The sequence below is a fragment of the Haematobia irritans genome, chromosome 2, assembly GCF_050003625.1.
Source record: "Haematobia irritans isolate KBUSLIRL chromosome 2, ASM5000362v1, whole genome shotgun sequence".
NCBI classification, from domain to species: domain Eukaryota; kingdom Metazoa; phylum Arthropoda; class Insecta; order Diptera; family Muscidae; genus Haematobia; species Haematobia irritans.
The window spans coordinates 155251829-155393576 of NC_134398.1; the positions used below are offsets into that span (position 1 = coordinate 155251829).

Here is a 141748-nt window from a genome sequence, read left to right on the forward strand (position 1 = left end):
AAGTAGAGGATGCTGATGAGGAATGTGGTAATTCCGAAACAGCTGTACATCCAACCATCTTGCAGTCTATAGGGCTTTGCCCAAATAAATTTGACAAGCATACTTTTCCTCTGTTGGTTAAGCTACACTTGTAGTTTAGTCAATGCATGGCTTTAAGCTGAGATCAAAAAAAAGAAACAACAATAACGATTGAAGAGAAGCCAACAATAACAAACAAAACGAATGAAGATAGAGGAAGCACGCTCAAAAACAAACCCAGCCAAATACATACAAATCGATGATTTGAGTTTGGCAAAGGAAAAGAGATATGCTGGCAAATTTGTTTAGGCAGTAGCCGACTATCAAACCCTTTTTCGGGAGGTTCAAGTGTAGTTCACGTTGGGTTGAGTGAATTACCCGAATTTATTCTGATAATTGGTTGATAGTTTTGCTGCAAGTAGAGGATGCTGATGAGGAATGTGGTAATTCCGAAACAGCTGTACATCCAACCATCTTGCAGTCTATAGGGCTTTGCCCAAATAAATTTGACAAGTATACTTTTCCTCTGTTGGTTAAGCTACACTTGTAGTTTAGTCAATGCATGGCTTTAAGCTGAGATCAAAAAAAAGAAACAACAATAACGATTGAAGAGAAGCCAACAATAACAAACAAAACGAATGAAGATAGAGGAAGCACGCTCAAAAACAAACCCAGCCAAATACATACAAATCGATGATTTGAGTTTGGCAAAGGAAAAGAGATATGCTGGCAAATTTGTTTAGGCAGTAGCCGACTATCAAACCCTTTTTCGGGAGGTTCAAGTGTAGTTCACGTTGGGTTGAGTGAATTACCCGAATTTATTCTGATAATTGGTTGATAGTTTTGCTGCAAGTAGAGGATGCTGATGAGGAATGTGGTAATTCCGAAACAGCTGTACATCCAACCATCTTGCAGTCTATAGGGCTTTGCCCAAATAAATTTGACAAGCATACTTTTCCTCTGTTGGTTAAGCTACACTTGTAGTTTAGTCAATGCATGGCTTTAAGCTGAGATCAAAAAAAAGAAACAACAATAACGATTGAAGAGAAGCCAACAATAACAAACAAAACGAATGAAGATAGAGGAAGCACGCTCAAAAACAAACCCAGCCAAATACATACAAATCGATGATTTGAGTTTGGCAAAGGAAAAGAGATATGCTGGCAAATTTGTTTAGGCAGTAGCCGACTATCAAACCCTTTTTCGGGAGGTTCAAGTGTAGTTCACGTTGGGTTGAGTGAATTACCCGAATTTATTCTGATAATTGGTTGATAGTTTTGCTGCAAGTAGAGGATGCTGATGAGGAATGTGGTAATTCCGAAACAGCTGTACATCCAACCATCTTGCAGTCTATAGGGCTTTGCCCAAATAAATTTGACAAGCATACTTTTCCTCTGTTTGTTAAGCTACACTTGTAGTTTAGTCAATGCATGGCTTTAAGCTGAGATCAAAAAAAAGAAACAACAATAACGATTGAAGAGAAGCCAACAATAACAAACAAAACGAATGAAGATAGAGGAAGCACGCTCAAAAACAAACCCAGCCAAATACATACAAATCGATGATTTGAGTTTGGCAAAGGAAAAGAGATATGCTGGCAAATTTGTTTAGGCAGTAGCCGACTATCAAACCCTTTTTCGGGAGGTTCAAGTGTAGTTCACGTTGGGTTGAGTGAATTACCCGAATTTATTCTGATAATTGGTTGATAGTTTTGCTGCAAGTAGAGGATGCTGATGAGGAATGTGGTAATTCCGAAACAGCTGTACATCCAACCATCTTGCAGTCTATAGGGCTTTGCCCAAATAAATTTGACAAGCATACTTTTCCTCTGTTGGTTAAGCTACACTTGTAGTTTAGTCAATGCATGGCTTTAAGCTGAGATCAAAAAAAAGAAACAACAATAACGATTGAAGAGAAGCCAACAATAACAAACAAAACGAATGAAATAAAATTTTGACAAAATTTTCTACAGAAATAAAATTTTGATAAAAGTTTCTATAGTAATAAAATTTTGACCAAAATTTGATCGCTATAGAAATAAAATCTTGACAAAGTTTTCGATAAAAATAAAATTTTGACAAAATTTTCGATTGAAATAAAATTTTGAAAAAATTTTCTACAGAAATAAAATTTTGACAAAATTTTCTATAGAAATAAAATTTTGACAAAATTTTCTATAGAAATAAAATTTTAATAAAATTTTCTATAGAAAAAAGATTTTGACAAAGTTTTTTATAGAAATAAAATGTTGACAAAATTTTGTATAGAAATAAAATTTTGACAAAATTTTCTATAGAAATAAAATTTTGACAAAATTTTCTATAGAAATAAAATTTTGACAAAATTTTCTATAGAAATAAAATTTTGACAAAATTTTCTATAGAAATATAATTTTGACAAAATTTTCTATAGAAATACAATTTTGACAAAATCTTCCATAGAAATAAAATTTTGACAAAATTCTCTGTAGAAATAAAATTTTGATAAAATTTTCTACAGAAATAAAATTTTGACAAAATTCTCTATAGAAATAAAATTTTGAAAAAATTTTGTATAGAAATATAATTTTGATCAACTTTGCTATAGAAATAAAATCTTGACAAAGTTTTCGATAAAAATAAAATTTTGACAAAATTGTCTATAGAAATAAAATTTTGACAAAATTGTATATAGAAATAAAATTTTGACAAATTTTTTTATAGAAATAAAATTTTGATAAAATTTTCTACAGAAATAAAAATTTGACAAAATTTTCTATAAAAATAAAATTTTGAAAAAAAATTTCGATTGAAATAAAATTTTGACAAAATTTTCGATTGAAATAAAATTTTGACAAAATTTTCTATAGAAATAAAATTTTGACAAAATTTTCGATTGAAATAAAATTTTGACAAAATCTTCTATAGAAATAAAATTTTGACAAAATTTTCTATAGAAATAAAATTTGACAACATTTTCTATAGAAATAAAATGTTGACAACATTTTCTATAGAAATAAAATTTTAACAAAATTTTCTACAGAAATAAAGTTTTGACAAACTTTTCTATGGAAGCAAACTATAAATAAAATTTTGGAAAAAATAATTTTTTGTTTTGTAGTTTTTTGGTAACATTTCCTCGAAGTCTAGGCCGCAAATCTGGTTCAATCCCAAGGACATTTGGAAAAAAATTTCCTATAACACTTAGGAAATCATCCTTTGTATACACTTTGATGTCACATTAATATAATAAAATTTCACATTAATATAATAAAAATTGAAATATACTTTTTAAGAATATTAGATGATGATATGATTTATATTTTGCTTCACTTTTTTATTCCATTTTTTAATATTTTTCAAAAACCAATAACTTCTTCATATATATGGAGTTAATATTCCACTTAATTCTCCTCTTTTTTATGTTTGGAAATGCTCACTTTCTATAACTATTCTTTAAACATAAATAACCGCTATGTAAACGATTTCAATGGTCACGATGTACTAAAGATTTTTTGTATAAAAATATTCGTTATTGGCATTAAATAATAAATTTTCGTTTGAGTTATTTTTTTTTTAATTTTTATTTAGCTGAACTTAGTTATTGCTGTTCAACGACAATGGCTTCTTTAGCCTCAGAGTGATTTTACTTTTGAAATGGAAGATTAAGATTTAAATGGCTCAAGTCTCATAGGGTGGAGTAGAGATAACAATTTTTCAAATATTACTACCTGACACGAAGTGTTATCACTTTCACACTAATATGTTTGCAAAACTATATACACTCAAAAAAGTTTACTTGGATTTGATTCCAAAAATGCGGCTTCTTTAAACTAAAGACATTTTCTAACGACCTTTCTGGCTTTAAATGTAGGATCAATAAAATTAGAATATAGATCTCATTTATCGAATTTTCATTCTCTAAGCGCGGTATATTAATAAAGCTATTCACATATAATCAAATGCCAGTTTTAAAAATCCAAATTTTAACGAATGTCTCAAAGTAAAAATTTTTTTTTTATCCTTTAGACTTTAAACCAAAGATGCGCAATCCTCAAAATAAGTATCAGCCTATATTTGAAGCGTTTTAATGTTAAATCTAAGGATTTAATATTTCAGTTAATTTAAAGACGATTTGTTTAAATCAAAAATATGTTTCTTTATTTAAAGGAAATTTTGCTTTAGTTCAGAGACAGGCGACTTTAATGGTGGGACGCAAATTTCCAAACTTTGTGTCCTAAATTTAATGAAAAAAATGTTTGAAGCAACGATTAGAAACTTTATTTTAAATAAAATGTCCTTATTTTAAAGAAATTTGACCTTAATATGGTGTAAATTGCGCACCCTAAAATTTAGGTTGTTTAATCTGTAATTTTTTCGACATTTTTGCGGTTTTGAGCATGAAGATGAAAAATTTCCGACTTGATGTATTCAGCATTTTTGTTGGCCGAGTCAACAGCTACAACTTTGCTGAAGACTGCAAAAAAAAAACACAGCATTTTTCGAGCTATGGCCATGCGAAAATTGTACAAAGGTTAGGTTAAGTTAGGTTAAAGTGGCAGCCCGATTAAGATTCAGGCACACTTAGACTATTAAGTCCATTGTGATACCACATTAACTCAAAGTACCTATTACATATGGGCACTTCTAGTTTTAACCGCTGAACCTTCGTGATTATTTTTCTTTGTTGAACCAACCAGATTGTTCCAAAAACATTAGCAGACTGCTTAAGTTAACGTTTTCCAGATCCGCCAGTAACCTGAAGCTATATGCTCCTAAAAGTTGCTTGCGCTTTACACAAAATGCAGGACACTCACACAAGAGGTGTTTAATTGATTCCTTTTCCTCCGCATCATGACAGCTCATACAATAGTCATTATACGTCGCGTCCTGGAATATGTAAGGTAGTTCCTAGCCTTGGAAACTCATCCGCTTCGCAGTTCCCCGGTATGTTCCTATGGCCAGGCACCCATATTAGGTGAATATTGTACTGCTCAGCCATCTCGTTGAGAGATTTACGGCAGTCTATGGCCGTTTTCGAGTTAAGGAACACAGAGTCCAAGGATTTTATTGCAGGTTGACTGTCTGAGTATATATTAATGCCAATATTGCTTGGAGCATTACCTCTCAGCCAATTCACCACTTCTCTTATTGCTAATATTTCAGCCTGAAAAACACTACAGTGATCAGGTAATCTTTTCGCTATTCGAAGTTCCAGATCTTTAGAATATACTCCGAAACCCACTTGGCCATCCAATTTGGAGCCATCAGTGTAGAAATCTATATATCTTTTATTCCCCGGGGTCCGTGTACACCACGCTTCACTGTTGGGAATTAGAGTCTCAAACTTATTGTTGAAAAGTGGTCTCGCCAAAGTGTAATCCGTAACTTTTTCCGACCACAGCGATAGCTCGCGCAACCGCACAGTCGTTGTTGCAGCTGAGTTTGGCCAAAATGTCTAAAGGCAATAGATGCAGTATGAGATTAAGGGAATTTGTTCCTGTCTTGCTGAATGCACCTGAGATACACAAGCACGCCATACGCTGAACTTTGCCTAAACTTGTTGGCTGGTGAAGTGCCGGCCACCAGACTACAACACCATATAGCATTATAGGTCTAACCACTGCCATGTATAGCCAATGTACAATTTTTGGTTTTAGTCCCCACTTTTTCCCTATTGCCTTTTTGCACGAGTATAAAGCTACCGTTGCTTTCCTCGCCCTTTCTTCAATATTAAGCTTAAAGTTCAGCTTCCTGTCCAAAATAACGCCAAGGTATTTTGCACACTCCCTAAAGGGAATTTCAATACCCTCTAAGGAAATGGGCCTAACCGTGGGAGTTTTGCGATCTTTGCAGTACATGACTAGTTCTGTCTTTGCTGGATTTACACCAAGGCCATTATCTTTCGCCCATTTTTCAGTCACCCGGAGAGCTCTCTGTATAATATCTCTGATTGTGGATGGGAATTTTCAGCTGACTGCTAGCGCCACATCATCTGCGTATGCCACCACTCTTTCTTTTTCTAGGGAAACCAGAAAGTTGTTTATAGCAACATTCCAAAGAAGAGGTGATAGAACTTCTCCTTGAGTAGTGCCTCTGTTCACATACCTTTGTATGTTTGCTTGTCCTAGTGTGGCTGAAATGCGTCTCTTCCTTAGAAGTTCGTCTAACAGCCTAAGTATACCTGGATCAACATTCAGAGTTGTCAGTCCATTTAATATCGAGCTCGGATGGACATTATTGAACGCCCCTTCGATGTCTAGAGACGCCACGATTGTGTAATCTTTGACAGATAGTGAGCTTTCAATAAAGCTGACTAGTTCATGCAATGCGGTCTCAGTCGACCTGCCCTTCGAGTATGCATGCTGTCGTTTCGAGAGCAAACTTGAATCCACGCTAGTTCTAAGATACATGTCTATCATCCTCTCCAGGGTCTTAAGTAGGAATGAGGACAAGCTGATTGGTCGGAAATCCTTCGCACTCAAGTGAGAGGCTTTTCCTGCTTTAGGTATGAAGACGACTTTTGTTTCCCTCCACTTTTCTGGAATATATGCTAAGTTTACACATCGTTTATATATCACCGTCAACCAGGGGATAATTCTTTCAGCCACTGCTTGTAATTCCGCCGAAGTAATTCCATCAGGTCCGGGGGATTTGAATGGTCCAAAGCTATTTAAAGCCCATTTTATTCTAGATTCCGACACAATTTCCTAGATAGGAAATGACCGCTGAGCCTCTGTTACACCACCAGAACATGGTTCAACCGTCTGATTGTACAAAAAAAGTTTCTAAAATCGTATTTGGAGAAAACCCTTTAGAGGCACATAACGGCAACCAATCTAGCAAAATCCAGAAATCACTTTTCTTCTCTCATCTTTTACTTTCGGCTGAGATAAGTAATTTTTTAATAATTTTGCCATTCCGTTTGTGAAATATCAAAATATTCTTTTGCAGTGGGTATATCAACATATTTCGAATACCTATTTGATGCAATCACCCATAGAAGGAATATGATCACCTCAAACAATTTTCATGTTTTCAGCAAGCATGTTATATGTCCACCCTAACGTCTTCGAATTGAATTGATGAAAAGAAGGCAATTTTGCGGAGCGCTTTATTTATGCATAAATGCAGAACGAGATCAGTAGACCGTGAAAATGTGTTTGCCCTAATCTTGAGTGTAATCGATAACCACTGTAATGTCTAGGAACACAATATCCACGCAATAGCTATAAAAGGTAGTCAACAAACAAACGCACCCAGTAAAACACTGATTGACCCTACAAAAGTAAACACTAAATCTGTTTCCAAGAGGCCTAGTGGATCCTCATCCTAGGAAGAGGAGGTAATTGAATTATCTATAACTCAGATACATTTAGAACAAGTAAGGAAAGTCGTAAGTCGGGCGGGGGCGACTATTTTATAGCCTGCGCCACTTTGTGGATCCACATTTTCGATACCATTTCAAATCCTTCCAGTTTATTGGGTTCTATAGATAAAGGTTTATATTCCCAAAATTTTTAAGAAAATCTGTTGGCTTAAAGTTTAAATTGACTAATACCCTGGGTGGAAGCACAATGTTAGTAAGATATATGGAACATTTTAAATCTACAGCAATTTTTATGCAATTTCGCAAAAGTGCTTTTATGATATGTCGGTATAGGAAAATTTGATTTTGATTCATTTTTACATTAGCAGTGGCGATTTTAATAGGGATAATGGGATATTTTGGCTATATTAATCCAATTCAGTAAAACATTAATATGGGAGCTATATCCAAATCTAAACCGATTTCAATCATATTTAGCACACTTGACGATACTGCGAAGTGTACTCCTTGTGCAAAATTTCAAGCAAATTAGAGTAAAACTCTGGCTTCTTGGGCCATATAAGTCCATATCGGGCGAAAGATATAATTGGAGCTATATCTAAATCTGAAACTATTTTTTCCAACATCAATAGGGTTCCATTCTGCCCCAAAACAGAAACTTGTGTCAAATTTGAAGTCGATTGGACTAAAACTGCGAACTGCTCACAGACACAGACTGTTCACAGACAGACGGACATGGCTATATCGACTCAGGGACCGATCCTGAGCAATATTGTCAAAGAAACCATATATCTGGGTGTTGCAAACATATGCACTAACTTATAATACTCTGTTCCACAGTGTGGCGCAAGGTATAAATACCTCAAACTTTTTTTTGCGCCTACACCACTAAGATCAACTAAATTCGCTGCTTTTATATTGTCTATTAATCCGTTCTATCAATTTATCCACTTATCCTCTAGTAACAGTTAGTAAAACTACTATATGGTAGTCTAGAAACCAACCAGTGTTGGGCGACATCTAGTAGTCAATAGAGAAACACTCTTTTAGTAGTACAGACAACCCTTGAATTCAAAATATTTTCAAAGCTATTGTCGTTCAAAATTTAAATAACACGCTTTCCAAGTATTTCGTGTGAACACCACAATGGCGACTGTCCCACTACCGTAAACACAACCATAGTGACTGTCGGTGAAGATGGGAGATTGGCTTGCGTCATACCAAATGTTGCATTTACCAGATTAGTTTAATACATGTTTGTAATCTTTTAGTTGTTTTTCGTTTTTATTTTTTAAATGAAAAATGTAATTTTCTCAATGAAACAATGTTAAATTTTAGGCAACAACAAAAAAATTACATTTTCCCTTTATGGAAATTTATTTCGTGCTCTTAATTTATTTTTATTTGCATTTTAATGCTATGTCAATACTTGTCGTATACGCGTTTGGTTCGAGTATTAAACTAATGTGGTAAATGGTTTGATGTGCTCAGTAGCCAATCTCCCATCTTCCTCTTCTATAATCTTTGAGTTTAATACTCGAACCAAACGCGTATACGACAAGTATTGACATAGCATTAAAATGCAAATAAAAAGAAATTAAGAGCATGAAATAAATTTCCATAAAGGGAAAATGTAATTTTTTTGTTGTTGCCTAAAATTTAACATTGTTTCATTAAGAAAATTACATTTTTCAATTAAAAAATAAAAACTAAAAACAACTAAAAGATTACAAACATGTATTAAACTAATCTGGTAAATGCAACATTTGGTATGACGCAAGCCAATCTCCCATCTTCACCGACAGTCACTATGGTTGTGTTTACGGTAGTGGGACAGTCGAGCAAGGTTGCAAAAAGTGGAGCAGGGTTGCAAAAAGCGCATTTTTAGTACTAAAACCACAGTTGTACAATATAGGGGATTTTGAAAGAGATTTTGTTGAAATCCTCTACGAGGAATCTACTGAGATCTAGGAGGATTTCGGCCAAAATCCTCTTTTACGAGGGTTTTGTGTCAAGTGCGAACGTAGTATTAATCAAATTAATAAATATCTACACAATCGTGTTTTACTTGACCACAATGATTCTTTTACAACTACCTTAAAATGCGCTTTTCTGATAGTTTGAAGGGGCTCTTATTGGCGTCGTTCTCAATTGATCTTAAAAGGCACCTAATAATTGCACTGATGAGAAACTTTTTTGTAGTAACTTGGTGTGGTACAACTTCTCAATAGTGACGGCGCTTTTCCGACGAGTTTTTGATGTCGTATACGGTTATTTTCGACGTGGTGGGGATTCTCAGTAGTGCCGTCAAATTCAAGAAATGTTGGCATGGTACGGTGTTCGATACATTCCATTTAGTTGGTATCGAAAATTACGCGTTTTTAATGTTTCTGTTACTTATTTATTTTCTCACACACACATTTTGTGAAACATGCAGAGTAAAAATCTGCAGATTATTCTCCCCGGCTGTTTGTGATCGATCTTTTATAGTGCGTGTCGCTAGAATTTGGAATCATCATCAATAAGTTGTGCTTTCAAGTGAACGGACGTGTTGTGTTGGTGCTCCTGTTATAAATAATCTTTTCTGAAGAACTAAACGATAAAACATCATATAATAGTAGAATATAAAAAATATAGTGACTGTGCTTCATCTACTTAATGTGCAAAATAATGAAATCGATCTAAAACTATTTTATTTTACATAATAAAATATATGAAACTATACAAATACGAAGAGTGGGTGAAGATATCAAAAACAAAACATACAAGCTATTTGCTGAGAGAGGTTTCGTGAGTAAGAAACGTCAATATAATCAAGAAAAGGGAAGTTTTATACCATTTCCGAAAAGCTCCTGTTAATGAAATACAACATTCTGTTTCGACACCAACCGTTAAATTCAAATTAAGAAAGCTTTCAATTGAAGAACTAAGTGATACTTAAAAGTTATATACTTTTTTTTTTTTTTTTTTTTTTTTATTAATATTATTTGTTATTCTATTAAAAACTTTACAATTATGTTAAGGCCTCAGCGCCTTAAGGCATTTTTGAGGCAAGTTGGCAAATATGTGACAAAGATAAATGTTTTTAATATATTATAATTTTAAAAATATAAGTACGAAATTAAAAAATCAAAAAGAAAGAGAAAAAAATAATAAAAAGAAATTACAAAAATTAATCCATACCATAAACCATAAATTTTGAATGTAATTTAAGCTAGAAGTATCTCAACATTTTCAAGCAAATATTTCTTTAGTTTGGTCTTAAACAGCGATATATTAGATGCATGCTTCACATCATGGGGTAATGCATTAAATAGGGAAGTACCAATGAACTCAATTCTCTGTTTGGTAATTTCCAATCTACACCTCACTACCCTTAAAGATGTTCTGTTTCTAGTGTTAAAAGCAGATTGATTCCTGGAAAATTTTAACGTAGAATAGCCGATATTTTTCTCAGTCTTATAAATATATAGCAACAACTGATATCTATACAAACCATGTACAGGCAAAATATTTTTAGAAATTTCCGCGTATAGTGGTATCGTTGAAAACCTCATGGGCAAGTTAAAGACGGCCTTGAGGGCTTTATTCTGAATGCGTTGTAAGGAACGTAGAGCTGAGGTATTCTTCCATCCAAAAATGACTGCCAAATAACCAAGATGACTCTGCACCAATGACTGATATAGCATCATCTTAGTTTTGGAGTCCAAAAGGTACCTCATCTTAAAAAGAATTCCTAACGCTGGAGCTACTTTGTTCTTCAGACTACATATATGAGAGTCCCAAGATAAATTATGCTGAAGTAATATACCTAAATATTTCACTTCCTTGACTTCGTTAACTACAACACCATTGATGGATATTGAAAACTCACTAACAGCTTGGTTCGAAGTCGGTCTAAAACGCACCAATTTCGTCTTCGACGAACTTAATACTAACTTATTTAACCTCGTATATTCAAGGATCAAGGCCATATCCCTTTCCATAGCGTTTTTTAATGTCACGTCGTTTCTATAAGGGTAAAGCAGACATATATCATCTGCAAACATATACATCCGGCCATCTAACCCCAGATTGGATAAATCATTTATATAGATAAGGAAAAGTAGTGGACCTAAGCAACTTCCCTGCGGAATTCCATGCCTTACGACTGATACATTACTTTCCTCTCCAGATACTACCACATACTGCCTCCGATTTGTCAAAAAACTTCTAAACAATTGTAATTCATCACCTCGAATACCATAATATGACAACTTCCGAAGAAGTACGTGATGATCTACAATATCGAAGGCTTTTGTCAAATCTAAAAATAGGGCACCTACACCTCTATAACCATGATCTATATTACAGTATATATAATTCAACACATTTAGCACTGCTTCATCTGTCCCGCAACCTCTCCTAAAACCAAACTGATATTTATAAATGATATCGTTTTCCTCAAGATATTTCATTATCCTGGCTTGAATCAATTTCTCGACAACAAGATCCACTACTGGCAACACAGATATAGGTCGAAATTGATGAAGTTGCGTAGAATTTGGCACTTTTGGAATCGGTGTAACTTTGCTTATTTTTAAACAATCCGGGTAGCTGCTGCTATCTACAATATTGTTAAAGATTGACACTAAGGATGGGGCCAACAACCCCCGGCATTCAACCAAAATGTCTGCCGAAATTCCATCATATCCTGCAGAAGTGTTCCGCTTCAAATTCCTCACAACTTCATCAATTTCCTGAACCTCGACACGATCTAGCACAAATCTGCTCACAGTGCGGCACATCGTCCTGAGATTATTACAATCATCACCAGGAATAGTTTCTATTGCCCCTCTCAGATCCTCTACAGAATTTAAGAAGAAATCGTTTAAAAGATTAGCTTTCGCCCTGTTGTTATTCACTGACTGGCCATCATGGACAAAGTCAGGTATAGTACTCTTGTTCCTCCTACCTAGAACTTTATTAACGAATCGCCATGTTTTCGTTACATCCCCACCAACTCTTGACAAATTATCATAAAAGTAATTCTCTCTACAAATTCGCATCGCTTTATTTATAATCCTGCTCACTAGCTTCAGTTGCTTTGCATTCTCATCCGTTCTATATTTCCTTCTCCTAGCCAGCAAACTCTCTTTAAATAATATTAAATTTTGAAGATTCAAATTTACCCAGGGCATCAATTCAAATTTCAATAACTTTTTATGCTTAATTTCATATGTCGCACTGTTCACAGAAGTAGTCAATATGTCAAGGAAACTCTGCGTGTAGTTAGTCCCATCGCACAAGTTCAAATTTTCCATATTACTCTCTAAACACCGTTTGACCTTGGATATATCACACACAAATTTGGATTTCTCAACAAATCGCCGTGGCTCGTGAACTGTTTTAATCCTACAAAACAACATATTGTGATCCGAAAAACTACACTCGATAGATCCTACAGTGATCAAATCATATGCATTGCTAAAAATGTGATCTATAGAGGTAGATGAACTTGGACGAGTTATTAGGTTATGGCAACTGTGGCAATCATAATTCAAAAGTGTTCTTCGAAGCTCACTAAAGTCCTCAGTTTTATACTGATCAATATTAGAATCACCAACAAGAAAAATCATGCAATTGCCACTATTGTGCAACAATTCCTCAAGACTGGAAATAAAACTTGATTCTAGACATTTCTGGGAACGGTAGTATGAAATAATTTTCAAAGGCCTTGATCCTATCCAAATATTCCTAAAAGAGACTCCCACTACATCCAAAAAGTTAGAACTCATACAAAATTCAACTGAAAATTTAAATTTATCATTGATGTATAAAGAGGTTCCCCCAAAACCGTCATGACGACAACAGTGAACCGCCGTATAACCGGGTATGTTGTAAATTTCCAAAAGTTCCTCACGAAACCAAGTTTCCTGTACAGAAATGATGTCGGGAATAGTCGAAAACGAAGCAATCATTGATTTGAACACATTAAATTTAACAATAGCTGAGATACTTCTAACATTAATCGATAAGATACTTAAACATTTGTAATTAACTCGACTTGCATTTTGATTGTACTCTGAGATATTATGAAAATATTGATTTGTATTCATTAAATTAATATTATTAATACATTAAAAGAATATATAACTACATAAAAAGTCATTCAACTAGTTAAGTGAGACATAGTTATGCACATCATCATCATCAACATTAGAATCATCATCATCATCAAGAACTTCTACTACTCTTTTATTTTTGGTTTTATTGCGCTCCCATGGCTTAGAGGTAGTGGCACTCAACAAAATATGATCAACATCTTCCGACGAATGAATAACTTGCATTTTGGATATATCGCTCCGTTTGTAGAAAACTTTCCCATTCTTTACAAAAACATGTTGGAATCCAACTTTTTTAATTGATTTAGCGTAATTTAGCAACTCCAAAGTCTCCTTGCTCAGATATTCATTAATAAATACATTTTTCATTTTCTCATCCGCTTTCAATTTTGGCTTTACACCCATAAAAGCATCTCTTGTTGACTTGTTAGAGAATTTTATTATAGCTTTCTTCTTATGAGTATCAGCTTTGTTGTTGGATACAAAAAAAAGCTTCATCTATGTTGTCACGCTTAATATCAACATTGAAGCTTTTGGCAAAATTCACCACAGCTTCCACAGCAGTAACTCCATCATCAACAGCCAACCCACTGATCCTAAAAGGATGCAATAGTTTAAAGATCAATAGCTGATACACAAACCCAAACTTGTTAAAGCTTTTTTAACTACCTAGTTGTGTGGATTCACATTGAACAGTACTTAGCGAAGAACACAACCAAAGCTTTATACTGATCTATATTAAACATATGCTTTAATATTTTCTTTAATTAATATTATCTCTGTGAATGAATTCACATTAATCAGTGGTTAGTGAATACCACAACCAAGCTGAATATTTTGATCCTAAACATATGCTTTAATAATTGTCATTATCTTGTGTATTGTAAAGGGTGATTTGTTAAGAGCTTGATAACTTTTTTTTAAAAAAAAACGCATAAAATTTGCAAAATCTCATCGGTTCTTTATTTGAAACGTTAGATTGGTCCATGACATTTACTTTTTGAAGATAATTTCATTTAAATGTTGACCGCGGCTGCGTCTTAGGTGGTCCATTCGGAAAGTCCAATTTTGGGCAACTTTTTCGAGCATTTCGGCCGGAATAGCCCGAATTTCTTCGGAAATGTTGTCTTCCAAAGCTGGAATAGTTGCTGGCTTATTTCTGTAGACTTTAGACTTGACGTAGCCCCACAAAAAATAGTCTAAAGGCGTCAAATCGCATGATCTTGGTGGCCAACTTACCGGTCCATTTCTTGAGATGAATTGTTCTCCGAAGTTTTCCCTCAAAATGGCCATAGAATCGCGAGCTGTGTGGCATGTAGCGCCATCTTGTTGAAACCACATGTCAACCAAGTTCAGTTCTTCCATTTTTGGCAACAAAAAGTTTGTTAGCATCGAACGATAGCGATCGCCATTCACCGTAACGTTGCGTCCAACAGCATCTTTGAAAAAATACGGTCCAATGATTCCACCAGCGTACAAACCACACCAAACAGTGCATTTTTCGGGATGCATGGGCAGTTCTTGAACGGCTTCTGGTTGCTCTTCACTCCAAATGCGGCAATTTTGCTTATTTACGTAGCCATTCAACCAGAAATGAGCCTCATCGCTGAACAAAATTTGTCGATAAAAAAGCGGATTTTCTGCCACTGATTTTGGTAATAAAATTCAATGATTTGCAAGCGTTGCTCGTTAGTAAGTCTATTCATGATGAAATGTCAAAGCATACTGAGCATCTTTCTCTTTGACACCATGTCTGAAATCCCACGTGATCTGTCAAATACTAATGCATGAAAATCCTAACCTCAAAAGAATCACCCTTTATATCGCATTGAATAATCTATAACACCCTGTAATATCAGGTATACGTTATAGATTACAACTTCAATTATTTGAATATATTTCTATATACCAACGAATAAAATTAAACTTGAAGAACTTTGAATTGAGAGACATATAATAATATGAATCCCTCAACTCCTAAGCGTACAAGTGCTGTCATACAGAATCGTTTGCTTGAGCAGGCAAGAGATACACCTCGTATGACTAGTATCGAATCGCCATTAAAGTTCATTCAGATAATTGATAAACGATTTGAGAAATTAACCGAGATCATGCAGGCAATGATAAGTGAATCTGAGGAACGTATGTGTGCAATGATCAAGGAATCGGAAGTAAATATCCTGGATCAAATTCGCCGTAGGTTAAGTGTTGTTGAAAAGGATATCTCTGATTTAAATGCTCGTGTGAAATCACTGGAAGAGACCCGTCCGAATATGTTAAGTATAGAAAATGAAATAATTGGGCTAAAAAGGAAAATTCTAGCCCAAGAAAACTCGGTTGTTGCAAATGGTATTCGCATTACTGGTGTTCCCAAAATGGAAAATGAAGATTTAAACGCCATTGTGTCTAACCTATGCCGAAATATAAAAGTCGATACTCCAAGAATTGATAATATGTATCGTCTTGAACGAATAAGGAATACCAGAGTAAACTATAAGCTGAATGATGATGTGATTGTGGTAAAATTTCATTCCCCCTATGACAAAAATTTCATTCTTAAACACGCAGCAAACTATCGTAGAGAAACGAAGAAACCTTTAACTCTACCTAACCTTGGATTTGATAGTGATGTTCCTTTTTACATACACGAAAACCTGACTCCACATAACTATAACATTTACAAAACTGCGTTAAAGCTCAAAAAAGACAAACTGATTAAAACTACCTATACACAGCGAGGAATGGTGTATATTAGAACATTCAATGATGAAACACCAAAATTGATTGAATTCCCTGAAGAAATCGATAAGTTTTTTCGCTCTCAACCACAATCTGCTCATTAATTTTATAATCTGCTATATAAACACATTTTTATCTTACACGTCCGAATTTATGGACATCATTATTAATACTACCAATCTAGCCTCAATATATGTCAAGAGAACTTTTTCAAACAAGGAACATTTCTCGTATAACACTGAGTATACTTACTATTCATACTATCAATCTGCTCTAATCGTTACTTGCTGCACTGTTAGTAATTTTTTCATCCTTAATGGATTCATTGTCTGATAATTATGGTCCCAGAGATAATAACTTCTTGATGGTTCGAATTATCGCTAAACGCACAACTGGTTTTAACATTTGTCACTTAAATGCTCAGAGCCTAAACAATAAACTTGACGAGTTCCGATACCTTTTCGAGAACTCTTCACTTGACGTAATCTGTATATCGGAGACATGGTTCCATCCGGACAGAAATGATAATATTTACAAACTTAATGGATACAGACTATTTAGAGCTGATCGGCACACCAATGGAGGTGGAGTTGCCATATATCTCCGCAATGGCATTTCTGGTAGAACTGTTCTAAACTCAGAACCTGGTGAAAGCACTGAACACTTGTTCTTAGAACTTCGTATTAACAATGAAAAACTGTTAATGGGCTGTGTATATAGGCCGAATCGTTTTGTAAATATTGATCCTTTGATAACTAAGATTGAGACCATATCTGTACTATATAATGATGTCATAATAGCTGGTGATTTTAACAGCAATGTGATCGTGGATTCGCAACTTACAGATGCCATGGCTGGTATGAATTTAAGGCTGGTTAACGATAGCATACCGACCCATTTCACCACAACCTGCAATACCTTGCTAGACCTGTTTTTTGTAAGCCATGGTCACAAAATATTACACTACGATCAACTTGATGGATCAGCTTTCTCTAGGCATGACCTCATATTTCTATCATACGACATAACTATTAACAGGCAAGCTGAAACCTATACATACCGCGACTTTAGGCGTTTAAACATATCTGATCTGCAACTAGATGTGAATCGAATTGATTGGAATCAAATTTATTATCTTAGTTCTGTGGAAAGCAAGGTCAACTTTCTAACTGATAATATAGTTGATCTCTACAATCTACATGTACCTATGGTAACAAAGAATATTAAAACTGACTTGAAACCATGGTTCACGAGTGAGGTGAAAACACTTATCGATATAAGAGAACGGGCATACAAGAGGTGGAAAAGATACAAAACTCCTGAGCTCTACTCAACCTTTCAATCTGCCAGAAAAGATGTAGTTCGAAAGGTTAAACATGAGGAACTGATTTTTTATACTAACAAATTCAATAATGCTACGAGTACAAGGAAGACGTGGAATGAAATAAAGAAAATTGGCATTACAAAGACTACTAATCATAACTCGAACTTGGATGTTAACGTACTTAATGAAAAGTTTGTAAATATACCGATGCCAGAGGTGAATGCTGATTTCTATAGTTCCCGAACTGTAACGTCCACCTCTCAACGTGGTTTTAGTCTAAGGCATGTATTTGATAATGAGGTGCTTAATAGTATCATGACAATAAAGTCAAACGCTGTCGGTACTGATGAAATCTGTCCTAAATTTGTCAAGCTTATTATTCCGAGTATACTTAAATACATTACTCATATTATAAATACTATTATAACAACTAGTTCATTTCCAACACTATGGAAACTGGCCAAAATTATACCTGTCCCAAAGGGTGCCAACGAATTCCGTCCTATTGCGATCTTACCATTTATCTCGAAAGTGTTTGAAAGACTTGTTAATCTACAAATTCTCCAATACTTAACTGAACATAAGATTATAACTGACCGTCAATCTGGATTCAGACCGAGGCATAGCTGTCTCACTGCCTTAGTTGACGTTGTAGAATCGATACGTAACAATCTTGACAAAATTGAAGTCTCTATTTTGGTACTATTAGATCATTCGAAAGCTTTTGACACTGTCCACTATCCGACTTTGTATTATAAACTCATCCACTTGTTTTCATTCTCTGAATCTACTGTACGATTAATGTCTAGCTACTTGGAAGACAGAAAGCAATTGACCGTTTCTGGTAACAATGCATCGTCACAGATGACAACAAAAAGGGGCGTTCCTCAGGGGTCCATACTTGGACCCTTGCTATATACGATGTACTCGAATGATTTACCGAACCAGCTAGAACATACGAACATAAGAATGTATGCTGATGATGTCCAGTTATATACATCTACCACTACTGATGCAATCGATAGGTGCGTAATGAATGTTAACAATGATCTCAACAAGATCCTGGATTGGGCGAATGGAAATGGCCTAGCTCTGAACCCCAATAAATCGAAGGCAATTTTGATTCATAAGAAATCCACAAGTCTGGACAATGTTAACATATTTCTGGGTAACTGCCAAATAGAACTTGTGAAGAAAGTGAAGAATCTTGGAGTAACTTTTAATGAGAATTTGACTTGGTCTGATCATATTAATGCTAACTGTGGTAAAATATACGGTATGTTGCGTAATCTTTGGTGCACTCAAGCGATTACACCTTTTCGTATAAGACTGCTGTTGGCCAAATCCTATGTCCTCCCTACTTTGTTGTATTGTTGTGAAATTTTCTCTGGATGTAACACCACCGACTTAAAAAGACTAACAACCACGTTCAACAATATTGCCCGCTATGTCTTCGGATTGAAACGTTATGATAGTGTGACACTTTTTGCGAACAAAATTTTTGGTATCCCGTTTGACAAATACGTTCAACTCAGAACTCTGTTATTCCTCCAAAAAATTATACACACAAAGGAACCATCATACCTCTACGAACGATTAACATTCGCTAGATCCAACCGTGGTAACAATTTGATACAGACTCGACATAGAAGTCAGTTATCTGAGCGGCAGTTTTATATATATGCGACTCGTCTCTGGAATCAGTTACCCAATCAACTTCAACGTATATACAACACAGTGCAGTTCAAGACGAAACTAACAAGATATCTAATTCAGGGCGATTAAATAACAAAAAAAAAAAAAAAAAAAAATTATTAATATCTAATTCATAACCATATTATATGTTATTCCTATTCATAATTATTATTATTATACTTCTTAAAATATCGTAAAATATCTACTTATTATATTTATTATAACATTATTGATTCTAATACTCATTATAAGATATATATCTTGTGTATTAGGAACCCAAAAATAAATAAATGAAATGAAAATGAAAAATCTTCCGCTTCATTTAAGAAAGTTTTCTTATTCAACTAAAGAATTTTCTCGAAGACATTTCCTTCATTTAAAAAGAGAGAATTCTTGGATAAAAATCATTTCAATAATGGACCATACTTACACACATTTTTTATTTCTTTATTGTTGTAGGCTGGGGTGCCAAAGTTCTTGTTTTTTTAATTTTAAATTTTTAAATTTACAATTTTTTATGTTAATTCTAATATTTTAATTTTATATTTATTTATTTTAATTTTATATTTATTTATAAGTCTATTGTCTTCTGGTTTGGGTATTTGTACGCAATAGGACACAAAAACAATTAAAAAAATGCAATCTGAATTTAATATGTAAATTCTAAAATACCATATTTGCTATTGAGTGTTTATATTAAGTTGGATTTATCCCTTGAGACGTACGAAACATTAAAAATCACTCGTTAATATCTCGAGAACTGGAGTCTGTTGAATCTCGGTGTTCGATAGTAAATCATAAAGGATAAGTCCATGGCAAAGTTCAAGGATTTGTAGCAAATATATATAAAGTTATTTTACTTTCACCGTGGTGCAATGGTTAGCATGCCCGCCTTGGTCGTGGGTTCGATTCCTGCTTCGACCGAACACCAAAAAAGTTTTTCAGCGGTGGATTATCCCACCTCAGTAGTGCTGGTGACATTTCTGAGGGGTTCAAAGCTTCTCTAAGTGGTTTCACTGCAATGTGGAACGCCGTTCGGACTGGGCTATAAAAAAGAGGTCCCTTGTCATTGAGCTTAGCATGGAATCGGGCAGCACTCAGTGATAAGAAAGAAGTTCACCGATGTGGTATCACAATGGACTGAATAGTCTAAGTGAGCCTGATACATCGGGCTGCCACCTAACCTAACCTAACATAGGCTGTCCATTACATCTCTTTTAAAGAGAACATGTTCTCTTTTTGTGTTCATATCTTTTTGTTCACTCTCTTTTTAGTGCCGTATTTTTATGTCAAACAGTGCTCTTTATGTACTCTATTTCAAAAAAATCCTAGATTGATGGAATTTTATTTATTTAATAGGAATTCGGCACAATTGTTCGCCACTAATTGTTTACTGGGTTAAATCTGTTGACAAATTAAAGGCCGGAACACAATTGCGACGTTTCGACGTACGGCGTAAAAATTAGAAATTGAACGTACGACGTAAATACGCCAATACGTTGTCGTCGTCAATTTATTTTGTTTATTTTTTAAGAAAATGTGATTCTTTTTGTTTCTTATTGTTTTATTATATATTTATTTCGTTGTTTCTATCATTAGAAACTATTATTATTTTAACATCAATAAAATTATTAATTATTTAATAAAGAATTTTTTTACTGTAAACTCTTTTTTAGTTAAAATGTTCTCTTTTTTTAAAGCGAAAGTTCTCTTTTGAAAATTATCCATATGGAAACCCTAACCTAACATAACCTAACCTACTTTCACTCTAACGAACGATTCGTCTCAGGGTTTCATGAACAGGCAGTATGATCTCTGTCCATAGAAGTCTCAACCCTGCCCAATGGCAAATATTTTTTTAAATTCAATAAAAAAATGCCACCATTGTTGTCAAAAAATGACCCATTTTTAGGAGTCTAGCCGACTTTTTTTTAGGAGTCGACTTGACTTTTCTGACAAAATGATTATCTTTATATTTTTTTTTAATACACTCTCCTACATCCAAAAATATGTTTTTTTAACAACTTTCGAATAATTTAATTTGATAAATCTGCTTACCTGATTTATATCGGACATATCGATGCGTCTACCGTTACTCGAAATGGTTGTGTTTCCTCACATAGGCCGGCAGAAAGAAATTGTGTGGAGCATACGTGCATTAAAGGACGTACATACTTTTACAGAGAATACCCAGCGAAGTACAGCACAGCAAGTGAGAGAATTTATGCTGATTCTGTTTTATTGGTAGTACGTGAAAATATAGGCATCGACAAAAAGACTTGTTGATTACTATTAAACGGGGGTAGGTGGTGCTTGTGTTTACATTTTTATTTCCACCAACAACATTTATTTCGCTCAATGGCTGCTTTATTGCTTAGCGCTCTGTTACTGCTGTGGAACGCATTTGACTACAACAGGGTGAGAGAGCGTATATAAAACCGGCTGTTTATGTGAATTTGCCAAACATTCGTTCCAGCATTGTCAAACAGTTGACACTACAGACGTCAAAGCAATAGAGCGCAAGTGTGCGAAAAAAGCAAAACATAAAACGGAAAACTTAAGTTTATTGTGTAACAAAAAATAAATAAACTGAAGAAACTAAACTTAAATAAAGATAGTTATTCTTAAATAATATCACAAGTGAATATTGAATTAAAGCAAAACTCTTCAAAATGAGTCAAGTAATGAATATTGCCAAACAATCGAGCAGAATTATGCCACAAATAGCAAAACAAGGTAAGTTTCCTAAAGAAGAAATTACATGCTGCCATACAATAGCTCCGTTCGCGTACACCAATAGACCTATTGTGGAAAACGACTAAGTGAATAATTCTAATAATTGTGGACTATACCATTTATGTGAATTGGTGTTTTTGGGACTTTCGTTTCTTGGATAGGAATTTTATTAAGTAGAATGAAATCGTTTTTTTTTTTATAGATGGGTTTTAAAAAACCTGACTGTGCGAAAAATAGCCGGTATGGCTAGGTTCAATCGATTTTTACCAAAAACCATAACGCGTAGTTTTATCATCATAAAAATAATACAATAATTAATAAAAAGACACAAAACTTAGTTTTTAGGATAGGAATTTTAATAACTCTGGATACTAAAAACTCACCGATAGACGCTGTTTTTAAAACAAAAAGTCGGTATGACCGGCTCAAGCGGTGTTTCCCAAATAACATAATTCTTCATTTTATCGTTATTAAAAGTAATTCAATAATATATTAAAAGATGGACGCAATGTTTTTTTTTTATACATATAGAAGAGTTGTTTTAGCAGCTTATTACTCTCCCAATTCTAACTACCTAGATTTTTCATTAAATTATTAATTTCTTATTGAAATCACAAAGAAACAAAAACCGCTTTTTAAGGCCTTGAAAACACTGGTCCACCGGAAAAGGGATTTTCGACAAAGCAGACAATTGGTGTAAAAAGATAAACCGGTCCATAGGTTTTCACAACTCTATTCCCCATGTTTCGATATTCACTATCGCAAGTTAAGCAGTAACAGCAAGCAAAGTAATATTTGAACGCTTTGAAGATATTATAGTGCAAGAATCTACAAAATACTGCATTTGACTCATCGAATATTGATCAAAATTGAATGATCGAATTGTCGATGATTTTCTTTTAAACAGAAAAATAGATTTTTGATATCTAATTTGATAGAGAAAATTTCATGTCACCATTTTTATACACACAACGAAGAAATTTGATCAAAATCAATAGGCTTGTCTTGTCGATGAGTTACCTTTGAAGAACAAAATTACTCTTTCGATGGCTATCTTGATAGAGAAAAATTCAATATTTTTATTGAGACAACGGAAGAACTAGATTATGCCACCAATTATGTTTTTTGTTGCTAAGATTAATAACACCTTCTTACGAGCTTATTTTTAACAAAAAATATCCGCAATATAAAGCACTTTGACTCGAGTTGTGGCCAACCGTCATATAGTCTTAATTTTATTAATTAATATCATATTGTGTTCTCTCCAATAACATTTTGGAGCATATATTGATTTCATTTAACATTTGTGAGACTATAAAATAATGACCTACAAAATACAAACAAACCTGGGAAATTTATTGCTATCCCCCTTCGATCCTAAACGAAAACATATGTTCATTTGTTCAATTGTATTTATATCTTTTGATTATTTACCCCCCCAACTCCATTATTAACTGATTTGATTATTTTCCCCCCATTATTAACTGATTTTTCCCCTTCTCTCTTTCTTTATAGCGGCCTGCTTTTCTACCTCCTCGGCTCGCTTACAACAAGGCGAAGAATTCAAGGGTACATTGAAACCCAAAAGTGCTCGCATGGCGGAATTCCAAAAGAAGCTGAGAGCCAAAACACCATTGGGTAAATTAGATGAATTTTCACGTCATCCCTTCCAAGAAGTCGAACCCCTACGTCCCTGGCCCAATAATGTTAACCCACATACTGGTGAAATTGGTGGTCCAGCTGGTCCTGAACCCACACGCTATGGAGATTGGGAACGTAAAGGAAGGGTATCGGATTTTTAGTTATCAACGCCTTAAAGATCATCCATCAGTATAACTTTAGTTAGTGTAGCTTATTCATTAGCTTAGAGGCCATTTTAATTTTGTATTATAATAAGGGAGAAAACAAAAAAAACAAATGATTTAGTATGTAAGTTGCACGGCTTCCCAACGACCTGATATATAATGACTATTGAACATGAGACACACACCATACAAGACAGGAAGATGGGAGTATGGCCATGCTTTAGAATTAATTCTATTACTATTTGTTCACTACATGCATTGTTTTGTTGTGTTTTATTTTTGTACAACAACCCATTATAGACTGCGTAATTTGTCATATTGTATATTTGTAATAAATCGAATGAAACCAAAAATATGTATACTTAACAAAAATTCGAGAGAAAAAAAACATAAAAAATTATAATAAAAACAAAAAATGTTGCAAAAAATTATATATTAAAAAAATATGCTGAGTTTTTATTAAAATGGTTTTGTTTAAAGGTTCTTATTATATATATGATAATAAACAAACAAAATGTGTTCTAGAGTACAGTGAAACTTCTCGGAAGTAGAAACCCATGGTCGCCTAAACTTTGTCCACATATGGGAGGTGTCCAGTTATCAAAGATTAATTTCAATGTGTTCATATAGCAAACGTCTCACGTGAGGAGACCAATTGTCCACTATTGAAAGGGATCCGGATTACGGTTGCCACTCGAGCCATAAATAATCTAGAAATATTTTCAAAAAATTTTACAAAAAAACTACCCTATACAAAATATTATTTTGCAAAAAAATTATTTCTATAGAAAATTTTGCCAAAATTTTATTTTTGCAGATAATTTTGTCAAAATTGTATTTCTATTGAAAATTTTATCAAAATTTTATTTCTATAGAAAATTTTGTCCAAATTTTATTTCTAGAGAAAATTTTGTCCAAATTTTATTTCTATGGAAAATTTTATCAAAATTCTATTTTTATGGAAAATTTGTCAAATTTTTATTTCTATAGAAAATTTTGTTAAAATTTTATTTCTGTAAAATATTTCTAATGAAAATTTTGTCAAAATTTTATTTCTATAGAAAATTTGTCAAAATTATATTTCTATAAAAAAATTTGTCAAAATTTTATTTCTATAGAAAATTTTGTCAAAATTTTATTTCTATGGAAAATTTTATCAAAATTCTATTTTTATGGAAAATTTGTCAAATTTTTATTTCTATAGAAAATTTTGTTAAAATTTTATTTCTATAAAAAATTTTGTAAAAATTTTATTTCTACAGAAAATTTTGTCAAAATTTTATTTCTATAGAAAATTTTGTCAAAATTTTATTTCTATAGAAAATTTTGTCAAAATTTTATTTCTATAGAAAATTTTTTTTTTTATTGCTATAGAAAATTTTGCCAAAATTTATTTCTAATGAAAATTTTGTCAAAATTTTATTTCTATAGAAAATTTTGTTAAAATTTTATTTCTATAGAAAATTTTGTCAAAATTTTATTTCTATATAAATTTTTTTCAAAATATTAGTTTTATAGAAAATTTTGCCAAAATTTTATTTCTATAGAAAATTTTGTTAAAATTTTATTTCTATGGAAAAATTTGACAGAATTTTATTTCTAGAGAAATTTTGTCCAAATTTTATTTCTAGAGAAAATTTTGTCAAAATTTTATTTCTATAGAAAATTTTTGTCGAAATTTTATTTCTATAAATATTTTATTCCTATAGAAAATGTCCAAATTTTATTTCTATAGAAAATTTTCTTAACATTTTATTCTTATAGAAAATTTTGTCAAAATTTTATTTCTATAAAAAATTTTGCGAAATTTTTATTTCTATGGAAATTTTTTTTCAATATTTTATTTCTATAGAAAATTTGTACTAGTCGGAGAGGAATATTAAAATGTCTACCGGTTTTTGTAGAATTCTACCAAATTTTATTTCTATAAATATTTTATTCCTATAGAAAATGTCCAAATTTTATTTCTATAGAAAATTTTCTTAACATTTTATTCTTATAGAAAATTTTGTCAAAATTTTATTTCTATAGAAAATTTTGTCAAAATTTTATTTCTATAAAAAATTTTGCCAAATTTTTATTTCTATGGACATTTTTTTTCAATATTTTATTTCTATAGAAAATTTGTACTAGTCGGAGAGGAATATTAAAATGTCTACCGGTTTTTGTAGAATTCTACCAAATGTGACAACCTTGATGCGGATCTCATACAACAGTTTTGGTGAAAATATTTATTTATAATTAATAAATAAATGTGACTTAAGCTTAAATAAAACGAACAATTTGTTTAACGTATGATTATTTATTCAACCAAATAATTGAAAGTCCAATACTAAAAATCTGATAACTTCTTCCTTTAATAACATAGGTCATAGTGTAAATTCGGGCTATATATCTATGCATTACATGATTTTTAATAAACCAAACGATCGATTTGCTGCTCTTTCAATAGTTTCACCATATCTTCACTTATGTCCCACAATTGATTTTGCAATTTCTCGTTCTGAGACAATTTGCTGGATTCACAAAAGTAACAATTGTTAAAGTAGAGGCCTGTAAGGCCAGTAAGTTCATTGGCTGTAGCACAATAGATTGTTGTAGCTGCTGCCTGTTGCTGTAAAGAAAATTAACAATAATATATAAAAAAATATGTGAAAGAATGAATAAAACAAAGTAATTTAAATAACCTTCTCGATTGGAAATGCATATCTCTGAATGGGTGGATGAATATTGATTCGATATTTAAAATACATAGAGAGAAATAAAAGTACTGGGGCGAAATTAAATGACATTTTTTACAAAATCTACTAAATAATTTCCTATAGCAATGAAATTGTGACAAAATGTCTTAAAGAAATGAAATTTTGACAAAATTTCTTAAAGACAAAATTTCCTATAGAGATGAAATTTTGACAAAATTTCCTATAGAAATGAAATTTTGACAAAATTTCCTATAGAAATTAAATTTTGACAAAATTTCCTATAGAAATGAAATTTTGACAAAATTTCTTATAGAAATGAAATTTTGACAAAATTTCTTATTGAAATGAAATTTCAACAAAATTTCTTAAAGACATATAATTTTGACAAAATTTCCTATTGAAATAAAATTTTGACAAAACATCCCAAAGAAATAAAATTTTGACAAAATTCTCTATAGAAATAAACATTTGACAAAATTTCCTATAGAAATGAAATTTTGACAAAATTTCCTATAGAAATGAAATTTTGACAAAATTTCCTATAGAAATGAAATTTTGACAAAATTTCCTATAGAAATGAAATTTTGACAAAATTTCCCATAGAAATGAAATTTTAACAAAATTTCCTGAAGAAATGAAATTTTGACAAAATTTCCCAAAGAAATGAAATTTTGACACAATTTCCTATAGAAATTAAATTTTGACAAAATTTCCCAAAGAAATGAAATTTTGACAAAATTTCCCAAAGAAATGGAATTTTCACTAAATTTCTTAAAGACATATAATTTTGACAAAATTTCATATAGAAATGAAATTTTGACAAAATTTCCTATAGAAATAAACATTTGACAAAATTTCCCATAGAAATGAAATCTTGACAAAATTTCCTATAGAAATGAAATTTTGACAAAATTTACTATAGAAATGAAATTTTGACAAAATTTCCTATAGAAATGAAATTTTGACAAAATTTCCTATAGAAATGAAGTTTTGCAAAATTTCCTATTGAAATAAAATTTTGACAAAACTTCCTATAGAAATATAATTTTGACAAAATTTCCTATAGAAATAAAATTTTGACAACATTTCCTATAGAAATACAATTTTGAAAAAATTTCCTATAGAAATAAAATGTTGACAAAATTTCCTATAGAATGACATTTTGAGAATACCTCCTATACAAATGTAATTTCGACAAAATTTCCCAAAGAAATGAAATTTTGACAAAATTTCCTATAGAAATGAAATTTTGACAAAATTTCTTATAGAAATGAAATTTTGATAAAATTTCCTATAGAAATGAAAATTTGAGAAAAATTCTTATAGAAATGAAATTTTGATAAAATATCCTATAGAAATTAAATTTCCACAAAATTTCCTATAGAAATGAAATTTTGAAAAAATTTCTTAAAGACATATAATTTTGAAAAAATTTATAGAAATGGGCGTTGGTTGATGAAATAAATGAATAAATAAATAAATGAAATTTTGACAAAATTTCCCATAGAAATTAAATTTTGACAAAATTTCTATAGAAATGAAATTTTGACAAAATTTCCTATAGAAATGAAATTTTGACAAAATTTCCTATAGAAATGAAATTTTGACAAAATTTCCTATAAAAACGAAATTTTGACAAAATTTCCTTTAAAAATGAAATTTTGACAAAATTTCCCAAAGAAATGAAATTTTGACAAAATTTCCTATAGAAATAAAATTTTGATAAAATTTCCTATAGAAATTTTGACACAATTTCCTAAAGAAATGAAATTTTGACAAAATTTCCTATAGAAATGAAATTATGACAAAATTTCCTATAGAAATGAAATTTTGACAAAATTTCCTATAGAAATGAAATTTTGACAAAATTTCCTATAAAAACGAAATTTTGACAAAATTTCCTTTAAAAATCAAATTTTGACAAAATTTCCCAAAGAAATGAAATTTTGACAAAATTTCCTATAGAAATAAAATTTTGATAAAATTTCCTATAGAAATGAAATTTTGCCAAAATTTCCTATAGAAATTTTGACACAATTTCCTAAAGAAATGAAATTTTGACAAAATTTCCTATAGAAATGAAATTTTGACAAAATTTCCTATAGAAATTAAAATTTGAGAAAATTTCTTATAGAAATTAAATTTTGACAAGATTTCCTATAGAAATGAAGTTTTGACAAAATTTCTTATTGAAATTAAATTTTGACAAAATTTCCTATTGAAATGAAGTTTTGACAAAATGTTCTATTGAAATTAAATTTTGACAAAATTTCTTAAAGACATATAATTTTGACAAAATTTCCTATAGAAATGAAATTTTGACAACATTTCTTAAAGACATATAATTTGACAAAATTTCCCAAAGAAATAAAATTTTGACAAAATTCTCTATAGAAATAAACATTTGACAAAATTCTCTATAGAAATAAACATTTGACAAAATTCTCTATAGAAATGAAATTTTGACAAAATTTCCTATAGAAATGATATTTTGACAAAATTTGCTATAGAAATGAATATTTGACAAAATTTCCCAAAGAAATTAAATTTTGACAAAATTTCTTAAAGACATATAATTTTGACAAAATTTCCTATAGAAATGAAATTTTGACAAAATTTCCCATAGAAATGAAATTTTAACAATTTCCTATAGAAATGAAATTTTGACAAAATTTCCTATAGAAATGAAATTTTGACAAAATTTCGTATAGAAATTAAATTTTGACAAAAAAGAATGAAATTTTGACAAAATTTCCCAAATAAATATAATTTTGAAAAAATAGAGAAATGATTTTTTTACAAAATTTCCCAAAGAAAGTTTTTTTTTTAATTTTGCAAATCAAAGAAAATTTCCCAAAGAAATGAAATATTGAAATATTTCCCATAAAATTTTGACAAAAATTCCTATAGAAATGAAATTTCGACAAAATTTCCTATAGAACAACATTTTCTATGGAAATGAAATTTTGTGAATTTCATCTCCTTAAAACGTCTCTATATATGATTCCAAATATTGTATGGAATGCAATCCATTGAAATGAGAGAAGAATAAAGTCTTCTAAGTTTTCCTATGTTTAACCACAGTATAGATGATGAGATGATGATGGGTAAGTAGTGTTAATGTACTCTTTGTCATTGTCACCAACAATCAATGACTTTTATTATGCAAATTATGTGCCGACAAAACATCCCAGGAAAACATGTTGGTAGTTCTTCGTTAGTCATTACTTTAAATATACATGCTCTTGCAGAGATTGTTTATTTTCCACTGCAATAGGAATTTTTTTTTAATCTGATATATGAAAACGCTATTTAAACAATAATTTTAAATTTCCTTAATTTTACTTGGTCTAAAAAATAGTACGAATTTTATTTATTCTTTGAATTTAAAAAAAATGTTTAAGGTGTTCCGATACATTTCTTTTGGTTGAGATATCATATTTTTGTTGAATTCGAAGTAGTGAAATATCATAACATGCGAAGAACCAAGGCGAAATGAACACACCGAATGTTTTAAAAGAATGACTGTCAGACTATGACAAGCAGGTGTGCAATCCATTGCTTTTCATCCGATTTTGCATAACTTCTAGATCCCAAAAAAATTTTTTCATTGCTTTTTTTGGCGACGCTTTTTTTGCTGGGATGCTATGTATGTTCAAGTGTTTTGTTTTTTATGACGGTTAATTTTTTAAATGAATCTTAATTTAAACCAAAAAACCAAACTTAGCAATAACAAAACTTAAAATGGAGACAATGGCATCCACACTGCAGTCGCAGCTCAATTAAGCTTGGGCGGGTGATGCTTACCAGTGATTTTGTGAATGGCCTCACTAAGGCAAAGAGCAAACGATAGAACCACCAATTACGTTGTATTTGTGTTGTCACCATATTACCGGGATGGACAGCGAACACAGATATTCCACGATGCTTCCATAGCTGTAAATGGAAAATGAAAACATAATTTAATAGGTCATAGTAGTTGATAGATATGAATGAAATTGACACAAATAGCTTAGCCCTGCATCGTGCAATAAAATAAATAAAAGGATTTAAGCAACTTAAATTGACATATTTGGAGGCCTGAACTCCCAAATCTAAAGATATAGATATATGTATATTATTGATCACGATGCAATTCTAAAACGATAAGACGATATGCCTGATTTTTATTACAATCCCTTGTGAATGTTAAATATTCTTGTACCTTGGTTAGTAAGTCAATCAACCGGTTTGTTTATCTTTTTATTAAAGTTAATTTATTTTTTTATTTTAATTTTTCCTCTTACATAAATAGTTTGGTTCGACTATATTGCTATTGCAGACCACCTGCAATTACACTAGTTTACAAAATTCCGATTCGATTGTTTTACAAAATTTCCTAAAGACAAGAAATTTTCAGATAATTTCCTATAGAAATTAAATTTTCAGAAAATTTCCTATAGAATTTAAATTTTCAGAAAATTTCCTATAGAAATTAAATTTTGACAAAATTTCCTACAGATATTAAATTTTAACAAAATTTCCTATAGAATGAAATTGTGACAAAATTTCTTATAGAAATTAAATATTGTCAAATTTCTTATAGTAGTGAAATTTTGCGAGAAGTTCCTATAGACATAATATTTTGCGAAAAATTCCTATAAAAATGAAATTTTGCGAAAAGTTCCTATAGAAATTAGAGGTGTGCGCGTGACACGAAATTTTCGTGACACGCGTGATTCACGCGTGAGTCACGTGATTCGTGAATGAAATTTTGACCAAATCACGTGAATGTGCGTGAATGGGACTGAACAAAAATGTGTCGTGCGTGATCGTGCGTGAACATCAAATTCTGTTCGTGAATGTGCGTGAGTAAATTTTTTTCAAAATCACGCTCACGACAAAATTCACGTTCACGAAAAAATTCACATTCACGAACAATTCACGCTCACGACAAAATTCACGCTCACGAAGAAATTCACGTTCACGAAGAAATTCACATTCACGAAAACTTCACACTCACGATGACATTCACGGTCACGAAAAAAATCACGTTCACGAAAAATTCGCGCTCACGAGAAAATTCACGCTCACGAAGAAACTCACATTCACGAAAAATGCACGCTCACGATGAAATTCACGTTCTTCTTGTGCAAAATGTTAAGCAAAGTGGGGTAAAACTCTGGCTTCTGGGGCCATATAAGTTCATATCGGGCGAAAGCTATATATGGGATCTACATCTAAATCTGAACCGATTTCAACCAAATTTGGCACGCATAGTTACAATGCTAATTCTACTCCCTATGCAAAATTTCAACTAAATCGGAGCAAAAATTGGCCTCTGTGGGAAAATAAGTGTAAATCGGGCGAAAGCTATATATGGGAGCTATATCTAAATCTGAACCGATTTGGCTGATATTTGGCAAGTTTTTCGAGACTCATAAAATATTCGGATGTACGGAATTTGAGGAAGATCGGTTGATATACACGCCAATTATGACCAGATCGGTGAAAAATATATATGGAAGCTATATCTAAATCTGAACCGATTTTTTCCAAAATCAATAGGGATCGTCTTTGAGCCGAAACAGGACCCTATACCAAATTTTAGGACAATCGGACTAAAACTGCGAGCTGTACTTTGCACACAAAAATACACCAACAGACAGACAGACAGACAGACAGACAGACGGACATCGCTAAATCGACTCAGAATTTAATTCTAAGACGATCGGTATACTAAACGATGGGTCTCAGACTTTTCCTTCTTGGCGTTACATACAAATGCACAAACTTATTATACACTGTACCACAGTAGTGGTGAAGGGTATAATAATGATTGAACATTTTTACATTTTTAAATTGAAAACATACTTCCAAATAAAAAATTAATAATTTTCGGAAATAATTGGGTTCATTGGTTCATTAAATTTTGGCTTAGATGTAAAAAAAATAATTCTATATAGTATAATTATAATATATGTAATTATAATATAATAAAAAATAAAATAAGTAAACAATAACACTATAAATCATTGATTGCCTCAATTAAAAATTAATTAAGTTTTTCGGCCAAAATCAATCCAAATTTTAATTGAATTTATATTTTGATTTGATTAAAATGTTAATTGTATCTGTTATTTTTTTAATTGAGTACGTTTTCAACTTCAGATTTTTAATTAGAAATATTTTGGCGAATTTGTGTGGGTAGCTCATTTGTATCACGAGCGAGAGTTTTTAAGTTCGTACTCATTCGTGAATTACATTTTTTCGTTTGTTTTGTAAGTATAATAGTCGTGAACGTGCGTGAGTTGTATTTTACATCGTGAGCGTGCGTGAATAGTTTTTTTATGAATCGTGAGTGTGGGGATGTACGTTTCATTGTTCGTGAACGTGCGTGAGTAGTTTTTTTTTCGAATCGTGAGCGTGCGTGAATAAGTTTGTTGTTCGTGAACGTGCGTGAGTTGATATATCCCTTCGTGAGCGTGCGGTAGTCACTATTCTGCAATCGTGAGTGTTTATCTTTGCAGGATTTTGGTTCGTGAACGTGAGTGAACGTGGATCAATAAAAACCTTCGTGCGTGAATGTTACGAATTCATTCGTGAGCGTGCGTGAGTGTGAGCAATTCCAAAACGGGCGTGCGTGATCGTGCGTGAATGTTACGAATTCATTCGTGAGCGTGCGTGAGTGTGAGCAATTCAAAAACGGGCGTGCGTGATCGTGCGTGAATGTTACGAATTCATTCGTGAGCGTGCGTGAGTGTGAGCAATTCTAAAACAGGCGTGCGTGATTGTGCGTGAATGACATTTTGAATTTGTGAGCGTGCGTGAAAACTCCCTCACGCGCACACCTCTAATAGAAATAATATATTGCGAAAAATTCCTATAGAAATGAAATTTTCAGAAAATTTCTCATAGAAATTAAATTTTAACAAAATTTCCCATAGAAATGAGATTTTTACAAAATTTCTTATAGTAGTGAAATTTTGAAAAAAAATCCTACAGAAATGGAATTTTGCGAAAATTTCCTATAGAAATGAAATTTTGCGAAAAAAATCGTATAGAAATGAAATTTTGTGAAAATTTCCTATAGAAATAAAATTTTGAGAATTTTTCCTATAGAAATGAAATTTTGACAAAAATTTCCTATATAAATTAAAATTTAACAAAATTTCCTATAGAATGAAATTTTGACAAAATTGCCTATAGAAATGAAATTAAATTTTAACAGAAATGAGATTTTGAAAAAATTTCTTATAAAGGGTGATTCTTTTGAGGTTAGGATTTTCATGCATTAGTATTTGACAGATCACGTGGGATTTCAGACATGGTGTCAAAGAGAAAGATGCTCAGTATGCTTTGACATTTCATCATGAATAGACTTACGATCTGCCACAACGTCGAATTTTCAGTGAATGGGCCCTAGAAAAGTTGGCAGAAAATCCGCTTTTTTATCGACAAATTTTGTTCAGCGATGAGGCTCATTTCTGGTTGAATGGCTACGTAAATAAGCAAAATTGCCGCATTTGGAGTGAAGAGCAACCAGAAGCCGTTCAAGAACTGCCCATGCATCCCGAAAAATGCACTGTTTGGTGTGGTTTGTACGCTGGTGGAATCATTGGACAGTATTTTTTCAAAGATGCTGTTGGACGCAACGTTACGGTGAATGGCGATCGCTATCGTTCGATGCTAACAAACTTTTTGTTGCCAAAAATGGAAGAACTGAACTTGGTTGACATGTGGTTTCAACAAGATGGCGCTACATGCCACACAGCTCGCGATTCTATGGCCATTTTGAGGGAAAACTTCGGAGAACAATTCATCTCAAGAAATGGACCGGTAAGTTGGCCACCAAGATCATGCGATTTGACGCCTTTAGACTATTTTTTGTGGGGCTACGTCAAGTCTAAAGTCTACAGAAATAAGCCAGCAACTATTCCAGCTTTGACAACAACATTTCCGAAGAAATTCGGAATGCTCGAAAAAGTTGCCCAAAATTGGACTTTCCGAATGGACCACCTAAGACGCAGCCGCGGTCAACATTTAAATGAAATTATCTTCAAAAAGTAAATGTCATGGACCAATCTAACGTTTCAAATAAAGAACCGATGAGATTTTGCAAATTTTATGCGTTTTTTTTTTAAAAAAAGTTATCAAGCTCTTAACAAATCACCCTTTAGTAGTGAAATTAAAAAAAAAATCCTATAGAAATGAAGTTTTGATAAAAATTCATATAGAAATTAAATTTTGACAAAATTTACTATAGAAATGAAATTTTGACAAAATTTCCCATAGAAATGAAATTTTCTGAAAATTTCCTATAGAAATGAGATTTTGAAAAAATTTCCTATATAAATGAGATTTTGACAAAATTTCCTATAGAAATTAAATTTTGACAAAATTTCTATAGAAATGAAATTTTGACTAAATTTCTACAGAAATGAAATTTTGACACAATTTCTATAGAAATGACATTTTGACAAAATTTCTATAGAAATGAAATTTTGACAAAATTTCCTATAGAAATGAAATTTTGACAAAATGTTCTATAGAAATGAAATTTTGACAAAATTTCCCATAGAAATGAAATTTTGACAAAATTTCCTATAGAAATGAAATTTTCAGAAAATTTCCTATAGAAATGAGATTTTGACAAAATTTCTTCTAGTAGTGAAATTTTGAATAAAATTCCTATAGAAATGGAATTTTGCGAAAATTTCCTATAGAAATAAAATTTTGGGAAAATTTTCTATAGAAATTAAATTAATTAAAGAGGTTTGTATCAGTCGATATATTAAAAATGCTTATAATATAATAAAATGAATGGAAAATTTAATTTATGGAGACTTCGTTTAAAAATCCTGAAACTTTATAAGAAAATATTTAAATCTTACCTTAGCTAGTTTATAGGCAAATAAAGTATTGCATAATTTTGCATTATTATAGGCCATCATACTCCAATATTTCTCCGGTGGTGGTGACAAATGTTGTGGCGTCAGATTATCCACAGGCAAATTGGCAAACCTGCAATGATAAAAAATGCATCACACCTTGCTGGAAGTAAGATAGTAAATGACCAAAACTACACTCAAAAAATACCCAATAAAATTTCTTGCAAGCTTATTACCCCCGATATACTATGGCAATATGATGAGATATAATTAGACTTCCAAAAAATTAGATGGGGACTACCAAAACTATGAAAAATTGTTTCTCTCTATCAATGTATAGAGGAATTATTTCTTTGAGTGTATAGAAAAATAATTTATTAAATCTAGGATTCATTTGCATATAATACAACGCACTAAAAATAGCTACAATAATAACAACAACGACATCAACGGTCACAACAATTAATCAAAGCCTATAAATTGATAAAAAAATAAAAAAAAAACAAGAAACTGAAAAACATTCATTTCCATATTTGAGGCAGCAAAGAGAAGGAAAAACAGCAAATAGCAACACTCTGATACGCCCCACATCACTTGGCCATTCGTTGGTCACATGCTGCAGGAATGTACAGCAAAAAATGTCACGTTTCTATGAGGCTTGGGAGTACGAATAGCAACGTACAAACACAATATGTGGGGCATAGTATTAAAAATTGTTCAAGTCGAGATTGAAAGCCCAAATCTGGTGATACCTGTATCTAAACCAGGACCGAATCGTACGAAATTTTGCTCTATGGTCCTTAAATAAATTTTTGGTATGGGCAAAATTTTATCGACGCGACGAGACAATTATAAATATACACGAATTTTCATCAATATCCAGCAAAAACACTTCGCCAAAAAACCAGTGAAAATATTATTTTTGGATCCGGAAGTGGTGCAAAATTGGCGATGAATTTAACATGGGCTTGTCATAGGACGGATGTCCACCATTTCAACAGCCGTAGCACTGAATCTGCATCACTTTTAAGATGTGATCCGTATTCAGTGTTTTGACTGTGAATTAAAACATTTTGTGATATTTTGCTAAATAAACAATTTGATTAACTTTTATGCATTCTAACGCCTTCTGACCAAACATTTGACTTCAAAATTTTTCAAAAATTCGCAATTTTTCTAGAATGAATTTATCAGTTTTTGCCAAAATTTAAATAATTTGTACTATTTTATTAATTTGTTTTTAACTTACTTGAAACAAAAAAAGTTTAATTACCTATTAAAAATATGAAAAAAAGCGAGTTATAAAAAATTGAATTAAAAGAACTTCCTACACGGATGAAAAAGGCTGTTTTTCATATGTTTGGCTATAAACATTATATGTTTGGAACACAAATTTTTAAACACAATATTTTTGAGTGCAAGCATATAATGTTCATAAACTAGCATTACATGTTTGGGACATATATGTTAATATGTTAGAACATATTATGTTTGGGACATAAAATGTTTGTAAATATAATATGCTTGGATGCAAACATATATTAATTTAGAAATAGCCTATAAACATATATGTGTTTAGTAGCTTGGAGCGCTATTTAACAGGGAGCGATATTGAATTAAGTTGGTGGTTGTTGCTTGTTATTACAAAATTAACATTTTATTTTTCCTTGGGCAATTGATCAGCTACTTCTTTGATCCTTACAAACTGTGTGGTCCGCTGTTCGAATCCCCGTCCGGCAAAAGGTAAAATTAAAATAAAAAAAATCATACAATTGAATAATTTCTTCTACAATGTTTGTATTACAGAAAAAGGTGCTAAAAACTAAAAAATCTCGTGGAAGTGAGAAAGATGTGGGGGAATATACAATTGGGCAGAAACAAAATTTTGAGCATTCAGGTCGAAAACCTATGTTGTTAGCACCTATATTACCTGTTTATTTTCATAATTCATTATGATTGTAAATATGTAAATAAATAAATAAATAAAATTTTGAGCACTATATTGTTTGGGAGAATTGTTTAAGCATATAATATTTTTGGGTGCAAAATGCTTCCAAACATATTATATGTTCACATAATAACATATTGTTTTTTGGAAGACAACATTATTGAATTTGGATGCAAAAATACAAAATGTTTGGAACTTAGACTACCCAAACATATATTGTTTAGACCAATATGCTTTCAAACATATTATATATTGGAAGAGATCAAACATATAAATGTTTGGGCAATACCCAAAAATGTATATGCTTGAAGCAAAATATGTTTGGGAGTATATGTTACAGAAGCGATTTTTTGTGAGCGTGTATGTAGTGAAAATAAAGACAATTTGTGGGAGGTGATTTTAAAGTTGTGCCTTTAGAACAACTTCCAAATTATTTTGCTGGGCTGTTAACGTGGCAGTTGTCGAAACATGGATCCACTGGCATACGCAGAGGATGTGGAACAGTAGATGAAGTGGACTGCATATAGCGAACGTGCTCCGACGAAGGAAAAAATAATTCTTTGTAGACCAAAAGGGCTATGTAGAATCTACGTGGCCTGAATTACAGAAGTGGACGGTGAGTGAACGTATATGAGTTTGTAAAAAAGCTAGACAGCCGAAAGGATGACAAAATCATCATAACAACTGGATCTACTAAAAGGAAGACTACAGATCTCGGACTTATCTAGCAAAAGATTTTGGAGAACCGGTTCTAAAAAAAAGAAAAATATGACAAACAAGTATATACGGCCGTAAGTTCGGCCAGGCCGAAGCTTATGTCCCCTCCACCATGGATTGCGTAGAAACTTCTATTGAAAACTGTCATCCACAATCGAATTACTTGGGTTGCGATAACACTTGCCGATGGCAAGGTATCTTAAAACTTTCTAACACCGTCTTCTGAATTGCAAGGTGGTATATACGTAGTACATATTAAACTAAAAAAGGCCGATTAAATACGTGTATAATTAAGTTTGAAAAGATTTTGTATAGAAATAAAATTTTGATAAAAGTTTCTATAGAAATAAAATTTTGACAACATTTTCTATAGAAGTAAAATTTGGACAAAATTTTCTATAGAAATAAAATTTTAACAAAATTTTCTATAGAAATAAAATTTTGTCAAAATTTTCTATAGAAATAAAATTTTGTCAAAATTTTCTATAGAAATAAAATTTTGTCAAAATTTTCTATAGAAATAAAATTTTGACAAAAATTTCTATAGAAATAAAATTTTGACAAAATTTTCTATAGAAATAACATTTTGGCAAAATTTTCTATAGAAATAAAATTTTGACAAAATTTTCAATAGAATTAAAATTTTGACAACATTCTCTATAGAATTAAAATTTTCTATAGAAATAAAATTTTGCCAAAATTTTCTATAGAAATAAAGTTTGACAAAAATTTCTATAGAAAAACCAGTAAGGAAAGTCTAAAGTCGGGCGGGGCCGACTATATTATACCCTGCACCACTTTGTAGATCTAAATTTTCGATACCATATCACATCCGTCAAATGTGTTGGGGGCTATATATTGTCCCAAATACATACATTTAAATATCACTCGATCTGGAAGAATTTGATAGACTTCTACAAAATCTATAGACTCAAAATTTAAGTCGGCTAATGCACTAGGGTGGAACACAATGTTATTAAAAAAATATGGGAAACGTTTAAATCTGAAGCAATTTTAAGGAAACGTCGAAAAAGTTTATTTATGATTTATCGTTCGATATATATGTATTAGAAGTTTAGGAAAATTAGAGTCATTTTTACAACTTTTCAACTAAGCAGTGGCGATTTTACAAGGAAGATGTTGGTATTTTGACCATTTTTGTCGAAATCAGAAAAACATATATATGGGAGCTATATCTAAATCTGAACCGATTTCAACCAAATTTGGCACGCATAGCTACAATGCTAATTCTACTCCCTGTGCAAAATTTCAACTACATCGGAGTTAAAAATTGGCCTCTGTTGTCATATGAGTGTAAATCGGGCGAAAGCTTTATATGGGAGATATATCCAAATCTGAACCGATTTCAAGCAAATTTGGCACGCATAGTTACAACGCTAATTCTACTCCCTATGCAAAATTTCAACTAAATCGGAGCAAAAAATTGGCCTCTGTGGGCAAATGAGTGTAAATCGGGCGAAAGCTATATATGGGAGCTATATCTAAATCTGAACCGATTTTGCTGATATTTTGCAAGTTTTTCGAGACTCATAAAATATTCGGATGTACGGAATTTGAGGAAGATCGGTTGATATACACGCCAATTATGACCAGATCAGTGAAAAATCTATATGGCAGCTATATCTAAATCTGAACCGATTTTTTCCAAAATCAATAGGGATCGTCTTTGAGCCGAAACAGGACCCTATACCAAATTTTAGGACAATCGGACTAAAACTGCGAGCTGTACTTTGCACACAAAAATACATCAACAGACAGACAGACAGACAGACAGACGGACAGACAGACGGACAGACAGACAGACGGACATCGCTAAATCGACTCAGAATTTAATTCCAAGCCGATCCGTATACTAAAAGGTTGGTCTATGATTACTCCTTCTTGGCGTTACATACAAATGCACAAACTTATTATACACCCAGAAAAAAGTGACCCCTTCTTTAAGTTAAAATGAACTCATTTTGAAGAAAGTTGAACTTCGTATAGCGCCAAAGACATTTTTATTTGTTTGAACGATGTGATTTTCGTAGAAATTAGGAATAATGCATTCCATATATTAGTTAACATTTTCCTATATTTATATACCACTATACTACAGAATGAAAAAATTTAACTAATTTGAATTCATATATGGAATGATTTTATTGAAATTTTTTCATTCATTTCGACAAATCTTACACATTTGTGGTAAAACTTTTACTTCATAATTAGAACTGCTTACCTTCGTTTTTAAATACAATTTTATTTATTTCTATAAGCAATTTTATCTTCAATAAAAGACATGTTTTATTAATATATTGAATATATTTATTAAGAATCAACAGCATCGAATCTCTTTGAAATATTAATTTATTATTCCACTATTTCCAATTTCCGTGTGATATTATCAACTGTAAAACGCACTTTTTCTTCTTCTTGTACTTTTCACTTTTAATAAGTTGCTGCCTAACGATTTTGTCCTCCTTTTACAATTTCAATACCTACAAATATAAAAAATCATAAAACATTTTTGTTGCAAAAGGTTAGCGTCACTGAATATTACCTGATAATTGAAGATTCCAAAATGAAGACAAATGAAAGGGTTGTTATTCTGCTGGTGTTTTCTTTCTTTATACACTATCACGAACATATTTTATATATTTTATTTGTTATTTATTACATTATTTTACCATATTATTTTTTAACAATCTCTCCGTATACCAAAACAACGCGATTCCAACTAAAAAAACAACCGACGCGCATATATATCGATTACACCCACGCGCAAACACATCGATTACGATGACAGGTATCGATTACAGGTAGACAATAGAAATGTAGGAAAATTTCCTATATTCTAACAAGTGTGTTTCCTTAAGTTTTGAAAGGATTGCATACTTCTTAGTACGAATGAACTAAAATATTTTTCTATGCCAAGTGTTGTTCGTATGTATGAAAAACTTTCTATTATAAAGGAAGTCGCAATTATCATTTTATAAGAAATTTTACTAATTTTGAGGAAACTTGGTTTTAGTTCGGTTTTTGTTTATTTTTACGAATGCTTTGTTATCGGTGAATAAAATTTTCTTTTTCAGTAGTAAATTCTTATACCCAGCGAAGAAAATAGTATGAGTAAAATTCCATGCCTTATTCTAGTTAATGAACTAATCCTAACTGCTTACAGTTTAGGATTTTTTTTACTGAAACGAGTAAATTTTATTATTTTTCACAAAAATTTACCTTAATGGAAATAAAATGGATAAACTATATTGATGAAAATTTTTTCCTTTAGTTTCGAAGGCACTTTTTTCTGGGTGTACCCTGTACCACAGTAGTGGTGAAGGGTATAAAAATTAGGTAGATTATTTTTGGCTCGAGTAGCAACCATGATTATGAACCGATATGGACCAATTTTGGCATGGTTATTAGCGGCCACATATTAACACAACGTTGCAAATTTCAACCGGATCGGATGAATTTTGCTTCTTCAAGAGACTCCGGAGATCAAATCTGGAGAACGGTTTATATAGGGGCTATATATAATTATGGACCGATATGGACCAATTCTTGCATGGTTGTTAGAGACCATATACTAACACCACATACCAAATTTTAACCGGATCGGATGAGGCTCCGGAGGTCAAATCTGGAGATCGGTTCATATGGGGGCTATATATAATTATGGACCGATATGGACCAATTTTGGCATGGTTGTTAGAGACCATATACTAACACCACGTACCAAATTTCAACCGGATCGGATGAAATTTGCTTCCCTTAGAGGGTCTGCAAAACAAATCTGGGGATCGATTTATATGGGGGCTATATATAAGTATGGACCGATATGGACCAATTTTGGCATGGTTGTTAGAGACCATATACAAACACCACGTACCAAATTTCAGCCAAATCGGATGAAATTTGCTTCTCTTAGAGGGTCCTCAAAACAAATCTGGGGATCGCTTTATATGGGGGCTATATATAATTATGAACCGATATGGACCAATTTTGGCACGGTTGGTAGAGACCATATACTAACACCACGTACCAAATTTCAACCGGATCGGATGAATTTTGCTTCTGCAAGAGACTCCGGAGATCAAATCTGGAGAACGGTTTATATGGGGCTATATATAATTATGGACCGATATGGACCAATTTTTGCATGGTTGTTAGAGACCATATACTAATACCATGTACTAAATTTCAACCGCACCGGATGAATTTTGCTCCTCTAAGAGGCTCCGGAGGTCAAATCTGGGGATCGGTTTATATGGGGGCTATATATAATTATGGACCGATATGGACCAATTTTTGCATTGTTGTTAGAGACCATATACTAATGGTCGGATGAATTTTTCTCCTCTAAGAGGCTCCGGAGGTCAAATCTGGAGATCGGTTTATATATATTTATATATATACCAACATCATGTACCAAATTTCAGCCGGATCGGATGAAATTTGCTTCTCTTTGAGGCTCCGCAAGCCAAATCTGGGGATCGGTTTATATGGGGGCTATATATAATTATGGACCGATATGGACCAATTTTTGCATGGTTGTTAGATACCATATACTTACACCACACGCAGAGAAGAAACATGATTGTCACAATCATATTCGAAGAGCAAAATAATATGATAGGAGCTATTTTTGCGGCGACCATGTAACATTTTAACCTGCAACCATGTTGGCTCAGTGAACATGGTTCTAAGAAAAATATAATTGTCCTCATCTAAAATGTTATTATATTGATAAAATGAATTTTGTTTGAATGAAAAGACAATGGTCACGATTTAAAATGTTATGGTATTCATTAAAAATTCTTTTCTTCTAGTTAAAAGAACGTGGTCACTTTTTTCATCGTCGAAAAAAGGACGCCACTTGAGAAAAGAAAACACAATATTAACTTTTTTTATTTGTTTTTATTTATTTATAAACTAATTCATTGTTTATTTGTATTTATAATGTCGTGCAAGCAAACATCCCATATTTGTACACACTCTATTTTGGTTCAATTTCAACAATATTTAAGTAATCATTCCATATTTATTTACTTCGTGCCCATCAAATGTACCAACGCAGACATCATGTAACTGCAAATAAAAATAAATTATACCATATATCAAATGCTGAACAAAAACAGGTACAGTTTTTTCAATTACACTTTCCTTTTTTGTGTTCACATAAAACCACGTGCCACTTCTGAATAAATAAATTAACACAAAACACAGTAAATCCGTATTCTCCGTCCATTCCAAGAAACAATCAACACATGACTGACGCGCAAAATGAAAATCGTGTGTACCTGCTCAATGTTTTTATAAAATTGTTTTCGCTGCAAAAAAGTTAAAAATTAAATGGTCACGAAAAAATGTATTGGTTCTAGACATGTCTATACTTAACCTATAAAAATACTTTTTTCCCTGTAAAAAAGTGAAAAAATTGAATGGTCAGGTACATGATTTTCCCGACCATTTAATGGTCTCAAATTCTATCATTTAAATGATAGAACATGTTTGCGGTATTTGAGAACCATTCAAATGCTTATTGCCACCATACATTTTTCTCCGCTCGAAAACTATTTTTACAAAGACAAAATACATGTTTTTCGCGGAAATTACATGCTCTAGATAAGCATTAAATGAATGCGGCAACCATGTCCAAACATGGTTTTTCTGTGCGTGCATGTACCAAATTTCAGCCAGATCTGATGAAATATGCTACTCTTATAGGATTCACAAGCCAAATCTGGGGGTCCGTTTATATGGGGGCTATACGTAAAAGTGGACCGATATGGCCCATTGGAAATACCATCCGACCTACATCAATAACAACTACTTGTGCCAAGTTTGAAGTCGATAGCTTGTTTCGTTCGGAAGTTAGCGTGATTTCAACAGACGGACGGACGGACATGCTTAGATCGAGACAGAATTTCACCACGACCCAGAATATATATACCTTATGGGGTCTTAGACAATATTTCGATGTGTTACAAACGGAATGACAAAGTTAATATACCCCCATACAATGGTGGAGGGTATAACCGTGTTCGACTGTATTTTAAAAAAGTTTAATATGACTTGAAAAATGAATAATTTAATATACAAATAGTCGGAATTTGCAACACACAGCATAATGTTACTTTTTCAAGGAGAACACGGAACGTGTTTGTTTCTAAAATATTGTTTATTTCTGCCAAACATATAAAAAATTCAGAGAAAATAAAATAGTTGCGACAAACAAATTTTATGTTGCCCGTGCAAAAGTAACATTATTATCTTGAAAAACATTTGAGGTGATCATATTCCTTCTCTGGTTGTATAAATCCTTTTTTGTCTCAATGAGTTTATATACAGTATATCCTCTAATATTAAGCAAAACAAATTTTTTAGAAAATATTTTTGTAAAAAAAACAATAATAAAACAATTGTGTTATTAATGATGCTTTGTATTTGTGTTTTTTTGAATTTTGAATTTTTCTTGACTCAAAAACAAATTGGTCTCATATCTTGTTTTCTATAGTACACCGTTGTGGGGCACATGTCCGACAGCAAGCATGTGAGTGACTTCATTTAATCTAAAAAAAAAAACACACACACAGAAGAGCAAAAAATAAGAAAAATATGCCGGCTGTTAGCATAGGCGTACAACTACCTCCTATTTAAACCAACTGCAATTCAATTGGACTTTGGACTTTGTTCCAAGTGCACTCTGCGGAATTAGTTGTTTCGGACAGTATATTCAGTTGCAGCAGCGCGCGCAACTAATATGCGAAAGCGTCAACGCTCAATGTAAACCAATGGCTTGTGATGGTTAAATCCAATGCAAACGCAAGCACCGGCGACAGAGTTTCCACTATATGCTGTCATGGTGGTGTAGGCCAAAAAATGTAAATAAAAACAAAACTTGAGATGAAAACCACAACCACAATAAAAAAGTAGATAATATGCAATTTGCTGATAGTAAACTATCCAAGAAAAGTTTACATACGAAAGTCAAAAAGCAGGATTGGTTTGCAGGATAGTGTGCTGGAATTTCATAAGAGTGTTCGTGGGTTCAATTCCTAACCTATGTTTAGAAGGGGTTAAACAAATACTACGACACGTTGTTCAGACAAGGCCATAAATAAGAGATCTTTTCTCATTTTTCTCATTTTCCTCCCAGCAAAACAAACGTTTCTAAAAAATCTGTTTGGATTCCCAACTTGTAGTAGTTGTACCAAATTTCAACCGGATCGGGTGAAATTTGCACTTTCAAGAGCCTCCGGAAGCCAAATCAGTGGATCGAACCCATATGGACCAAAGTTTGAATGATTGTTAGACCAATAAAATTTCAACCGGGTGAAATTTTTACTTCAATAATGGAATTTTCGGGTGGAATTTTCACATCCAAAATGCTCCGAAAATCAGTTCTGGGGGTCGGTTTATATGGGGGCTATAGCTAAAATAGGGCCCATTTGCAATACCAATTCAATAAGAAGTACTTGTGCCAAATTTCAAATTTCGTTCGGAAATTGACATGATTTCTACAGATGGACGGACGGACATCGCTAGATAAGCTCAGAATTTCACCACGACCCAGAATCAGAGAATGAAGCCGACCGGTTTTGTCGGCGGCAGCTGACACTAAATTTTTGCCTTCGGCGGCGACGGCGGCTAATGGTTAAGCCGATATAAATTTGCCTATTCCTCGGCGGACAATTATTATACCCACCACCATAGAATGGTGAGGGGGGATATAATAAGTTTATCATTCCGTTTGTAACACATCGAAATTAGAGGTGTGCACGTGAGTAATGTTTACTCAAGCTCATGCACACTCAGGACTGAAAAATCATACTCACGTAGGACTCACGCACACTAACGAAAAGAAAATTTGTACTCACGCACGAAAACGTCGTGACTCACGAAAAATACCGTGACTCACGAAAAATATCGTGACTCACGAATAATTTTATGATTAATTTACCTTACCGAAGTGTCTGAAAACATGAGCATTATTAAAATCGAGAGTGTTATTAACCTCGTAACATCCCAGGTGTCACTAAAATTGTAATTGAATTTAACTCTTAAGCGTTGTATGTTGGTAAGCAGGAATATTTTCGTGAGTGTAATTCATTACTCACGCACACTCACGAATATATTATTTTCGTGACTCACGCTCACGCACGACATTTTGGTTTGTTAACACGCACACTCACGCTGTTGTCATGAGCGTGACTCACAAATCACGAAAATTTTCGTGAGTCACGACAATTTCGTGTCACGTGCACACCTCTAATCGAAATATCGATTTCCGACAATATAAAATATATATATTCTTGATCAGGGAGAAATTCCAAGACGATATAACCATGTCCGTCTGTCTGTTGTAATCACACTGCAGTCTTCAATAATGAAGCAATCGTGCTGAAATTTTGCACAAACTCGTCTTTTGTCTGCAGACAGGTCAAGCTCGAAGATGGGCTATATCGGTTTTGATATAGCCCCCATATAAACCGACCACCCGATTTGGGGTCTAGGGCTTATAGAAACCGTAGTTTTTATCCAATTTGCCTAAAATTAGAAATCTAGAGGTATTTTAGGACCATAAAGAGGTGTGCCAAAAATTGTGAGTATCGGCCCATGTTTAGGTATAGCCCCCATTTATACCGATCTCCCGATTTTACTTATTGGGTTTATAGAAACCGTAGTTTTTATCAAATTTGCCTGAAATTTGAAATCTAGACGTATTTTATGGTCATAAAGAGGTGTGCCAAAAATGGTGAGTATCGGTCAATGTTTTGGTATAGCCCTCATATAGACCGATCTCTCGATTTTACTTCTGGGGCTCATAGAAACCGTAGTTTTTATTAAATTTACCTGAAATTGGAAATCGAGAGGTACTTTAGAACCATAAAAGGTGTGCCGAAAATGGTGAGTATCGGTCCATGTTTTGGTATGGTCCCCATATAAACCGACCTCCCGATTTGGGGTCTTGGGATTATAGAAACCGTAGTTTTTATCAAATTTGCCTGAAATTGAAATTGTATTTTAGGATCATAACGAGGTGTGCCGAAAATGGTGAGTATCGGTCCATATTTTGGTATATCCCCCATATAGACCGATTTCGCGATTTTACTTCTTGGGCTTCTAGAATCCGAAGTTTTTATCCTATTTGCTTGAAATTGGAAATCTAGAGGTATTTTCGGGCCATAAAGAGGTGTGCCGAAAACGGTGAGTATCGGTCCATATTTTAGTATAGCCCCCGTAAGAACGATCTCCCGATTTAACTCCTTGGTTTTTATCCGATTTGCCGGAAATTGTAAATATTCTGGCTCACAAAAACGTGTATCGGATTAAGTTTTTAGCGGTCCATTTGGTAGTAGGGTATAGAATGCGTACTGATCATGAAAATTGCTCGAAACTCAATGTAAAATTTCCAGATTTTACTTCTCGGGTGAAAATCTACAGATTTAAGATTTCAAATCAAGACGTTATTTTATAATTTTCTTGCACACTTACAAGGGATGTTAATGATTCCTCTAAAACTCAAACAAAAATAGTTCTTATAAATCCAGAATCTGATATAGTCTTCATCGGTAAAATCTTTAAATTTATCTTCGCGAAGTGTATTGGTTGAACTGTCCTCAAACCCCCTGAAATTTCAAAGGAAACCCTAATATTTGATTCATGGTGGTGGGTATTTAAGATTTGGCCCGGCCGAACTTACTGCTGTATATAAGTCCCCGGTCTAACAAAGAAAAACACATTTTTTTTTGTTGTCAAATGTCGTTTTTATTATTCAACATAGTTCCCTTAAAGAGCGATACAACGATTATAACGATCTTCCAATTTTTTGATACCATTTTGGTAGTACTCCTTCGGTTTTGCCTCAAAATAGGCCTCAGTTTCGGCGATCACCTCTTCATTGTACACCGAAAGAATTTTCTTCGTAAAAAGAACGAAAAATTTCGTTAAAAGTACGAAATTTGCCATTGTTTTACAACCAAAGAAACTATTCATTAAAAGTACGAACTATTTCGTACTTTTTACGAAGAAAAGTTCTTCCAAAATTTTCGTAGTTTGTAAGAAAAAAATTCGTACTTTTTATGAAGAATCTTCGTACTTTTTATGAAAAATCTTCGTACTTTTTATGAAACAATTTCGTTCTTTTTATGAAAATATTTCGTAATTTTTATGAAAAATTTTCGTAGTTTTTATGAAAAATGTTCGTACTTTTTATGAAAAACTTTCGTACTTTTTTTTGAAAAATGGTCGAACTTTTAGAAAAAAAATTATAGCCGAAAGTGCAGTTGGTTGTAGTTGCAAGTGTGAAAAATGACATCACTACTTTACATCTTAAGTTTTTGAATAATTTTTAGTTTTATTGCTTCACTTTTATTCATAGCGCGCTATCACTCAAATGAGAAGTAGCATAGACTTGCATAAAAAATAGAATAAAGGAATACACTCAAGCACATTATAAAAGACAATTTAATGGCGCGAACGGAAATTTTACAACTTCAATGAAACTTCTTCGTTATTTCAAAGAAAATGTTTCGTACTTTTTATGAAGAAATTTTAACGCAGAATGTTTCGTAAAATATTCGTAAAAACTTCTTCTCAAAATTCATGAAATATGAAGAAAGTTTCGTTAAAAGTACGAACTTTGTACGAAGAAAAGTTAATGTAGAATTTTTCGTAGAAGTTTCGTATATTCGTAAAATGTTCTTCGTAAAATTTACGAAAATGAATAGTTAATGAAGAATCCTTCGTAAAATTAACGAAAAGAATTCTTTCGGTGTAGCCAATTTTTTTCCCTGCGAGCATCCTTTTGAGGTCTGAGAACAAGAAAAAGTCGCTGGGGGCCAGATCTGGAGAATACGGTGGGTGGGGAAGCAATTCGAAGCTCAATTCATGAATGTTTGCCACTTGTGGCACGGTGCGTTGTCTTGGGGGAACAAGACTTTTTTCTTCTTCATATGGGGCCGTTTTGCCGCGATTTCGACCTTCAGACGCTCCAATAACGCCATATAATAGTCACAGTTGATGGTTTTTTCCTTCTCAAGATAATCGATAAAAATTATTCCATGCGCATTCCAAAAACAGAGGCCATTACTTTGCCAGCGGACTTTTGAGTCTTTCCACGCTTCGGAGACGATTCACCGGTCGCTGTCCACTCAGCCGACTGTCGATTGGACTCAGGAGTGTAGTGATGGAGCGAGTTAACAGCTGCAAACACCGCTCAGAATCATGAACACGTTGTTGTTTTTGGTCAAATGTGAGCTCGCGCGGCACCCATTTTGCACAGAGCTTCCGCATATCCAAATATTGATGAATGATATGACCAACACGTTCTTTTGATATCTTTAAGGCCTCTGCTATCTCGATCAACTTCATTTTACGGTCATTCAAAATCATTTTGTGAATTTTTTTGATGTTTTCGTCGGTAACCACCTCTTTCGGGCGTCCACTGCGTTCACCGTCCTCCGTGCTCATTTCACCACGCTTGAATTTTGCATACCAATCAATTAGTGTTTATTTCCCTGGGGCAGAGTCCGGAAACTCATTATCAAGCCAAGTTTTTGCTTCCACCGTATTTTTTCCCTTCAGAAAACAGTATTTGATCAAAACACGTAATTCCTTTTTTTCCATTTTTTTTTCACAATAACAAAAGTTGTTTCACAAAAGATGCAAACTAATTGACTTACAGACGTCAAATTTTGACACGAATCATTTGAAGTTTGGTACTATATAAAAATAATATGCATTTAATAGTAGCGACACCATCTATGTGTCAGACCGGGCACTTATCAGCCAACATGTTACTTGTTTTCTTTACTTTTAGTTAATTTCTTCTTCTACACTCAAAAAAAGTGAACTCTCTATTTCACTAAAGCCAATTTAACTTTATTTTAGTTCATAGAAATATTATGTTTGGAGAAAGTTTTCTTTACTCTAAAACTTTTTTGTGTACGTTAGTTAAATTAACTAAACCCGAGGAAAAAAATATACTCAAATGAAGCATAAAGATTAACTAAATTCGTGTCTTCCACAAAATAGTTCAGAATTTCTTTAAATTTGTAAATTTTACCAAAAATGTGTCCATCGTGAACTTCGTATGTCACTAAAGACTTTCTTGCAATTTTTTCTTCAAACTACAAAATTTTCTTTAATAAGTGAAAAAACTTAGTTATGTCTAATAAATTTTCTTGTATTTGTCGAAAAATATTTACTTATTTTTATGACATCGGCAACGTTTGTAATACTGTTTAGTTAAAATTTTCTACAAATATTCAAAATTTTCTAAAATTAACCGAAAGTTTTCTTCCTGGTGGGTTCACTGTTTTTTCAGTGTACGAGAGCGTAATTTCGTGAAGTGCAGTTAAAAAGTACATCAGAGCATTAAATTTTCCGCTTTGTGAAAATCTCAAAATATAGAGTACAATTTATTTCAACTTTCGCACGAGGTAGTTCATTCTTCGGTGTACATAAATTCAAAAAAATCCAATTTTTTGGAGAAATTATATAAATTATTTCAATACTTTATTTATTAGTTCAAATTATTACTCACAACCATAATATACCTCCTAATCATCTTCCCTAACCTTGCCCACTATACAATGATATTGTGCAGTAAACTTCTTATCTCCAGTGTAAAGTTGTGTGTATGCATTTTCGTTATGTCGTAAGCAATATATCAGAGAGAAAATGTGACAGAAACACAACAAAAGTGAAGCAGTATGCAGCGCTGTACATAAAAATGGACTTTGGATTTGTTTTGCCTTTTGGGGTCTTTTTTTTTTGTTTGTTTTAGAAACTTGGTTTGCGAATTTATGCTTCCCAAGACAAGTTCAATTGAAACTACGCAGTTTCTTAAATAATGATAGGCCAAGGAATACATTTATAAACATGGGGGCTGGCTATTAATAAATTCTCGTAGAATTTTAAGAAGCATTTTTTTCTTCAACAATACTTCCTAGGTTGCATTTCGTGATGATTGTCAGAAAGTGGGGCAAAGTTTTAGCAATTTCAGCGGTAGCACAAACATTGACTGGGGGTATTATCTATCATAATGGGTCCCAATCAGCAATTCGTGTCTTCATAATGCGACTGAAGATAATAATAGAACTGCAGTAATATACGCAGTTTTCATTCACATACTTATCACACTACAAAGAGTTTTTATTCCCTGCAACACCACCGGCTAAAGTAAATTAAACATATTGGGAACATTACCAAAATTTTCTATAGAAATAAAATTTTGACAAAAATTTTCTATAGAAATACAACTTTGACAAAATTTCCTCAGAAATAAAATTTTGACAGAATTTTCTATAGAAATAAAATTTTGACAAAATTTTATCTAGAAAATAAATTTTGAGAAAATTTTTTATAGAAATAAAATTTTTAGAAAATTTTCTACAGAAATAAAATTTTCACAAAATTTTCTATATAAATAAAATGTTGACAAAAATTTTCTAAATACAATTTTGACAAAATTTTCTATAGAAATACGATTTTGACAGAATTTTCTATAGAAAAAAAATTTTGACAAAATTATCTATAGAAATAAAATTTTGACAAAATTTCTTATAGAAATAAAACTTTGACAATATTTTCTATAGAAATAAAATTTAACAAAATTTTCTATAGAAATTAAATTTTGACAAAATTTTATCTAGAAATTAAATTTTGAGAAAATTTTTATAGAAATACAATTTTTAGAAAATTTTCTACAGAAATAAAATTTTCACAAAATTTTCTATAGAAATAAAATGTTGACAAAAATTTTCTATAGAAATACAATTTTGACAAAATTTTCTACAGAAATAAAATTTTGACATAATTTTCTATATAAATTTTTTTTTTTACAAAATTATCTATAGAAATAAAATTTTGACACAATTTTCTATAGAAATAAAATTTTGACACAATTTTTTATAGAAATAAAATTTTATATAGAAATTAAATTTTGAGAAAATTTTCTATAGAAATAAAATTTTAAGAAAATTTTCTATAGAACTGTCCTCAAACCCCCTGAAATTTCAAAGGAAACCCTAATATTTGATTCATGGTGGTGGGTATTTAAGATTCGGCCCGGCCGAACTTACTGCTGTATATTCTTGTTTTCTTAACTTTTAGTTAATTTCTTCTTCTACGAGGGCGTAATTTCGTGAAGTGCTAAAGTACATCAGAGCATTAAATTTTCCGCTTTGTGAAAATCTCATTTGAGAAAATTTTCTATAGAAAAAAAATGTTTGACAAAATTATCTATAGACATAAAATTTTGACAAAATTTTCTATAGAAATAAAATTTTGACAAAATTTTCTATAGAAATACAATTTTTAGAAAATTTTCTACAGAAATAAAATTTTCACAAAATTTTCTATAGAAATAAAATTTTGACAAAATTTTATCTAGAAATTAAATTATGAGAAAATTTTTATAGAAATAAAATTTTGAGAAAATGTTCTATAGAAATAAAATTTTGACAACATTTTCTATAGAAATAAAATGTTGACAAAAATTTTCTATAGAAATACAATTTTGACAAAATTTTCTACAGAAATAAAATTTTGACAGAATTTTCTATAGAAATACAATTTTGACACAATTTTCTATAGAAATACAATTTTGACAAAATTTTCTATAGAAATAAAATTTTGACAAAATTTTCTATAGAAATAAAATTTTGACAAAAATTTTCTATAGAAATACAATTTTGACAAAATGTTCTACAGAAATAAAATTTTGACAGAATTTTCCATAGAAATAAAATTTTGACAAAATTTTATCTAGAAATTAAATTTTGAGAAAATTTTTATAGAAATAAAATTTTTAGAAAATTTTCTGCAGAAATAAAATTTTCACAAAATTTTCTATAGAAATAAAACTTTGACACAATTTTGTATAGAAATAAAATTTTGACACAATTTTCTATAGAAATAAAATGTTGACAAAATTTTCTATAGAAATTAAATTTTGACAAAATTTTATATAGAAATTAAATTTTGCGAAAATTTTCTATAGAAATAAAATTTTCACAAAATTAATAGAAATAAAATAGAAACAAAATTTTCTATAGAAATAAAATTTTGAGAAATTTTCTGTTGAAATAAACTGGTGAGAAAAATTTCTATAAAAATAACATTTTGAGAAAATTTTCTATAGAAAAAAAATTTTGACAAAATTTTCTATAGAAATTAAAATTTTGAGAAAATTTTCTATAGAAATAATTTGTACTTCAATCATATTTGTTGTTTTGATCTCAGCTTTAAAACCATTGCGTTGACTAAACTACAAAAGTAGCTTAACCAACAGAGGAAAAGAATGTTTGTCATATTTATTTGGGCAAAGCCCTATAGACTGCAAGATGGTTGAATGGACGTTCCGGAAGGGAATGGTAAGTTTCGAGTGCGGTTCACTTTGGGTTTAGTGAACTACCCGAATTTATTCTGATAATTGGTTGATAGACTATAGGGCTTTGCCCAAATAAATTTGACAAACATTATTGTCCTCTGTTGCCCAGCGAAAAAACGTCGCCAAAAAACGTAGTGAAAATGTTATTTTTGGATCCGGAAAGGGTGCCAAATTGACGCAGAAGCGATGAATTTAACATGGGCTTGTCGTAGGACGGATGTCCACTATTTCAACGGGCGTTGCACTGAATTTGCATCACTTCTTAAGGTGTGATGGAAATTCAGTGTTTGAATGTTTAGAAATTAAATTTTGACAAAATTTGACAAAAGTAATCAATTTTGAGAGAATTTCCTATAGAAAAATAACATTTTGAAGAATCTTCTAAAGAAATAAAATGTTGATAAAATTTTCTATAGAAATAGATTTTTGAGAAGATTTTCTATAGAAATAAAATGTTGACACAATTTTTTATATCAATAAAATTTTCAGAAAATTGTTCATAGAAATAAAATTATGACAAAATTTTCTTTAGAAATAAAATGTTGACAAAATTTTTTATAGAAATAAAATTTTGAAAAAATTTTTTATAGAAATAAAATTTTGAAAAAATTTTTTATAGAAATAAAATTTTCTATAGAAATAAAATGTTGAGAAAATTTTCTGTAGAAATAAAATTTTGAGAAAATTTTCTGTAGAAATAAAATTTTGAGAAAAAATTTTAGAAATAACAAATTTTCCATAGAAATAGATTTTTTAAATTTGGTAGATTATTTTTGGCACGAGTGGCAACCGTATATAAAATTAATATTAGGATATATTAAAAAGCTAGTCATGAGAAGATAAATATCAGTTTATGAAACCTATATATCTATATATATATATCAAAATCTCAGTTAATTCCAATTTGGACCACTACTATAGTGGATATAATAAGTTTGTCATTCTGTCGAAGTATCGATTTCCGACTATGACTCTTGATCAGGGAGTAATTCTAAGACGCTACAACGATGTCCGTCTATCTATCTGTTGTAATCAAGCAACACCCAGAGAAGGAACATGATAACCTCAAACATGTTTTAAGAGCAAAATAATATTTTTGGACTGCAAACATGTAACATGTTTGTCGAAACTATGTTATTTTCTCGGAATCTATGTATCTTATTTCAGCCATGTACATGTTTGGCAAGAAAGGAAATTTTTCGCGACAAACATGTTCCATTTGCGTGTATAGCCTTCAATAATAAACCTATCGTGTCCATTGGCAGGTCAAGACATTTACGTGACGTAAATGTCCAGCTATCATTCATCACAAATGTGAAAAGGAAATACTGAAGAAAAGAAAATATTTGCAATGCAAATTTGATAACACAATAAATTTAAATTATTACAATAAGATTATCAATAAAAGAAACAAGAAAACTGAACTCAATTAAGAACAGTAAATCTTTTGATTGTTTCTTTGTTAGTGGTTTTCTTTTTTATTATCATCTTGAATGACTACTTGACTTTGAATTCAAAGTTGTATGTCAATTTTTTCCATATTTTGTACAGAGGGTGCAATATTCTTACTATTTTTTGTATCTGGCTTGTGCGGTTGTGATAATATGACTTTCGTTACTAAAACAGGTAAGAGATTTCACATGTAATCTTGACCTCGCAGGAGCTTAAGTTTTAAACTAGCATTCCTCTCAATTTCATCGTTACATCAGTTTCAAGTTGTATATGGACCACTGATTTTGCTGGCTCCACCGGTAGAGTGATTAAAAACACCAAACCTGGTAGGCAAGTGACACCCAGGCATCGAGGTCTTTTTAATATTCAGCCTTACTCAAATGGTTTCAAACGGTTTTTATGAATTTTTTAGTTCTTGGTTTCGATTGCGCAACAGTTCTTAAATCTCGATAATCTCAATGAACTTATAAGACATTTTCACAATTATTCTAATAGTCTGTCTGTTGAAATCGCGCTAATTTCAGAAGGAAACAAGCTATCGACTTGAAATTTGGCATATGTAGTTAATGGACCACATAAACCTATAGACCCTACATAAACCGATCCCCAGTTTCTACTTCCGAAGCCTCTTAAAAGAGCAAATTTCATCGGATCCGTTGAAATTTGGTACGTGATTTTAATTTATGGCCCTCTTACAACCATGCAAAGACTTGTCGATATCGTATACAGTATGTCAAGAAAGTGTTTTGACAATACGATAAAAATTATGTTTTGTTCCAAAATTAAATATAATTTAATTTTAAAAAATATTTTATTATGTATTTTGCAAACTATACATATTTTATTTTTCTCAAAACGAATTAACAACTCGATTTTTACTTCAATTATTTCTGGAATTTGAAATATTTGGCAATGTCAAAAGACTTTCTTGACATACTGTATGTCCTCTAACAATCATACAAAATGTGTTATTTATGATGTTAGTATGTGCCATCTATCTAGCATGTATAAATTGGTTTATACCGGTCCATATAATATTTGCCAAAAATTTATTTTGATCAAATCTTTGTAGTTAGTATGAAACCCTTGAATTGTAAATATATCGAATTTTATATGTTTTAATAATTTTAGTTTGCACTAATAAGCGAAAATTGCTATTTTTTTTATAGAAATGTTTTATAGAAAATTTCGTCAAAATTTTGTTTCTATAGAAAATTTTGTCAAAATTTTGTTTCTATAGAAAATATTGTCAAAATTTTATTTCTATAGAAAATGTTGTCAAAATTTTATTTCTATAGAACATTTTGTCAAAATTTTATTTCTATAAATTTTGTCAAAGTTTTATTTCTATAGACAATTTTTTCAAAATTTTATTTCTATAGAAAATTTTTTTCAAAATTTTATTTCTATGGAAAATCTTGTCAAAATTGTTTTTTTTTTATAGAAAATGTTGTCAAAATTTTATTTCTATAGAAAATTTTGTCAAAATTTTATTTCTATAGAGAATTTTGTCAACATTTTATTTCTATAGACCATTTTGTCAAAATTTTAATTCAATAAAAAATTATGTCAAGATTTTATTTATATGGCGAATTTTGTCAAAATTTTATTTCTATAGAAAATTTTGTCAAAAATTTTAACTCTATAGAAAATTATGTCAAAAATTTTAATTCTATAGAAAATTATGTCAAAATTTTATTTATATGGCGAATTTTGTCAAAATGTTATTTCTATAGAAAATTTTGTCAACATTTTATTTCTATAGACAATTTTGTCAAAATTTTATTTCTATAGAAAATTTTGTCAAAATTTTATTTCTATCGACAATTTGGCACAATTTTAATTCTATAAAAAATTATGTCAAAATTTTAATGCCATAGAAAATTTTGTCAAAATTTTAATTCTATAGAAAATTTTGTCAAAATTTTATTTCTATAGAAAATTTTGTCAAAATTTTTTTTCTATAGACAATTTTGTCAAAATTTTAATTCTATAGAAAATTTTTTTTCAAAATTTTATTTCTATAAAAAATTTTCTCAAAATTTTACATTATTTAGGAAATTTTGTCAAAATTTTATTTCTATAGAAAATTTTTTTCAAAATTGTTTTTTTTTTTTTATAGAAAATGTTGTCAAAATTTTATTTCTATAGAAAAATTTGTCAAAATTTTATTTCTGTAGAAAATTTTGTCGAAATTTTAATTCTATAGAAAATTTTGTCAACATTTTATTTCTATCGACAATTTTTTCAACATTTTATTTCTAAGGACAATTTTGTCAAAATTTTATTTCTATAGAAAATTTTGTCAAAAGTTTATTTCTATAGAGAATTTTGTCAAAATTTTAATTCTATAGACAATTTTGTCAAAATTTTAATTCTATAGAAAATTATGTCAAAATTTTATTTATATGGCAATTTTGTCAAAATGTTATTTCTATAGAAAATTTTGTCAAAATTTTATTTCTATAGAAAATTTTGTCAAAATTTTATTTCTATAGAAAATTTTGTCGAAATTTTAATTTTATAGAAAATTTTGTCAAAATTTTATTTCTATAGAAAATTTTGTCAACATTTTATTTCTATAGACAATTTTGTCAAAATTTTATTTCTATAGAAAATTTTGTCAAAATTTTATTTCTATAGACAATTTTGTCAAAATTTTATTTCTATAGACAATTTGGCAAAATTTTAATTCTATAGAAAATTATGTCAAAATGTTATTTCTATAGAACATTTTGTCAAAATTTTATTTCTATAGAAAATTTTGTCAACATTTTATTTCTATAGAATTTTTTTCAAAATTTTGTTTCTCTAGAAAATTTTGTCAAAATTTTGTTTCTATAGAAGATTTTGTCAATTTTTTTTCTATAGGAAATTTTGTCAAAATTTTAATTCGATAGAAAATTTTGTCAAAATTTTAATTCTATAGAAAATTTTGTCAACATGTGATTTCTATAGAAAATTTTGTCAAAATTTTGTTTCTATAGAAAATTTTGTCAAAATTTTGTTTCTATAGAAAATTTGGACAAAATTTTGTCAATATTTTATTTCTATACAAAATTTTGTCAACATTTTATTTCTATAGACAATTTTGTCAAAATTTTATTTCTATAGAAAGTTTTGTCAAAATTTTATTTCTATAGACAATTTGGCAACATTTTAATTCTATAGAAAATTATGTCAAAATTTTAATACTATAGAAAATTTTGTCAAAATTTTAATTCTATAGAAAATTTTGTCAACATTTTATTTTTATAGAAAATTTTGTCAAAATTTTATTTCTATAGAACCTATTGTCAAAATTTTATTTCTATAGAACATTTTGTCAAAATTTTATTTCTATAGAAAATTTTCTCAAAATTTTATTTCTATAGAAAATTTTCTCAAAATTTTATTTCTATAGAAAATTTTCGCTAAATTTTATTCCTATTGAAAATTTTCGCTAAATTTTATTTCTATAGAAAATTTTGTCAAAATTTTATTTCTATGGAACATTTTGTCAAAATTTTATTTCTATAGAAAATTTTTTCAACATTTTATTTCTATAGAAAATTCTGTCAACATTTTATTTCTATAGAAAATTTTGTCAAAATGTTATTTCTATAGAAAATGTTGTCAACATTTTATTTCTATAGAAAATTTTGTCAAATTTTTAATTCTATAGAAAATTTTGTCAACATTTTATTTCTATAGAAAATTTTGTCAAAATGTTGTTTTTTATAGAAAATTTTGTCAAAATTTTATTTCTATGGAACATTTTGTCAAAATTTTATTTCTATAGAAAATTTTGTCAACATTTTATTTCTATAGAAAATTCTGTCAACATTTTATTTCTATAGAAAATTTTGTCAAAAATTTATTTCTATAGAAAATTTGGCAAATTTTTATTTCTATGGAAAATTTTGTAAAATTTTTATTTCTATAGAAAATTTTGTTAAAATTTTATTTCTACAGAAAATTTTGTCAAAATTTTGTTTCTATAGAAAATTTTGTCAAAATTTTATTTCTATAGAAAATTTTTGTCGAAATTTTGGTTGTGGTAATTAATTTCTAAAGCAAAAAAAAAATGTCATTTGGCTGTGGAAAATTTCGAATAAATTAATAAAATTTAACTACAAACATATAAATTGTTTGCAATAAAAATAAGTTAAATTTAGCGTTAGTTTAACTACGAAATTTATTTTCGGTGTAAGTACTCCAAAGACACAAATATCTAAACTTAACAAAGTGCGCTATCTACAAGATATTGATCATGGAATATATAGCTTACTAACCTATTTTTCTATGTGTAAATCAGTTATTTCAATAAAATATGCAAATAAAACTCACAATTTCAATCCAACGTATACTTGGTGATCGAATTGTTTGAATAATCCATGCTCTAAGGTTTAGGCGAATCGGTTATTCTCCCATAAGGAGACAGGATAGATTTCCGAAGAGATTCATATTTACGAATGTGAAATAAGTGTTTTCGCATTAAACGTTGATCTCTGTTAGTTAGACTTTCCGGTGGCAAGCGCTTCATTTTCCTGAGAAATCGAAGTGAGCGTTTATATCCATCAGCTTTTTTCTCTTCATCGGTTTTTATTGATACATCTACCGTTGATTTATAAAGTAATGGACGATCGATATCTGGTAACTGAAATATCTCTCTCTTTTCCATAGTTCCAGCTTGAGTTGATGTAGATGGGTTGGTTAATGGCTCCTTTTCTTCTTTATCACAAGATTTTGTTGCTTTTTCTGTGCCGATAGTATTCTCGGTTGGAGCTTGGTCTTCAACGTTGGCAGAATTATGCCTGGATTCATATTTTCGTACATGAAATTTATGTTTTCGTATTAATTGCTTATTTCGAGTTGTCATTAATTTTGGAGGCATTTGTTCCATTTTTCTAAGGAACCGAAGTGAACGTTTATAGCCAGACTCTCTTCGTTGTTCCTCCGTTTTCATAAGCTTTAATTTAGTTGAAGAACCATCATTACGCCCTGGAACAGGATCTGTTGATTTGGAACTTGTGATTTCTATGTCCAATCGATTATCGGCTCTATCTTGAAACTGAGTTTCTTCTTTACATGGTGTATTTGTTAAGCTTGCAATAGTTTCATTCGCATGGCTTTCAGAAATTGAGATTGTTTTGATATGCTCGCGATTACATTCATATTTTCTTAAGTGAAATTGATGTTTGCGAATCAATTTTTTGTCGCGTTTAGTCCATAATTCCTGGGGTACTTTCTCCATTTTTTTGAGGAATCGTAGTGATCTTTTATAAACTTCGTCTTTCTTCTCTTTGTGGGTCTTCATATTTTCAGTTTTGGTCTTTTCGCAACATTGCGCTTCTTCTTTCGACTCTGACGACATTTCGCTATGATCTTGCTTGTTAAAATCGTAAAGAAAATTTGGACCCATATCTCCAGGTCTATGACTATTTTCTATAGTTTTATCTTTCATCTTATTTAAATCTGTATAATTCTGGTTCGTCGTATTTGTCATCGATGAGTTTGGGGCCTGCAGATTTTCTGCCCCAGCCGAGGGATTGGAAACCATTCGCTCGGGTGGATTTCCAGGTGTAACCTGTGGACCACCTGCAGAGTTTATTTTAATATTTTGACTCATCATAGTTTGGGTTTTGGGCAACCTTTAGTTCAAGTTGTTCTAACATTAAGTTAGCTCTCATATGAAACATCGTTTACATTTCATATGGGATCACGCCCTTAAGCCCCCGTATCGCTTCAAGATTGTCACCCGCGACGGGGGTTTGTGAAAAAAAGTATTTGAAGAAAATCGGCTAAGGGAAATATATTCGAGCAAAACATACTACATATGAAAGCTATATCAAAATCTGAAGCGATATGGCTGATATTTTGTACGACTATGATGTGTGCTAAATTTGAATGATAAAGGATTGAAGTATGATCACAAGCAAAAAAAAAGTACTGATGAGAGTCTGCCCACTTGATTTGCACATAAGGAAAAAGAAGAGATAACAGTTCTGGGACTTAAAAGCTTAGAAACACTGGAAGGAACTGGTAGCAGCATTTATTGCAGTGAACTAGGAATACGAGAGTTGCATAGCGAATGCAGTATCTTTCAGGCAGAAACTTCTGCAGTCACAATAGCTGATGAGGCCGTTGTTCATGAGAGCTTAGGGTTCTCACTGAACAGCATTATGCACCCAGAAAAAAGTGACCCCTTCTTTAAGTTAAAATGAACTTATTGTGAAGAAAGTTGAACTTCGTATAGCGCCAAAGACATTTTTATTTGTTTGAACGATGTGATTTTCGTAGAAATTAGGAATAATGCATTCCATATATTAGTTAACATTTTCCTATATTTATATACCACTATACTACAGAATGAAAAAAATTAACTAATTTGAATTCATATATGGAATGATTTTATTGACATTTTTTCATTCATTTCGACAAATCTTACACATTTGTGGTAAAACTTTTACTTCATAATTAGAACTGCTTACCTTCGTTTTTAAATACAATTTTATTTATTTCTATAAGCAATTTTATCTTCAATAAAAGACATGTTTTATTAATATATTGAATATATTTATTAAGAATCAACAGCATCGAATCTCTTTGAAATATTAGTTTATTATTCCACTATTTCCAATTTCCGTGTGATATTATCAACTAAAAAAGGCACTTTTTCTTCTTCTTGTACTTTTCACTTTTAATAAGTTGCTGCCTAACGATTTTGTCCTCCTTTTACAATTTCAATACCTACAAATATAAAAAATCATAAAACATTTTTGTTGCAAAAGGTTAGCGTCACTGAATATTACCTGATAATTGAAGATTCCAAAATGAAGACAAATGAAAGGGTTGTTATTCTGCTGGTGTTTTCTTTCTTTATACACTATCACGAACATTGATAGATTTATTTAAAAAAACGAAAATTTTTCTCACTAATTTAAAATAACAAATATTTTATATATTTTATTTGTTATTTATTATATTATTTTACCATATTATTTTTTAACAATCTCTCCGTATACCAAAACAACGCGATTCCAACTAAAAAAACAACCGACGCGCAAATATATCGATTACACCCACGCGCAAACACATCGATTACGATGACAGGTATCGATTACAGGTAGACAATAGAAATGTAGGAAAATTTCCTATATTCTAACAAGTGTGTTTCCTTAAGTTTTGAAAGGATTGCATACTTCTTAGTACGAATGAACTAAAATATTTTTCTATGCCAAGTGTTGTTCGTATGTATGAAAAACTTTCTATTATAAAGGAAGTCGCAATTATCATTTTATAAGAAATTTTACTAATTTTGAGGAAACTTGGTTTTAGTTCGGTTTTTGTTTATTTTTACGAATGCTTTGTTATCGGTGAATAAAATTTTCTTTTTCAGTAGTAAATTCTTATACCCAGCGAAGAAAATAGTATGAGTAAAATTCCATGCCTTATTATAGTTAATGAACTATTCCTAACTGCTTACAGTTTAGGATTTTTTTACTGAAACGAGTAAATTTTATTATTTTTCACAAAAATTTACCTTAATGGAAATAAAATGGATAAACTATTTTGATGAAAATTTTTTCCTTTAGTTTCGAAGGCACTTTTTTCTGGGTGTGTAACTCTGCACTGGATACCTGGGCACTGTGGGATAATGGGAAATGAAGAAGCAAATGACTGGAGGGCAGTCGGTGAACGAATAATGTCCATGCGGACGTTTTTCCTTCGCTATCTTCATATCTTTACAGAGTTCATGTCAAATATGTGAACTATGGCGAGGACGTTGGACCTTGGTTGCGAGCAAACAAAGTTGATATGGGACGAAAATAACCGTAGGAGTTGAAGCCTTAAATTGGAATCATAAATGGCCATAACTCTCTTGGGGATCATATGGTAAGAATAGGCCTCAAAGATTATGACATTTACAGGTAGTGTCTAGACCCGGAAGTTACGGAAGACTCGTACCACTTCCTGTGACAGTGCCAAGCTCTCACCAATCTGCGGGAGTGTAGGTTAAGAAACCTAATCGCTTTCATCAGGGCATCTGGTTGGATGTTTTAAGCAGCTTTAAGGAAAACGGATAAATGGAAGTTCTTTATCGACTATGAAGGAGACCACCTCAGGAAAAAATTACTTTGAGGAATCACAATGAACCTATAGTGGTGTAGTGGTCATCAATTCGATTCAAGAATGTTTGTCATTATCTCCAACTTAACCTAATCTAACGGTACAAATTATTACAGGATTTTGTATTTCTCCGAAAAGTTCACACTGTGCACTACATCCCGATCTATCGAAACAAGCGATCAACGTCCAAATTCATGATTTTATTTATAAAATATTAAGAAAATTGCTCAATTGAGTCATTGAAAAGAAAACGCCAGATACAAATCTAACACGCCCGACTGTACATGTTTCCGATCGGGCGAATGAACTTTTCCACAGTCTTTAGATATACAAGAAAACATATTTTTTTTTGTTTAAAAATTGGAGTTACAAACACGGTTGCCACTCGTGACAAAACGAATCGACCAAAATTTGAAGAAATGTTTACCAAACTAATAAAAATGATATTCTGAAGTTATTTTTTTTTCGAAAAAAATGTTTTATATTGAATTTATAGAAAATGTAGTCAACATTTTATTTCTTTATAAAATTTTCTCAAAATTTTATTTCTATAGAAAATTTTGTCAAAATTTTATTTCTATAAAAAATTTTGTCAAAATTTTATTTCAATCGAAAATTTTGTCAAAATTTTATTTCTATAGAAAATTTTGTCAAAATTTTATTTCTATAGAAAATTTTGTCAAAATTTAATTTCTATAGAATATTTTGGCAAGATTTTATTTCTATAGAAAATTTTGTCAAAATGTTATTTCTATGGAAAATTTTGTCACTATTTTATATGTATAGAAAATTTTGTCAAAATTTTATTCCTATGGAAAATTTTTTTTGTTATTGCTGGTTTATTCTTCAATCATTATTGTTGTTTTTGATTTAAGCTTAAAACCATGCATTGACTAAACTACAAGTGTAGCTTAACCAAGAGAGGAAGGTTCAAGTTAGTTCACTTTGGGTTGAGTGAATTACCCAAATTTATTCTGATAATTTGTTGATAGTTTTGCTGCAAGTAGAGGATGCTGATGAGGAATGTGGTAATTCCGAAACGTGCGCTCATCCAACCACCTTGCAGTCTATAAGGCTTTGCCCAAATAAATTTGACAAACATTCTTTTCCTCTGTTGGTTTAAGATACTCTTGTAGTTTAGTCAACGCAATAGTTTTTAAGCTGATATCAAAACAACAAAATTTTATTTATATAGAAAATTTTGTCAAAATTTTATTTCTATAAAAAATTTTATCAACATTTTATATCTATAGAAAATTTTGTCAAAATTTTATTTCTATAGAAAATGTTGTCAAAATTTTATTTCTATAGAAAATTACATCAAAATTTTATTTCTATAGAAAATTTTGGCAACATTTTATTTCTATAGACAATTTTGTCAAAATTTTGTTTCTATAGAAAATTTTGTCAAAATTTTATTTCTATAGAATATTTTGTCAAAATTTTATTTCTATAGAAAATTTTGTCAAAATTTTATTTGTATAGAAAATTTTTTCAATATTTTATTTTGTCAAAATTTTATTTCTATAGAAAATGTTGTCAAAAATTTAATTATATAGAAATATTTGTTAAAATTTTATTTCTATAGAAAATGTTGTCAAAATTTTAATTCCATAGAAAATTTTGTCAAAATTTTATTTCTATAGAAAATTTTGTCAAAATTTTATTTCTGTAGAAAATTTTGTCAAAATTCTACTTCTATAGAAAATTTTGTCAATATTTTATTTATATAAAAATTTTTGTCAAAATTTTATTTCTGTAGAAAATTTTGTCAAAATTCTACTTCTATAGAAAATTTTGTCAATATTTTATTTCTATAAAAATTTTTGTCAAAATTTTATTTCTGTAGAAAATTTTGTCAAAAATTTTGCAAAATCTACCAAAACATGAAGAATTCTATCAATCTACCAAACAGTAAAAAATATACCATTTCTATCAACTGTGATTACTGAGAGGCTATAAATGACCACTTTTGTGTTCGATCGAAAGAGGGATTGAACCCATGACTGTTTTTATGCAACACTGTCGTGCTAGCCATTGATCCACGGCGGTTTTTACATTAGTCTTTACTAAATTTTATTCACAATCTATAAAAACGTAAACGTTTATCACGAAAGTCTATATTTTTCTTCCTTATTACACATTTACAGTGAAAAGAAAATTGTAAACGGAAAGGATTATACCTGCATGCAATGCAAGCATAAAATTGCGTGTGCTTCACAGCAATTATAAAAGCCTACCTTTATTGGATGCTTGTGGGAAACCTGTACGTTATATATTAAATAAGTAATAATGCGTTTGTCCTTATACTTTTGAGAATAAAGCCAATAACAATCTTTAAAAGAAGAAAGGTGCGTATGTAAATTAATATGGCTTTTTTCCAATAAACAATGTTAATTCAATATAAAGTCGTTGTATTTACGATTACGATTATCATAATGACAAGCACAAAGAAAATTATCTTGATGAGTCACGACACACTGTAGACAGGTGATTCTGTTATTAAATGAGCAAAACGACACAGTTTTGCTGATGAATTTGGCATAGGTCAGTGAAACAGCCATCAAGTATGGTTGAACGAAACAAAACGGAATACTAACACGATGAAGAGAAAAGAGGGTGATACTCAATGGTGATTGACTATAATTGTTGTTGATTTTTCAAGTTTTGTATATTTTTTTCTGAGAACTATAAATACAAAAAATGTATTGAGGCATTTAATGTTTCATTGTACCACTGAAAGTTCATAGTTGGGTCGATGTGACTGCTGGAAAGTAGCTCTTTTAATGTGAATGATGGCGTACGTGCAATTCGCAACGAATTCAAGATCCAATAATGTTGGCAGTTTTTACTGTAGGATGTTTGAGATTTATTTAGTCAATCTCATTCTCTCTCTATATATATTTCTCCAAACTCTGTTAATTTGCTGTATGGTTTTGCCAGATGCTCACCAAACAAGAGCATAACATCATTCTTTTACAAGACTTTGTCAACATGTTAATTGTTCATACAACAGTTTTATACATAGCAAATAGCTACAAGGTCATGGTACAGAGGAGGGAAGTGGATAAAAGTTACATTACATTCCACAAAGGACAGTGATACATGAACCAAAAATCTTGTAATATTCACACCGTTAATTATTAACTGAAAAAGCCTACAAATGTTGGACACTGTGCAGAAGAGCGGTGGACTCTAAATGGGCCCACGTAAAGCCAATCCTGACATACTCCTGACAAAATTTCCCATAGAAATGAAATTTTGACAAAATTTCTTATAGAAATGAAATTTTGACAAAATTTCTTATAGAAATGAAATTTTGACAAAATTTCCCATAGAAATGAAATTTTGACAAAATTTCCTATAGAAATGAAATTTTGACAAAATTTCCTATAGAAATTAAATTTTGACAAAATTTCCTATAGAAATTAAATTTTGACAAAATTTCCTATAGATATGAAATTTTGACAAAATTTCCTATAGAAATGAAATTTTGACAAAATATCCTATAGAAATGAAATTTTGACAATATTTCCTATAGAAATGAAATTTTGACAAAATTTCCTATAGAAATGAAATTTTGACAAAATTTCCTATAGAAATGAAATTTTGACAAAATTTCCTATAGAAATTAAATTTTGACAAAATTTCCTATAGATATGAAATTTTGACAAAATATCCTAAAGAAATGCAATTTTGACAAAATTTCCTATAGAAATGACATTTCGAAAAAAATTCATATAGAAATGAAATTTTGACAAAATTTCCTATAGAAATGACATTTCGAAAAAAATTCCTATAGAAATGAAATTTTGACAAAATTTCCTATAGAAATGAAATTTTGACAAAATTTCCTATAGAAATGAAATTTTGACAAAATTTCCTATAGAAATGAAATTTTGACAAAATTTCCTATAGAAATGAAATTTTGACAAAATTTCCTATAGAAATGAAATTTTGACAAAATTTCCTATAGAAATGAAATTTTGACAAAATTTCCTATAGAAAAGAAATTTTGACAAAATCTCTATAGAAATGAAATTTTGATAAAATTTCCTATAGAAATGAATTTTTGAAATGAAATTTTGACAAAATTTCTTATAGAAATGAAATTTTGACAAAATTTCCCATAGAAATGAAATTTTGACAAAATTTCCCATAGAAATGAAATTTTGACAAAATTTCCTATAGAAATTAAATTTTGACAAAATTTCCTATAGATATGAAATTTTGGCAAAATTTCCTATAGAAATGAAATTTTGACAAAATATCCTATAGAAATGAAATTTTGACAAAATATCCTATAGAAATGAAATTTTGACAAAATTTCCTATAGAAGTGAAATTTTGACAAAATTTCCTATAGAAATGAAATTTTGACAAAATTTCCTATAGAAATGACATTTCGAAAAAAATTCCTATAGAAATCAAATTTTGACAAAATTTCCTATAGAAATGACATTTCGAAAAAAATTCCTATAGAAATGAAATTTTGACAAAATTTCCTATAGAAATGAAATTTTGACAAAATTTCCTATAGAAAAGAAATTTTGACAAAATATCTATAGAAATGAAATTTTGATAAAATTTCCTATAGAAATGAATTTTTGACAAAATTTCCTACAGAAATGAAATTTTGACAACATTTCCTATAGAAATGACATTTTGACAAAATTTCCTATAGAAATGAAATTTTGACAAAATTTCCTATAGAAATGAAATTTTGACTAATTTTCCTATAGATATGAAATTTTGACAAAATATACTAAAGAAATGCAATTTTGACAAAATTTCCTATAGAAATGACATTTCGAAAAAAATTCATATAGAAATGAAATTTTGACAAAATTTCCTATAGAAATGACATTTCGAAAAAAATTCCTATAGAAATGAAATTTTGACAAAATTTCCTATAGAAATGAAATTTTGACAAAATTTCCTATAGAAATGAAATTTTGACAAAATTTCTTATAGAAATGAAATTTTGACAAAATTTCCCATAGAAATGAAATTTTGACAAAATTTCCTATAGAAATGAAATTTTGACAAAATTTCCTATAGAAATGAAATTTTGACAAAATTTCTTATAGAAATTAAATTTTGACAAAATTTCCTATAGATATGAAATTTTGACAAAATATCCTAAAGAAATGCAATTTTGACAAAATTTCCTATAGAAATGACATTTCGAAAAAAATTCATATAGAAATGAAATTTTGACAAAATTTCCTATAGAAATGACATTTCGAAAAAAATTCCTATAGAAATGAAATTTTGACAAAATTTCCTATAGAAATGAAATTTTGACAAAATTTCCTATAGAAATGAAATTTTGACAAAATTTCCTATAGAAATGAAATTTTGACAAAATTTCCTATAGAAATGAAATTTTGACAAAATTTCCTATAGAAAAGAAATTTTGACAAAATCTCTATAGAAATGAAATTTTGATAAAATTTCCTATAGAAATGAATTTTTGACAAAATTTCCTACAGAAATGAAATTTTGACAAAATTTCCTATAGAAATGAAATTTTGACAAAATTTCCTATAGAAATGAAATTTTGACTAATTTTCCTATAGATATGAAATTTTGACAAAATATCCTAAAGAAATGAAATTTTGACAAAATTTCCTATAGAAATGAAATTTTGACAAAATTTCCTATAGAAAAGAAATTTTGACAAAATCTCTATAGAAATGAAATTTTGATAAAATTTCCTATAGAAATGAATTTTTGACAAAATTTCCTACAGAAATGAAATTTTGACAAAATTTCCTATAGAAATGAAATTTCTATAGAAATGACATTTCGAAAAAAATTCCTATAGAAATGAAATTTTGACAAAATTTCCTATAGAAATGACATTTCGAAAAAAATTCCTATAGAAATGAAATTTTGACAAAATTTCCTATAGAAATGAAATTTTGACAAAATTTCCTATAGAAATGAAATTTTGACAAAATTTCCTATATAAATAAAATGTTAACAAATTTTTCTATAGAAATGAAATTTTGATCAAATTTCCTATAGAAATGAAATTTTAACAAAATTTCGTATAGAAATGAAATTTTGGCAAAATTTCGTATAGAAATGAAATTTTGACAAAATTTTCTATAGATATGAAATTTTGGCAAAATTTCCTATAGAAATGAAATTTTGACCAAATATCCTATAAAAATGAAATTTTGACAAAATTTCCTATAGAAATGAAATTTTGACAAAATTTCCTATAGAAATGAAATTTTGACAAAATTTCCTATAGAAATGAAATTTTGACAAAATTTCCTATAGAAATGAAATTTTGACAAAATTTCCTATAGAAATGAAATTTTGACAAAATTTCCTATAGAAATGAAATTTTGACAAAATTTCCTATAGAAATGAAATTTTGACAAAATTTCCTATAGAAATGAAATTTTGACAAAATTTCCTATAGAAATGAAATTTTGACAAAATTTCCTATAGAAATGAAATTTTGACAAAATTTCCTATAGAAATGAAATTTTGACAAAATTTCCTATAGAAATGAAATTTTGACAAAATTTCCTATAGAAACGAAATTTTGACAAAATTTCCTATAGAAATTAAATTTTGGCAAAATTTCCTATATAAATGAAATGTTGACAAAATATCCTATAGAAATGAAATTATGACAAAATTTGCTATAGAAATGAATTTTTGACAAAATTTAGTTCAAAAGTGACACAAGTACTTTCAAAAATGATTAAGAAATAGGAACAATCATATTGATTAATTAAAGTTGTGAAATTTTTATAAGTTTTGTACTTTGTACCACAGTGCCCCATGTGAAGTATGTCGAAAACAGCTTCTTGAATGTAACACGCTTACATCACGTGCACACTAGAAGTTATGCTGCATGTATAGCTTTGTTATTGTTGATTTTATGTCTGTCTATCTGCGTCTCTCAATGAATCTTCCTCCACCATAAACATATATCGCACATATAGCACTTCAGGCACTAAAAATGTACGCTTCATGTAATGATTTTTTGGAGGCTACGTGAGAAAATCAACGCGCACTCCATTGTATGTAGCGATAGTAGTTGAAATTATAACTTTTGGTATCGACTTACATTACAATACCACTACGCATGACATTACCTCCAAACAATTGCGTTGTAAAATGTAAACAAACCACAAGATAAACAAACCCAACAACCACGAAGTATAGCAGTGGCACATTTAAAGAGCACAAGTAATTTGCTCTTTAAATGTCAAATGACACGTAATATATGTAGCGCACCCAAAGAATACACAGAAAAATGTATCTGTAATAAAGCAATGATTCTTACATCTAAACTACATTATAGTAAAATAAGATAAGCCACAGGCAAGTGCCCTATTCTAAATTTTAGGTATACGAAAACTATGGGCGACTTTGAACACAACCAGGAAAACATTTTATTTGGAAATACTCAAGTAATAAAAATGGGTGATGAATCAATATGAAGAGAAACTATCTTCATCATTTTATGGAATATATTGTGCAGTATTTACGCCCGATTCCCCACGAAATAGTTTCACAATTGTAGAAAAATATCTTAGCCAAGCCGAGTAAAATTATAAATTAACGCTTGGTCGCCCAAAATAAAGTCCTGTGACCGTTTCTATTACAAATTCTCTATTTGCACCTTATGTAATCACAGTTACCACAGTTGGTAGAACTCTACCAAGAAGGGTAGATTTTTTTACTGTTTGATAGATTGGTAGAATTCTTAATATCTTGGAAGATTTTTCAAAATATTCCTCTTCACTAAGAAGTGCTTCATAAATTTTCTATAGAAATAAAATGTTGACAAAATTTTCTATAGAAATAAAATTTTGACAAAATTTTCTATACAAATAAAATGTTACAAAATTTTCTATAGAAATAAAATGTTGACAACATTTTTTATAGGAATAAAATTTTGACAACATTTTTTATAGAAATAAAATGTTGACAAAATTTTCTATAGAAATTTTCTAAAGAAATAAAATGTTGACACAATTTTCTATAGATATAAAATGTTGACAAAATTTTCTATAAAAATAAAATGTTCACAAAATTTTCTATAGAAATAAAATTTTGATAAAATTTCCTATAGAAATAAAATTTTGACAAAATTTTCTATAGAAATAAACTTTTGACAAAATTTCCTAAAGAAATAAAATTTTGATAAAATTTTCTATAGAAATCAAATTATGACAAAATTTTCTATAGAAATAAAATTTTAACAAAAATTTCTATAGAAATAAAATTTTGATATTTTCGATGGAAATAAAATAAAATGTTGACAAAATTTCCTATAGAAATTAAATTTTGACAAAATTTTATATAGAAATTAAATTTTGAGAACATTTTATATAGAAATAAAATTTTCACAAAATTTTCTGTAGAAATTAAATTTTGAGAAAATTTTCTATAGAAATAAAATTTTAACAAAATTTTCTATAGAAACAAAATTTTGTCAAAATTTTATAGAAACAAAATTTTGTCAAAATTTTATAGAAACAAAATTTTGTCAAAATTTTCTATAGAAATAAAATTTTGACAAAATTTTGTATAGAAATAAAATTTTGACAAAATTTTCTATAGAAATAAAATTTTGACAAAATTTTCTATAGAAATAAAATTTTGACGAAATTTTCTATAGAAATAAAATTTTGACGAAATTTTCTATAGAAATAAAATGTTTACAAAATTTTCTATAGAAATAAAATTTTAACAAAATTTTCGATAGACATAATATGTTGACAAAAGTTTTCTGTGAAAATAAAATGTTACTGATTGGGGACTTGGGAATCTGATGGGGAGTTTAAAGAAATTTGTGGACTTTTTGAAATTTATTCGATATAATAGGAATAACGGATTGTCACTGTAACCTAACCTAGCTCAAGACGAATACATACTGGAGGTTAATGTATAAGGGTCCGGTTTTTGGCAAAAAATCGCAAATAAACGTAAATGTATTTATGTATTTCGGGTTTATTTCCTATATAATCTCAGAATATATTTTTACATAGTATCCAATGCTATTTATTTCTAGTGCTATGTTATTTGCAGTGACTGTGGGACAGCACGTTTTTCCATGCTCGTGACTATCTGTACTATGAAAAGACGACAAACGTGCGCATACAAAATGTATGCTTTAAAACTTAAATATTGACAGCCGCGACAATTATGCTCAGGAATCGGAAACGATTTATGGTTAACTGTCACGTATTCATATTTTGGTTAGTGTTCATAAATTACAAAAAGAACATACGCAGTAACTATTACATATGACGAAACATTTCAATAGTAATAACAACGATTAGTTTTATCAATGGGGGTAAAATTGGATTTCGAAATGTTCGAGATACCAATACACAACATACGTTCTATAGTGTTGGGCTAAATAGAATTTCAAATGCATATAATACTACTGAACTAAAATGAACTTGTCTTTAATAAAATAAACACACAAATACGGAAGAAAATTCCAGGCCAGGCCAAATCTTATGTGCCCTTCCATCGTGGATTGCATACAACGTTCTACTAACGACTGTAATAACGACTAGAATTACTTGGTCTGTGGTAAAGTTACCGATATATTAAACATTCATAGAGTCTATGTTAGATAAAAAGGACAAAATAAATACCTATATATGTTAATCCAATTCATATTTTGACACATTTCTTTTTTAAATTTGAGTTTACGTACTTGGTACTAGGAAAGCTCTTTTAGAATCTATGGTTATATTAAAAAAACGCTCCCTATTCGAAAGTTAAGGGAATTGTATTTATCCGTCATAAATAAAAATCTTTTTAGGAGTTTTATTTTTTCCTTCACAAAATAAAACTCGTTTCAGGAATGATTTGAACGCTTGATCGCAATTAAATTCGATTTACACTTGTGTGCAAAAAACATGTTTCATGAAGTAATTACACAGTTTTACAAATTGCAATGATCATATCAGCAGCGAACTTTGAAAAATAAGTTTTATTAAAGACGGCAAAACTAAAACTCCTGAAAATGTTTTATTTTCGGAAGGAAACAATAAAACTTCTAAAAAAAAAGAGTTTTATTTATGACGCAAAAATAAAACTGTTTTTTTTTTTTTTGAGTTGTTTTTAAGTCACAAAAAAAAATTAATTATTTTATTTTATGTTAAATTTTATTTTATGACTTTTAAATCGAATCACTTTAGTATAACGACTTCATTGAAGGGTTTATCGACTTTTAAACAAAGACAAAAAACTTTATGTTAGAGAAAGGCGGCTTCTATGCTAAGCAAAATTCTCATGCGTATTTTAAGGATATGAAATCTTTGGCCTCACGACAACTTTTTTTCAGCGTGGGGGCTTTATATAATTATGGAAACATATGGACCAATTTTTGCATGATTAATAGAAAGTATATACTTACGTCACGTACAAAATTTCAACCCGATCAAATGAAATTTGCTTTCCCAAGAGGCTCAAGAAGTAAAATCTGGTGACAGGTTTATATGGGGGCTATATATAATTATGGACCGATATATGGTAAACCAATTTTTGCATGGGACATGCATCCCTTAATTTTTATACCCTGCGCCACACTGTGGAACAGGGTATTATAAGTTAGTGCATATGTTTGCAACACCCAGAAGGAGACGAGATAGCCAAGTCGATCTAGCCATGTCCGTCTGTTCATCCGTCCGTCTGTCTGTGAACACATTTTTGTGATCAAAGTCTAGATCGCAGTTTTAGTCCAATCGACTTCAAATTTGGCACAAGTTCCTGCTTTGGATCAGAATAGAATAGAACCCTAATCGGTTCAGATTTAGATATAGCTCTCATATAGCTTTCGCCCGATGTGGACTTATATGGCCCCAGAAGCCAAAGTTTTACCCTGAGTTGCTTGAAATTTTGCAGCAGGAGAACAATTAGTACTGTAGTCAAGTGTGCCAAATTTAATTGAAATCGGTTCAGATTGAGGTATAGCTCCCATATATATCTTTCGCCCGATGTGAACTTATATGGACCCAGAAGCCAGAGTTTTAGCCCAATTTGGTTTTATATTTGCACTAGGAGAACATTTACTACTATAGTCAAGTGTGCCAAATTTGATTGAAATCGGTTCAGATTGAGATATAGCTCCCATATATATCTTTAGCCCGATATTGACTTATATGGACCCAGAAGCCAGAATTTTAGCCCAATTTGGTTGAAATTTTGCACTAGGAGAACAATGAGTACTATAGTCAAGTCTACCAAATTTGATTGAAATTGGTTCAGATTGAGGTATAGCTCCCATATATATCTTTCACCCGATGTGAACTTATATGGACCCAGAAGCCATAGTTTTAGCCCAATTTGGTTTAATATTTGCACTAGGAGAACAATGAGTACAATAGTCAAGTGTACCAAATTTGATTGAAATCGGTTCAGATTGAGATATAGCTTCCATATATATCATTCGGCCGATGTGGACTTATATGGACCCAGAAGCCAGAGTTTTAGCCCAATTTGGTTGAAATTTTGCACTAGGAGCACAATTAGTAGTGTAGTCAAATATGCTAAATTTTATTGAAATCGGTTCTCCCATATATATCTTTCGCCCGATTTTCCGTCATATGACCACAGAGGTCAAAGTTGTAGTCCGATTTATGTGAAATTTTGCACAGGGAGTAGAATTAAAATACTAAGTATGCTTGTCAAATTTGGTTGAAATCGGTTCAGATTTCTATATAGCTTCCATATATATGTTTTCCCGATTTGGCCAAAAATGGCCAAAATACCCACATTTTCCTTATAAATTCACCACTGCTATTTCGAAAACTTGTAAAAGTGACTCAAACTGTTCTTTATTTCTAATACATATCTATCGACCGATAAATCATAAATACACTTTTGCGAAGTTTCCTATAAATTGGTTCAGATTTAAATGTTTCCCATATTTGTTTACTACCATCCCACGGCATTAGCCGACTTAAATGTTAAGTCTATAGATTATAAATTTTGTTCAGATGGAGGCAGATTTAAATGTATGTATTTGGGACAAAAACCTTTAGATATAGCACCCAACACATTTGACGGATTCGATATAGTATCGAAAATGTGGATCTACAAATTGGTGCAGGGTATAATATAGTCGGTCCCGCCCGACTTTAGACTTTCCTTACTTGTCTTAAATAAGGAAAAGCTCTTTATTTCCCAAACCTATTTCGATGATACCTCAAACGTTTACTGATTCAGTAGGTGTGGTTTAGGGTATTTTTATTATTGTTATCTTTATTTGTTATTTAAAGCCTTAAAGGCCAATTGAGGTAAATTACAATAAATCTACTAAAGAATAAATCCTCGAAGCACAAAGTTTTACTTATAATCTAATGGAATTAAAATGATCACAAATATAAACTTCTTAAGTGTAAAGACAAAAGTGTAAAATTATATAATCTTCAACAAAAAATTCTCCTGCAATTATTATATTTTTTTTTGTTTTTTGTTATTATTTTTATTTTTAATTTTTTTTTTTTAATTTTCAAATTTATTTTTCGGTAATTTAAATCCGAGATACAGCGACTTTAAAAAATACGTTATTCGCGATCACTCTAATTATAGTGTTGCCGTTGAAAAGGTACACTGAATAGTTGCCATTACATAAGCAGATTTTTTAATATAAAATTTATTTCTAATGAGAATGTCGGTTAACATTTTTCATATACGAAATAAACGTTTTTCTTGTACAAAACCTTAGTCCCACAAAAAAACTGAGAAATGCAGGGTGTTTTGCTAAGATTATAAGCTCAATAATCAATACGGAATGTTTAGTCACTGCAAAAATGGGTAATGCCAAAGATATTTCTAACATCAAGGATAGCAGTTTGGAAGAATGATTTTTGTTTAGCTTGAATTGTATATCTGAATTGATTTAGAAAATGCGTCGAATATTTTATCATAAATGCCTAAAGGTATGCTTTAAAAAATATTATAGTACATGTCACTCTGTTTAAATTTCTCTGACAGTTGTGAAAGAATCAAAGAATAGTTTTTGGCTTATGGATTTTTTGATAAAAAAAAATAAATAAAAAAGTACAACTGGTGTTCTTAGAAATCAGCTTATCTACTTTCCAAGTTTACACATTTCTAATATATAATCCCCAAATATATATGTATGTGTAAATCAACACATTCATACAAGAATCGATTAAATATATACAATATCAACATACCTGTGCGATTCCGAAGATAAAACAACAATACGAGTGTTATGATCGAAAAGTGATTCAAGTTGCTGCGTTATATAAAAATGCGATAAATGCGAAATTTGGAATGTAGCTTCTAGACCATCTTCGGTAACAGTATAAGGCAATGCAAAGACGCCAGCATTTAGTATCAACATATCAATATGTCTAAATAAGAAATAAATACATAAGTAAATCAGATAATCATGACTACAATCTACTTCAACTTACTTAACATTCATTTTTAATTGCTCAACGAAAGCACAAACAGATTTAAAAGAACTCAAATCCAATTCCATCCATCGCAAGCGATTTCGACAGGCGGCTCTATCCTTAACGATCCTTTCAATAGCATTTTCTGTTGAAGAACGATTGCGACAGGCCATAATTACATCGCAACCATGAAAAGCCAAGGAACGTGTTGTTTCATAACCAATGCCACTGTTAGCTCCTGTTATTACAGCCAAGCGCCCATGGAGATCCTTTCCATGTAAAACTTGCAGAGCATTTGTGCTACCATCGAAACGTTGTCGAACTTGAGATATATTCATGGGTGGTTCTTCCAAAGCAAATGCCAATCGGGGATCAATATGTGTAGTCTGATTGGTTAATGTATTGAAGAATATGGCTTTTTGAGTTCCCTCCTCGAAACGTTTCTCCCAACCCAATGGTAATTCCGCAGTCATACGTTTTGAACGCCCTGTCCGTGGATGGGTCATCTGAGCTACATTAGTTTGTTTGCTATAATTTTATGTAAAATTCAATAGAGTGCATCGATACAGCAGTATGCTATACTTACTTTATGTAACACACGTCGCCCGTTTCGGTGGCCTGTTCTTCCCATCCAGGAGGTAGTTCATCCTCACTATCGGAATCAGGCATAAAACCTATGGATGAATTTTGAAGTAAATTTCATTGACAATTTACTAATAAACTTACTCATGTTTGTTTTTTGCTTCAGGAATATCAGTGATTTCAGTTTTTTAATATGTTTTCTATTTCTAGCCTCTTGCAGAGATTTGATTTCAAACAGGTTTCCTCCGCCGCTTGCAATTTAATAAGAATTAATTATTTTGCCATTAAACACGCTGTTAACTAACAAATCTATGGGCTCGACCCGCCGTGTTTTTTGGTCGATGAAAAGTACTCGGCACAAGACTCTGACCTGTAGTCTTATGACTATTTATACCCTGCGCCACACTGTGGAACATGGTATTATAAGTTAGTGCATATGTTTGCAACACCCAGAAGGAGACGAGATGGACACATGGTGTCTTTGACAAAAATGCTCAGGGTGGGCTCCTGAGTCGATATAGCCATGTCGGTCTTTCCGTGAACACATTTTTGTAATCAAAGTCTAGGTCGCAGTTTTAGTCCAATTCACTTCAAAGTTGGCACAAGTATGTGTTTTGGCTCAGAATAGAACCCTATTGATTTTGGAAGAAATCGGTTCAGATTTAGATATAGCTCCCATATATATATTTCGCCCGATATGCACTTATATGGCCGCAGAAGCCAGAGTTTTAACCTAATTTGCTTAAAATTTTGAACAAGAAGAACAATTAATACTATAGTGAAGTGTGCCAAATTTTATTGAAATCGGTTCAGATTTAGATATAGCTCCCATACATATCTTTCGCCCGATATGGACTAATACGGTCCCAGAAGCCAGAATTTTACCCCCATTTGGTTGAAAGTTTGCACTAGGAGTACAATTAGTAGTGTAGTCAAGTGTGCCAAATTTGGTTGAAATCGGTTCAGATTTAGATATAGCTCCCATATATATGTTTTTCTGATTTCGACAAAAATGGTCAAAATACCAACATTTTCCTTGTAAAATCCCTTATGCTTAGTCCAAAGTTCCAAGGACTAAGTTAGTCCAATGCTTAGTCCAAAAGTGGTAAAAATTACTCTAATTTTCCTAAACTTCTAATACATACGTATATATCGGGCGATAAATCATAAATAAACTTTTGCGAAGTTTCCTTAAAATTGCTTCAGATTTAAATGTTTCCCATATTTTTTTAGTAACGTTGTGTTCCACCCTAGTGCATTAGCCGACTTAAATTTTGAGTCTATAGATTTTGTAGAAGTCTATCAAATTCTTGTCCAGATCGAGTGATATTTAAATGTATGTATTTGGGACAAACCTTTATATATAGCCCCCAAAACATTTGACGGATGTGATATGGTATTGAATATTTAGATCTACAAAGTGGTGCAGGGTATAATATAGTCGGCCCCGCCCGACTTTAGACTTTCCTTACTTGTTTATAAATATGAAAAATAGTTTTACGGTATGCAAATTTGTTTTTCCTAATTTTTTTACCCAGCTGATTTTAAATCCCCTCTGGTTACTGGGAATTGTAAGGTAATGTTGTCGAGTAGACACACGTAACGTTTCAGAATACAACTACTTTGTATATTTGGCTGTAATAATAAAACCCTAAACACCGACGTTTGAAAAATACTAATTTTAAACTTTTTTTCAAAGGGTAATATTCAAGTTGAGAAATTGTTGAGAAAATAGGCATTACCCTCAACCACGCGATCAGAGAATGAAGCCGACCCATTTTTGTCGGCGGCGGCGGACACTAAATTTTTGCCTTCGGCGGCGGCGGCTTGACGGCTGAGCCGATATAAATTTGTTCACTCGGCGGCGGACAATTATCCATTATTAAATCAATTTGAAGTTAATCGAATGGTAATGAGATTAGTTGTACAACCTATCTTACAAACAAATTTACTTTTCGTTTCGTTTCTGAGCTAAATTTTTGCTAAATTATTATAGCAGATTAAATATGATTGGTTGTGTTCAAAATTTTGGAAAAAATACGACAATTTAATAAAAATTTTTCTGATTTAAATCGATATTTTTGATTACTTGGCGGCTAAATTTGAGTCGAGATGAGTCGACATATTCGGCGGCGGCGTCGACTGACAAAAAATGGTCGGCGGCGACTGAAATCGGCGGCGCGACTCGGCGGCTTCATTCTCTGCACGCGATGCTTTTTGTAGTAACTTCGCGTCGTACAACTTCTCAATAGTGACGGCAATTTTGCAACGAGTTGGGGATTCCGAGAAGTGCCGTCAAGTTCAAAATGTTGCAGTGTCACTTCCCTGCCAACATTTTTTGAATTTGGGGGCGCTTCTGAGAATCCCCATTACGTCGAAAACAATCGTATACGATATCCAAAACTCCTCGGAAAAGCGCCGTCACTATTGAGAAGTTGTACCACGCCAAGTTACTATAAAAAAAGTATCGCATGAGTGCAATTATTAGGTGCCCTTCTGGATACATTTAGAAGGACGCCAATAAGAGCCCCTTCAAACAATCAGACAAAGTGCATTTTAAGATAGTTGTAAAAGAATCATTGTGGTCAAGTAAAACACGATTGTTTAGATGTTTATTAATTTTGTTAAACATTTATAAAATCTCATAAATATAACATTTATACGACTATCACATCACATTTAACACATTTTTATGCATTAATAAATGATTGATGTTGAGTTACAAGTTACATGTTGTAGTGTCTATCAGCCAGTGCTTTTATTCCCAATGGAGGCAATATTTGAAAAACTATCACCATAGACCAAGGAAGGTATAGACAACGAAAGTTAATTCACTGCGCTGTAGTTTGTCTGCACACCGTAGATGGCTCTTTTTCGTCTGCAAATGAGTGATTCTTAAAGTTGGCTTTAATTTGTTTTCTTTGCTTTGTTCTTTTGATGAAACACAAAATATTGGAAAAACATGTAAAATTCTATGCATCCATATCTTTTTTTGTAATCCAAATTGACTGATTTGTACGGTAATTCTCGTTTTCCAAAAAGAAATTGAGTCACTTGACTGCGCAATTGAATGGAATGACTGCGCACTGCAAATAAACAAAACCATGGGGAATTGTCAAGGTATGTCTCTATTTTAATTGGTCTATGCTATCACTTTATTCAATTTGGAAAGTCAAAAATTGTTCACCAAGATACCTTTCACAATTTTAAGCGAAATAACTATGTTTTCAGCACTTCATTATCATTTTTATTTAAATAAATTATAAGAAGCTAGCTTTGCTTGGTGTTTCACAAAATATAAAATGGCTCGTGTAACAATAGTGATGGCAAAATACTTTCATGTGAATATTTATGGCAAAATACTATCACAGTTGGCGATTGTTGCAGTGTCACTTACGAGTCTGTGGTAGCGATGAGGATGAAATGGAACTTTGAAATGCTGGCAAGGTTACGAGTCTGTGATAGCGGCGAGGATGAAATGGAACCTTGAAATGCTGGCAGGGTTTGTTTTCAGTTTGAACACTAAACATAGTACTTACCAGGCTGTGAGGTAGCGTATGTGAGGATGCTAGGATGTTCGTTGGAAATGGACGGACTGAAAGGTGGCTGGAGAGATCACACAACCTTAAGGCATGGATGCCGGCCTGCAATATGTGTTGCTAGGGTGATTACAAACCCCTAGCTACCCTCTTAGTGAAGTGAGTGGTTATTGTAAACGCTGCTAGGATGATGGACTGGGAGGTGGATATAGAGATCACAGAAGTGGATGGCTGACGGTCTAGAAGATGTGTAGCTAGGGTGGTCGCAAACACCTAGATGGTGGTTGTGGCTAGCTGCGGTATAGGAGAAAACGGGGAGATGGAGTAGGAGAGGATGAGGAAATGGAGGAACACGAGGTTAGAGTGATCGCACACCTCAAGGTGAGGGATAGGAGAGAATGCGGAAATGGAGGAACATGTGGTCAAAGTGATCGCACACCTCTTGCTGAGGGTGAGGGTGGAACGGAAGATAAAGTAATATATACGTACTTTATCTTTCGTTCCACACTTCAATATTCAACGATACCATGTGATAATCACCAATAATGTTGTTGGTTTCCAATTACTTACGTGAGGTTGTAGAGGATTAGCTTATAAGATAAAAATTTTAAATTGGATTGTTTCAAATCAATTAATTTTAATTCATTAGTATACATACCCTGCCAGCATTTCAATGTTCCATTTCATCCTCATCGCTACCACAGACTCGTAAGTGACACTGCAACAATCGCCAACTGTGATAGTATTTTGCCATCACTATTCGCATGAAAGTATTTTGCCATCACTATTGTTACAACCCAATAAACACAGGATTAGCGTTTTTCAAATGCAACAACTTTTCAGTTTGAGGGTAAATATAACTTTCAACATAAATTCAACTTGACTTGAAATAGCTCATCTTCAATACATCTTCAAATTGTTTGCGAATTACTTTCAATTTGCCAAAATGTTGACGAAATCTTTGAAAAGGTATTGAAGATAATATGAGAAAACTTTGACAAAACACTACCCTAAAATGCAACGAAAAAACCATGTGGTTTTCAATACTTATTTGTGCAACGAAGTTCGTGGTCAATTGCAAGAAATTAAAAAAATTGAAAATTTTAGACAAAAAACCAAATAGTTTATAAAAATGGGTAAGAAAAAATTAAATAAAACTTTAAGGAAGTCACTAAATGTATATCTCTTTGCAGAAAACTAAAATTATGGATTCTACGTTCTTGAAAACATTAAAAAGCTGACCGATGAAAAAATGTTGGACAATTAACTGAAACTGCTTCAAATAGTTTATAATAATTGGTACGTCAATATGAAAAACTAAATCAACACTTTAGAGTCACTAAATTTAAATCTCTTTGCAGAAAACTAAGATCTTTGGATGCTACATTCTTGCAAACATTAAGAAGCTGACCAATGAAAAATGAGTGGCTTATCGACAAGAAAAAGTTTCCAGAAACATTACAAGTGCAACCAATTAAAATTGTTAAAAACAACAAATTGTTGAAATCAACAACTTCTGGATGAAAATGTGCATCACATCGTCAGTTTAATTCATATGCTATTAACAGTTTAAAATGGATATTTTGTGAATTCCTTCTGTTGGAAATCAATTCTAACACGCGGTCCAGTACGTTCCTAATTTCAAATTGCCCGCATGTTAATAAATTTTAATGCTGTTTTATGACACCAAAAGGAAGGAAATCGAATTATCAATGCAAAAGTGTTTACTAATAATGTTTAAGATATTTAAAGTTTTGTTGTTTGTTTTGTTCTTATTTGTTGATATGTTTAATAAGATCATTATTTATCAATTGGTATTGTAATGTATTATGTAGCGTAGTGTATTATTATATATTTTATTTTGATGAAAATGAATAAATTATACAAAATTCATAGAATTTTGGCTTTGACTTTCAATTTGAAGTGGGTATATCATTCATACAAATTTAGGTTGAAAAGTATTTGCAACGATGTTAATTTTGAATTTGACTCGCATCGAAAATTGTTTGACAAATAATTGAGTAGCGATGCATTTCAATTTGAGGATAACACTTCCTAATAATTGCACTCATGCGATACTTTTTTGTAGTAACTTGGCGTGCTACAACTTCTCAATAGTGACGGCGCTTTTCCGAGGAGTTTTGGATATCGTATACGACTGTTTTCGACGTAGTGGGGATTCTCTGAAGCGCCCCCAAATTCAAAAAATGTTGGCAGGGTATATACATGTATAAGGAACATATAATTTCAATTCATAAACAAAAAAGTTCATAAAATGGGTGGTGCGAAAACTAACATAGTGACTGTCGGCGTCACACTGCTCCAATGGAACGCTTATTTGTGTCCTCCCATGGTGACGATTACTTGTCCTCGGCGTCCAACCATTGGCCTATTATATCTACCAATTGCTTATGTTGGTTGTATGGCGTGGTCTGCTGCAATTCCCGAATCGTGTCTTGCCAAAGTTCTAGCCTCGTCTCGAACATGTCTTTGTGTTCATCCTTGAGAGTGGAAGAATAACAACCACACTTCGGACCTGCGCCAGGTACGAGTACTGTTGAGGGTTCATCGTTCTTGTTTCCGGCGATCTCTGGTCTCTACTGTGTTCGGATTGTTTGCACGAAAGCTCTTCATAGTCCGGTTGTTCTCTCTACCGAGAACAAACTGTCGTTAATTGACTCTGGTGAATTGAGGGAATGAGTAGACAAAGACTCTACGGGATAAGGTTTGTGACGTAAATCTGCTACCCTTTGTGGCCCCGATCGTGGAGGTCGCTACCGGGGCTGCCAGCGGAACCAGATACCGTTGGGTATGGCGGAGTAAACGAAATCTCGTCATCAGACTAGATGTAAATAACCGCGTTGGCTGGGTACCGGCTTCTGGTACCCAGCGTGGCATGGCGATTGTGTATTTTTGCCGGTAATGGTTGGGTCAAGCGGGTGAAGACCACGCTGCATGGTTTCACAATTGCCATGTTTGCCTCGATGAGAGCTTGGTGTAGCTAACTTGCCTTTTTGCGCACTATACGATCCTATTTCGTCATTTGTTTTTCACTTAGTTCGGTCTTCCTTTGTTTTTTCCCTGAGTTCGAACCCCTCTCCACCTAGTCTGGGAACTACTTCCCACTGGCGAGGGTTGTCCGTTCTCGTTAGGGCTGATGGCGGCGGGTTGGAAGCTCCGACATTGTGGCTTGGGCCTGTGGAAGAGTCACAAATAAGCGTTTTATTAGTAGTTGGCTCCGTACTGTCAGGGTTCGGTATTTCAATAGGGGAAAAAAGGTTTGAGCTGCCCCAAATGAGTACTCCAAAGGTCGCATCCACGGACTTCCACCAAAGTCGTACCGTCCTTCAAACTTTGGCACTAGTTTAGCCGCGAAACCCTTGACGTTCTTTAATAGTAGATGTTGTCTAACAAAACCCTTATCTCCGATAGCGGGTTTTAAGGGCCGCGCTGCTCTTGATCAGCGCGTCCGAGGTGAGATCTTATCAGTTGGTAGATCTCCTATAGTTCCATAACCTTGTTATTATTGTATGATTACGCAGGCGCCGCTCGTCGCCAGCGTAATCTGATCGGAGAGAGCAAAATCGGTTCTATCTCAACCAGTTGATTCAAATAGACACCGTATTAAATAAGTTTATTCCCCTTAAGTGGTATTTAGGTATCTACACTATCCATTCTACGGAATTAAATTAAACATCACAATGTATCCATTATAAGTTTGAATTAAATACAGAGTCATTTATTCTTGTTAGAAAGCTAATTGAAAGTTGCGATTGAATGTTTTATACTAAACTTAATTATTGATATTAAAATACTATTTATATATTTTATAAGTTAAATTTACAAATATTAAAATTAAAATAAATTCTAAAAAGAACAACAATTTCTTGGACTATTCTAAAAAAGAAGATAAAAACATCTTTACGAACTGATAATAACCTACAACTCCGGCTTGTTAATGACTCCATAGAATAGGGGCAATTTGGTAGCATCATGACGTATCACAAACAAAAATGGAGCATCTCCACGGAAAACCACATCGGTGCCGGAGCGATGAAGATATGCAGCAGTAGCAGCGGCAGCTTCCGTACCCTGTTCATCGATAGCAATGTCAACTTTATGGACAATTTCATCAACAAATAGGTCTGAGCGGTAGGTGTCTTGTTTGAAACGATCAATTTCGAGATTAGCCAAAGCCTGGGCATTAAGTGTATTAAGGGTTTGTCGTTTTTCTATGGAATGTTGCATTTCTGGGGAACTTTCAGTAACGGGAACGGTTGAATTTGTTTCAATTTCACCAAAACGACTGGAGAATGTTAAAGCCGGTTCATTATATCTATCATAGAATTGGGTTTTAAAAGGTTTCCCTTTGCCTCGGTCTCCCGTACGTTCTGGAGCTTGTGCAAAGACATTAAGTATGGGAGCAAATACAGGTGACGTTGTAAAAATAGGTTTTGAAGCTGATTCTGAAACTTTCGAAACTGGATTTGATCTACTTGGACCAACACCTATTAAACTCAAATCACTTTGGACCACATTAAATATATCGGAGACACCCATATGTCGTAAAATTTTTTCCACATTCATTTTGCGAACAAAATGCATTTTGGGAAACAGCATAACAGTCGTTTTAAACACCATTTTGTCTATCATTTCATTAATTTTGCGTGCATCGAGGACACTCATCAATCCTTGAAGTTTAAGTCGCGTTGAAGAATTCGGCTGTATAACATACATGGTAGTCTCGTTCCCTCTATATGGTAAACCTATAATACGACAATCATATTCCTTTGCATCGTAATAGGGAAATACACCTCCAGTTGCCATAAAATTAGCTCGAATGGGTGGACTACTCGTACCATCTGGATAGAAATTTTCCTCTTTAGTCGACCGTGGAAAGAATGGAGTTTCCCACAAGCCTCTGAAATACAAAACGCTTGCTAGTACAATTTTGGTTGTACTCGAGATGTCGTTCGTGATAATATCTTTGATTTTTCCTCGTGTACTCTCATTCACCCAGTTATTGATATATTTCACGGCTTCAGAAGATTTTCTGCCAAAATCCAATTGTGTTAGTTGTGAATCATAAATGGAACTCACCACTTGACTGAAATAAGAGAATGGAGAAGATAAACAAATTAAAGATTTTTTATATGTACACTAAAATAAATTTGGCAGTAGATTTTTTAGGTCGAAAACCTTAGTTGTTAGTACCTTTATTTTGTATTTATTTTAAATAAAATAATAATAATAGATCTTTCAGCTATAAATCTGCTAGAACAAAAGGGAAAGGAGAAATCAAAGACTTATTCCTACACACAAAAAATTAAACCCACCATAAAGGAAAATGTTTCTTTTTTAGAAAATTTTAGCTAAAATATTTTAACAATTTTTATATTTTATTAATAAATTAAATAAAGTTAAAATTTTTGTCAAGTTGAAGAAAATTTCTTAAATAGAATACATTCTATTCTGTTGTTCATATATGTACATAAATTAAGTTAAAAATTGTTAAATGTCTTTTTAATTTGAAGTTCAAGGCGGACACAATTTAAGTAAAATTTTCTATGAACACTAAGCAAATGTACTCATTTTAGAAAAAAAAAACATGAAATATTTTGTGTCAAATTTAGTCAAATTGTCTACTTCCTTTGTACAAATCTTTTTTTATCATATTTAGTTTATATTATTAAAGTAAGCAAAAAATAATTAAAATAAGGAAAATCTTCTCATATTTGATAAAAATTAACAAAAAATCAATTAATTTTTATGAAAATAAGGTAAAACCGGCCCTAGAACTTTTTTATATAAAACTTTTTATTCTCGTTTTAAGTTCATGTCGTTATAGTAAGTAAAATATTATTAAAGATTGGGAAATTTTTTCACAATTTCACAATTTAATTTTTTTCATCAACTAAAATAAAGAAATTTTCGATAACGTTTTTGGCAAATGGCAAAATTTTCATTTTACATTTTTGAATTGGTCCTAGAAATTTTCGATGACATTTTTCTAACGGTAAAATAGCAAAATTTGCATTTTACATTTTTTAATTTATTGCCTTAAAAGCGAATTGTCACATAAAGGTGAGTATTAAGTTCAAGTTTAAGGTGAGTATTAAGTTCGGGTTTAGCCGCTAATTTTCACTAAAGTGAAAACTAAATCAGTAAAAAAAAGTCATAAAATTATACATATTTGTTGCAGATTTCATTATAACTTGATGGGGTATATCCCAAAGCAAATTTTCACAAAGTTTGTATTCCTTAAAATGTATTAATAAAGAAAAGTAATCGTGAAAAATGACGATTTTAGCGGCTAAACTCGAACTTAATACCCACCTTTAGCCGCTAAAATCGTAATTTTTTCACGATTACTTTACTTTAATAATCCATTTTAAGGAATACAAACATTGTGAAAATTTGATTTGGGATATTCCCCATCAAGTTATAATGAAATCTGCAACAAATATGTATAATTTTATAACTTTTTATACCCTTCACCACTACTGTGGTACAGGGTATAATAAGTTTGTGCATTTGTATGTAACGCCAAGAAGGAGTAATCATAGACCAACCTTTTAGTATACGGATCGGCTTGGAATTAAATTCTGAGTCGATTTAGCGATGTCCGTCTGTCTGTCTGTCCGTCTGTCTGTCTGTCTGTCTGTCTGTTGATGTATTTTTGTGTGCAAAGTACAGCTCGCAGTTTTAGTCCGATTGTCCTAAAATTTGGTATAGGGTCCTGTTTCGGCTCAAAGACGATCCCTATTGATTTTGGAAAAAATCGGTTCAGATTTAGATATAGCTGCCATATATATTTTTCACTGATCTGGTCATAATTGGTGTGTATATCAACCGATCTTCCTCAAATTCCGTACATCCGAATATTTTATGAGTCTCGAAAAACTTGCAAAATATCAGCAAAATCGGTTCAGATTTAGATATAGCTCCCATATATAGCTTTCGCCCGATTTACACTCATTTGCCCACAGAGGCCAATTTTTTGCTCCGATTTAGTTGAAATTTTGCACAGGGAGTAGAATTAGCATTGTAGCCATGCGTGCCAAATTTGGTTGAAATCGGTTCAGATTTAGATATATCTCCCATATATAGCTTTCGCCCGATTTACACTCATATGACCACAGAGGACAATTTTTTGCTCCGATTTAGTTGAAATTTTGCATAGGGAGTAGAATTAGCGTTGTAACTATGCGTGCCAAATTTGCTTGAAATCGGTTCAGATTTGGATATATCTCCCATATAAAGCTTTCGCCCGATTTACACTCATATGACAACAGAGGCCAATTTTTAACTCCGATGTAGTTGAAATTTTGCACAGGGAGTAGAATTAGCATTGTAGCTATGCGTGCCAAATTTGGTTGAAATCGGGTCAGATTTAGATATAGCTCCCATATATATGTTTTTCTGATTTCGACAAAAATGGTCAAAATACCAACATCTTCCTTGTAAAATCGCCACTGCTTAGTTGAAAAGTTGTAAAAATGACTCTAATTTTCCTAAACTTCTAATACATATATATCGAACGATAAATCATAAATAAACTTTTTCGACGTTTCCTTAAAATTGCTTCAGATTTAAACGTTTCCCATATTTATACCCTTCACCACTACTGTGGTACAGGGTATAATAAGTTTGTGCATTTGTATGTAACGCCAAGAAGGAGTAATCATAGACCAACCTTTTAGTATACGGATCGGCTTGGAATTAAATTCTGAGTCGATTTAGCGATGTCCGTCTGTCTGTCTGTCCGTCTGTCTGTCTGTCTGTCTGTTGATGTATTTTTGTGTGCAAAGTACAGCTCGCAGATTTAGTCCGATTGTCCTAAAATTTGGTATAGGTTCCTGTTTCGGCTCAAAGACGATCCCTATTGATTTTGGAAAAAATCGGTTCAGATTTAGATATAGCTGCCATATATATTTTTCACTGATCTGGTCATAATTGGCGTATATATCAACCGATCTTCCTCAAATTCCGTACATCCGAATATTTTATGAGTCTCGAAAACCTTGCAAAATATCAGCAAAATCGGTTCAGATTTAGATATAGCTCCCATATATAGCTTTCGCCCGATTTACACTCATTTGCCCACAGAGGCCAATTTTTTGCTCCGATTTAGTTGAAATTTTGCATAGGGAGTAGAATTAGCGTTGTAACTATGCGTGCCAAATTTGCTTGAAATCGGTTCAGATTTGGATATATCTCCCATATAAAGCTTTCGCCCGATTTACACTCATATGACAACAGAGGCCAATTTTTAACTCCGATGTAGTTGAAATTTTGCACAGGGAGTAGAATTAGCATTGTAGCTATGCGTGCCAAATTTGGTTGAAATCGGTTCAGATTTAGATATAGCTCCCATATATATGTTTTTCTGATTTCGACAAAAATGGTCAAAATACCAACATCTTCCTTGTAAAATCGCCACTGCTTAGTTGAAAAGTTGTAAAAATGACTCTAATTTTCCTAAACTTCTAATACATATATATCGAACGATAAATCATAAATAAACTTTTTCGACGTTTCCTTAAAATTGCTTCAGATTTAAACGTTTCCCATATTTTTTTAATAACATTGTGTTCCACCCTAGTGCATTAGCCGACTTAAATTTTGAGTCTATAGATTTTGTAGAAGTCTATCAAATTCTTCCAGATCGAGTGATATTTAAATGTATGTATTTGGGACAATATATAGCCCCCAACACATTTGACGGATGTGATATGGTATCGAAAATTTAGATCTACAAAGTGGTGCAGGGTATAATATAGTCGGCCCCGCCCGACTTTAGACTTTCCTTACTGGTTTTTTACTGATTTAGTTTTTACTTTAGTGAAAATTAGCGGCTAAACTCGAACTTAATACTCACCTTAAAGGTGAATACTATGTTCGGTTTTCGAGTTGAAAATCACTTTATTTTCGCGATTTCTTTTCCTGAAATATTAATTATTAATTATAAATGAAAAACATATTCTCATAATATTTTGCCGAAATTTAGAGGAACAAGAAACTGCGCATAAATTGAGTTAATTTGTATTAATTGAACTGTTTTAATAAAGTAACCGCGAAAATTTCAACTCGAAAAGCGAACATAGTACTTACCTTAATGCGAAATCTACTAGAAGAAATTTCGATTGTTTTCAGTAGATGTTCAATGTGGAAATATCAACTGTGTCGTACACAGAAAAAATTACTAAAATATTTCCAATTAAAAAGTTGATTGAAATACTACAATTGTTTTTTAATCAAATTAATAAATATAGTCAGTAAAGGAAATTAAATCTTTCACGTTTCAAATTAAAATATTATTTATCTAAATTAATATTTTTATTAAATAAAAATATTTCCAATTATGTACTATAATTGAAAACACACCAGTAGCGCAAATGTAAATTAATTATAGAACATTTTAGCTAAACTGTATTACAAACGCCGATATCATAATAACAAGTAAATAATTCCAAAAAAAATTAGACATAATTACTTTTTTTCTCTTGTTAAAGAAAATTTCGTAATTTGAAGGAAAACATTGGAGTTAAAATTGCTTCATTTGTCTATTATTTCTAGCCGTTTTTTAGAAAAATTTTAGAAAGATTTTCATCACCAATCCTATGTAATGACTAGTACATGTTAATGACAATTAAAGTTCGTTGATTGAATTAATTGCCCTTCCGCTTTATTATCAACCAACTGGTGGAAGTATATATTTTTTTTATTATCGTATGTATGTGTGTATGTACATTTTGCCATGTGTTAATCTAAATGTTTTGATTACCCTTCTGACAAATTATTTACAAAAATAATTAAAATTAACAAAACGACACTCGAAAAAAAATTCTGTAATTTTTCATTTATAATATTAATTTTTTTAATTTTGCGGATCAGGAACACGGTTGCCACAGTTGGTAGAATACTACCAAAACTTGTAGATTTTTTATAGAAATAAAATTTTGATAAAATATCCTATAGAAATAAAATTTTGACAAAATATCCTATAGAAACAAAATTTTCTATAGAAATAAAATTTTGGCAAATTTTTCTATAGAAATAACAATTTGGCAACATTTTCTATAGAAATAAAATTTTGGCAAAATGTTCTATAGAAATAACAATTTGGCAAAATTTTCTATAGAAATAAAATTTTGACAAAATTTTCTATAGAAATAAAATTTTGACAAAATTTTCTATAGAAATAAAATTTTGGCAACATTTTCTATAGAAATAAAATTTTGACAAAACTTTCTACAGAAATAAAACACTCAAAAAAAAGTGAACTCTCTATTTCACTAAAGCTAATTTAACTTTAGTTTAGTTCGTGGAATTATTATGTTTGGAGAAAGTTTCCTTTACTCTAATAATTGTTTGCGCACGTTAGTTAAATGAACTAAAAAACGGGAAAAATATATACAAATTAAGAATAAAGATTTACTAAATTCGTTTTTCTCACAAAAGAGTTCATTATTTCTTTAAATTTGTACTTATTTTTGTCATATCGGCGTGATGCCAGCGTTTGTAATACTATTTAGTTAATATTTTATAAAAAATTTTCAAAATTTTCTAAACTCAACTATGTAAATGTTTTCGTCCTGGTGGGTTCTCTGTTTTTTCAGTGAATGTTGACCAAATTTTCTATAGAAATAAAATTTTGACAAAATTTCTATAGAAATAAAATTTGGACAAAATTTTCTATAGAAATAAAATTTTCTATAGAACTAAAATTTTGACAAAATATTCCATAAAAATAAAATTTTGAGAAAAATTTCTAAAGAAATAAAATTTTGAGAAAATTTTCTAAAGAAATAAAATTTTGACAAAATGTTCGAAAAAAATAAAATTTAGACAAATTTTTCTATAGAAATAAAATTTTGACAAAATTTTTAATAGAAATAAAATTTTGACAAAATTTTCTATAGAAATAAAATTTTCATAAAATTTTCTATAGAAATAAAATTTGACAAAATTTTCTATAGAAATAAAATTTTGGCAAAATTTTCTATAGAAATAAAATTTTGGCAAAATTTTCTATAGAAATAAAATTTGACAAAATTTTCTATAGAAATAAAATTTTGGCCAAATTTTCTATAGAAATAAAATTTTGGCAAAATGTTCTATACAAATGAAATTTTGACAACATTTTCAATAATTAAAATCATTAAACATTTTAATTTTGGTGTTGGTCCATTTCGTCAAAGTCCATTGTGAGTAAGTTTTCCCATTTTAAGGCTGGCTGCGAAAAACTAGCGAATTTTTTCCATTTGTGGTACTTTTTTCGAGTTGAAAACTGACGTTTATAGCATGGCGCCATTTGCAATGTGAATTAAGAAATAATTTATTTATTAAAACTATTTGTGGGTTTATAACGCAAACACGAATCATATTTTTGTTCCGAAAATATACAAAGGATCAAAGGAGTAGCAGATCAATTGCCCAAGGAAAAATAAAATATTAATGTTGTAATAGCAAGTAGCAACCACCAACTTAATTCAATATCGCTCCCTGTTACCTAAATAAACACCGCTTTCTATAATATTTTTTCGCAAGAATGAATATAGTACCGGCCTTTAGGGAAGCAGTAACTTTCCCATGTTGGTGCAATCTAAATCGTTAAAACATTTCAAATTCGAGACATTTACAATTCAAGGGATATTTATACACCCAAACAATTATCACTATAGAATAGATCATAATTGCAATATTATACTTGTAAAATAAAATAATAAGAGATTTCATCGAAGGTTAGGTTAGGTGGCAGTCCTATGTATCAAGCTCACTTAGACTATTCAGTCCATTGTGATACCACATTGGTGAACTTCTCTCTTATCACTGAGTGCTGCCCGATTCCATGTTAAGTTCAATGACAAGGGACCTCCTTTTTATAGCCGAGTCCGAACGGCGTTCCACATTGCAGTGAAACCACTTAGAGAAGCTTTGAAACCCTCAGAAATGTCACCAGCATTACTGAGGTGGGATAATCCACCGCCGGTCGTGGGTTCGCAGGAATCGAACCCACGACCTTGTGTATGCAAGGCGGGCATGCTAACCATTGCACCACGGTAGCTCCCAAGATTTCATCGAAGAAAAAAAAATTTCATAATAAAAAAAAATTATAAAAATCATCAAAATAAGATTTTTGTAAATTTCGTAGATTTTTGGTAACATTTTCTTCAAATTTTGGTACATTATTTTTGGCCGTGGTCAAGAAATGATGAACTGGTGGTTGCTGATACAAACAATAAAAAAATTAATTGATGTAATTAAACATTTGATTTGATAAAAAAATTGATTGTGTCAATTATTTATTTTTTTTTAAATTAAATATTTTGCCAAATTCAATTATTCATTATAGCCAACGTTTCTTATCAAAGCAGCTGTAAAAAGTTTGCTATTTTAGCAAACCGTTTACCTTTTCAGCAGATAAAACTGCTAAAACCACTATTTTGCTCTTGCAAACGACTTTTTCTTTTAAGTGTAATTAATTCAACATTTTTTTATATGTTTTCATAATTTTCAGCCGCATTTCCACCGTAATCTATGACGCTGATTTTTAGTATGACAAATGATGAATCGCTATTTTGAAATTATCAATAACTACTAATTTTAAACAATTGATTTGTTTTCAAATAATTCAGCAAATTTTTATATGGTCAAAGTAAATAAAACCTTTTCGTATTTCTTTTAAAATTGATAAGAAGCATTTAATTGAACTCTTATTGGGAAAAAAATATCAATGAATATCTGTAGACACATAGAATGTCGCAAGTTCCTAACAAAATGAGTAATACATCTACGTAGAAAATACATACAATATAAAAAAAATGCGACTTCCAATTTTAACAAAAGGGCTACAGTTAATTGGCTTAGTCCCAGTTTACAAATTAATTAAAGTCGAAAACCTGAAAAGTCGACTTTTCCAAAGTACATATATTCCAGATCATAGAATATAACATAGAAAAAAAATTTTCCCATTTTATTTCTATAGAAAATTTTGCCAAAATTTTATTTCTATAGCAAATTTTTTTCAAAATTTTATTTCTATAGAAAATTTTATTTCTATAGAAAGTTTTGTCAAAATTTTATTTCTATAGAAAAAATTTTTCCCCATTTTATTTCTAAAGAAAATTTTGTCAAACTTTTATTTCTATAGAAAATTTTGTCAAAATATTATTTCTATAGAAAATTTTGTCAAAATTTTATTTCTATAGAAAATTTTGTCAAAATTTTATTTCTATAGAAAATTTTTTCAATTTTTTCAAAATTAAATTTTGTCCAACTTTTATTTCTATAAAAAATTTGGTCAAAATTTTATCTCTATAGAAATTTTTGTCAAAATGTTATTTTTATAGAAAATTTTGTCAAAACTTTATTTTTATAAAAAATTTCGTCAAAATTTGTTCTCTATAGAAAATATTGTCAAAATTTTATTTCTATAGGAAATTTTGTCAAAATGTTATTTCTATAGAAAATTTTGTCAAAATTTTATTTCTATAGAAAATTTTGTCAAAATTTTATTTCTATAGAACATTTTCTCAAAATATTATTCCTATAGAAAATTTCGTCAAAATTTTATTTCTATAGAAAATTTCGTCAAAATTTTATTTCTATTGAAAATTTCATCAAAATTGTATTTCTATAGAAAATTTTGTCAACATTTTATTTCTATAGAAAAGTTTGTCAAAATATTATTTCTATAGAAAATTTTGTCAAAATTTTATTTCTATAGAAAATTTTGTCAAAATTTTATTTCTATAGAAAATTTTGTCAAAATTTTATTTCTATAGAACATTTTGTAAAAATTTGACTTCTATAGCAAATTTTGTCAAAATTTGACTTCTATAGCAAATAGTGTCAAAATTTTTATTTCTATAGAAAATTTTGTCAAAATTTTATCTCTGTAGAAAATTTTGTCAAAATTTTATCTCTATAGAAATTTTTGTCAAAATTTTATTTCTATAAAAAATTTTGGCAAAATTTTATTTCTATGAAAATTTTGTCAAAATTGTATTTCTATGAAAATTTTGTCAAAATTTTATTTCTATAGAAAATTTTGCCAAAATTTTATTTCTATGGACAATTTTGTCAAAATTTTATTTCTATAGACAATTTTGTCAAAATTTTATTTCTATAGACAATTTTGTCAAAATTTTATTTCTATAGAAAATTTTGTCAAAATTTTAGTTCTATAGAAAATTTTGCCAAAATTTTATTTCTATAGAAAATTTTGTCAAAATTTTGTTTCCATAGAAATTTTTGTCAACATTTTATTTCTTTAGAAAATTTTGTCAAAATTTTATTTCAATGAAAATTTTGTCAAAATTTTACTTCTATGAAAATTTTGTCAAAATTTTGTTTCCATAGAAATTTGTGTCAAAATTTTATTTCTTTAGATAATTTTGTCAAAATTTTATTTCAATGAAAATTTTGTCAAAATTTTATTTCAATGAAAATTTTGTCAAAATTTTATTTCTATAGAAAATTTTGTAAAAAATTTATTTCTACACTCATAAAAAAAAGTCTGCTAAAAACAGCAGTCGATGTCTGCTGTTATATTTTTGTACTTCAGGGCCTAATGAACAACAATTTATAAAATTTTTAGGTTATAAAATTTTCCCAAAAGCATATTTAAGAACCATAAGTAGTTTTTGGTATATTTTTGCACTGTAATGTACTTACAAGCTCCTAAATACGATCAGCAAACATTTTGTTTGCTGTTATGTCTCAATTCGATAAATATTCAGATTTTTGGTCAAATACTGTAGATATTCATAAAATATTTTGTTAATTATATTAGGATAGCTCCTAAGTTGACATTTTTATTTATTTTAGCCAAAATAAAACATGTTTTAGTGTAATCGAGCTTAAAAAATAGCAGGAAATGTTTGATATTTCAGCACACAGTGACTGCTGTCCCTTTTTCAGCAGACTTTCTGCTGTTTTAGCAGACTTTTCTGATGTCCCTACTAACAAATTTCTTTGGGTGTATAGAAAATTTTGTCAAAATTTTATTTCTATAGAAAATTTTGTCAAAATTTTATTTCTATAGAATTTTTTTTTTTTTCAAAATTTTATTTCTATAGAAAATTTTGCCAAAATTTTATTTCAATGAAAATTTTGTCAAAATTTTATTTCTATGAAAATTTTGTCAAAATTTTAGTTCTATAGAAAATTTTGTCAAAATTTTATTTCCATAGAAAATGTTGTCAAAATTTTAGTTCTATAGAAAATTTTGTCAAAATTTTATTTCTATAGAAAATTTTTGACACCGCAATGTTTAACCGATTTGCTTGAAATTGGAAATCTGTTTTAGATCCGTAAATAGATGTGGCGCATATGGTGTGTATCGATCTATGTTTTGGTATCGCCCATATAGGCAGATCCCCCGATTTGACTTCTTGAACGTTTAGACACTCCAACGTTTATTCGATTTGCCTGGAATTCACAAACTTGTTTAGTATATGTCATCAAATCCAACTGAAATTATATATATATATATATATATATATATATATATATATATATATATATATATATATATATATATATATATATATATATATATATATATATATATATATATATATATATATATATATATATATATATATATATATATATATATATATATATATATATATAACCCGAGACTTTCGGCCGTATGTACTTGTCTATTCTGAGTTTTTGCTATGACGATATTCTAACACACGAATTTCTTTGAGTGTAATATAAATTAAAACTAATTAAGCAAAATATTATTAACATTCTTACCTATAATCGGGATTCAAAGAATATCCGGTTTGTACAAATAAGCCATTAGCCACATTGATTGTATGTAGAATATTATCCGGTTTGCCTGTATTAGATACACCTCTTGAGTTCGTATTCATACTGTAACGCCATTTAGGATGATTTCTTTCTAATGAAGCCGCATTCAGAGCATTAACATCAAAATTTTCCATATCGTACAACATCGAACCAAACAGTTCATGATATTTGGAGGGATTTCGTTCGAGTTCAGGAGATTTATCAAGGCCAATCAATTTTTTCAGCTCTTGATAGCTTTTGCCCCTGGAGCCAAGCATAAGTAGAGATAAAGCTGACATAATGGAGAGTGGTGAGAAGACTTCACTTTGTGCCGCATACGGATCCAATTGGTTTATTTGTTGAGCAATGTCATGTCCGAATTGAAGGACATTTTCAGCTATGACTTCCGCATCAATGATTTCGCTTTGACTATTCACCAGTGAGGGAGGGGTGAAACCATTTGCACTTGAACTAGAGAATACAGGAGTCGACTGGAATACCGGCTTCGTAGGAAATGTCGAACTTTGAGAAGTAGGTATTGGATATGGGGAGAATATCGGGGACCCCATATTTTGACCATTTCCCACATTTAGAGGATTTGAATTTATTTGTACATGCAAGTCATTACCGGCAGCTTGCGTTTTGTTTATTTGGCCAAAAACCAATAAGGCAAATATGAATATGAAGTTATTTAAAATGCTCATCATTAACTGTTAGCAAAATGTTTTGCATTGATTTTCGAATCGTTTACTGCGATGAAACCAAATAGAAGCACCAAAAAAACAAACAAACTCGTTCAAATAATGCTGGTATGGACCAGTCTAGTTCGTTAATTTTTTTTTTTTTGCGGTTTAAATTAATTTTACAGTTTTTATATTAAAATAAATATGTATATATGTGTGTTTACGTTTTTTTTTTTGTAAATTTTATTCGACCTTATCACATTCACGTGTGTTACTCTGCGCGTAAGCCAACCATAACTATTCAATCGTTTCTCCCTACTAAACACCCAACCAGTTAGGCTTTGCAATTTAGCCGGACTTAGCAATACACCAGTGTTGCCAACTCCAAATTATTTCTATTGAAATTTCATAATAACGCCTTTAAAAAATATGAAAAATAATAAAATGACCATTTGTGTATCTGAAGTAAAGGCACTGTTCAACTGTATTTGATAATGGTATCAAATATTTGTCTGGTACCCTCAGAAAAAAGACAACGAAATTTTTTATAGCTCATTCAACTTTACATTAGTTCATGGAAATTACTTAATCTTAGTTAAATTTTTCTTATTTTAATTATTTTTTGCTTACTTTAATGGCGTGAACTAAAAATGAGAAAAAAGGTTTTATACAAATTAAGTACACAATTTTACTAAATATGAAAATAGTTCACATTTTCCTAAAATGGGTGAAGTTTTCTGAAACTTTATTTATAAGTTTCTCAAATTAGGAAATTTTGCTTAAATTGTGTATGGCTAGTACTTCATATACACAGAAAAAAATTTCACGAACATTGTTTCAATTAAAGTTTTAATTAAGTTTTAAAAAATATTCAATTAAAAATTTAATTGATTCAACAAAATTTTTAATTGAAACTAAAATCAACCACAAAAATAATTTTTTAATTGACTTTCAATTAATTTATTAATTGATACTATCGATTCTGTGATTGAAGACATTCCAATTAAAGCATTAATTGGATCAATTAATTTCGTGATTGAAGACAAAAAATTTTTTTGTGTATAGCGCTAAAATTTTTCTTCCAAAATATGAAATTTTATTTAATAACAGAAAAAAATTATTATTTTTAATACATTTTCTTCAATTTGACAAAAATGATTAATTGTCATACAATTTCGAAAGACTAAATTTAGAATGTGTACACAGAAAAAATATTATAATTCATTTACGAAATGAATTGATCCATTTTTTCTTTAATTTTTATTGAAATGTCTTCATAAAACGAAAATGATATTATCAATCACAGTTTTAATCGGTCATAAAAAATATTTGATTTGAAAATTTCAATTGATTTTTTAATTGATTCAATTACAACAATTTAATAGATGTTGATTGCAAAAATCAATTAATTTTTTTAATTGTTTCAATCAAAAATTTTATTTATTTATGTCGATTATAAAACCCAGTTTTTTATTTGATTCAATTAATTATTTAGTTAAACTTTAATCCAAATTCGAATTAACTTTTTAATTAAATCAGTTAAACAAATAATTGAGTTTTGCAATCGACATCGATTAAATTGTTAATTAAGGACAATTATTGTTTAATAAAAACCGCGAAAATTATTAAATTATGAATTAATTGACATTGTGTTTTTTTTTTTTTGATAAAAAAACTGATGACATCAATTAATTTTTTTATTAAAAATTTAAAAAAATCTATAATTTTTTTTAAATGACTTAGCCTTCCGAGTTTGATTAAACAGTTATTTGTATTAATTAATTTTATAATTAAAAATTTTCAATCGTTGACCTAATTGACTATTGTTTCGAGTTTGATTAATTGATTAAAAAGTTAATAAAAATTAAATTTTTTAAATGAAAAAATTTTCAGCTTCAATTAACTTTTTAATTGGAATTATTTTGGTGATATATTTTTCTGTGTGGCATTTCATAGTACTAAAGAGCGCCTGACATGTATCGCAACCAACTTCAGGTTGCTCTCATTTCAAATTCGCTAAGAGATTTATTCCAGCGACAGTTCATTCTTTTATTTACAAGCTTACAAAAGCATTTCGATCTATTGCATTCAGAAATAAAATTATTCGCGAAGGATTTCAAGGGTAATAGTGTGATTGCTTCATATTTGGCTGGAAGCCAGGCTGTAGCCTTCCGGTATTTATGAAAAAATATTAAACTAAACTTGCTCATGAGCTGAACATATAGCGAGTACGGATGCAACACTTATTGAAAATAGTCCAAACCCATTTAAGTTCCATAAAGTCCAAGAGCTCACCTATGCACAAAAATGGTTAGACTGGAAAGAGCCAAGGAGTTGCTTCGCTTTCGCGAAAGTGGCCAATTACCAAATATCTCCGATAATCAAATTGTGACCAATGAAATGAAAAATGGCAATGAATGAATGAAAATGCAATGAAAAATGGCAATAGCGTGGACCGCCGTAACATGCGATGGTCGTTCAACACTCGTAATCCTCGACGGTGGGATCAAAATAAATGAAAAATGGCAATAGCGTGGACCGCCGTAACATGCGATGGTCGTTCAACACTCGTATTCCTCGACGGTGGGATCAAAATAAATGCTGAATATAATAATGAAAATGTCCTAAATACAGTATTCAGCCACAATGAACTGAATAGTCTAAGTGAGCCTGAATCTTAATCGGACTTTGGAAATTCCATTTCTCCCCAGTTCTAATAATTTATAAATGAAGCAAATGTAAAACAGTTGTAAGTAAAAATTAAAATCCACAATCAATGTATATTTAAATATTAGATTAGAAAAGGTAGGAAAAACCCCGACAAAACGTCGAGAAAACAAATGAAATAAACTTTTTTTATTTGCGTTAAGCCAAACAGCCCATTAAAATAAATAAAAATCTGATAAAAACTAAGGGGTCATAAAATTAAAACATTAAAAAATAGAGCATTTTACTTTGTTGCACTACGTATAAACTACCCTGTATTACACCGCTGGCAAACTTTTTGATGTTCACTTGAGACTTGGATTGAACCCATGACCCTTTGTATGCAAGGCGGACATGCTAACCTTTGCACCAAAATGGCTATATATTTATATGTATAGTGAAGTGTTACTCCTTATATTCAATATGATCAAATCCAAGAATTCATCCACACATCTATAGAGAATTGTCACAAATTGGCAACACTGTTCAACGGATCTCTTTCTTGATCGCTTACTCTCTGTTATCGTGTTGATTCGTTTGTTATTGTTTTATTTTTTACGTGAGAGAAATGCTAAAAGAACTCGTTTGAAATTCGCCAATGGGAAAGCCCGTACACCCTACCTAATGCTGTGAATATTTTTGGTTTTAGATATCGGCTTTGTAATTATTTTAACTCAAACGTATATAAAAAACTATCTGTAAGAGGTTATAAGCTTTAACTATAATCAATTCATGAATATTTTTTTAAGAATTGTTAGGATCTGACTTACAAATCGTTTTAAAACTTTCCAAATCAATAATTAAAAATTGATTTTGAAATCGAAAGTCATGAGTCATAATATTAAGTGATCATGTGGGAATATCCCACATGTGGTCTCTCAATAAAACCCTACTTAATAGAGGATTCATATCCCAAGGAGGGTAATAAAAAGCCGGTTCATCTCTAAGTTCTATAGTACTCGCCACTGATAGGATTCGTACAAAGGCATATGATTCAGCTTTATGTTCGATGACGATTTGGAAATTCCTTTATTTCACGTCGTAGGAATAAAAACACAAATGTATAGGCATGTAGATAGGGAATGTGCAAATTGAAATGTAAATATTTCCATTAAAATTTATTTCGTTAAATATATTTTTTTTACATTTTATGGAATTTCTCGCCCCATGCTCGCCTTGAACAAAGGGGATCATTCATCCACCCCGAAATAAGGCGAACGTTGACTAGACAAAATTCAGAAGACTATTGAGGAGAAAACATACACACAAAACAATATTTTTTCTCTTCAATCACGAAATTAATTGATCCAATTAAGTTTTAGTTGAAATTTCTTCAATCACAGAAATTATAGTATCAACTAACAAATTAATTGATTCAATTAAAAAAATAATTGATTCAATTAAAAAATTAATTGATACTATTAATTTTTGTGATTGATTTTTGTTTCAATTAAAAAATTTGTTGAATCAATCAAACTCCATTAAGACTTTTAAAACTCCATTAAGACTTTAGTTGGAAAAATTTTCGTGAAATTTTTTTTCTGTGTAGATTAATAATTCGATATCAACCGTAATGATTAGCTCTTTCGAGGAGAGTTGTAGACAACTATTTACCAGTGATAAAGTTGATCAGTAATAAGTGCCATAAATCTGGTGTGAACAATTTTTTATTCAAAAGGCAAAAGTGTAAATTTCAGGTTCCATGTTTTTTACTCAATATGAACACTCACCTTCACAGAAATATATTCTGATTCAATCATGAATTTAATTGTTCCAATTATTGTTTTTTATTGAAAATGATGGTATCAGATTTAATTAGAAATAGAAAATATACTATATTAAAAAATATACTATATTAAAAAATTAATTTTTGGAAAATTAATGTAAATTTCTTTTTTAACGATCATACGATTTTTGTACTACAATCAATCTCCACCAAAATCAAGTATAACACACTTTAGTTTGTGACCTTTCTATATTGAGATAATGATACGTATGTGAATATTTTTAAAAATAACTTCGAGTAAACCCCCTAAGAAATATTTTCTTGGTTTTTAAAGAGCGTAAGAAATATTGATTTAAAGGGACTTTTTATACCCTCTACCGTAGGATGGAGGGTATACTATCTTTGCCATTTCGTCAGTAACGCAATATCGAAATATTGGTCTCATACACACGGTATCAATTTTCTATAGAAATAAAATTTTGACAAAATTTTCTATAGAGATAAAAGTTTGACAAAATTTTCTATAGAAATAAAATTTTGACAAAAATTTCTATAGAGATAAAATTTTGACAAAAATTTCTATAGAGATAAAATTTTGACAAAATTTTCTACAGAGATACAATTTTGACAAAATTTCTATAGAAATAAAAATGTTGACAAAATTTGCTATAGAAATCGAATTTTGACAAAATTTTCTATAGAAATCAAATTTTGACAAAATTGTCTATAGAAATAAAATTTTGAAAAAATTTTCTACAGAAATAAAATTTTGAAAAAATTTTCTACAGAAATAAAATTTTGAAAAAATTTTCTATAGAAATAAAATTTTGACAAAATTTTCTATAGAAATTAAATTTTGACAAAATTTCTATAGAAATAAAATTTTGACAGAATTTTCTATAGAAATAAAAGTTTGACAAAATTTTCAATAGAAATAAAATGTTGACAAAATTTTCTATAGAAATAAAATTTTGACAAAAATTTTCTATAGAAATAAAATTTTGACAAAATTTTCTATAGAAATAAAATTTTGACAAAATTTTCTATAAAAATAAAATTTTGACAAAATTTTCTATAAAAATAAAGTTTTGACAAAATTTTCTATAAAAATAAAATTTTGACAAAAATTTCTATAGATATAAAATTTTGACCAAATTTTTTATTGAAATAAAAGTTGGACAAAATTTATTATAGCAATAAAATTTCGACAAAAATTTTCTATAGAAATAAAATTTTGACAAAATTTTCTATAGAAATAAAGTTTTGACAAAATTTTCTATAGAGAAAAATTTTGACGAAATTTTCTATAAAAATAAAGTTTTGACAAAATTTTCTATAAAAATAAAATTTTGACAAAAATTTCTATAGAGATAAAATTTTGACCAAATTTTTTATAGAAATAAAAGTTGGACAAAATTTACTATAGCAATAAAATTTTGACAAAATTTTCTATAGAAATAAAATTTTAACAAAATTTTATATAGAAATAAAGTTTTGACAAACTTTTCTATAGAAATAAAATTTTGACAAAATTTTCTATAGAAATAAAATCTTGACAAAATTTTCTATAGAAATAAAATTTTGACAAAATTTTCTATAGAAATAAAATTTTAACAAAATTTTATATAGAAATAAAATTTTGACAAAATTTTCAATAGAAATAAAATTTTGACAAAATTTTCAATAGAAAAAAAATTGAAAACATGTTCTATAATTCAATGTTTCGTATTACTTTATCAATGACCATTAGAGTAAGTTCTCCTTATTTTAGAAGCAGTCGCTAAAATTGGTTATACATTTAAAATTCGACATATTTAAAATTCAAAGGATATTTATACAAAATATGTTCTATAATGGAGGAGTTATTCACAGTGTTTGAATTTTGCTCAAAAATGAGCTGAAAACCATAAAAACCCTTTTTTATTTGAGTGCCGGAGCACACATGAAGCTCTGCACTTTTTAAAAAGAGCGGGCCAACATGACAGCTCCGCTCGCAAGTGTCAATGAAATGAACAGCCCTTTTCAAAAATCCGTAGAACTGTTCTATAAAATGAGGGTTGTTTTGAATTTTGTATCAAAGATAATTGAGTATATCAAGATTATCTCGATATATGGGGGTTATTCTGAATTTTTTTGTTATCCCCACATTTGCATATTTTTATTTTCAATTGTTTCCCTAGAAAAATGTTTAAAATTTGCAATGTGGTATCTCAGTTATGTATACAAACAAAGATAATTGAGAAGAAGATGCAGTCTTGTCATAGCAAAACTGAAGCACCAGAGGACTCTGCCAACAAAATATCATAAAGTTTGCGTCGACGTGTCTCTCAAATATACTGCCGTTTGCGTCGGAAAATATCATAACATTTGTGTTTTTCATAAATTTCTGAATAAAAACCCGCAAAAGCAATACCAAAACGATTGTAGAAAATTAAAATAAAACGTATGTGTATTTTAAAGCGAATATTCATTATGGTTTTATGTGAATATTGCCGTTTTAAATTTATTCCTGGGCAGAGCTGCTTTGGAAAAAATTGACAAATAAAACAATTTTTTTTCTCATAGCCCTCTACACCCATAGACCTTATAATACATAGATGATCCACTATTCTCTTTAAAAAAAAACGTGTCACTTCCAAAAATTAATTTTCTGACATTTCGTTTTGATTTTTTCGTAAAGAGTCAGTCCCAAACATTAATTTTCGCGCATTTGCTTTTATGTTGTTCGTAAAGATCAATGCTGCTCAAAATTAAATTTCGTATTTTCGCGGTTTTGGTCACAATTTTTTGTTAAAATATGAAGTTTTAATATATTTATTTATAAATCCTCTGTTACATCATAAACGTTCTAATTTTGTGTAAAATTGGCAAACTACAAAAAGGAAAACGAAAGAGATTGTAAGCGTGCTCTTATTTTTCTCGTTTATTCTTAATCTTCGGAACTGTCAAACATAGTTTGACACCCATGGCTCATCTATGTATTATAAGGTCTATGTCTACACCTTGACATTTGTGTTCTCTTTATAAGAGCATAATGCTTAATCTTGTTATACTCAATTATCTTTGATTTGTGCCATACATTCTACTACATATTTTTTGTGTCACATATGAAAGATCTTTGTGAGCAAGAGTTTTTCGTTTAAATTAGCTCGAAAAGAGCCTATTTTTTAGTGCCGCTCATTCGTTTTGGCACTTTATTCATAGGGCTCCGAGAGCAAGAGCTAAAAAACTGAACATATAGTTCCGAAAAATTTTATGTAGTTCCGTTAGACTTTAACTGCCGGCTAACAAAAAGGAAATTGCAGATATCTTCTCTTCTGGTAAGAAATTTGTCTGTATATGAATTCCTATTCCAGAAAAACATTAAAACTGATCTTAAATTATATAACAAGGCACAAAAGCAAAAAATAAAATAAATAGTATTAATAACTTACTAACAGAAATTAGATACATACGAATAAGCCACAATTAAAGCAATTAACTGAAAAGCATGTTGATTTAAAAAAATAATATAAAAACTATTCAATTAAAAATATCATGTTTATAACATACACAAACAAATTAACTTTTGGAAAAAGAAAAATAAAAGACACACTACTTTAATTTCAAATAAAGTACAAAGTATTAATATTATGGAAAATAAAAAAGTAGAAGTCAATTTAGTGAATATTTTAATGATATCAACCATAACATCGTTTTTGTATACAATTTTCATTATCGTCATAAAGAACTTGGGATATAACGATGTACATTTATCTTCTAGATAATTTCCAATCCCGAACAAAAAATTGTTCTATGTACGGGATATATCAACAAGTGGATCCTTGGATAATCTGCGTTTTGTCTATTGAAGTATCTAATCAAAATATATATGTACCGAATCAATTAAAAAACATTATCCTACATTTCTGTAAGACTAATAACACCATCCTTTGAATATCATGAACCATTTTCAATGTCTGACCACAATAAATCTGTTCTATTGCAATAATGTAAAAGTGGCCGATCTCGTTTTCAAAAGTGAAATATCCAAATTTAGCAAGTCTGAGGTATTTCCATGCAATTAAAACTATGTCCTTTACGTATCCAAAAAAATTCCTATTTCACTTATCTCCAAAATACCTTGTAGGCCACCATAAAAAAATTACATACCTATTATTAAAACAAAAACTGGGAAGCATAGATCAAATCTCAGAAACCCAAAAAAAAGTGATTTTGTACATTGCGTTAGGATCACCATTCCGTTTCGAAACAAATGTTAAAACACATCTATTGTTTGCAGTTGTTGTATGTGCATTAATAATTGTATGTTGTCATCACCCCCCGTCTATTGGATTTGCCAAATGTTGATGGTAGAAACGGTAGACGCAAATTACGTAAGAATGATTTGTCCAAAATTCTAAAATATAGTTTTCAGCTACAGTATATTAATACACACTACAATTAACAATTTATAGGTTCATTTATACATCAAGAAAAAATCAAATTAGCCTCTTCGTAAAAAAAAATCTTATTAAATTTACCTTGTGAACCATTATGCCTGCTTGAATTAGAACGCGTTTTAACCATTACTGGACTAATAATTGTTTTTATTTAATACGATTACATATTTAAATCTTTTTCGCAAGTACGATATGAAACACCCGCTCCAAATCCAGTTCCCATTATGATAGGCCATGCTTTCCTCTTGAAGATTAGAAGGGAAAGTACTGCTCCAATTGCCAATCCACTGGCACTTTTTATGCCCATATCAGTAATGCAGCGATCAATCTTCTTTCCAAACTCATCTTCGGTTTTACTTATTTGTGGCATTTTGGAAATCGACCCGGTATTTCTTTTTTTGTAATGGGAGAAAAATATCCTGCTCCACACAACCCAATTCGTTCGATTTAATTATTTGGACAGACACCAGCTGTTGGATTTTTGGATTATCAATGCGGACCACAGAAATGACATGTTTTGCAGAAAAAACACAATGAAGTCGGCAAGCTCCGATATCTCTGTAATTTCCCATTGAACGCTAAGGTTTGAAATATTGCTGAATGCAACCGTTTTTCACAGCATAGGGTTTACACTACCGTTGAGACATTCGGAATTTGTTTCTCGCATTTGGACTACATGAGAGTACAGAGAAGGACTTCATTTTGAACTATGTACACACGAAACGAAATGAAATCCCGCTTTTGTATGAATAGATTGGAAATCTAGAAAAATTTCGAGCATAATGTGAACGTAGTGTAAATGAAAAAAACTTCAAACACTAAAACTTGATCATGTCAACGCAGTATTTAGAATAACTTGACCATCAAAAACAATCGCATACAAGAAAAAGAGTAATTTTTTGCCGACAAGCTTTGGAACAAATCTACTTTAGCACAAGTTGTTAAAAATAAACAAACATTTTTTGAGTGTAGGAGAAGGGATTTCAAATCGAATATGTAAAGTAAAAAAAATTGGCGGAAAAGTCTAGTTTTCGAGATATCAACATCTGAAAATCGGTATTTTCCTTTATATTTTTCTTAATTCTGATAGCAATTTTTCATGAAATGAATAAAATTCCGTTTTTTTTGCAGAAAGTATTAAGTACAAATTTTGTCGGAAGAGCGTAGTTTTCGAGATACCGACCCTTAATAATCGGGTATAGGTGGCCTTCGGCCGGGATTTGACACTTTCTCCTATGGACAGGGTCCAAAGTGGGCTAACGCGAACCCAAAGAGGATAGGTACCCGCGAAACCAGGACCTTTCCGGGTCCATGTTATTCTAAATATATTTTAGGATGATTATGTGCGATGGATACTAAATCCAATGAAAACTTAAGAGGCCCGTAACTCCGAAAATATGTCTTTCCTCCAAAAAGCGGTATATTACATTTTGTGTTTAGAATCGAATTGGCCACAAATTGGACCAATCGGACCACTTGTACTTAAGTAGATTTAAGCCCAAGCTTTTTGTATTTGTCGTCGCGGCAAAAATATTTCGCTTACCACCTATCTTTATGGTTATACCCAACAAACACAAGGATGAGCATTTTTCATAGGTAACGCCATATCAATTTGATAGTGAATCCCATCTTCAACATTAAATCAAATGGCCTTGCAAATTGCTTGTTTTCAACAAATTTTCCAATAGGTTTGAAGCATTAAAATGAGATTTAGTTTGAAAAATTGTTGCTAATATGTTGAGAAATTGTTGCTAACGTGTTGAACTCTACTATTGAGGGTAATGTCTGTTTTTTGTTGAAAACGCGATTTTCTCAACAATTTCTCAAATTGATTTCTAATCTAATTCTTTGAAAACAATTTTGAAAGCGTATTGAATATAAGCATTTCTCCAATGCTTGTGTTTATTTATACACACTAGACCTCCATAACCCTGCCAGCATTTCAAAGTTCCATTTCATCCTCATCGCTACCGCAGACTCGTAAGTGACACTGCAACAATCGCCAACTGTGATAGTATTTTGCCATCACTATTCGCCTGAAAGTATTTTGCCATCACTATTGTTACAAGAGCCATTTTATATTTTGTGAAACACCAAACACAACTAGCTTCTTATAAGTTATTTAAATAAAAACGATAATGAAGTGCTGAAGACATAGTTATTTCGCTTAAAATTGTGAGAGGTATATTGGTGAACAATTTTTGAATTTCCAAATGGAATAAAGTGACCGTTTTTCAAATATTTTTCCAGACACGCTGCCTCCATTGGGAATAAAAGCACTGGCTGATAGACAACATGTAACTTGCAACTTGTAACTCAACATCAATCTTTTATTAATGCATAAAAATATGTTAAATGTGATGTGATAGTCGTATAAATGTTGTATTTATGAGAATTTATAAATGTATAATAAAATTAATAAACATTGTGTTTTACTTGACCACAATGATTCTTTTACAACTATCTTAAAATGCACTTTCTCTGATTGTTTGAAGGGGCTCTTATTGGCGTCCTTCTAAATGTATCCAGAAGCGCACCTAATAATTGCACTCATGCGATACTTTTTTGTAGTAACTTGGCGTGGTACAACTTCTCAATAGTGACGGCGCTTTTCCGAGGAGTTTTGGATATCGTATACGACTGTTTTCGACGTAGTGGGGATTCTCAGAAGCGCCCCCAAATTCGAAAAATGTTGGCAGGGAATAAAACACACGCTCGTATTGTGTTTTTAACGGCATCCTTGGCAACCCAGCTTCTCATTACAAAAATCGAACATCCGTTCATTATCGATTGCACATCGAAATCCCTGTCTATTAAATTTTGGGTTTTTGTTTATAATTTCCATTGTGCTTTCACAGATATTTGAATGAAAGATTGATGGAGGGTTTCTTTGTGTAATTTTGAAAATTTCTATGGCCAATGATTTGGAGATATTAGAGCTCGGTAATCCATATGAAATTGAAGTGAAGGCACATCTACCACAGGATATAGAACGTTTCCATTGTGACGATATTAGTTACAATGATTTCTACTGGCAGTATATGGAAAATAATGTCCCAGTTGTACTTTGTAATGTTTCAAAACACTGGGAATGTCGTAAATGGATAAAGAAGACTGCACATAATAATCATGATTACATTGATAACCCACCACCGACAACATCTAATGATGTTACCATCAACTATGACTACCTCAAGGAAAAAATTGGGAATTGTCTAATACCCATCGCAGACTGTAATAGAATTTATTTTAATAGCCATGCCAAAAGGGAAATGTTATTTTTCGATTTTTTAAATTACTGGCAACAAAAAGTAGAAGATGGACCAATTGATGCTAGTAATATGGATATATCATCCTCCGATTTATTATACCTCAAAGACTGGCATTTAAAAGCTCAGAGAATGGACTATGATTTTTACAAAGTTCCTAAACATTTTTCATCGGATTGGCTAAATGAACACTTGGTGTTGACCAATAGTGACGACTATCGTTTTGTGTATATGGGACCGAAAAATACATGGTAAGTGATTGTGGTGAGCTGTCGCTGATATGACTAAGCCCATAATTCAAGACCACCTGTTTTGCCCATCGGCGAGTAGCTTTATAGCTGAAGATTTGCATAGATTTTTTTTCACAATATTCAATTTCCTTTCAGGACACCATTTCACTCGGATGTTTTTGGTTCATTTAGCTGGTCCACTAATATTGTGGGTATAAAAAAGTGGCTACTTTTACCACCTGGTGAGGAACTTAAACTCGCTGATCGCTTAGGAAATTTACCATTTAGCATAAACGAAAGCCTTTTGGATGAACACAATGTTCGATATTATATCTTGATGCAGAAAGAAAATGAATCGCTATTTGTTCCATCGTCGTGGTATCATCAAGTTTGGAACACCACCGATACCATAAGTGTTAATCATAATTGGTTTAATGCTTGTAATTTAAAGAGAATATGGATTAATCTATCACAACAAATGCAACGTGTTGTGGCCGAGATAGAGGACTGTCGACAAATGGACAATTTTACCGAACATTGTCAAACTATGCTACGTGCGAACTTTGGTTTGAACTACCTCGATTTTTTACAATTATTACAAACCATAAGCGAGAGACGTTTGGAAATATACAACAACAACAACACTGCCGCAGATTTAAGTGTCAACGCTGAAACGTCTGAAATACCAACGACCATCCCGTCTTCCAATCTAGTATTTTTCGAACATTATATACCAAATAATTATCATATACAACATGATTTGGAACGTATCCTAGAAGTGGTCGATTTAATGCTTCAGGACACGGTTATATGTGATGACCGTATAGTTTTATATCGTAGATGTATACAATTAAAAGAGTCTTTGGAGTCATCACTATCGTCAAGATCATCGCAGTAAATAACACCATAATAGTAATTAATTGTCATGTAAAGCCCAAATCCACCTCCAGTAAAATTTTTACCGTTAGGTTATTCTGGAAAGTAACTGTTTTAGAGTTTTTGGAATCATCACTATCGTCAAGATCATCGCAGTTAATAACACCATAATAGTAATTAATTGTGGTGTAAAGCCGATATCCAAATCCAGTAAAATTTTTACCGTCAGGTTATTCTGGAAGGAAACTGTTTTACCGACATTTAATTTTATTTACTTTATTTTCATATGTAACTAAGCCTTACAAAGGTCTTCTACCGTTACTTAACCCTCTAATGCCCAGGCCCGCCTTTAGACGGGCTTCATTTAATAAGAAAGCTTTTAATAAAACACAAACAAAAATGGGCAAAATAAAAAGAAAACTTATTTGAAACTATTCAGGAGGCTTTGCAGCATATGCTGAATTTTACGGTATAAATTTGTCTTGCTTAGTTATCTTGCTTTAATCAGATGGCAAAAAATTGGGGCATTAGAGGGTTAAAACAACATTAACTAAAGTTTTACCAGAGGTGGATAGCGGACTAAAAGAAATAAAGAAAATTAATCCCTACTCCTCCAGATGCTATTTTGAATCGATTTCGTAAATTTTGATCATGCAAAGTTTAAATAATTCTTAAGGGCTTTTTCTAAAGTTTTACTTAATTTTGCATATTAAAAATTTAAATGTCGAATTAAAATGGAACCGAAACGATGGATTGGGAATATTTCGTGATAATCTATGGCAAGCCAACTAAAAAACTTCTCCCATCAAAAGTGATATAATCCGTCACAACAAAGTAGACATACAACATTTGTAATAAATATACTATTTTTGGTATTGCAATAAAAGAGAAATCAATAAAACATATCTTTATAGATTTTTTACTTACCTTATGGGATATGGATTGCTTAAGGTTTGCTCCTGTTGGTATGCCTGAGTCAACCATCAAGGCGCCAGCTATCACTGCTGATATCGATTCATTTCTTGATTAGGGAGTTTGCAAAAATGGTTGGATTGAAGTGCATAGGAATAGTAATGAGAATCAAAAAGGCAATTTTTCGACATGTTTAAAATTGAAAAAAAAACTGATTTTTTAAACATTTCGACTTTGAGAAATTTTAAAAAATTGGATCTTGGAATTTTTGACCTTCTTACTTTTTCAAAATTAAATTTTTACGCCAATATGCAAAATGTAAAGTTTAAACCTATTTTTGCCATATAAATTCTGTCGACAAACTGCCAATAAATTGTTTTGAATATGGGCATTAACAATTTTTAACAAGTCGGCTCTTGTAATTATTAACCCATTTTTGCCGCGATGCAAAAATTTTCGAATCTATACGCAAAAGTTACTTTTCTATGGTAATTAGTACCCAATAAATACCAATCCGTCGTCAAAATTGTTCTACCTGTGATAGTTTTGCCAGGGAAGACTGTTCGAGTAGTCGAACAATGTTCGTTGGCGAAAATTCAAACGAAATATTCATATTGATTTAGACGATATCAAGGAACAGGAATCGATAAAATATTTTCATATATTCAATAAAAACACAATTGTTCTGATAGTAATATGCATGTTTTATTGATATTGTAGTTGATTTTTAATTTTTATTACTCCTGTTCCCATTTGTGGTAGTCGGCAAAGCACGTATCCAAGTGCAAATGGACTTGGCACTTGGAGTACATTCTTTGGGTAGGCTTATGGCAAACTTTGCAACGTCCGGCCTTTTTTTGAGGATGCACAATAAGTTTGTGATGGCCGGGGATACGAGGAAGTGGGCGAATCTGGAAAGTTTTGTCAGTGGTGTCCTCTGTCTCAGATTCAGACGACGTTGCGACATCCTCGATCCCGTCAGGCGTTACCAACAAGTAGGATTACCCCAACGGTCATTGTTCGACTACTCGAACAGCAAAGTTTTTGTTTCTCTGAGAGTAATTGGATGTACAAAACCAAAACACAAAGCTCACTTACTGACTATTTCCGACCTTTGCCTATAATTATAAAGCACTTTTGGGAAATAATAATTTACAATTTCATTCTATTTTATTAAAGGGAAATAAGTCTTACTGTAAGGTATTTTTCAACTTCTCTATTTTCCGCTCAAAGTCGATTTTTGCCAACATAAAAACATTTGTAAAATAAAATTTCGACAAGTCGATTTGACCCGATTAAAAAAAGTCGATTGATTAGTCGAATGTGTTTGGAAACAATCAGGCTGGTTAAACAAAGTGATATACACTCATGATAAGTTATTTCCTACAAATCTATGACCAAGAAATTTTGATTTTCGGAATTCCACGTTTCTTATTTCGAAATTATCAGCAATCAGCTGTTCTGAAAAAATCCACAAAAAATTATCGACTGTGGAAATCAAAAAATTGTAATCAAAAGACTTTTTTAAATATATATTTTTTTAAGTATACAGTATAAATTTTTTAACCTTTTTGACCACCATTTTTGCAGATATAGTCAATTTTTGTTTGTTTTACTTTTAATCACGTTGAAGTCTTTTAAGAAGCGTCTAGCTAAAATTTCGAATCACCACGCCCATTCGTTTAGGTAGTAGAGAATGTGGCCTGTGGGCAACTTTGGGCAATTGTGGCTGTAAAATAGTTTGTTGTGTAATGATAGGCGTATTACTTTTTATTGGATTTTTTAAAGTTTGTTGTTATTTTTACAGGAAATATATATATATACAAGGATGCGCGCGTGAGTGAAATTTCAAACAGGCTCAGGCACATTCACGAGAAATATTTATACTCACGTACGCTATGTGGGTTGGAATTCACACTCACGCAAATTGACGAAAAGAAAAGTCATACTCGCGCACGCTCACGCATGAACAACGTTTATGCCTCATGCTCCCGCACGTTTCACGACAATTTTCGTAATTCACGACAAATCTCGTGATTCACGAATATTTGCAGAACACAACAATTTTCGTGACTTAATAAAATTCTTGTAATACACGAAATTTCTCGTGACTCACGACAATATTCTTGATTCACGAAAATGTTCGAGACACAACAATTAGCATTTGAAAATGGATGGGAAAAACTGTACTTGTATGTAAGCAGCGCCTTAAGGTATAGATCGGTCATAATGAATTATAACTTGTAAATAATATGCAATACAATGCAATTAATCTTCTAGTTAGTCAATTAGTAAAACAAGTAGAAGTGACAGACAACATAATGTTATTGTCACATATATCACGAAAATTTCTGTTCTAATTGAAATATTTATATATCAAATTGTCAAATTGAATTATATACAAAAGAGAACGAAATAAAAAAAAAATAAAATAAAAATTAGCATTCACGAAAATTCTTGTGATTCACGACAAATCTCATGACTCGCTGCAATTACTGATGAGTAATTAACATTCATAACTCACGACGGGACCATTAGCACAATAAAAATATGTTGCACGTGATAAAATACGTGTAGGTGATTAAAATCGGCGAGCTTTTTTTTACCGTGATTGTGAATTTATCGTGAGCGTGCGTTGGATGGTGAAAATGAAGTTTTATTGTGAGCATGATTTCTGAGAATTTTTACTCACTCAAAATCACGAACACAATTTGATTTTTACTCACGCTAACGCACGACGACTTTTTGTTTAGTCCCGTTCACGCACATTCACATTTATTTAGTTTAAATTTCGTGAACGGCTTCGCGAACCCATGCCATTTTAACTGGCGGTCTTAAAACCAAAGTGTAATAAAGCACCAATATTCGTGCTAATCCATCCATATTTTGCCAAGAAGGTCGATATCTATTGCTTCTTCCCTTTTTACGATTCCTTCCAATTTCCTCCATAGCACTGATTCCACATCATCACCGCATTTCTCGTCTCTGGGACATCCCAACCGAAGTCCAAAATTTGTTCAATATTCATTGTTTTTCAAACCTTTTTTCTCTAGGTCTCATGTCCAAAAATAGGTAATTTTACTATCATAATTGCCCAAAGTTGCCCACAGGCAACTTTACAACTTTAAAAATTTCTCTTCTATTGTTTTTTGGCAATTCTTAGATTTTATTTCCGGAAATATTTTATTTGATATGTACTACAACAGATTTAATAAAAACTTTCAACAATTTTTGTTGTAATTTTTGAAAAATGTCAAACGTATAAAAACCTTTTTCCAAATTCGCAAATATTTTTTCTTGAGGCACGTGCGTACTAATGAAAAAATTGCTAATTGATAACCAAAACACTTTTAGTTTTCGATAGCGTTACAGTTTTAAGGTGGGTATTAAGTTCGAGTTTTTTCACTAAAGTCAAAACTAAATCAGTAAAAAAAGGCACAAAATTATACATATTTGTTGCAGATTTTATTATAACTTGATGGGGAATAGCCCAAAGCAAGTTTTCACAAAATTTGTATTGCCATCCCATCAAGTTATAATAAAATTTGCAACAAATGTGTATATTTTTATGCCTTTTTTTACTGATTTAGTTTTCACTTTAGCGGAAAAACTCGAACTTAGTACTCACCTTTATGGAGAAAAACAACGCTAACAGTTAGTACAGTTAAGGTGGGTATTAAGTTCGAGTTTAGCCGCTAAAAACATGATTTTTTCACGATTACTTTTCTTTAATAATCAATTTTAAGGGATGCAAACTTTGTGAAAATTTGCTTTGGGCTTTTCCCCATCAAGTTATAATAAAATTTGCAACAAATATGTATAATTTCATGCATTTTTCTTACTGATTTAGTTTTCACTTTAGCGATTTTAGCGGCTAAACTCGTACTTAATACTCACCTTTAGGCAACTTTTGGGTCGAAAGAGTTAAAAGCTACAACTTTGCTGAAGGATTCAAAAACAAATAACATTTTTGAGGTATTTATAGCTATCACATTTGTTTCTAAATTCCTTTTTTATAACTACAAATATATTCACCCAATTGTGTGAAGCTATATTGGAGGGAAGTATTTTTTACCGCAAAAATCATGATTTAGCCCATAGTGCAATGACAATATTTCCTGTTTAAGCAAACAGTGGCTGCTATCCTTTTTAGTAGATTTTTCAGGTGTGTCTACTAACAAATTTCTTTGGGTGTATATTAATCTTACATCACTTTGTTTCTTTGGCATTGCAGTTAAACTTGAACAAAAATAATCCCTCCTTGGAGACGACTCTGTATTAAACTTATTTCTTTCCATTTGTTTTGATACTTTTGTTCGTTGGAACATATGTTCGTTCATCTTTTTATTCATTGGAGAGTATGAATACACTCTCATTCACGAAACCAGAACTGATGATAAGCTATAAACAAGCCAACAAATTATCGGCGGAATAAACAATAAGATTGAGTTTTGGTTGTGCATAAAGAAATCTGAACCGAAAATCCAAAAATACCATGCGTCAGTTATAGGCCAGCATACACTGGAAAGGGTACACGCATACAATGCCATTGAAAGGTATAAAAGTATTGGAATTCGCTGGACTCGCACCAGCCCCATTCTGTGGTAAAATATTAGCGGACTTTGGAGCAAAGGTCACAGTTATAGATCGTGTATGTAAATAGTGAAAGTTTTTTTTTTGGGAAATTGTTAATATAGTTTAATATTCAATTTCAAAAGGCACCGGAAAACCCCCTAAACATTTTTAATCGTGGCAAACGGGTATTGGCAGTTAATCTGAAAAAATCCAAGGGTCAAGAATTAGTTCGAAAACTGGCCAAAATACACGATGTAGTTCTAGAACCATTTAGGCCAGGCATTATGGAAAAAATGAATTTAGGCCCTGAGGTATTGTGCAAAGATAATCCACGATTGATTTATGCTCGATTAACCGGATTCGGACAACAGGGCAGGCTAGCTCCCAGAGCCGGACATGATATAAATTACATTGCAATATCAGGTGTTCTATCAATGCTGGGTCGAAAAAATGAGAAGCCTCTACCACCCATTAATTTACTAGCCGATTTTGCTGGAGGTAGGCAGTTCTGTTGGCATTTATTTATCTTAAGATTTTCTCTAAATATATGGACTAATTTTCCAGGTGGTCTCACATGTGCTTTGGGTATTTGTTTGGCTCTTTTGGAGCGCCATCATTCAGGACGTGGTCAAGTTATTGACTCTGCTATGGTCGATGGAGCTACATATGTTGCAAGTTGGCTATTCATGGGCCGGAATGTAGCTACATTATGGCAAGGAGAACGTGGTACCAATGTACTCGATGGTGGTTACTATTTTTATGATACTTACGAAACCAAAGATGGGAAATATATGTCAGTAGGTGCCATTGAGCCACAATTTTTTGATGAATTCAAAAAGACCCTAGGTTTACCACAACTACCACAATTTCCCTCGGATGATGCCGAAAAGGAAGCTGGCAAGACCCTCATCACAAATTCATTCCTTCAAAAAACCCAAGCCGAATGGTCAACAATATTTGAGGATAGAGATGCTTGCATCTATCCCATTTTAGAGTGGGCAGATGTAATGAAGCATGACCACAATAAAAGTCGAAAGGCTTTTGAGCTGCTTGATGATGACAACGGCAGTGTATTAGCACCTCAACCAGCCCCACGTTTAAGTCGGACACCAGGATTACTATCCAAAGGTCCCAGTAACTCCCCAGAAGCGTTTGAAGAAGTCGTAGACATGATTAGAGAGGTAAATGTGGACAGCAACGAATTTAAACAATTAATCGATGAACAAATCGTAATTTTACCATCCCAAGCGAAATTATAAATTATTTTTATACTTTTGATATGTTTTGTTTTGTATGTTTCTTTCTTAAGATAAGATTACTAATATAATTTGATAATGGGTTGTTAAAATAGCAATAAATTTGGACTGATAAAATTAGCTTGGCTATTAATTCCATTATATCGATAGTTGTTAATAGGCCATTTAATAAGGACATATTAACCTATGTAATTTCTTTGAAGCAGAATTTGGTGTAGAAAACCTCCAGTTCAGTTACAATGTCCATAATTTAGTCGATTGAATAGTGGGAATAACGATACTCTTCATATAATAACAGGGTCAGAGAATGAAGCCGACCCATTTTTGTCGGCGGCGGCTAACACTGAATTTTTGCCTCCGGCGGCGGCGGCTTGACGGCTAAGCCGATAAAAAATTGTCTGTTCGGCGGCGCAAAATTATCTATTATAAAATCAATTTGAAGTTTTCCGAATTGTAATGAGATTAGTTGTACAACCAATCTTACAATCAAATTTACATATCATTCAAATTTTTGAGCTAAATTTTTGTAAAACTATTATAAAGGGTGATTTGTTAAGAGCTTGATAACTTTTTTAAAAAAAAAAACGCATAAAATTTGCAAAATCTCATCGGTTCTTTATTTGAAACGTTAGATTGGTCCATGACATTTACTTTTTGAAGATAATTTCATTTAAATGTTGACCGCGGCTGCGTCTTAGGTGGTCCATTCGGAAAGTCCAATTTTGGGCAACTTTTTCGAGCATTTCGGCCGGAATAGCCCGAATTTCTTCGGAAATGTTGTCTTCCAAAGCTGGAATAGTTGCTGGCTTATTTCTGTAGACTTTAGACTTGACGTAGCCCCACAAAAAATAGTCTAAAGGCGTCAAATCGCATGATCTTGGTGGCCAACTTACCGGTCCATTTCTTGAGATGAATTGTTCTCCGAAGTTTTCCCTCAAAATGGCCATAGAATCGCGAGCTGTGTGGCATGTAGCGCCATCTTGTTGAAACCACATGTCAACCAAGTTCAGTTCTTCCATTTTTGGCAACAAAAAGTTTGTTAGCATCGAACGATAGCGATCGCCATTCACCGTAACGTTGCGTCCAACAGCATCTTTGAAAAAATACGGTCCAATGATTCCACCAGCGTACAAACCACACCAAACAGTGCATTTTTCGGGATGCATGGGCAGTTCTTGAACGGCTTCTGGTTGCTCTTCACTCCAAATGCGGCAATTTTGCTTATTTACGTAGCCATTTAACCAGAAATGAGCCTCATCGCTGAACAAAATTTGTCGATAAAAAAGCGGATTTTCTGCCAACTTTTCTAGGGCCCATTCACTGAAAATTCGACGTTGTGGCAGATCGTAAGTCTATTCATGATGAAATGTCAAAGCATACTGAGCATCTTCCTCTTTGACACCATGTCTGAAATCCCACGTGATCTGTCAAATACTAATGCATGAAAATCCTAACCTCAAAAGAATCACCCTTTAGCAACTTGATACTAATTGATTGCAAGTGGAAAGTTAAAAAAATTTTGGCAGAAACTATAACAAATATTATTAAATTTTTCTGATATAAATCAATATTTTAGATTAATTGGCGGCTAAATTTGAGTCGAGATGAGTCGACATATTCGGCGGCGGCGTCGACTGCTAAAAACGGGTCGGCGACGGCTAAAATCGGCGGCGCGACTCGGCGGCTTCATTCTCTGAGCAGGGTATTTACTGATGGTTAGATTAGTGATAGTGACAGCCTCTTATTTCAGGCTCACATTGACTATTCCATTGTGATCACGGTTGCCACAGTTGGTAGAATTCTACTAAATATGGTAGTTTTTCTTCCATTTTGGTAGATTTTGCAAAAAAAAGTCTCTAATTTTTTTGCAGAAGTAAAATGTTGACAAAATTTTCTGTAGAAATAACATTTTAACAAAATTTTCTATAGAAATGAAATTTTGACAAAATTTTCTATAGAAATGAAATTTTGACAAAATTTTCTATAGAAATAAAATTTTGAAAAAAATTTTCCAATTGATAATTGTTGATGTTGACATTTTCTATAGAAATAAAATTTTGACAAACTTTTCTAAAGAAATAAAATGTTACAAAATTTTCTATAAAAATAAAATGTTGACAAAATTTTCTATAGAAATAAAATTATGACAAAATTTTCTATAAAAATAAAATGTTGACAAAATTTTCTATAGAAATAAAATTATGACAAAATTTTCTATAGAAATAAAATTTTGACAAAATTTTCTAATGAAATAAAATTTTGACACAATGTTCTATACAAATAAAATTTTGACAAAATTTTCTATAGAAATAAAATTTTGAAAAAATTTTCTATAGAAATGAAATTTTGAAAAAAATTTTCTATAGAAATAAAATTTTACCAAAATTCTCTATAGAAATAAAATTTTGACAAAATTTTCTATAGACATGAAATTTTGACAGAATTATCTATAGAAATGAAATTTTGACAAAATTTTCTATAGAAATGAAATTTTGACAAAATTTTCTATAGAAAGAAAATTTTCACAAAATTTTCTACAGAAATAAAATTTTGAAAAAATTTTCTATAGAAATAAAATTTTGATAAAATTTTCCATAGAAATAAAATTTTGACAAAATTTTTCTATGGACTAAAATTTTGACAAATTTTTCTATAGAAATAAGATTTTGACAAAATTTTCTATAGGAATGAAATTTTGACAAAATTTTCTATAGAAATAAAATTATGACAAAATTTTCTATAGATATAGAAATAAAATTTTGACAAAATTTTCAACAGGAATAAAATTTTCACAAAATTTTTCTATAGAAATAAGATTTTGACAAAATTTTCTATAGGAATGAAATTTTGACAAAATGTTCTATAGAAATAAAATTATGACAAAATTTTCTATAGGAATAAAATGTTGACAAAATTTTCTATAGAAATAAAATTTTGAAAAAATTTTCTATAGAAATAAAATTTTGAAAAAAATTTTCTATAGAAATTTTGAAAAAATTTTCTATAGAAATAAAAATTTTGACTAAATTTTCTATAGAAATAAAATTTTGACAAAATTTTCTATAGAAATAAAATTTTGACAACATTTTCTATAGAAATAAAATTTTGACAAAATTTTCTATAGAAATAAAATTTTGACAACATTTTCTATAGAAATAAAATTTTGACAAAATTGTTGATGTTGACATTTTCTATAGAAATAAAATTTTGACAAACTTTTCTAAAGAAATAAAATGTTGACAAAATTTTCTATAGAAATAAAATTATGACAAAATTTTCTATATAAATAAAATTTTGCCAAAATTTTCTATACAAATAAAATTTTGACAAAATTTTCTATAGGAATAAATTTTTGACAACATTTTCTATAGGAATAAAATGTTGACAACATTTTCTATAGGAATAAAATGTTGACAAAATTTTCTATAGAAATAAAATTTTGAAAAAATTTTCTATAGAAATAAAATTTTGAAAAAATTTTCTAAAGAAATAAATTTTTGAAAAAATTTTCTATAGAAATAAAATTTTGACAAAATTTTCTATAGAAATAAAATTTTGACAAAATTTTCTATAGAAATAAAATTTTGACAAAATTTTCTATAGAAAAAAAATTTTGACAAAATTTTCTATAGAAATAAAATTTTGACAAAATATTCTATAGGAATAAAATGTTGACAACATTTTCTATAGAAATAAAATTTTGCAAAAATTTCCTATAGAAATAAAATTTTGAAAAAATTTTCTATAGAAATAAAAATTTTGACTAAATTTTCCATAGAAATAAAATTTTGAGAAAATTTTCTATAGAAATAAAATTTTGAACAAAATTTTCCAATTGATAATTATGTTGACAAAATTTTCTAAGAAATGCAATTTTGACAAAATTTTCTATAGAAATACAATTTTGACAAAATTTTCTATAGAAATAAAATTTTGACAAAATTTTCTATAGGAATGAAATTTTGACATAATTTTCTAGAAATAAAATTTTGACAAAATTTTCTATAGAAATAAAATTTTGAAAAAAATTTCCAATTGATAATTGTTGATGTTGACATTTTCCATAGAAATAAAATTTTACCAAAATTCTCTATAGAAATAAAATTTTGACAAAATTTTCTATAGACATGAAATTTTGACAGAATTTTCTATAGAAATGAAATTTTGACAAAATTTTCTATAGAAATGAAATTTTGACAAAATTTTCTATAGAAAGAAAATTTTCTACAGAAATAAAATTTTGAAAAAATTTTCTATAGAAATAAAATTTTGATAAAATTTTCCATAGAAATAAAATTTTGACAAAATTTTTCTATGGACTAAAATTTTGACACATTTTTCTATAGAAATAAGATTTTGACAAAATTTTCTATAGGAATGAAATTTTGACAAAATTTTCTATAGAAATAAAATTATGACAAAATTTTCTATAGATATAGAAATGAAATTTTGACAAAATTTTCAACAGGAATAAAATTTTCACAAAATTTTTCTATAGAAATAAGATTTTGACAAAATTTTCTATAGGAATGAAATTTTGACAAAATTTTCTATAGAAATAAAATTATGACAAAATTTTCTATAGGAATAAAATGTTGACAAAATTTTCTATAGAAATAAAATTTTTAAAAAATTTTCTATAGAAATAAAATTTTGAAAAAAATTTTTTATAGAAATTTTGAAAAAATTTTCTATAGAAATAAAAATTTTGACTAAATTTTCTATAGAAATAAAATTTTGACAAAATTTTCTATAGAAATAAAATTTTGACAACATTTTCTATAGAAATAAAATTTTGACAAAATTTTCTATAGAAATAAAATTTTGACAACATTTTCTATAGAAATAAAATTTTGACAAAATTTTCTATAGAAATAAAATTTTGACAAAATTTTCTATAGAAATAAAATTTTGACAAAATTTTCTATAGGAATGAAATTTTGACAAAATTTTCTAGAAATAAAATTGTGACAAATTTTTCTATAGAAATAAAATTTTGAAAAAAAAAATTTCCAATTGATAATTGTTGATGTTGACATTTTCTATAGAAATAAAATTTTGACAAACTTTTCTATAGGAATAAAATGTTGACAAAATTTTCTATAGAAATAAAATTATGACAAAATTTTCTATATAAATAAAATTTTGAAAAAATTTTCTAAAGAAATAAATTTTTGAAAAAATTTTCTATAGAAATAAAATTTTGACAAAATTTTCTATAGAAATAAAATTTTGACAAAATTTTCTATAGAAAAAAAATTTTGACAAAATTTTCTATAGAAATAAAATTTTGACACAATTTTCTATACAAATAAAATTTTGACAAAATGTTCTATAGGAATAAAATGTTGACAACATTTTCTATAGAAATAAAATTTTGCAAAAATTTCCTATAGAAAGAAAATTTTGAAAAAAATTTTCTAAGAAATTTTGAAAAAATTTTCTATAGAAATAAAAATTTTGACTAAATTTTCTATAGAAATAAAATTTTGAGAAAATTTTCTATAGAAATAAAATTTTGAACAAAATTTTCCAATTGATAATTATGTTGACAAAATTTTCTAAGAAATGCAATTTTGACAAAATTTTCTATAGAAATACAATTTTGACAAAATTTTCTATAGAAATAAAATTTTGACAAAATTTTCTATAGGAATGAAATTTTGACATAATTTTCTAGAAATAAAATTTTGACAAAATTTTCTATAGAAATAAAATTTTGAAAAAAAAATTTCCAATTGATAATTGTTGATGTTGACATTTTCCATAGAAATAAAATTTTGACAAAGTTTTCTAAAGAAATAAAATGTAGACAAAATTTTCTATAAAAATAAAATGTTGACAAAATTTTCTATAGAAATAAAATTATGACAAAATTTTCTATAGAAATAAAATTTTGACAAAATTTTCTATAGAAATAAAATTTTGACAAAATTTTCTATACAAATAAAATTTTGACACAATGTTCTATACAAATAAAATTTTGACAAAATTTTCTATATGAATGAATTTTTGACAACATTTTCTATAGGAATGAAATGTTGACAAAATTTTCTATAGGAATAAAATGTTGACAAAATTTTTTATAGGAATAAAATGTTGACAAAATTTTCTGTAGGAATAAAATGTTGACAAAATTTTCTATAGAAATAAAATTTTGAAAAAATTTTCTATAGAAATAAAATTTTGATAAACTTTTCCATAGAAATAAAATTTTGACAAAATTTTTCTATAGAATAAAATTTTGACAAAATTTTTCTATAGAAATAAAATTATGACAAAATTTTCTATAGATATAGAAATATATAGAAATAAAATTTTGACAAAATTTTCAACAGGAATAAAATTTTGGCAAAATTTTTCTATAGAAATAAGATTTTGACAAAAATTTCTATAGGAATGACATTTTGACAAAATTTTCTATAGAAATAAAATTATGACAAAATTTTCTATACAAATAAAATTTTGACAAAATTTTCTATACAAATAAAATGTTGACAAAATTTTCTATACAAATAAAATTTTGACAAAATTTTCTATAGGAATAAAATTTTGACACAATTTTCTATACAAATAAAATTTTGACAAAATGTTCTATAGGAATAAAATGTTGACAAAATTTTCTATAGAAATAAAATTTTGAAAAAAATTTTCTATAGAAATTTTGAAAAAATTTCTATAGAAATAAAAATTTCGACAAAATTTTCTATAGAAATAAAATGTTGACAAAATTTTCTATAGAAATCAAATTTTGACAAAATTTTCTATAGAAATAAAATTTCGAACAAAATTTTCCAATTGATAATTGTTGATGTTGACAAATTTTTCTAAGAAATACAATTTTGACAAAATTTTCTATAGAAATACAATTTTGACAAAATTTTCTATAGAAATACAATTTTGACAAAATTTTCTATAGAAATACAATTTTGACAAAATTTTCTATAGAAATAAAATTTGGACAAAATTTTCTAAAAAAAACAAAATTTTGATAAAATCTTCTATAGAAATAAAATTTTGACAAAATTTTCTATAGAAATAAAATTTTGACTAAATGTTCTATAGAAATAAAATTTTGACGACATTTTTCTATACAATAAAATTTTGACAAAATTTTTCTATAGAAATAAGATTTTGACAAAATTTTCGATAGGAATGAAATTTTGACAAAATTTTCTATAGAGATAAAATTTTGACAAAATTTTCTATAGAAATAAAATTTTGACAATATTTTCATATAATTTTCTATAAAAAAAATATTGACAAAATTGTCTATAGAAATAAAATTTTCCATAGAAATAAAATTTTGTTTGTTATTGTTGGTTTATTCTCAATCATTATTGGTGTTTTTGATTTCAGCTTAAAACCATGCATTGACTAAACTATAAGTGTAGCTTAATTGATATAATAATTAATTGATACAGTTAACTTTTTAATCGAATTCGGAAGACTAAGACAGTTAAAAAAAGAGATTTTTTTATTTTGTAATTAAAAATTTATGTCAAACAATCAATTGTTAATCAAACTAAACTTATTAAGCCAATTCAGAAAGTAATTGAAAACAGTTACATTTTTTGATTAAAAAATTAATTGAGTTTTGCAATCAACATCAATTAAAGCTTTAACTGAATAAATTAAAAAATTAATTGAAATCAAGAACTTTATTTATGTCCAATCAAAACTGAATTTTGATTTTTTTTTTAAGTTTAGTAGATTGTTGCTAAATTATTCTTAAAATTTTGGTAGATAATTTTTGGCACGAGTGGCAACCGTGATTGTGATACCACAGTGGTGGCCTTCTCATTTTCACTGAGTGCTGCCTGATTCCATGTTAAGCTCAATGACAAGCCTTTGCCTTTGGAGGTAGAAGCCCAAACCAAAACCAAACCAAAACTCTTTGAGGTACGCCTTCCTTTTTGGTCCAGCGATATTCCCACCTTTTTAACACGTTTGACAAAATAGATTTTCTATTCAATGATGACCGTCTTATTCTACTGCCCAGCTGTTACGATTGTTGTCGGCAGTGAGTAAACCCGACACCTTTATGGCCCATTTCTTGGCCAGAAAAACAACCCCACACCATTATATTAGCACGCCAATATATTTTTATATTCGGGTATGTTCTGGATTTCCCTTCAACTTTGATTTCCCACCAAACATTTTTGGTTGTTCTGGATTCCCATGAAACAAGATTTTTCAAAAATATATATTTCAATCTACCCAGCAAAAACTAGGTAACCACACGCAAAGAAAAAAAACGTTTGGAAAACGTGTACCGAAAACGTTTTTCTTTTGTTAGAGTTTTTTGAATTGCTTCGAAAATTTTAAACTTTTATCACCAAAAAAATTCGTTTGTTACAAAGTTTTTATTTTTTCAATAAAAAAAGTTATTTTTGAAACAACAACAGAGTCCATTTCGTTTATATCAAACACTGTTCTTTTCAGACTTTTGGTCTTTAATAAAACACATTTTACAGTTCAAAATTTAATATAGTACAATGTAATGTTGAACATTTTTTTCGGAATCTTCCGAACATATGTAGAATGTATGTAAAAAAAAAAAAAAAAAAAAAACTTTGGTCGAAGCAGGTATCGAACCCACGACCCTTGGCATGAGAGTCAGACGTAGCAACCACTGCTCCACGGTGCCAAACTAAATGTTTGTTTCTGTTAAATAAACTTTGTTTATTCGGTTCGTGGGCGCCGCAAGCTATGCTATATAAATATAACTTATATGGATATTTATCTATTGATGACCATAACAGGTACATAGCTCAGTGGTTAGTGTGTTGGCTTACAAAGTGCATGGTCCGCGGTTCGATTCTCCGTCCAGGCGAAAGGTAAAAAAATTTTAAAAATTTATAAAATCGTATAATTTCTTCTACATTGTTTGTATTACAGAAAAAGGTGCTAAGAACTAAAAATCTTCGTGGAAGTGAGAAAGATGTGAGGGAAAATGCAATAGCAAGAAAAAAAATTTTTTTTGAGTTAGTCTTTATGAAATTGTTTTTACATCCTGGAAAAGAATAAACGTTTATCACAAAAAGTATATACTTTTCTTCCAAATACACTTCCTTACAGCGAAAAGCAAATGAGAAACGAACTTTGTTTGTCTAAAATTTCGTTTGGGAGGAAAGAATTATTTTTTTGCGTGCACATCTCATTACAATTGGCATTACCAGGAGTACAGCTGTCATTACACGTTACATTACATTGCGTTGAGTTATAATGACTAACTTGTAATGACAAAAATAAATACTTCTCGGTAATTTTCGAATTGTTATTCTCAATTTTTTATGCAGTTGGCTGTTAATGACTTAATAAAACAGAATAAATGTTGGTACCATTACACTTCCAATATGCACTTAAACTAGATTTCAAATGCCATTTGCCTATAAAAAGGGACTTAAAATCCACTTTTAGTAGATTTGGAATCTAATGTGAATTGACTATTGGATATATTATAACGTAATTCACGAATCCTACTCCCTTAAACAACCTACATTTATTTCTATTTTAAGTGTGAAATTAATTTGCGTGTAATCTTATTTCGATGATTTATTAGATTTTTTGTTTATTTATACAATATTCATTTCTGTTCAAGTAGTGCTCCTATTCAGCATTACTCGCCATATTTTGATCCATTGTAATCGGCGATAGAAACCAATATTTTCGAGATTTGGTTGTCTGAGACAATAAGTGGCTATTTTGCAAACTTTGGTGTATCTACGAATAAGTGATTACATATTAGGTGATAATATGCTCTAAAAGCACTACTTATTTCATGGCCGAAAGTATGCCTGGGGCGAAGTACTTTCCTCCTAGGACATGCGTATGTAAATGTAAGCCGGAGCGATACCAATTAATAAGTGGTTATTAATTTTTAAATAGGCTTACATACAAGATTACCGGGTAATGAGTTTTTGCTGGGTAGTTTTTAATGGGATTTTATGCTATTTTATCACCCAATCAGTGTTGCCAGGTGATTTTTGATTCTTCCCCCCAAATCTTAAGAAAAAAACCGCTAAATTGGTCTAAGCTTTTTTCAAAAACCCCCAAAAAATTTCAGAATATAAAGTACAAAAAGTGGTCCCAAAATTACGTGAAAAAGTCCTGTAGTGATACACTTTAAAAATTAAATTTAACACAAATATATGTCCTGAAAGAAGAGTTCTTTCCTGAGAAACGAAATTTTAGAAAAACTAAGTTTTCTTTTGATGCTAAAATTTTTTTTCGTTTGAAGTAAATAAAAAATAAAATTTGCTATTTAAGAAGATACTTTAAAACAAAAGAGATATTCGTTTGTTTAAAATTTCATCCCTGAGGAAATTATTTTTTCTATGGATGTAATAATACAATATGTATATCAATTTAAAAAGCGGGCTTACTCTTAAAAAGCTTTCAGCTGCTAAGTTAAAATACGATTGTTTTTAATTTTGTCAAATATTAAAAATGCCCTTTGAACAGAAGAGTTTAAAAAAGATAACGAAAATAATGCTATTGGATACTTGTTTGTATTTAGGATCTTCTTGTTGACTTTCCGCATCTTTTTTCTCATAACTCATGCTTGAGAATTGCTCCACTTTATAAGGTCTGAAATAATTTTTTACCCCCAAAAATCCCCCCAAATAAATTTTACCCCTAACAATCCCCCTAAACGTGAAAAAACCCCCTAAATTTGGGGGGAAACCCCTAACCTGGCAACACTGCACCCAATACCTATCAAGGATATAGAAAACATCTGAAAATTTAAAATAAAAGATTTATTTCGGTTTCAAATCATTCTTTTTGGAAATAATAAAGATTTCACCAAAACAAATCCGTGAAAAGTTTTCCCGTCTGTGAGGGGAAAAGTAGCTTACAGGACAATACCTACGGGAACAATTCCCCACAAGTCTTTCATGTGAAACCCTAAACATACCCGAATATTTATTTATTTTATTTCTTTGCTGGTTCCAGCTGGTTTTTAGGTTGAATAAATAATTGCAGTGGGTAACGGATATTTACGATTAAATGTATAGCTAATTATTATAAAATATGTTATACTAGAGACCCCGTTTTTTGGGCATTGTAAAGGGTGATTTGTTAAGAGCTTGATAACTTTTTTTTTTAAAAAAACGCATAAAATTTGCAAAATCTCATCGGTTCTTTATTTGAAACGTTAGATTGGTCCATGACATTTACTTTTTGAAGATAATTTCATTTAAATGTTGACCGCGGCTGCGTCTTAGGTGGTCCATTCGGAAAGTCCAATTTTGGGCAACTTTTTCGAGCATTTCGGCCGGAATAGCCCGAATTTCGTCGGAAATGTTGTCTTCCAAAGCTGGAATAGTTGCTGGCTTATTTCTGTAGACTTTAGACTTGACGTAGCCCCACAAAAAATAGTCTAAAGGCGTCAAATCGCATGATCTTGGTGGCCAACTTACCGGTCCATTTCTTGAGATGAATTGTTCTCCGAAGTTTTCCCTCAAAATGGCCATAGAATCGCGAGCTGTGTGGCATGTAGCGCCATCTTGTTGAAACCACATGTCAACCAAGTTCAGTTCTTCCATTTTTGGCAACAAAAAGTTTGTTAGCATCGAACGATAGCGATCGCCATTCACCGTAACGTTGCGTCCAACAGCATCTTTGAAAAAATACGGTCCAATGATTCCACCAGCGTACAAACCACACCAAACAGTGCATTTTTCGGGATGCATGGGCAGTTCTTGAACGGCTTCTGGTTGCTCTTCACTCCAAATGCGGCAATTTTGCTTATTTACGTAGCCATTCAACCAGAAATGAGCCTCATCGCTGAACAAAATTTGTCGATAAAAAAGCGGATTTTCTGCCACTGATTTTGGTAATAAAATTCAATGATTTGCAAGCGTTGCTCGTTAGTAAGTCTATTCATGATGAAATGTCAAAGCATGCTGAGCATCTTTCTCTTTGACACCATGTCTGAAATCCCACGTGATCTGTCAAATACTAATGCATGAAAATCCTAACCTCAAAAGAATCACCCTTTATAAATAGAGAAAGATTGTTTACTTTTGTTTATTTAGTACTTAAGTATACTCAATGATGAAAAAAAAAATTGACACATAAAAAAAGTTTCTTATCGGAAATCTTTTATAATGGGATTTTGGTCTTGCGTGATTGCCAGATTATTATTTTATCAGTTTTTTTACACGTATTTCTTATATGAAACATTTTTCGCACCAAAACACAGCAAAAGGAAGTGGTGTTTTGTTGGCTACATTTTCGTATATGCGTTTTGTTCTTTTATGAGATGTGCTTATATCCGTTGCCTACTGTAGTTCAAAAATTTCAAAACTTTGGGATTTTTTTCCATAAACAAGAACATAATCGCCGACCAATATAGTTCTTTAATTTTTCTGGAATCCATGAATAAGAACCAATTCCAAAACTAATGTAATGGTCCGACATGGATAAAATTTTGTCAGTAACCGCATATTAACATTTACTACAGAATATTAAATTGCTCTTGCGATATTCTTACTTCATTCGGTGATGCTAAGCACTTATCTAACCACCCTCGTGAAATTCATATTTCTTATACACAGAAAAAAATTTCACAAAAATGTTTCCAATTAAAATCTTAATTGAGTTTTAAAAAATATTCAATTAAAAATTTAATTGTTTCAACAAATTTTTTAATTGAAATAAAAATCAATCACACAAATTAATAGTATCAATTAAATATTTAATTGGATCAATTAATTTTTTAATTGACTGTCAATTAATTTTTTCATTGATACTATCATTTCTGTGATTGAAGACATTTCAATTAAAAAATTAATTGGATCAATTAATTTCGTGATTGAATCAGAAAAAAATTTTTTTGTGTGTAGGCATATTTTGATTATAATTAATAAAAATATGATTACTATAATCCATAAATAAAATAAAACTCTTGCATTTATAAATAAAATAAAACACAATGTTGGTTGCTTTTCGTCGAAAGAAAAAAATTAATCTTTATTTTTTCACACACATAAAATTGTTTTCACAGTACAAACTATCAGTCATACAAATTACAATATACATATGTTATTCTTGTTGTGAAAAATTCTTATTTAGATAAATAACAGAATTATTTAAAATACAATAGTTTTGAAAAATCAATTTGGGTTGCAATGGAAATATTGAAATTTAAATAAAGTGAAATTGTAGTTAAATATCTGACATTGAATACTATTTGTTTTTGTTTAACAATGTGAATTGTAAGAAGAAATTGAGTGTCTTTTTTGGATTGAATATAAAAAAAAAAAAAAAAAAAAACAATGGACTATGTTAGGAAAGAGTCCTAATTAAATGATTTAGATGGGAGGCACCTATAATAAACATTCTATCGTTACATTCATACACATTGAATACGTAGAGGGGTATAAAAAGGAAAGCATAAGGGAATACACACATACGTACACACTTGTACACATTACATCATACAATAAATATCACAATAAACATACACACAAAATTATTTATTTGTTTTCTCTTAACATTCGAATACTTGGTATGGTTTTTGTTTTGTATATAATTCCGGGGATATAGTATATCTCATTTGTTGATAACTGTTTAGACGGACTAGCCTTGGGAAAGGAACATTTTCGTAATGTACTATTATTGGTATTTTTATTTATATTTTATTTTTGTTTAAATAACGTTTTTCAAACGTCTGAAACTATGTCTAAAGAGTATATTTTAAAAACAACTCTTATGAATTTGCCCATTAAAAAATTTAAAATATTTTTAAAGCAAAAATTTTAAAAATTATTTTTGAATTGCAGAACCCATTCTAAGTCATTTAAAGATAATTGCTTTGGTTATTCTGCTAGGCTAGGCAAATATATTGAAAACAACTTTATATGGACCGTTTATCCATTAAAACAAAAAAAGATACACCGGCTTTTTGAAACTGGATATAAACATGGATCTTTTAAAATTCATAATTCAAGAGATTTTTTAGTTACAGGTTTTCCACTATTTTTGTTTTAGTTAAGCCTGTCCTATTATAGGTTTCTGATTTTCGTTGCGTTATGGTCTTTCAAAGTTCAGTCCTTTAGTCGCTGAGTAAAGTCAATTTTGGGGCGTTTAATAGGTTTTTATTTATTTGTTTTTTTTTGTTCTTGCTTTTATAATTGGTCCGTATTGTGGTATTGCTGATTTTCCGAGTCTTTCAAATATTCGTTTATTGATTTATGTTTCTTTTGGTAGATAATCCTTTTTATTGTTTCGAATGTTTTTGTTTTTATTTTTATTATATCTTTGAAAAGGAATTCACTCATACATACATACTAAATAATACATTCGTACATTTTATAATCATCATACTAATTACACATTCATACAATTTATGTTTTAAAAATAAGTTGGCTTCATTACAGCATACAATCTCAAATTAAGAGCTGTTTTCTTGTTTCATTCAATTTTCATATATATATAGAAGAGTATTAGGTACAGTACAATTTGTGTATTGTGTTAGTTGAAGATGTTTGATTTGCGATTTGTCTGTTCAGCTCAATGTACATGAAACCACATCATCATCATCATCATCATTTTCATTCTTGTCACCACTACTACATCCACATCACTCATAGCCAGGAGTTCATACATTCTTATAAATAGTAATTTATACATATTACACACGATCAGTCAGTCATCGTATCATCAAATCATATCCATTTGTTAAATATTATTTTAAAATCAGTCACACTTTGGAAAAGAGTATAGATTTTTTTTTATTATTAATACACCTGAAATTGTAAATTGAAATGGGTAAATTTAATTAAATAATGTCTTGTTGAAATATACAATTAATAAATATATATATAAAACAAAAATAAAAATTCTTTAATAAATTTACACATGTTTTAAAATATGGAAATTCAAAATTGTGCAGACATCTTAATGAATTGGACTACACTTTTTGGTCGCATGCTAATAAATAAACCTGCTTATTGCACGGGTATATAGCATTTTCAATTCAAATGAATTCTTTTTCAAATCAACTGAATTCTTTTTAAAATCAAATGAAACCTTTTACAACCGTTACTTACATGCAAGTCTAAATACGATCGGATAATACATAAAAATTTGAAACTTAAGTAGCATTGGTTAATAAATAAGAGTATTATGGCCAAAGTTGGGAAAATCGAGCGATGTATATATATGGGAGCTATATATAAATCTAAACCGATTTGGATGATATTTTGCAGGTTTGGTAGATATCTCAGAAGGTTACTGTGTGCCAAATTTGAGTAAGATCGGTTAATATATAAGGCTATTAAGACCAAATTTTCGAAAATCCCATACATATATATGGGAGCTATAGCTAAATCTGGACCGATTTCGGTCTATTTTTGCACATATTTACTAGTACTATAAACAATTTGATTTGGCTAACTTTGAGTAAGATCGGTTGATAAATAGGGAACTTATGGCCCCATTTATCGAAATCGGGCGATACATATATATGGGAGCTATATCTAAATTTGATCCGATATTTTCGAAATTCAATAGCGTACCAAAAAAAAAAACGCCACATACCAAATTTCATCAAAATCGGTCAATAATTGCGACCGGAATCCTGCGGACAACAAATACATGGACGGACGGACACCAAGCGCTAGATCGACTCGGGAGGTTATTCTGAGTCGATTGACATATATTTTCTGGGGTCCAAAATCAATATTTCTGGTAGGCACATTTTTTGGCAGATCAAAGTTATACCCTGACCACTATGTGGCTTACGGCCATTTTCATGTAGCTCCGTTAGACTTTAACTCCCAGTTAACAGAAAGTAAAATGAAAATATCTTCTCTACGGTTAACTTTAACTGAAAAATTGTTAGCAGTTAAGGATGTTAACTGGCATTTTGACTATATTAGCAAGATGGCAGATTTGTCCATAGTACGGTTTAAAAGTTCGTTAGCTAACGTAGCACTAACTGAGCTTCATGAAAATGGGGGTTAGGGTATAATGATGAAAATGATATCTTTTACTTTTAAAATGAAACCATTTACATATCAAATTAAAACTCTTTCATTTCAAATTAAACTTTCATCAAATCAAATGTGTCGTCTTTTTTTATTTTTAATTAAATTTTGTCCCAGATTTTTATTCGAATTCATACTTTAGATCATTGATGGTTGGGGTATAATTAATGAGTACATATGGAACGCCAAGAACGCCAAATTATTATTTATTAATAAAACATACAGTTAGGATCTGGATATAGGTTTGGTACATAAAAACATATTTACTTCTCCCCAATGAAATTTAAGACAAATTATCTTTTCGTGGTAAATTTTTTGTTGGAAGAAAATCTAAAATTTTTAGTTATTTACATGTGTTTATATGATATGCGCTATCCGTTACTGCCAAATGGGCACAATTTCGTAAAAATAAATTTAGGGTTACGCAGCAAAAACTAGGTAACCACATCTCATTACAATTGGCATTACCAAATGACAAAAATAAATACTCCACGTAATTTTCGAATTGTTATTCTCAAATTTTTAGGCAGATAGCTGTTAATGACTTAATAAAATAGAATAAATGATGGTACCATTAGGTATAATTATTCACATAATTGAGCCTATACTTAAAAAATCAAAAAGAATATGTAATATAACGGTGATTCTGAAGATTTTTCCGTTAAGAAATTTTTATCACAAATATTTCATAATAATTGTGTTTTAAATTAATGACATATAAAAATTAATGGCATATAATGTTTTAAGTAAATGCTTTCTTGCACCTCATTCACATTACACTTCCAAAATGCACTTCAACTAGATTTCGAATGCCATTTGCCTTATAAAAAAGGGACTTACACCCATGTTCGGATATCCACTTTAATTCCACTATTCACGTAAAATCCACGAACTTGAAAATTTGGTGTGCTTAATTCCACGTTCTTTTTTGAACTTTTCTGTAACTAGCTGGGTTGGACAAATCACCCAAAAATTCACTAAGGGGGAAATCAAAATAAGTGGAATCAATAGACTAATTTTAATTTATTATTATTTTTAAATAAAAAATGACACATTTTTAATAAAACTCATGTATTAAATATAAAACATTTCAAAATTTTTACACGAGCACTTTTTTTTAACAAGAAACACTTCCATCGTGGACATAATTCAACTTTTACCAACACGTTTGAAAGTGAATTGATTTCACGAAAATTCCGGGAAAGTGGATTGTAGGACACCAAAATCGTGGAATTGATTCACATTCACCTGGAAGTGGATTTGCGAACATGGGCATTAAAATCCACTTTTAGTAGATTTCGAACCTAATGTGAATTGACTATTGGATATATTATAACGTAATTCACGTATCAAACTCCCTTAAATAACCTACATTTATTTCTATTTTAAGTGTGAAATTAATTTGCGTGTAAGCTTATTTAGATGATTTATTAGTTTTTTTTTTATTTATACAATATTCGTTTCTATTCAAGTAGTGCTCCTATTACAGCATTACTCGCCATGTTTTGATTCATTGTCATCGGTGATTGAAATCAATATTTTCGAGATTTGGTTGCCAGAGACAATAAGTGGCAATTTTGCAAGCTTTGGTGTATCTATGAATAAGTGATTACATATTAGGTGATTATATGCTTTAAAAGCACTACTTATTTCATGGCCGAAAGTATGACTGAGGAGAAGTACTTTCCTTCTAGGACATGGGTATGTTAATGTAATCCGAAGCGATGTCAATTAATAAGTGCACACAAAAAAATTCTTTTCTGAATCAATCACGAAATTAATTGATCCAATTAATTTTTAATTGAAATGTCTTCAATCACAGAAATGATAGTATCAACTAAAAAATTAATTGAAGGTCAATTAAAAAGTTAATTGATCCAATTAAAAAATTAATTGATACTATTATTTTTGTGATTGATTTCTCCTTCAATTAAAAAATTTGTTGAATGAATTAAATTTTTAATTGAATATTTTTTAAAACTCAATTAAAATTTTAATTGGAAAAATTTTCGAGAAATTTTTTTGTGTGTGGTTATTAATTTTTAAATAGGCTTACCTACAAGATTACCGGGTAATGAGAGTTTTTGCTGGGTTATCCTGTTGAAGCGTCCAACGTGACGACATTTGCCATTCGCCATATGGTTACCTAACATCTTCGAGAATGTTTTTTGTATACCTAAATATCCATTCTACAAGTAATTCGATCCAGTGGACCTAGCCCATTAGCCAAAAATCATCCCCAGATCATGACGTGGGCTCCTCCATGCTTGACAGCCTTAGCTCAAAACTGTAGCTTATTTCCTCTGTAGAGTTTTACCTCCATTTTGTCAGATCCAAATAAGAAGTACTTTCGCATTAGGCATCACAGTTATACAAACTTACGATAACGTAGTACTATGGTGCCTTATACGAAAGTACTTCTTATTTGGATCTGACAAAATGGAGTAAAAACGCTACAGATGAAATAAGCTACAGTTTTGTGCTAAGGCTGTCAAGCCTGGAGGGGCCCACGTCATGGTCTGGGGATGATTTTTGGCTAATGGACTAGGTCCACTGGATCGAATTAATGGTATAATGGATAGTTAGGTGTACAAAAACCACTGACCTTGTTTTTCAACTGACCTCAAAGCAATTTGTTTTATTTTTAAATTGTTGGAAAAATACAATGATTACAATAACCCATTTTGAATTTTCGATTGGATGAAATTTCCCATGACAATAATGCCATAGAATAAATAACACATTGTGAAAATTTAATGTTTTTTTTATATATATTTTGTCCATTTTATTGAGCAAAGTGATTTTGCATACGACACGGAGTACGATAAAACCAAAAACTACAATTTGAACGCAAATTTCGTCTGACTGTTGCATATTTTTAGGGGTAGTTTTTACTTTATATTCCACAGTCTACTATAAATTTACCCCAAAAATAGGTTTAGTTTTCAGTTTCTGTCTGCAAATAAAATGACTTATCGAAAAAATCAACTGTACAGTTTCCAATAATTCATCAACAAAATTTAAAAAAAAGAGGTAAATTTTTGCTTTTTGGTTTAGTTCATAACCTCAAGCCAAACACAAACCCAAAATTTTAACAATTCGAAGGTTTTCACAAGGGTTTCATTTGATTTGGAAAATAATTCACTTGATTTGAAAATGGTTTAATTTGATTTGCAAAAGGTTTCATTTTATTTGAAAATGGTTTCATTTTGATTTGAAAAAGGTTTCATTTTGATTCGAAAAAGGTTTCATCTGATTTTGATTGTGAGGTGAAAATACTCTAAAACTAAAATATGTTTGCAATAACGTTATTTAATTTTGATCACAAACTTATGTAGGTTAGGTTAGGTGGCAGCCCGATGTATCAGGCTCACTTAGACTATTCAGTCCATTGTGATACCACATTGGTGAACTTCTCTGTTCACCAATGTGGCACATGTGTAAAGTTATTAAATAGTATTTTACAAATACATATCGATTTCTTAATTCCTTACAACTCTGCATACAATGTACATAATATATTTATTTTTTTTTCTTAATCAAAAGATGAAATGAATTGAATTTAGTACAATCTCGAAAATTATAACAATTACCAATTTCAATAAAAGAATTATTGGCACTTAGTAAACAAAAATAATAATTTTTATTTTCTACTTGGAATTAAGTTTTCGATATGTATTGATATAAAAAGGTTTTCTATATACATTTTTTAGGAAAATTGAATAAAATAAAGCATATAAACTTACATTCACACGCGCATACTGCTTACGAATTGGTAATCCTTTGAAGAGGGGGTTGAGAATAAGCAGCAAATTATTTTTCTCTTTCGACGTTTTGAATTTTATATGCTTATCTAGACTGTAAATAGAAGTTTAAAGACATCCATACTATGGGTTCATCCAAATATTCATCATCATCACACTAGATTCACACAAGGTTTTTCTCTCTCACACATGCATACACATACACACAAAGATACACTCTCACTCACTACTTAAGATACAATGAGCTTTTCATCACTTTTTGAATAATTTGTGGGAAATCAAAAAAAAAATTTAAATTTAAGAAAAAAATTTAAGAAAAACAAATTAAACAAATTTAAGAAATAAAATTTTAAGCAACCTTTACGGCCATTTTCATGTAGCTCCGTTAGGCTTTAACTTCCAGTCAACAGGAAGTAAATTTGTAAATATCTTCTCTCCGGTTAATATTAACTGAAAATTTTTCGGCAGTTAAGTTCCTAACTGGTATATGGAATATAAAATAATTTTTTCTAAATATTTTTTTTAAAGATACAAAATTTGTTAAAAGAATTGGACAAAAACAATTTTTGCTTCGCTAAATGGGAGTTTTTTTCAATTTCTTTTTTGTAACATAGGATTCTATATACCAGAATTTTTTTTTGGAATTTTATATAACAAGTGAATTGGAGCTTCAAAAAAGAAATTAAATCCCCTATAAAAATTCGTTATTCAAAAAGTGATGTAGTGTAGAAAAAATACAAAAGTTTTTGTACTCAATTAAATACATGCTTTTGTATTTTTTCTTTTACATTTGTTTTGTTTTATATTTATGTGTAAAAGATCTTAAACGGTCATTTAGTAGTATTTTGTTTTAATTATTATTTTTTAATTTTTTGGTTATCTTTCTTTTCTTTCCATATTTGATTTTTTGTTTTTTGTTAAGTATTAGCAATATTCTTCAATGTGTTTTCAGTATAATGTCGCGTGAGTTCGTATAAATGTTTTTAATAGTGTAAGTATGTATAATAGATGGTGGAGGTTTTTAATGGAATAAAAAAAAAAAGGATTTTTATAATCAGAAAATGCGGATTAAAAATAAATGTGATATATCATTGGTAAGGAAAAATACATAATAAATATCTTTCAAATTATGAATTTTGGTAACAAAATGCATTTGACCATACCGATTCAAATTACATATCGTTGGCAGAAATGCAAAAGAACGTAACTACAATTTTCAATTTTTTACAGGAGAAGGTAAAAATGTTATAAAATCTGCAAAAATAATGTTTACGTAACCATTTATTTTAAATACTGATTAAAACACTCGGACTTTATTTTTGATTGTAGCAAACTAAAAGTTTGTGAGACCATGGCTGTTGATAAAACACGCCAAATGCAGTCAAAAAACCATTTTTCGAATTTTTGTTAGTTACGTTCTTTTGCATTTCTGCTAACTATATAATGATGTGTGCCCATGGACTTGTTTTAAGATTGGGGTATCCGGTTGTTTAACTGATACCCCAATCCTTTATTAGAGATTCATCATAATTATTTTTCCGCATTTCCGTAAAAAAAAAAAATAATCCCAAATTCTGAAACGTTGTTTTATATAACAATTAGTACAGTGGAGAACATATAAAAAATATATCACTACATTTTCTTTATTATTTCATATTCCGGTCTTATGGCAAATGGGGCAGGTTGTAATTTGTCTTTTGTATAGCATAATAATAATACCAGCTTATTTTCCAATAGAGCTCGACCGAAGCGGTTTTTTTTTTGGCCGAGGCAGATGTTCGGCAAAAAAACAATAATCGGCCGAAGCCGATTGATTATATTCCTCAAATTTGTAATTAAAGAAATTTTCATGTGTTTTAGTTCAATATTAGAATTTTTTTTTTCAACAAATACATAAATACAACAATAAAAGGTAATTCAGTCCAGTAGTTTGATATTATAATGACAAAAAAGGATTTTTTATAATTTTTGTTTTTGTACTGGGTGTTTTGACTGAGACAAATTGAACTCTTGGACAACTCAATATGAAATAAATTATTCAAAAAGCTTCTTGACGCCGAAGGCCGATTATCGATTTTTGGCCAAATGCCAAAGCCGATGCTTCGATCGAGCTCTATTTTCCATACCAAATATGGTTTTATTTCATACAAATTTTGACAAAAATCTGATGATTGGCTAAGTACCCAATATAATAAGATAAAAATGCAAATTTTTTGCTTTCAACTGCATATAATATATAATAATCACAAATAAAATATATTTGACAAGGCTTTTACTACGTTTGTATAAAAAATGTGCAAGAAATTTTCATAAGTCTGCCAATGTTATCAACGTCCACAGGAGTGTACTTTTGTTAAAATAAAAAAATTAAATTTAAAATTTTTGACAGAAAGCTTGTAATAGTTTACTTTTTTTTCAATAAAGTGTATTAAATATTGAATAAACATGACAATCTACGGAACTATGTTCAATTTAATTACAATGGTCGTTTTCGACATGACTAACTAGTAGAGGTGTGCACGTGAGTAATATTTTAGTATAGAACCTGACTGAAAACATGAGTATGGTTAAAATCGAGAGCGTTATAAAACTCTTACCAACTAGGATGTCACTAAAATTATAAATGAATTCAACTCGTAAGCATATTATTTTCGTAAGCGCGATTACTCACGCACACTCACGAAGATATTATTTTCGTGACTATGATATTTTTAGTTGATAAACAGTTTTTATTCCATTTTTTAATTTAATTTTTAATTCCACTTTCAGATTTTTTTAATTCTTCGCCTTCGCGTCTGATGACTATAAGAATTTTTTTCATTATAGAAAATAACAAAAAAAATATCAAGATATAATTTTAAGTAACTGTATAAGGCCTTTGTAAGGCTTAATTTCATATGGTAATAAATTAAATTAAATTAAAAAATATGGAACTGGTTTCGCCCATACGGCCATCACCAAATTTTTGAAAAAAAAAAAAAATGTTCACTACATATCATACTCCAGTAGTCGCGATGCCATTTGCAATTGGGAAAAATTATCAAATATCTTCTATAAAATAATATAGGAATATAAAAAGCCTTGTGAAATCTACCAACAATGGTGAATTCATATGTTTGAGTGATATTCCTCTCATTATAGTCAAATATTTCATCAAAATTAGTATTAAACTTTTTTCTATGGGTATTTTCGAAATTTCGAAATAACTTGGATATGGTAGTTTTCGGAAATAAACCTACCATGATATTATATAGGAAATTTTAGCAAAAATGTCTGTTAGTTTGACTGTTTTTTTTTTCAGACATTTCCCTATAAGACCGTTCTTCTTCTTGCCATAATAATAAATGTAGATCTTTGAGGGGAGGAGGAACCAATTCGGTGTAATATATTTATGTGTATAGTGAGATTATTATATTTTATATGTATTTTCCCTAGTATGTTTTCCTTATCATAGAGTTGTATTGGAAATTTTGAAAAGGGATTCTTGTATACTTGAGTGAAGAACATTTATCTATAACAACCTCCGCGTTTGCTCCATCTATACTTTACGCTTTGATATAAAGAAGTGTAAAAAAACTTTGTATAAATTCCGTATTTGTTTCACTAGTGTTTTTTTTGTTTTGTTTAGTTGTTTGTATAATGTATGTTGTAGGTTTTCGTTCGTTTATAATTAATCTAAAATTCTAAATTTGTACGAGGTATTAAGTCGTCAGTTTTCTTGTAGTATAGTTGCTGTTGTTCTTGTTCGTTTTCAAGTCATTTATATTCGTTTGTATAAAGTTGTTGGTGTTTTTGCATTATGTATAAAGTTTTTTTTTTTGTTTTTAAGTTTATAGTCTAGGTTTGTTTTTAGTCTAGTCTAGTACGTACGTAAAATGTATGTAATGCATTTTTGTTTTTTTTGTATAAATAATAAAATATGTAAAAATAAAACAATTGCTGTTTATGTCGTGTTTTGAAATGTTTCATAAGTTTTACTTGCTTTCTTTACACTTTATAGTTTAATTTTAAGTATTTGTATTTTTTTCTTTTTGGCGAATTTCAAATCCGTTTAAAATCCTTTATTGTATTTGTTGTTGTTGTTGTTTTGAGCTAGTTTTTTTTTTTTTGTTTCACTTATTATCTATATTTTTTATTTATTTTTAAATTAACTTACAATTAATATCACACAAGCACGCACGCGCGCAATAATAAGTCTTCAATCATAACATATTTGAAATCAATTGTTTTTTTTTTAACGAAAAAAAACTCAAATTAATCGAACATAATAAAAAGAAGAATTATACACACTCATACACATTCACACTTTAGTTAAAATAATAAATTTATATTAATAAAATTGTATATGAAATAATAATAAAAATAAAACTTTTTTAAGGCGGACAAGACAAGGACAAGACACAAATGTTTTGCTTTTCGTTATAACGACGAGACAGGAGATAAACATTTCAATGTGGGATTCTTTTAATAATTTTTGGGATTATTTCCCTATGTTAAGACTATAACAAAAATTTATTTCAAAAATAAGGCAATCACACTAAGGGAAGAGATTTCAAATGCACATTCACACAATGAGCAAGGGAATGGAGAATAATTTTTATAGAATTGTTGTTTAGATCTTCATTTCAAACCAAATGTGGCACAACATCCACTGTATAACATTTAATAACATTTTAATATAATTAATAGAAAATAAACTTTTCTATTGGGCAAAGTTTTATGATAACTGTTTGTTTCATAGCCACATGGGTGGGTCATAGATTTGAAATAGCAGACTGTCCTCTTTTTTGACAGTTTTAGGAGACTTTTCTGCTGTTTGACCTAACAAACACTTTGGAGTATATGGAACGAATGACTCCATTGCATAACTATGATAAAAAAAATTGAGTAGATATCCATTATTCTAAATCCCAACTCATATACACATTCACCCACGCACACACATTCATCCTTCCATAAATAACACTTTCATACTAGCTTAAATCTATCACAATCATCATATTTCACAAATAACTAAA

The 141748-nt window shown here is 30.3% G+C and overlaps 6 protein-coding genes and 5 long non-coding RNA genes across 18 annotated transcripts; 5 read left to right on the forward strand and 6 right to left on the reverse strand.

The window, feature by feature from the left end:
* Positions 1–21709: 21709 nt before the first annotated feature.
* On the forward strand, positions 21710–23842 carry Sirup (Starvation-upregulated protein). Its single transcript, XM_075296683.1, has 2 exons — positions 21710–21924; positions 23440–23842. The coding sequence occupies exons 1-2, from the start codon at positions 21861–21863 to the stop codon at positions 23724–23726; spliced, it is 351 nt and encodes a 116-aa protein (XP_075152798.1). The 5' UTR covers positions 21710–21860; the 3' UTR covers positions 23727–23842.
* A 2169-nt stretch (positions 23843–26011) lies between these two features.
* On the reverse strand, positions 26012–78483 carry Wwox (WW domain-containing oxidoreductase). 8 transcript variants are annotated; one of them, XM_075296688.1, is made up of 8 exons: positions 78414–78483; positions 77086–77192; positions 76946–77033; positions 76378–76887; positions 76135–76314; positions 35305–35434; positions 30239–30367; positions 26012–26343 (listed from the first exon to the last, which is right to left on the reverse strand). In XM_075296688.1, the coding sequence occupies exons 2-8, from the start codon at positions 77087–77089 to the stop codon at positions 26143–26145; spliced, it is 1242 nt and encodes a 413-aa protein (XP_075152803.1). In that variant the 5' UTR covers positions 77090–77192; positions 78414–78483; the 3' UTR covers positions 26012–26142. The 8 variants fall into 8 exon arrangements, 6 of the variants coding, with proteins under 6 accessions (XP_075152803.1, XP_075152800.1, XP_075152802.1 ...); XM_075296685.1 differs by having other exon boundaries at positions 77086–77346; positions 78414–78431; XM_075296687.1 differs by having other exon boundaries at positions 77086–77311; positions 78414–78428.
* LOC142226591 (uncharacterized) lies at positions 40272–40687 on the reverse strand. Its single transcript, XR_012719706.1, has 2 exons — positions 40530–40687; positions 40272–40467 (listed from the first exon to the last, which is right to left on the reverse strand). It is a non-coding gene; the product is annotated as an uncharacterized LOC142226591 (long non-coding RNA).
* On the reverse strand, positions 61361–61818 carry LOC142226592 (uncharacterized). Its single transcript, XR_012719708.1, has 2 exons — positions 61619–61818; positions 61361–61556 (listed from the first exon to the last, which is right to left on the reverse strand). It is a non-coding gene; the product is annotated as an uncharacterized LOC142226592 (long non-coding RNA).
* Positions 78484–81310: 2827 nt separating the features above from the next.
* LOC142224248 (uncharacterized) lies at positions 81311–82397 on the forward strand. The gene is made up of 3 exons (XR_012719093.1): positions 81311–81616; positions 81674–81779; positions 81842–82397. It is a non-coding gene; the product is annotated as an uncharacterized LOC142224248 (long non-coding RNA).
* Positions 82398–84186: 1789 nt separating this feature from the next.
* On the reverse strand, positions 84187–97298 carry Spn28Dc (Serpin 28Dc). Its single transcript, XM_075296690.1, has 2 exons — positions 96255–97298; positions 84187–85587 (listed from the first exon to the last, which is right to left on the reverse strand). Exons 1-2 carry the CDS (start codon positions 96995–96997, stop codon positions 84420–84422), a joined length of 1911 nt encoding a protein of 636 aa, XP_075152805.1. The 5' UTR covers positions 96998–97298; the 3' UTR covers positions 84187–84419.
* Positions 97299–105973: 8675 nt separating this feature from the next.
* Positions 105974–106336, reverse strand: LOC142226595 (MICOS complex subunit Mic10-like). Its single transcript, XM_075296692.1, has one exon. It carries the CDS (start codon positions 106215–106217, stop codon positions 106008–106010), a length of 210 nt encoding a protein of 69 aa, XP_075152807.1. The 5' UTR covers positions 106218–106336; the 3' UTR covers positions 105974–106007.
* A 1452-nt stretch (positions 106337–107788) lies between these two features.
* On the forward strand, positions 107789–108318 carry LOC142226596 (uncharacterized). Its single transcript, XR_012719709.1, has 2 exons — positions 107789–108029; positions 108098–108318. It is a non-coding gene; the product is annotated as an uncharacterized LOC142226596 (long non-coding RNA).
* A 312-nt stretch (positions 108319–108630) lies between these two features.
* JMJD4 (jumonji domain containing 4) lies at positions 108631–111127 on the forward strand. The gene is made up of 2 exons (XM_075296691.1): positions 108631–109367; positions 109503–111127. The coding sequence occupies exons 1-2, from the start codon at positions 108760–108762 to the stop codon at positions 110242–110244; spliced, it is 1350 nt and encodes a 449-aa protein (XP_075152806.1). The 5' UTR covers positions 108631–108759; the 3' UTR covers positions 110245–111127.
* Positions 111128–111814: 687 nt separating this feature from the next.
* Positions 111815–112595, reverse strand: LOC142224249 (uncharacterized). The gene is made up of 2 exons (XR_012719094.1): positions 112329–112595; positions 111815–112268 (listed from the first exon to the last, which is right to left on the reverse strand). It is a non-coding gene; the product is annotated as an uncharacterized LOC142224249 (long non-coding RNA).
* Positions 112596–115534: 2939 nt separating this feature from the next.
* On the forward strand, positions 115535–117085 carry Amacr (Alpha-methylacyl-CoA racemase). The gene is made up of 3 exons (XM_075296693.1): positions 115535–115785; positions 115853–116207; positions 116274–117085. Exons 1-3 carry the CDS (start codon positions 115678–115680, stop codon positions 116966–116968), a joined length of 1158 nt encoding a protein of 385 aa, XP_075152808.1. The 5' UTR covers positions 115535–115677; the 3' UTR covers positions 116969–117085.
* Positions 117086–141748: the final 24663 nt, after the last annotated feature.

Excerpts from the sequence above, each read along its gene's own strand:
- Sirup (XM_075296683.1), top strand. The coding sequence starts at position 21,861 with ATGAGTCAAGTAATGAATATTGCCAAACAATCGAGCAGAATTATGCCA. Across the intron at positions 21,925-23,439 it reads GCCACAAATAGCAAAACAAG|CGGCCTGCTTTTCTACCTCC; the intron begins GTAAGTTTCCTA and ends CTTTCTTTATAG.
- Wwox (XM_075296688.1), bottom strand. Across the intron at positions 76,315-76,377 it reads CAATTAAAAATGAATGTTAA|ACATATTGATATGTTGATAC; the intron begins GTAAGTTGAAGT and ends TTTCTTATTTAG. Across the intron at positions 26,344-30,238 it reads GGCCATTCACAAAATCACTG|CAACAGGCAGCAGCTACAAC; the intron begins GTAAGCATCACC and ends TTTTCTTTACAG.
- Spn28Dc (XM_075296690.1), bottom strand. The coding sequence starts at position 96,997 with ATGATGAGCATTTTAAATAACTTCATATTCATATTTGCCTTATTGGTT. Across the intron at positions 85,588-96,254 it reads TCTTTGAATCCCGATTATAG|TCAAGTGGTGAGTTCCATTT; the intron begins GTAAGAATGTTA and ends CTCTTATTTCAG.
- LOC142226595 (XM_075296692.1), bottom strand. The coding sequence starts at position 106,217 with ATGCCACAAATAAGTAAAACCGAAGATGAGTTTGGAAAGAAGATTGAT.
- JMJD4 (XM_075296691.1), top strand. The coding sequence starts at position 108,760 with ATGGCCAATGATTTGGAGATATTAGAGCTCGGTAATCCATATGAAATT. Across the intron at positions 109,368-109,502 it reads ATGGGACCGAAAAATACATG|GACACCATTTCACTCGGATG; the intron begins GTAAGTGATTGT and ends ATTTCCTTTCAG.
- Amacr (XM_075296693.1), top strand. The coding sequence starts at position 115,678 with ATGCCATTGAAAGGTATAAAAGTATTGGAATTCGCTGGACTCGCACCA. Across the intron at positions 115,786-115,852 it reads AGGTCACAGTTATAGATCGT|GCACCGGAAAACCCCCTAAA; the intron begins GTATGTAAATAG and ends CAATTTCAAAAG. Across the intron at positions 116,208-116,273 it reads ACTAGCCGATTTTGCTGGAG|GTGGTCTCACATGTGCTTTG; the intron begins GTAGGCAGTTCT and ends CTAATTTTCCAG.